The 144,179-nt window shown below is 44.7% G+C and overlaps 1 protein-coding gene across 1 annotated transcript; it reads right to left on the reverse strand.

Annotated features, from left to right (window-relative positions):
- Positions 1 to 6,650: 6,650 nt before the first annotated feature.
- On the reverse strand, positions 6,651 to 55,660 carry LOC309333155 (putative helicase senataxin; the record flags this gene model as incomplete). Its single annotated transcript, XM_081846558.1, has 13 exons — positions 6,651 to 8,316; positions 10,503 to 10,590; positions 11,943 to 12,041; positions 32,150 to 32,314; positions 34,554 to 34,646; positions 35,680 to 35,867; positions 47,129 to 47,236; positions 50,160 to 50,312; positions 51,519 to 51,590; positions 52,237 to 52,352; positions 53,507 to 53,608; positions 54,527 to 54,674; positions 55,634 to 55,660. 13 exons carry the CDS (start codon positions 55,658 to 55,660, stop codon positions 8,146 to 8,148), a joined length of 1,530 nt encoding a protein of 509 aa, XP_081702684.1. The 3' UTR covers positions 6,651 to 8,145.
- Between the last annotated feature and the right edge of the window lie 88,519 nt (positions 55,661 to 144,179).

Consider the following 144,179-nt stretch of genomic DNA (forward strand, 5'->3'; position numbering starts at 1 on the left):
GATACCACCGATATGTAGGCAACTTGAGGACCATAGGTCGATGCTGTCTATGATTGAATTGAAGGAAAAACAAACAAATTTGAGGATCAGGGCCGTACCTGAACTTGAGAAAGACAATTTAAGTGACTTTCTTATGAAGGAATTTGCACTTTTGGAACATAGCTTCAGAGAATCAAGATTTCAAGATAGTAAGTGCTTTCAGGCTGGGAAGAGGGGGGGGGAAGAACAGGGTGAGAGACTGTTTGATTACCCTCCGAACAAAAGAGGAGAGAGACAAAATTTTGAGTCTGCATTTCCAGAAGACCTTGGAAATACATCACTCAAGAGTGGAGATATTTAAAGATATTCCGAAATATCTTTTGGATCTTAGGTCCAGCTATGGAGATCTGGTTGCCCTGTTGAGAAGCAATAGAATTGTTTTCAGGTGGGAATTTCCCCAAGGCCTATCCTTTAGCTTTAAAGGAAGAAAGATAAAAATTAAATCAGTGGATGATAAAGAAAGATTTTTGAAAGATCACGGAGAAGACCTGCAGAAAGAATCTGGAGAAGAGCCAAGAGCGCTAAAACCAGGAATATTTGACATAGCAACACTACCCTTTGGATTGGATAATTCTGAGAAAGTGATACCACCAACAGAACAAGAACAATTACTGGGTGCAGTTGGAGGAAAGTAAAGTAATTACGACATGGCTCTGCAACTATTAAGTTGGAACATTAATGGTTTTAACTCCCCACAGAAAAGGAAAAAAGTCTTTCATTTATTAAAAAAGGAACAATTGGACTTGATTTGTCTACAGGAAACACATGTGATTAGGCTACATAGAAAAGTATTAATCAATAAAAGATTGGGCCAAGAGTTTATTTCATCGGACAAGGTGAAAAAAAGAGGAGTAGTGATTTATGCAAAAGAGGGCCTATCACCGAAATTTATCTTTAAAGATGACCAAGGAAGATTTGTGGCAATTGAAATTCAAACACAAGGAGAGAAATTTTTGATAGTAGGAGTTTATGCACTGAATGAGGGGAAATCTGAATTCTTTAAAAAGTTGCATGAGACATTGTTGGACTATCTGGACTATAATATCATTATGATGGGAGATATGAATGGAGTGGTATCTACAAATATGAACAAGGCACAGAGACAGGTAGTTACTAAAGATGGCAGACTACCAAAGACCTTTTTTGAGATGACTGACAATATGGACTTAGTTGACATTTGGAGAACAAAGAACCCTTTGGGTAGGGAGGGAACTTTCTTCTCTGAAGCCAAAATGACATGGACAAGAATTGACCAAATCTGGATAACTAGAGGACTGGCCCCAAAGACTAGAAAAGTGGAAATCTGTCCTAAAACCTGCTCTGACCATAATGCTGTGAGAATGGAGATGAAACTAACACCAATTGGCTCCTTCAGATGGAGGATGAATGACACCTTGTTTAGAGATGAAGAGGTTACCAAGAAGGCCCCCAAAAAACTCTGAGAGATTACTTTGAGACAAATATGAATATTACTATTGAAAAAAGAGTAATCTGGGATGCAAGCAAAGCGGTTATGAGGGGGTTTCTGATTCAACAGAATGCAATAAAGAAGAGAACTCAAAATGAGAAAAAAGACAAAATTTTGGAGAAAATAAAAGAAGGTGAGAAGAAACTGAGAGCGAAACCAAAATCACAAGAGATTCTGAGAGAAATAAAGTTACATCTGTGAAGAGAATCAGAACTTACAGGGTTAAACAGTTCTGAGTGACGTCTCTCATTCTGAGGCGTGACCATTTTCCAGAGGGGAGTGTTCTTCTCTGTCTGTTTTTTCCCTTCTTCGCTTGTGCGGCGAGGCAGCATGATGTGCGCTCTCTCGCCGGGTTGATTTATGACGTTTTCTACACGATTAAAGACTATTAGAGATAAGCAAGAACGCCTGATTTATTACACACACACGCATTGCAACAGGCTTCTGCCCGCTGTGTCGAACTCTGCTGAAGGAAGCTGACGGAGAGCTTCCGTGGGAGTCCAGTGAGGCGCAGAGGAAGCGTGTTGGACTCCATTCCAATAGCCACAGGTTATGGGGAGTCAGCAAAGCTTTGAAGCTGTTGCCAAATCGTGCCGGTGTGTGTGGAAGCCAGCTGAGAGGAGGCTGGAGCCAGCTGGAGCTGCCTAACGTTTGAGGCAAGGAGGAGCTCGCTGGGAGGAACGGATCTGCTGAACCAGGTGACGGACCAGCTGCTGAGTACGTGAGTAAGCTGAGCCCCAGGGGAGAAGATGGCAGATGGCCAGGAGTTAGCAGATGTCCCGTTCGAAAAGCTCACAACCCAGTCCTGGGACATCTGGGTTAGAAGAGTGAGGGGTTGGTTTTTGGCCACAGGGCTTTGGAGTACAGCCCAGAAGGAGCCAGCACCCCCCACACAAGTTGCTGCTGGAGATGACGCAGCAGGCTGTGAGGCTGCTTTGCCGGAGGAGAGCAAGCAGAGAATGCAAAGGGAATTTTGCATGTTGAAGTCATGCGTGGATGCTATGCTGTTGCCCCATTTGGAGGGCGTTGAGTCGGCTCAGGCTGCCTGGGAGGTGCTGAGGGGTTTGTGTAAAAGCTCAGCAGGAGACCAGAGCCCTGAAGAAGTTATGAGCCCAGAAGGGGCTGGTGCCCATGTCCCTGAAGTCTCAGCCTCAAGGAGCGCTGTTGGCAAAGTCGGGGGGGGGGGGCAGAGAAAACCAAAGGCAAGTTTGTAAAGTTTTCCACTGTGTGTGACGAGGAGGAACGCCATTTCAGAGGGGGCAGAGCTGGCACAAGGAGCCCTTCCGGTTGCAGAAGGAGGGGGCCAGCTGGAAGCCCAGTTCAGTGTTTTTCCACTCGTCGCTGTTTTGTTTGCAATTCTCCAGACCATCTGCGTCGTTCCTGCCCGCAGAGAGCCAGGGAGGCTAGGCAGGATGTTTCCAAGGTCGTTTCCCATGGCAACCAGTCCAGGAGAGCAGACCAGCGTGGGAACGCGAAGGGAAGACGTGACTCAGGGAGTGAAGACGGCCCTTATCATCTGACTGCTTCTATGGCAATATTAAAGAGCTCCAGTGAGAACAGAAAGATGCGCTGGGTCATAGACTCTGGAGCCAGTCATCACCTGATAACAGCGACACCTGCTGTCGAAATGTGGAACTGCAGGGCTGTTTCAGCTGGGAATACAGTTGTTTTTGCTGATGGGTCGCAAAAGCCTTTATCTAACGTGGCTAATGTTTATGTCTCTTTCTTGCAGGCGGAGCTGGAAGTTTACATTGTGCCTGAGATGAAACACTGTCTTTTGTCTGTATCTTGTCTCTTGAAGCAGGGGTACAAGGTTTGCTTTGAAAATGATGTCTGTACTATTTCCAGGGGTGGGAGACAGCTCGTCAGTGTTGCATGCCAGAACAATCTCTTTTTTCTGGAGACACCTCTGGAGGGTGAGGGGAATGCTGAAGGAGCACAAGCAAAGTGTGCAAACGTTCCCACTCATGATTCATGTGTTTGCTTGTGGCACAAGAGATTGTCACATGGTTCTTTGGAAGATGTCCAGAAGTTGCGCCAGTACACAGTAGGGTGCAGAATAAAATCATGTAACCATTCCCTAGATTGTAGGGCATGCAGAAAGGCAAAGGTAAAAGGGTGCAGTTATCCCAGGGTGGAGAGGGTAACCACGAAACCTTTTGAGCTTGTGCACACAGACCTTTTTGGGCCCATGCCAGAGAGTTTGGGCGGGGCCAGGTTTCTGCTGACGCTGACAGATGACTTTAGCCAGCATAGCTGGTGCTTCTCGCTGAAAACAAAAGGAGAAGCAGCACAACTGATCAAAGATTGGGTTGTGGAGGTGGAACGACGGTTCTCCACCAAAGTGCAGGGGTTCAAGAGTGACAGAGGTGCAGAGTTTACTGGGTCTGCTCTGCAGAGGTTCTTCCGTCAGAAGGGGATAAGTCACAAGGTGACAGGTGCTACTTTTCCTCAGGAGAGAGGCGTGGCAGAGCTCAGAAGTGAAGCTCTGGCTAAAGCTACAGAAGTTTTACTGTGTGACTCCGGTTTGCTTCAGAGCTTTTGGAGTGAAGCCTGGAGGACGGCCAATTTCACGTTTAACAGGTCCTACAATTCAGTGGTAGGTGACACCCCGTATTGCTTGCTCCACGGAATGAAGCCGAAACTGCATTTCTTCCGCGTGTTTGGTTCACAGGCCTTAGTGCCGGTGCCAAAGGCTCAACGCAAGCAAGGTGGCCCGAGGTTCCAGAAAATGATCTTCTGTGGGTATGAACCTGCGACAAAAGGGTGGAGGTTTGCATATCCAGAAGGTGATCAGACCAAGCTTCTGATCAGTAAGTATGCTGAGTTCTGTGAGCAGAATGGTTGGTCAAGGATCCATGCGAGTCCTGACGTTCTCTCAGATTGTCTGTCTGATTCTGAGGAGGAGGGAGAGCTAGAGGCTGAACCTGTTGCTGAGGACCAAGTCTATGAACAGGGTCAAGAACAGGGTCGGGCATCTCCACAGGTTGTTAAAAGAGAGCCCAAGAGTGAGCCTTCGTCTCCTGTTAGCAAAGTACAGAAGGCCTGAAGACGCACTAGGTCAGAGGGGGAGACTTCTGATGTAGAGGACACACTTGCTGACCACAGTGAGTCAGAAGGAGCACCTGAGTTTGTGCTCAGACGGTCCACTCGCACCATGAAGGGAATTCCACCTGAGAGGTTTCAGGTCACCAGTGCGTGGATTGGTTTCGCACAGTGCGAACCTGGGAGGTTTAAGGAGGTTCAACGATTGCCTGAGACAAATGCCAGGAAGGGACGAAAGGCAATGGTAAGGGAGTTGAACTCTCAGAGATCTGTAAATGTATGTTCACAGGTTCCCTCTGAATGCGAGACGAGAGGGGGTGTGAAGAGAATCAGAACTTACAGGGTTAAACAGTTCTGAGTGACGTCTCTCATTCTGAGGCGTGACCATTTTCCAGAGGGGAGTGTTCTTCTCTGTCTGTTTTTTCCCTTCTTCGCTTGTGCGGCGAGGCAGCATGATGTGCGCTCTCTCGCCGGGTTGATTTATGACGTTTTCTACACGATTAAAGACTATTAGAGATAAGCAAGAACGCCTGATTTATTACACACACACGCATTGCAACAGGCTTCTGCCCGCTGTGTCGAACTCTGCTGAAGGAAGCTGACGGAGAGCTTCCGTGGGAGTCCAGTGAGGCGCAGAGGAAGCGTGTTGGACTCCATTCCAATAGCCACAACATCAAGTTCAATATATGAAAATGATGAATCAGGAAATAGAGTGGAAAATTAAACAGATGAGACAAAAGACATTTGAATCGGCTAATAAATGTGGGAAAGTGCTAGCCTGGCAGATGAAAAAAAGACAAAAACTTAATACCATTACAAATTTGGAAGTGGAAGGAAAGAATATACAGAATCCAGTGGAAATTAGAAAATGCTTCCAGAGATATTTTAAACAGTTCTATACACAAGGGCCACAGAAAGAGACTGATATAGACCAATTTTAAAAAACAAATGGATTACAAAAAATCTCTCAAGAAAATAAGCTAATGTTGAACTATAAAATAACGGAACAGGAGGTAGAAGGTGCCATCCAGAACATGCAATTGGGCAAATCTCCCGGGCCGGATGGTTTAACTTCAAAATATTATAGATCTTTGAAAAATTGGATAATTCAACCACTAAAGGAAGTTTGTAATGAAATTTTGGAGGGGGAAAAAGCACCAGAGTCGTGGAAAGAAGCTTATATTACACTTATACCGAAAACTGAGTCTGAAAAGACACAACTTAAGAACTACCGCCCCATATCCCTGCTTAACGTGGATTACAAAATTTTTGCAAATATTTTGGCTAAAAGATTAAAAAAAAGTATTAGTGGAAGAGATACATAAAGACCAAGCTGGCTTTCTCCCGGGCAGACACTTGTCTGACAATACGAGAAATATTATTAATATTTTAGAAAAACTACAAGTGAACATTAACACTAAAGCAGTTTTAATATTCGTAGATGCGGAGAAAGCCTTTGACAATATTTCCTGGAGTTTTATGAAGAAAAATCTTCAGGGGATAATAATAAATGTCTTGTCATGTTTGTTGATCAATAAAGCAATGTTATAGAGAAAATCCAGTATTGGTTGTCTGGGGTTTACTTGTGCCTTCCTAGAGTGTACTGGGTCTCATCTATGCTAAACATGTAAACAGATTAAAAGGACCTAATTGGTCATAACAGGTTTGGGACTGGCTTTTGGAAGATGCCTGTTTGTGAATTTGTTTTGTGTGTGTAGATCAGTGCACGCTGACCAACGTGCAGTCTTCGCAGTAAGCCTCTATTCTGATGGCCTTGAGTAATCATGACAACCAGTAGATTCTTATCTGCTGCAGCCTTCATCCGCCCTCACAGCAGCCATTGTAGCATACCATTATCATCCGCCTGTTCTGCCGTTGAGGACTTATTGGATCATTCCTTGTCTAGCTCCTTTCCTTTGACCTTACCGCCTTGGGTACAGCACACTAAACAGCTGTAAGGCCACTGAGGTTACTTCACAAGTTGGACACAAGAGAGAGCAGGAGGGAAATAGCTGAAGGGAACTCCTCTCTATTAAAAATCATCTCTGAGGCCAACACACATACAATTCAGAAAAAGCAGAACATATTGTGAAAACAATTTGTATTTCATTACTTTCGGTTTTATTTTTCTCAAAAAATGTAAATGTACTTTTAAATTTACATTTCAGCTATTACACTGAAGAAGCAGACAGTTGTACCAAAATGTTAATGCTGCTCGAACACTTTGCTGAATAGCATTTTTTGATCTCCTGTTCTATATGAAGGAAACCAAGAATTAACTGTCAGAGTAGTAGTAATAATAATGATTTGATCTATATACTGCCCTTTATCAAAAGATCTCAGGGCGATGTACATTAGAAACACATTCCAAAACATCAGTGATAATCATAACAACAGTCCTCTCCAGCCTGCAAACTTCTCCAACCAGATGCTGTCCAGATGTTTTGGACTACAACTCCCATCAGCCCCAGTCAGTGAAGGTTTTGTGCTCTCACATCAGTTTCAGCGTCATACAGCTGGCCAGGGCTGATGGGAATTGTAGTCCAAAACATCTGGAAGGCACCAGGTTAGATTACAGTCTCTCCTGCCAAAGCTCATCTTGCCAGACTGCTGGATGTCAATTTGTCGGGGAGGCTGCAATGTGAGGATGCACTTGGCCCATGGCTCCTTGGCTCATAAGTGGCAGCAGATCCAATGCAAAAGGAAATCTTCATCTTTTACACTTGCAGAAATCTGCACAAATCACTTCTATGAAATGCCTGCTATGTTCCCTGTTGCGACATTATGTACACAGTGCCTTCTTTTTAAATTATTATCTATAAATATTTTTATCATGTATACAAAAGAATAAAAATGTGAACTAAGAAATAAGTGGTGTCGCTCTCGCCAAATTAAATTTTAGGGCCAGAAAGAAATATGGCAGCAGGAACAACTTCAGCACTCACCCAGGCGTGCTGGCCCAATGAGGGCTGGACATGCTAACCTGAGACACCAGCAAGCCAAACTCTCATGGTGAGCTGTTTGCATGTGACGAGGCACATGTCAGGACACTCACCCCAGGGGCATGTGATTTAACTGTGGCCACAGCCAGGCCTGTTTCACCTCTAAAAGATAAGTTTCTCTACATGCCGTACAAATATACACTACACCCAACATTTACAGTGTGTGATTTCTTGAAGTTTACAGCACAGGAAGCAGGCTGCCTAACTCTCCATGATATAGAAAACAATCACTCAAAATGCATTATCTTTCAGGCAGATGACCTTGCAATCCAGGAAAAGGCTGTGGAGCAAAGTACACCAGCAGCCACAATAAAAGGTTCTGAGGATACGGGAGGGACTGTGGGGCTACTGCATTGTCCTCTGTCGCTTGGCATCAAGGGGGGGCCTAGATTTCCAGCAATTCATCTGAGGCCTTCACTTTCATTGCTGGATCTTTTGGCCAGCTCTTGGACAGGTTTAGCCTGTGTAGGAAAGAATGGCTTTAGGGAAGAGGAATCCTGAGATACTGGCAAGGGCCATGCCTCACTGTTTCCTGGAGCAGGAGCACCAGCTGAGTATTGCCAGGTATGTCGTCCAGGAGCTCCATGCAACTCAGATGCTGCACTCACCTGTCCTTGTTTGGCTCTGCTGGACTGCCATGGGCTTCAAGATCTTCTTAGCATCACTTGCATAGCAAGGAACATTGTATTTGCCACTGGAGGTCTTGATGATGGCACCTCTTCTCTGAGCATCTTGAATCAAAGCATTCCAATCTTCATTTTCCTACAATGGTTTTTATTTTAATTTAAGAAACAATAAATTATTAGGACAGGAGACTGGGCAGGTACGGTAGTGACGGTTTATAAACAAGAGTTGGGAAAATTCATGGATTCGAAGTTAATCCTGCTGCCTCAAAGTAGAGGCTGTTGTAGCTTGCTCCCAGTTCTCTTTTCTTCGAAGGCAGGGACAGGAACCTGGTGACCAAATCAGCCCCCCCCCCAGCATTCCCAGTCAGCCCACCACCCTTCAACTTGTCAATCCCACCTGCTCCCTCTAAGGAGATTCTTCTAACTTCTGTTGCACTGCAGGAGAGGGCGAGTGTGATTGTGTGGGTCTCTGGCTCCATCTGCTTTTGGAGTATGCCTCTCAACAGCATTCCACAAGGAAAAATGGAGGCGACCTTAGCTTGAAAAAGACTGGCTAAATTAATCTGAAATACTAAAGACCACTAATAATGGGTGTCAGTAGAAATTAGGACACAGAACTTCCTTTGGATTGCACTCACTGGTAAACAGTGGCTTCCGAACACACAACAGAGAATCCCTCCAATACATTTGTACATAGACTACAATTATCCTTCCCTCCTCACTGCAGCTATAGAGCCACCAGTGACAGAGAAACAAGTATTGTTTAATGCAAGTCCACTAACAACTCTGCCACTTTACAGGAGCAACAGCAAACCATCATCACCAGGACTTCCAAATGGAGAAATCTGGATTGGAGGCCCTCTAGTGGCAAAGTCATTGCAGTACAAGACTGACAAAGGTGACCATAATAAGACTGAGTGCATACGTATGTGAGTGATTGTGATTTCACACAGAAAAGTGGCAGGATGGGAAAGAGGGTGCTGAAGTCTCCCCCACTCCACCTACTTTTCTCCTGACAGGGCTCACTCCCAGTCCAAGAGCCTGACTGGGAGAAAAGTGTCAGGATAGAGAAGAGTCTGATGGGGCAGAAGCAACTGTCATGGTAGAGAACCCAATCCCTTTCTCTGCTTGAAATAAACCCTCCCCACCACACAGTTTGGCATTTTAAAACACTGAGACGAGTGGAGAACTTCTGTGGCCCTCTATATGCTGCTGAACTACATCTCCCACCATCCCTTGACCACTGGCTATGCTGGCTGTGGCTGATGGGAGTTGTACAACATCTGTAGGGCTGTAGGATTCCCAGTCCCTGCCCTTACAGCCTCTCACGAACAACCTTGGTGGATCAGATCAAATGGTCCACCCCCTGAAGTGCCATGCTTGGTCTTGCATGAAAAATAGCAGTGGTGGGGAAGCTGTGTTGTTGGGTTCCAATTCCCACCAGCCCCAGCCAGCATAGCTAAAGGTCAGAAGACGGGAGTTGTAGTCCAGCAGCACTGGGAGGCAGCAGAGCTTCCTTAGCTCTGGAATATAGTATTGCCAGTTTAAGCTCAATTGTGGAAAGACCTAAAGTAACCTAATTGTTTTATAATTTATGAAACCTGAGTTTCAGGTTCCTCTGGGCACCCACAAGCAACAGGGCCTTCTCAGTGGTGGCTCCCTCTTTGTGGAATGCCCTCCCTGGGGAGCTATGTCTTTCTCCCTCATCATTGCCTTTCAGGAGGCATTTGAAAACATGTTTGTTTAGCCAGGCACTTTTGGTGGTTGAAGAACACTGTTCCTAGCAATGCTGAGATCACTGGATGAGAGAAAGGTCCCGTCCCCCCCCCCCCGATTTTTAATCGTAGCTATTTTTAGAATGCTTTAACATTTATTCTGTGTTTGGCATGTTTACCACACTGGGCTCATTTGGGCAGAACATAAATTCAATAAATAAGCAAATGCTGCCCAATATTTTCCCTAACACTGCTGATTCAAAATACATAATTACTTACGACACCTTTTGGCCAGCCTGATGCTTTCCAGATGTTTTGAACTACAACTCCCACTTGCCACAGCCAGCAGAGCCAACATGTGCCCTCTTTTGCAAGTGTGGGCAGAGGGCCCAATCTATACAGGGTACTGTGCTCAGAAAATCCTGTGGGCACCCCTGAATCCTGTTATGCTCTCCTTCCAAACAACCCTATGAAGTAGGCTTGATTTATAGCTTTTGGAGGTGATATGGGGAGTTTGTGTGTGTGTATAAATCCAGGTGTCTTTGGGCCAAGCCCAGGACACCACCATTAACCCCCCACAAAGGTGCTTATTTCTTCTTCCACGTACCATGAGCGTTTGCAGGTGTCCAAGGATGAAGAGACTGTACTTGGCTCGGGTGATGGTGATATTCAGTTGCTGCAGACTCTTCAGAAACCTAGAGACGGGGGAAAACCCTGTATGTAAGGCTGGCTCAGGATGGGCAGCTATGTCCACAGTGCCCTACTAGCTACCACTGTGGGGTTCAACTAAATCCCTGTTTAAATTTCAAAGGCATTAAAAAAGTTTCAGGCATTCCCACCAAGGAGGAATAAATCTTAAAATCAGTCCATGCTCTGCTTTTGCAATTTCAGCTGCTCCCTACCCGCCACCATGTGGCTTCCAAGCGCAGACACCCCCACCACCATAAAAAAAAAAAAACACATGTGGAAAGGAAGTGGGCTGGTGGTGGAAACCAGCTTCATTCCATGTCAGGACCTTCAGCTGCCTATCCAGCACAACCTGTTGGTGGAGTAATACTATTTGTTGTGATTCAGGTGACTTGAAAAACAGAAATGCATCGTTAGCACAACAGTGAAATTTTTTCTCCTTCTAACCCCCCCCACCAACTTTTAAATAAAATAATAAAAAGAAGCCCCTTGTGAGTTATTCCTGACCTGCTCTCGACTCCCACCTTGACACTTGAACAGCAGTTCTTCTGGGGCGCATCTAAAAGCACTGGACCCATCGAAGCCAGGAGCCCTCTGATAAGGACTCCCCATTTTGTGACCCATCTGAAGCTACAGAAGAGGAGAGGCAAGAGGGTGTCTGCACTCTGCCCTCCATTCTGCCCCCAAACCCAATGCTTCCTTCTGGCCTTGCCAACCCCTCAACTTCCCTGTTCGCCCACCTCCCAGATATATAGTTCAGTTGTAAGCTGACAAAGTGCCCCTCACCTTCAACACACACTGCACCTCCACTTACAATATGAACTTCTGGCTTCAAGATCTGGCTTTTATTGTGTGCTACCCTAGGCTGCCATTAGGTTCCTTCCAGGCAGTTTGACAGAAGGGCACATACACACAGTTTTTGGGTTGTGGGACAGGCAGGCACTTTCACATCCTGCTATTTTTTTCTGGAAGAGCCAGAAGAGTTGCTACCACTGGTTAGAGGCCCCCTCTTCTCCCCCCCCCAGCTAGACACAGTGGAAGCGCCCTCCCAGATTCGCCAACATAAGGAATTGTAAATTCATTGGGATAAGGGAGGTGAAATGAGGAAGCTAACACAGCCTTGGCCCTGCCAGAGTGCCACACTTTGGGAACTCCTCTCATAAGATCCCTTATGGGCATCACAGGTGGTCAAGAGTGGAGTACAAGACCACCATAGGGGCTCCAACACCCCTTGTTCCAACCTTGAATTGTGGACAGTGGCCCACATACTTGACCACCCCAAGGATCACATCTTAAGTGTCAGAATTGCCAAGTTGAGGCACCTCAGTTGTCACCTCGCACTATGACAGCAAAGTCTTACCCAACTGATCCTTGCATGCTGTTCACTCGAACACAGGACACAATGATACAGTCCTTCTCACGGCCCTGGAACCCATCCACGAGGTCAACTTCCCCGACTCTGTAGAGAAAAGGAATGTCGTATGGTGCCATCCTAAATACACGTCTCTCTTTACCACCACCACTCATCCCCAAAAGAGAGGTGAAACTGATTGAGAAGGAAACAAACCACACTTTTATGAAGTTAAAGAAAACTCCACACTTCTTGTCTGAAATAGAAAACTATGTAAACAGTGAGAGAGCAAGCGAGGGAGCACATGGTAGATTGGAGAGATTACTTGAGTCAGTAGGTGAGCTGTTGCACCTCACTTTTCTCATATGTAAAATGGGAATATAACCTGTATTTTACACACTGCTGTTGCAAGAACAAATGAGATGGGGGGGGGGGGTTGTGGGAATGTTAAGGATAGTAGGAAATGATATATTGAATAAGCATTATCCTTCCTTCACTCATGCTAGTAAGTGATGTAGCAGAGCAGATTCCCCTCAATATACCTGGAAGCTAGCTTGCGGATTTGTTTGAAATATAAATTTTATTTATATCCCGCCCTCCCCAGCCGAAGCCGGGCTCAGGGTGGCTAACAACAGTAAAATAATGCAACATTCTAAAATCATTTCATTCTAAAATTAATTCAAATCAAATTGATGGCAACCATTGGGCTAGAGTTCTGTGAAGATTGCCAAAGGAGGGAGTCAGGCTGTGCCCTGGCCAAAGGCCTGGTGGAACAGCTCTGTCTTGCAGGCCCTGCGGAAAGATGTCAAGTCCCGCAGGGCCCTAGTCTCTTGTGACAGAGCGTTCCACCAGATCGGAGCCACAGCTGACAAAGCCCTGGCTCTAGTTGAGGCCAGCCTAACCTCTCTGTGGCCCGGGACCTCCAAGATGTTTTTTTTTGAAGACCGTAAGTTCCTCTGTGGGACATACCAGGAGAGGCGGTCCCGTAGGTATGAGGGTCCTAGGCCGTATAGGGCTTTAAAGGTTAAAGCCAGCACCTTAAACCTGATCCTGTACTCCACCGGGAGCCAGTGCAGCTGGTATAGCACCGGGTGAATGTGATCTTGCAGCGAGGACCCCGTAAGGAGTCTCGCCGCGGCATTCTGCACCCACTGGAGTTTCTGGGTCAGTCTGAAGGGCAGCCCCACGTAGAGTGAGTTACAATAATCCAGTCTGGAGGTGACCGTCGCATGGATCACAGTGGCTAGGTCAGGGCGAGAGAGGTAAGGAGCCAACTGCTTAGCTTGGCAGAGATGAAAAAATGCCGCCTTTGTTATAGCTGCAATCTGCGCCTCCATGGAAAGGGAGATGTCAAAGATTACACCTAAACTCTTAACGGACGGTGCTGGCACTAATTACGCCCCCGTAAGAGATGGGAGTTGCCCCCCCAATCCCATATCGTCCCGACCCAGCCAAAGGACCTCTGTCTTCAAAAGATTTAACTTCAACCGACTCCCACATAACCATCCAGCCACAGCTTCCAAACATCTGATCAGTGTGTCTGGGGCCGAGTCAGGATGGCCATCCATCAACAGATAGAGTTGGGTGTCATCAGCATACTGATGGCAGCCCAGCCCAAAACTCCGGACAAGCTGGGCGAGGGGGCGCATAAAGATGTTGAAAAGCATCGGGGAGAGTATCACACCCTGAGGCACTCCACACAGCAAGGAGTGGCGCGATGACAATTCCCCCCCAAGTGCCACCTTCTGTCCCCGACCAGAGAAAAACGAGTGCAGCCACTGAAGGACTGTGCCCTGGATCCCCACATCGGCGAGGCGGTGGTCCAGGAGTTCCTGATCGACCATGTCGAAGGCTGCTGACAGGTCTAGAAGAATCAGCAGCCCCGACCCGCCTCGATCCAGCTGCCTGCGGAGAACATCTGTTAGGGCGACCAGAGCCGTCTCGGTCCCATGACCAGCACGGAAGCCGGACTGGAATGGATCCAAAGCCGATGTTTCCTCCAGAAACCCACCAAGCTGTTCAGCAACCGCTCTCTCAATCACCTTACCCAGGAATGGAAGATTCAAAACCGGGCGGTAATTGGATCTAATGATGTTTTCTTTAAGAGCGGACGCACCACTGCCTCCTTCAGTTCCCCTGGGAATGTCCTGGTGCCAAGGGACAAATTGATGATATCCCCTAGGAGGGCCCGCACCTCGTCTGGACATGCTCTAATCAGCCAAGACGGGCGCGGGTCAAGAGGACAGGTGGTGGGCTTTCCAGCTCGGAGGAGTCTGTCCACATCGGCTGGGGATATCCGGTCAAAGTGGTCCAATACTGGACCCAAGGACAGTCGAGGGGCCTCCAGTTCCGTTATTGTATCCAAATTGGCAGGGAGGTCACAGTGGAGCAACAGGACCTTCTCCGCAAAAAAGCTCGCAAATGCCTCACAGCTGTGTGTCAAATTGTTATTTAAATTTGGCTGTCCCTCGAGGGACGTTAAAGACCTAATTATACTAAATAATTGCGCCGGGCAAGAGCTAGCGGATGCAACGGAGGCCGAGAAGTAAGACTTCTTAGCGGCCTTCACTGCCATCTCGTAGGTTTTCATAAAAACCCTATAAGATGTTCTTGAGGCTCTGTCGCGGGCACCCTGCCATACTCGCTGTAGCCGTCTGAGGTCCCGCTTCATTTTCCGGAGCTCCTCAGTAAACCAGGGAGCCTGGTTTCTGCGGGGTTGCATTAGATTATTATGGGCACCACTCTGGGCAGCTCCCAACAGATTAAAAACAGAATAAAACATCAAACATTAAAAACTTCCCTAAACAGGGCTGCCTTCAAATGTCTTCTAAAAGTCAGATAGTTGTTTATTTCCTTGACATCTGATGGGAGGGCATTCCACAGGGCAGGTGCTACCACTGAGAAGGCCCTCTGCCTGGTTCCCTGTAACCTCACATCTTGCAGTGAGGGAACCGGCAGAAGGCCCTCGCAGCTGGACCTCAGTGTCTGGGCTCAACGATGGGGGTGGAGATGCTCCTTCAGGTATACTGGGCCGAGGCCGTTTACGGCTTTAAAGGTCAACACCAACACTATTTTAAAATGGGGTTTTAGAGCTGTCTTTTTAAAATAATATTTATTACTTTTAAAACTTACAAAAAAGAAAAAGAAGAAAGAAGACAAAAGAGAAAAAAGAACAAAAAAGAGAAAAAACAATACAATATATAAACTATACAAAACACAACCTTAACACATTAAACTAAACACAATAAACAAAACAAAACGATACAAAAACAATTTAAAAGCATACATCATACCTTTTCCATATTCTATCTTTCATTCCCTTGTTTCATCAACCTCCTCTCACCTCCCTTTTTGTATTCTACTTCTATTAGTTGTCTCAGCAATTCCTTTCCCTCTTTCTCTATTTTCTGTCATATAAATGTCTTAACATATTTTTAATCTTATTTTCCATTAAAACTAGTATACTTATTTAAGCTTAACTCCTTAAAACATTTCCACTAAGGCCATAAAATTTCATTCCAACATTTTTCTATCACTCATTAATTTTACAATATTTCTATATATAAACTTTAAATTTTCCAATCTTCTTCCACCATCTCCTCTCCCCGGTCTCGGACTCTGCCAGTCATTTCCGTCAACTCCATATAGTCCATCAACCTGGAGATCTTATGTCCGAGGCTCTTAACTCTTTTCCACGTCCCTTCTGCAGGTCTTCTTCATATTCTTTGATGCTAAAGAGCAGATCTCGGGGAAACTCCGACCTAACGATGCTTTTATTCCTTCTCGACAGGTCAGCCAAATTTCCGTAGTTAAAGCAAAGATCCATAAAGTATTTCAGGGCATGTTTCAAGATTCCTCCAAATCCAAAGGCCCCCAGAACTCCAATCTCCTCCTGACCCAAGTCCATGACCCAAAAGTCAGTTAATCCCTGCATGGAGGGATCTTTCCAACTTTCCTTTTCCAGTCCAAGCCAGGCTCCGATCCTCAAAATCTGACTTTTTCTAGTTTCAATCATAAAAGGCCTCAACTTATAGTCCTCAATTTGCCTCTGTAAGGCTGAGGCTCCCACTTGTATTACTTTAGGTTCGACAACAACTTTCTCCTTCTCCTCTTCCACAATTTGTCCTGCTAAAGTAAATTCCTGTACCAAATCCTGAATAATTTCTATATTGGTGCTCACTTTTTGTCCCAAGTTATCAATTTTAGTAGTCAAAACATCCGTCTTCTTGTGAAGTTGTTCCAACGAGTAGCTTATCTTACATAATGCAGTCACTAAAGCTTCTCCTGTCGACATTCTTAAATGGTCCAAGGTCAATCCCTGATTCTCACAGTTCTTATCATGCAGCTGGAGATTCCCCAGCTCCACTCTTGTAACAGTTTCAAAAGCTCCCTCTAGAGGGAAACAGTCTCCACTTGTATCAATCCTTTCAAGCACAGTTCAAAAAGTAAAGTTAGTTTCAATTTTCAGTTACTTTTCCTCCTTTTTAAACGCAGAAGAGGACAATGGAAACAATATATTTCTCTTATTTAACTAACTGTCAACATACGTTCTCTTCACTGTCAATGAACTCTCCCAAAACGTCAATCTACTGGCAGCCCGTTTCCAGGTTCAGAGCAGTGGTAATTTAATTTTTATCACTCTCTCCTGCAGGCTACACAGGCTAAAACCCCGAAGTGGGGGTTTTAGAGTTTTTAGGGGTTTTTGAATGTTTTACGTAGTTTTTATGTAGTTTTATGTAGTTTTTATGTAGTTTTATGTAGTTTCGTGGTAGTTTTATGTAGTCTTTATGTAGTTTTATGTAGTTTTTCAATTTCATTGTTCCGCAAGGGACAATGACAATAAAGATATCGTATATCGTTGAATTGTGATTGGAAACATACTGGGAGCCAATGTAGGTCTTTCAAGACTGGTGTTATATGTCCAAAAAATTCTCTCCCTGGAGTTATAGAAAAGAGTCAAAATTTGGGGAAGTGGCAGGATTTAAAGTAAATAGGAATAAAACTAAATTATTAGTCAAAACTTTGAAGGAAGAAGAGAAAAAAGAGTTGGAGCAAAATATCGAGATAGAAGTTCATAAAAAGGTCAAATATTTAGGGATATGGTTAACATCAAGAAACATAAATATTTACAAAGATAATTATGAAAAAGTGTGGCTCGAGATAAAAAGAAATTTAGAATTATGGAGCAGAATGAACCTCTCCCTGCTAGGAAAAATAGTTGCGGTAAAAATGAATGTTTTGCCAAAAATGCTATTTCTGTTCCAGTCAGTCCCAGTAATGGTAAAAGATGATTGCCTTAAAAAATGGCAGAAGGAAATTTCAAAGTTTATCGGGGGGGGGGGGGGGCAAAAGGCCAAGGATAAAGTATAAGTTACTTAGTTACTGTCAGGGAACTGACATCAGAGCGAGCAGAGCGAGAGGCGGAGGCAGGGCTCCAGAGCGATGCCGGAGAGGGGACCAGCAGGGGGGAAGGAATTCAGCGTAACACCAATAGAGATGAGAGGGAGATGGAGGAATTGGTGACAGGGCTCCAAGACCCTTCACCCGAATCTAGTGGAGAGAGCGCTGGCACGCCCCTGCCTTCCCCTCACTTGCGCAGACGCGTTCCGCGCAGGGAACATAGGAGGAGACTTGGGGTCAAACAGCTTTTATGCTGGAAGAGGTTCAAGAAACGCCCACTGACGGATTCTGCAAGTGACTAACAGGTCACGGAGGGCGAGCTCTAACCCTAAACATGGTTGAGCAAACAAACTGACTAAACTGAAGGCAATTTACGCACAAGTAACCCCCTTACAACCATTACAGCAATCCGTCAGTCCCTGCTGTTACTTGTGCGCAAGCAGTGGAAACATGAGCCAGACTGGAGGCGCCGGGGCAGCGGAGCCAGCTGCGGGGGCGCAGGACCTAGTGAAGAGGAACCAGGAGCTGGAACGGCATGTAGCACTGCTGATGGCGCGGCTGGATGAGAGGCGCACCCAGGACGCGCAGGTTAGACCCACCCCGTGGCAAAAAAGGTGCCCGGACTGGTACACAAATTTGGGGGGAAGCCCCAGGAATATAATGGATTCCAAACAGAAATAGAGTACGCCTTGCAGCTGCAGCATGATGACTTTGCTGACGAGGCAGCGCAGGTGGCGTATATTGTGGGGCACCTTGAGGGCAGCGCGAGGGAATGGGTTAGACCCCTAATGGCCCCCGCCATGAAGGACGTCAGGAAGTTTCTTCAGGCGATGGACGCTATGTATTCAAGCCAATTGGGGGAGAGTCTGACCCAGAGGGAGCTGATGAGATGCAGGCAGGGGGATCTTTCCGTTAGAGACTACTGGTCCCGCTTTGCGATGTTAATACACAGGCTCGAATGGGATCTAGATAGCCCCCCCATACGGATGCTGTTTGAGGAGGGGTTGTCCCCAACCGTTAAAGATGAGCTCTCCCGCGCGCCCCGCCCGGAGACTATGGATCAGCTGACAAAAGCTGCGATGGCGATAGGCGCTCGCCAGGAAGCGCGCGCTTTGGAAAGGCGGGAAGGGAGAGGAGAGCGTTGCCCTGACTACCGCATTCCTGAGATGCCAAAGCAGCCTTCCGATGACGTGGTGCCAATGGAAATTGATGGGGCGCGCGCATGCGAGGTTCCGAGCGCCCACCAAGGAGGCAAAAGGGAAGGAAAGGCTGGGGAAAGCACCAAGAAATGTTTCCTCTGCCAACGGCCAGGACACTTTGCCAGGGTCTGTCCACAAAGAAAGGCTTGGCAAGGGATGGTGGGAGCCGCTGGAAATGAGGAGGAGGGGGCAGAGGAAAAGGTGCAGGGAAACGCCAGCGCTTGACTGCCCACAGGGGGGCGCAGCAGCCAAGCGAACAACTAACAGAAGTGCCCCAACCAGACCCACCCAAGGTTTCTATAGCGATAGAGGTGGTGCTAGAACACCCAGTCAAGGTGAAGGCAATGCTGGACTCAGGCAGCTCCTGTAATTTTTTTAGTAAGGAGTTTGCACTGGAGCACCAGATCCACCTGCTGCCACTTGATTTCCCACTCCAAGTGACCACGATAGATGGCAGGGAGCTGCTGGGAGGGGAGGTAACGCATCAAACCCCGCCAATGAGAATGAGTGTGTCCAGGCACACAGAAACCATTGCCTTTCATGTGGCCACACTGGCGGGACCCCCGATAATACTGGGCATGAGCTGGCTAGTGCTACATGATCCAGTGGTGGCTTGGCATCAACGGACAGTCACCTTCGGGTCAGCGCACTGTTTGGAACACTGTCTAGGGGGAGTGAAGCCCAGAGTGAGGTTGGCCAGAGTGGCAGCAACTACACTGAAGCAGAGAGCGGAAGTGCCGCCACAGTACGCGAACTTACAAGAGGTCTTCAGCGAGAGGGAAGCGGACAGGCTGCCGCCACATAGGCCCTTCGACTGCTAAATCAACCTACTCCCTGGGGCGCAGCTGCCGGTGGGTAAGCTGTATGCCATGTCGGACCAAGAGATGCAGGAGTTGCGAGACTTTATAGACAAGAACCTGAAAAGGGGGTTTATAAGAGAATCTAAGGCAGTGGGGGGCAGCCCTGTGTTTTTTGTGGATAAGAAAAACACGGATCAGCCGAGGTTCGTCGTAGACTATCGAAGATTGAACCTCGTATCGGAACCCGTGACCTTCCCAATGCCCAGAATTGATGATATTCTGACTAGGGTAAGGAAGGGTAAGATTTTTACCAAGCTGGACCTTCGGGGAGCATACAACTTGATTAGAATGAGAGAGGGGGATGAATGGAAAACCACCATGTTCACCCCCCTAGGGGCCTTTGAGTACCTAGTCATGCCATTTGGATTACAGTCGGGCTCAGCCTGTTTTCAAAGCTTCATGCACCATGTGCTGGGTCCCCTGCTGTACAAGAACTGCGTAGCATTTCTGGACGACGTCCTGATCTATTCGGACAATGAAAAAAAGCATGTCCAGGACGTCAGGGAAGTGCTGAAAAGGCTACAAGAGCACCAGCTGTGGGTCAAGCTGGAAAAGTGCCAGTTTCACGCCAAAGAAGTGGAATTCCTGGGATACAGGTTGTCAGACAGAGGCCTAGCCATGGACCCCGGCAAGGTGCAGGCGGTGCTGGAATGGAAGGCCCCCCAAACCCGGAAGGATGTTCCTCGGGTTCAGCAACTTCTACCGGAAGTTCATCAAGAACTTCGCCCACTTGACCGCGCCCATCACGGATTGCCTCAGTAGCAAAAAGAAGTTCGTCTGGATGGAAAGTGCCCAACGATCCTTCGAAAGGCTAAAGAAGGCGTTCAGCTCGGAGGAACAGCTCCTGCACGTGGATCTGCAGAAGCCGATGAGGCTAGAGACCGACGCATCGGACAGAGCGATAGGAGCGGTGTTACTCCAGCCGGGACCAGGCCAACACACCTGGAGGCCGTGCGCCTTCTTCTCAAGGAAGCTGAATAAATCGGAACAGAACTACACGGTGTATGATCGCGAACTGTTAGCTATTTATGCAGCATTTCGCCAGTGGAGACATCTCCTAATAGGGGCTCAGCACAAGATTCAGGTTTGCACTGATCACAAGAACTTGGAATACTGGAGAACAGCGCGAGTTCTCAACCAGAGACAGATTCGATGGGCACAGGAGTTCTCCAAGTTCTTCTTTGAGATCAAGTACGTGCCAGGAGAAGAGAACGTGAGAGCAGACGCGCTTTCCCGGAAACCGGAGTACACGAAAGGAGAAGGACCACCGGAAGCTCGACACGATTTCCCTGAGGAACGATGGGTTTGTGGGGGAGCGTTGGTTGGGAAACGAGAACTAACCGAGCTAATTCGCCAGGACGAATTCGCCCAAACCAGAATCAGGGAACTCAGGGGAACTGAGGGAGACCGGGGAGGTTTTGAGGAAAGGGAAAGACTGCTATATTACAAGGGAGCAATGTATGTGCCCGGGGAGGCCTTGCTTGAAAGGGTGCTCAAACAGCTTCACGACAACCCAACAGCGGGGCACTTTGGGCAACACAAGACCATGTTACTGGTCACCAGGGAGTTTTGGTGGCCAAGGGTGAGGGAAGATGTACGAGAGTATGTACTGGGGTGTGACCGCTGCCAAAGGGCCAAGGGAGAGAGGGCAGCCCCGGCAGGGCTACTGGAACCCTTACCCACACCGGGAAGACCCTGGGAGGTGGTGTCTATCGATTTCATGACAGATTTACCCAAATCCAGAGGGAAGACAGCAGTCATGGTAGTAGTAGATCTGCTAACCAAAATGTGCCATTTCATAGCGTGCTCTCATGCAGTGACTGCAGAGGAAACCGCCCAGTTGTTCATGAATCACATCTTCAGGTTGCATGGGGCTCCTTCGAGGGTTATCTCTGACCGAGGGAAACAATTTACCTCGAGGTTTTGGAGGAGGCTTATGAACTTATTGCAGGTGGAGATGGGATTCTCGACGGTGAGGCACCCGGAAACTAACGGGCAAGCAGAGAGGGCGAACAGCATTTTACAGCAATATCTACGCTGTTACGTCAACGAGAGACAGAACGATTGGGTAGAAAAGCTAGCACTGGCAGAGTTTGCATATAACAATGCGGAGCATGTGTCCACGGGGATGAGCCCGTTCTTGGCTAATTATGGGTGTCACCCCAGGGCCTTTCCCGGGAGGGGGGAGGAAGGGGGGAGCGTGCCCGCCGCAGAGCAGTTCGTGGAAGAAATGGAAGCCCTGCACCAGCAGCTTAAGATGAATCTGGAAAGGGCCAAGGAGGCGTACAAGAGACAAGCAGACAAACGCTGCCGTGAAGGGGAGACCATTAGGGTGGGGGACCGGGTGTGGTTATCCACACAAGGCTTACCCTTCAAGGGCGGGTGTAAGAAGCTGAGGCCAATACGGCTGGGACCATTTGAGGTGACACACCAAGTGAACCCGGTGGCATTCTGGCTCAAGTTGCCAGACAGCATGAAAATCCACCCGGTATTTCATAGGTCACTGCTCTCACCGTACAGGGGGGAGCGGAGGGTCCGGGGGGTAGGAGGGGAAGGGCTCACACACCCACAACTGGAAGAGAGGGAACACCACCACCAGGTAATGGAGATCCTGGATTCGTGCTGGCAGGGGCGGCAGGTGGATTACCTAGTAGCTTGGGAGGGGGAAACCGAGTCAGAAAACACGTGGGTTCCCGTGGGGGAAATAGATGATGAATTTCTGGTGGAAGAGTTCCACAACAGGTATCCGAGGAAGCCCAAACCCCTGGAGCGATTCTGGGAGGAGCAATTTGCCACCACCGATGAGGAGGAGGAGGATTTCGTGGGTTTTCCAGCTTCCCCAGAGGAAGGAGGAGAATCGTCAGGAGAGGAGGAATCAGATTGGGAAGCCCCTCCCGTGAGGAATCGGAACGGGTGGGAAGCTGGGTTTGAGTTCTCGGACGACGACAGCAGCTCCTTTTGGGGATTCCCTACATCGTCAGCTGAAGAAGCGGACAAGGTCACATCACAGGGTCAGGCCGGGGGTGGAGGGGGTCCTGGGAGGGAGGTGGATGTCAGGGAACTGACATCAGAGCGAGCAGAGCGAGAGGTGGAGGCAGGGCTCCAGAGCGATTGGAAGGTCATGATAATAGATTCGGATGGCATGCATATCTATGGTATGGGAAAGGAAAAGTACATAAAGGATTTTTATAATCATATAATTAGGAAATCATTAATGAGGGTTTGGGAGAGATATAAAGATTTAATAGAACAGAAGACACCTTGGTGGCTCTCAGCACTTGAAGCTTTGCTGCTCAAGCCACTTGGTAAAAAAGGAAAATGGCTTACATACAGTGATTTACTAAAGGACCGAGAAGGAAAATGGAAGCTAAAAGAGTATGAGGAAATAAAAGATCATTTTCAGAGTTGGTTACTGTCAGGGGCTCAGGAGCAGAAGCACAGGAGGAGGTCAGATCCGGCCAGTATCCCGGAAGAGGGAAGCAGTGACAGAAGTAGTGTAACGGTTAGGAGAAAGGTCACTGGGTTGGCGCGAGAGGCAAGTTCAAATGTACAGGAGCGCGGGACAGCAGAGAATGAGGATTGGGAACCGGGTCCTAAAGCCCGCCGGAGGCAGGGGGAGGAGCTAAGCGACTCAGCGTCGGAAGAGTCCAGAAAGGGCAATGCCCCAGCGGGCAGGAGGACCCAGAGGAGGAGAGAGCAGCGGAAAAGGTGGAGCAGGGCTAGGATCTTAAACTGGTGTCAGAGGGGAGGAGACTCAGACGGGACTTCGCCGATCTAGGGTTTAAGACGTAGGGCTGCACGCTGCGGCTTTGAAATGGAAACTGAACTTCAATAAAGACTTTTGTACATTAAGACAGCCTAGCGTTGGTCCTCTGTGAGCTGGGACCTAGAGGCAGCTCTGACAGTTACATTACAGGCAATTACACAAGATATACAAAGAAGACAACAAGAAAGGATTTAGTTATACTACTTCTAGATTTCAAAAGGAAATGATAGAAGGAAAAGTGAAGTTGCTGAATGGTGCATATAGTATTCTGCTAGAATGGGAAACAAAAGATGAGGTGAAATCGGTCATGATCAAATGGGCACAAGATATAGGACATAATATACAATTTGAAGATTGGGTTAAATTGTAGAGAATAGATTTAAAATTTACAGACTGTTCTCTTTTGAAAGAAAATTACCTAAAAAAACAACAAAATGAATTGGACTCCCTGGCAGGTTTTGAATAAACATACACAAATTTATTGAGGGATAACATAGAAGATAGATAATATAAGGATGTATACAGTTTTATAATATGCGAAAGTTAACACTGGATGAGAAATCAGAGAGGAGCTGAGGGAAGTCGTGGGGGGGAGGGAGGGAGGGTTTGTTGGGGAGGGGGGAGGGGAAAAATGGGGGGGAATAAGGAAGATGATTTGTTTTGATAATTTGCTATGTTGAAATTGTTAATAAAAAAAAATCGAAAAAAAGAAAGAAAAAAAAGACTGGTGTTATATGCTCCTGGCGGCCACTCCCAGTCACCAGTCTAGCTGCCGCATTCTGGATTAATTGCAGTTTCCGGGTCACCTTCAAAGGTAGCCCCATGTAGAGCGCATTGCAATAGTTCAAGCGGGAGATAACTAGAGCATGCACCGCTCTGGCGAGACAGTCCGCGGGCAGGTAGGGTCTCAGCCTGCATACCAGGTGGAGTTGGTAGACAGCCGCCCTGGACACAGAACTGACCTGCGCCTCCATGGACAGCTGTGAGTTCAAAATGACTCCCAGGCTGCGCATCTGGTCCTTCAGGGGCACAGTTGCATCATTCAGAACCAGGGAGTCCTCCACACCCACCTGCCCCCTGTCCCCCCAAAACAGTACTTCTGTCTTGTCAGAATTCAGCCTCAATCTGTTAGCCGCCACCCATCCTGCAACCACCTCCAGACACTCACACAAGACCTTCACTGCCTTCACTGGTTCTGATTTGGAAGAGAGGTAGAGCTGGGTAACATTCGCATACTGGTGAACACATAGCCCAAACTCCCTGATGATCTCTCCCAGAGGCTTCAGATAGATGTTAGAAAACATGGGGGAGAGGACGGAACCCTGAGGCACCCCACAAGTGAGAGCCCAGGGGTCCGAACATCCATCCCTTAACTCCACTTTCTGAACACGGCCCAGGAGGAAGGAGCGGAACCACCGTGTAACAGTGCCCCCAGCTCCCAGCCCCTCAAGATGGCCCAGAAGGATGTCGTGGTCGATGGTATCAAAGGCCGCTGAGAGATCCAGCAGAACTAGGAAACAGCTTTCACCTCTGTCCCTAGCCTGCCGGAGATCATCAACCAGCACGACCAAGGCAGTTTCAGTCCCATGATGAAGCCTGAATCGCAAATGGAAGGGATCCAAATGGTCCGCATCCTCCAGGCGTGCCTGGAGTGGTTCCGCAACCTGTTGGAAAACGCCCTGGGGAGGCTCCTTCAGATGGCAACTGAATGATGATCTGTTGAGAAGTTCATTAATTGTTAATAAGGCCCAAAAAACCCTAAAGGATTATTTTGAACTTAATATGAATCAAGGAACGGAAATAAGGGTTATTTGGGAGGCCAGCAAAGCGGTAATGAGAGGGTTTCTGATACAACAAAACGCAATTAGGAGAAAGTCACAGAATGAGACAAAAGATAAAATTATGGAACAACTAAACGATAAAGAGAAGAAGCTTAGAGGAAACCCAAAGAATTTGCAGATCCAAAAAGAAATTAAAGCCCTACAGGTTCAATATTCACAGTTAGTAAATCAAGAAATTGAATGGAAGATAAGAAGGATGAGACAAAGAAATTTTGAATCTGCAAATAAATGTGGGAAATTATTAGCCTGGCAACTAAAGAAGAGACAAAAACAAAGTACTATTACAAACATTGATGCAGAAGGAAAATCTGTAGAGCAGTGTTTCCCAACCTTGGGCCTCCAGCTGTTTTTGAACTACAACTCCCATCATCCCTGACTAGCAAGACCAGTGGCAAGAGATGATGGGAATTGTAGTCCAAAAACAGCTGGAGGCCCAAGGTTGGGAAACATTGCTGTAGAGAACCCTGCAGACATTAGAAAATGCTTTTACAAATATTATAAACAACTGTATAAAAAGGATAAAGAAGATATAGGGAAAATCGAGCAATTTATAAAGACTAATGGGTTGCAACAGATTCCGGAGGATAAAAAGAATCTACTAAAAGGTGTAATTACAAACCAGGAAGTGGAACAGGCAATAAATTCAATGCAACTTGGCAAGACACCAGGACCTGATGGTCTATCAGCGAAATATTATAAGACATTGAAAGACTGGCTCATTCCACCTCTGGTAGAAGTATCTAATTCGATTTTGGGAGGGGGCAAAGCACCTGAAACCTGGAAGCAAGCTTACCGTAGTTTTCGCTCCATTACACGCATTTTTTTCCTCCTAGAAAGTAAGGGGAAATGTCTGTGCATGTTACAGAGCGAATGCTTCCCTCCTCCGTGGTTTCCAGCGGGAGAAGAGCCGCTGAATGGGGAGGAGAGAGGGACAGAGTGCCTGCTTCTTTAAAGGAGCAAAGCGGGAGGGGAGGGGAGGGGACGGCTCCTGTACGGTTGGCTCCTTTAAAGCAAGCAGGCTCTCTGTATCTCGTCCCGCTTTGCTGGAAATAGCAGGAAAGATTTTCAACTCGTGTAAGTGGCTCCTGTCCGGTAGGCTCCTTTAAAGCAAGCAGGCTCTCTGTCCCTGCAGCAAAGTTTTTCAGCTTGCTAAGGAGGGGAGGAGGAGGGAGAGAAGCAGAGCTTGCTCCACGCGTGCTCCTTGTCCATTGAGTTCTTTTCCTTCCCTCCCCACTTAAAACGTGGTTACAAAGCACAGATCCACATGGATCCTCAGGATTTTTGCACTGGGTCACCCCAAATTCACCATCAGATCACATGTCTGTGGCCACAGCATGAACCACAAAAATCATACATCCACTGTTTCGTGTAGAATATTTTTTTTCTTGTTTTCCTCCTCTAAAAACTACATGCGTGTTATGGTCAGGTGCGTGTTATCGAGCGAAAAATACAGCATATTACTCTGATTCCTAAACAGGGTCAAGATAGATCCAATGTTAAAAACTACAGACCAATCTCCCTACTCAATGTGGATTATAAAATTTTTGCAAACATACTGGCCAACAGCCTGAAGCAGGTTTTATCTGAGTATATTCATAAAGACCAGGCAGGATTTCTGCCTGGAAGACATATGAAAGACAACATTAGAAATGTTGTAGATATTTTGGAAAAGTTAGAAGAAAGAAAGAGTTGTAAAGCAATGTTAATGTTTATTGACGCAGAGAAAGCCTTTGACAATGTTTCTTGGAGTTTTATGTTACATAATTTAGAGAGTATGGGGATAGGTCATGATTTTTTAAATGGTATTAAAGCGATCTATCTAGAACAAAAAGCTAAAATTATTGTAAATAATGTGGTTTCAGAGGAAATTAGAATTGAGAAAGGAACCAGGCAAGGGTGCCCACTTTCCCCTCTGTTGTTTATTTCAGTCCTGGAGGTCTATGATTAGAAAAGATGAACAAGTCAAAGGTATTACAGTAGGTTCGAAACAATATAAATTAAAAGCCTTTGCTGATGATCTAGTTCTGACATTACAAGATCCATATTCCAGTGCAGTCAAAGCACTGGAGCTGATACAAGAGTTTGGTCAGGTAGCAGGATTTAAATTAAACAAGAGCAAGACCAAAGTAATTGAGAAAAATCTGGATAATGAAGAAAGGAAAATACTACAAGAAAAAACGGGCCTAGATTTTGTGAAAAAAGTTAAATATTTGGGCGTGAACCTGTCTGGGAAAAATCTGAACTTGTACAAAGATAATTATGAGAAATTATGGAATGAAATTAAGAGAGATTTGAAGATATGGTCAAATTTAAAATTGTCATTAATGGGCCGGATTTCTGTGATTAAGATGAATGTGCTGCCAAAGATGCTCTTCCTGTTGCAAGCCCTCCCAATTATAGATAATTTGAAATGCTTTAAAGAATGGCAGAAAGCACTCTCTAGATTTATCTGGCAGGGGAGGAAACCCAGAATTAAATATAAATTAGTTACGGATTCTAAAGAAAGAGGGGGATTTTCCCCGCCAGATTTAAAAATCTATTTTGAAGCTGCTGCACTTTGCTGGATTAAAGAATGGATGCAACTAGAAGACACAGATCTATTAGATTTGGAGGGATTCAACAATGTGTTCGGTTGGCATGCATATTTATGGTATGACAAGGTAAAGGCCCATAATGCATTTTATTTTTTTTTATAATATTTTTATTAAGTTTATGAAATACAGAAAAAAGAGATAAAGACAGATATAAATAAAGTAGAGAAATTACAAATTTCCATAATCCTTTTTTCCAGCACATCTATTGGACTTCCCCACATCCTCCAAACCCTGCGTTCTCTGTAATACAAAACATCAGCAATTTGTTAACTTATTTCAAAGCTTATTGTATCTTTCATTTTATTATGTTGCCTAGTTTCAAAACTGTTGTAACCCAAATCTTATACGTTTTAGCTTAAACACAATAAAGTTATTTCATTATTCCACCTCTGACTTCTTGTACCTTAATTTCCATTTCATTAATTTACAATTGCTGAAGCTAGAATTTCTAAAAAGTGCATTTTTTAACATTCATACAACTTGTAATGTTTTTTCAAATAGTCTTTAAATTTTTCCCAGTCCTCCTCGATTGTTTCTTCTCCCAAGTCTCGGATTCTGCCAGTCATTTCGGCCAGTTCCATATAGTCCATCAACTGCGTCTGCCATTCCTCCAGCGTGGGTAAATCTTGTGTCTTCCAATGCTTAGCAATCAGGACCCTTGCTGCTGTGGTAGCATACATAAAAAAAATTCTATCTTTCTTAAGTACTCTCTGGTCCACAATGCCCAGAAGAAAGGCCTCCGGTTTCTTAGGTAAGGTAAATCTAAGTACCTTTTTTAGTTCATTATGAATCATCTCCCAAAAGGCCTTCACTTTCGGGCAAGTCCACCAGAGATGGAAGAATGTCCCTTCCGCCTCTTTACATTTCCAACATTTATTGTCAGACAGGTGATATATCTTAGCAAGTTTGACTGGGGTCATGTACCACCGGTATATCATTTTCATAATATTTTCCTACAAGGCACTACATGCCGTAAATTTCATTCCGGTGTTCCATAACCTTTCCCAGTCTTCAAACATAATGTTGTGCCCCAAGTCCTGTGCCCATTTTATCATGGCGGATTTGACTGTCTCGTCCTGTGTATTCCATTTAAGCAGCAAATTATACATTCTCAAAAGTAGTTTATTTTTTGGCTCTAACAGTTCTGTCTCTAATTTCGATTTTTCCACCTGGAATCCAACCTTTTTATCCACTTTAAAAACCTCCTGGATTTGAGCATAGTGCAACCAATCTCGCACCTTGTTTTTCAATTTTTCCAAGCTCAGCAACCTCCAATTGTCTCCAATTTTTTCAATTATTTCCCAATATTTAGGCCAGTAGGCTTCCATGTTAAGTCTCTTACGTGCCTTGGCCTCCACCGGTGAGAGCCACCTCGGAGTCTTACTCTCCAATAAGTCCTTATATTTTGTCCAGACCATCAAAGGCCCATAATGCATTTAAAAACCATGCAATTAGGAAATCGTTGTATAATGTTTGTATAAAATATAAAGAACTCTTAGAAAGAAAGACGCCCAGATGGCTTTCACCAATGAAGGCAAAGGCCCAGAAAAAACTAAATATGGACACCAAATGGTTGAGATATTATGATTTATTAATAGAAGAAGGAGGAGGTTACAAATTAAAACCATTTGATCAAGTTAAAGATAAGCTAAACTTGGTTACATTACCACCAGATCAATGAATTGTATAAATTGGATAAGAAAAATGGTTTTGCTTATGAAAAATCTAAGTTGGAGACCGAGTTGTTGGATACTAAAGATAAAAATTTATCTAAAATGTACAAGCTATTGTTGGAGTGGCACACAAAAGATGAACAAGTTAAATCTGTGGTGATAGATTGGGCAAGAGATGAAGAAAATAATATAATGTTTGAGGACTGGGAAAGATTGTGGAAGAAAGGGGTCAAGTTCACCGCATGTACTCTGTTAAAGGAAAATATAATGAAAATGATGTATAGATGGTATTTGACTCCTGTAAAATTAGCAAAGATATATCATAATTGTGACAATATATGTTGGAAATGTAAAGAAAAGGAAGGAACCTTTTATCATATGTGGTGGACCTGTCCCAAGGTGAAAGACTTCTGGGAAAAGATTTATAATGAATTGAAAAAAATGTTGAAATATACATTTATAAAGAAACCAGAGACCTTTCTTCTTGGAATAACAGGTTTGGAATTGCCCAAGAAAGATGTTAAATTATTTTTGTATGCCACAACTGCTGCTCGTATTTTGTTAGCTAAAAAGTGGAAAACCCAAGAATTACCAATGATAGAAGAATGGCAGATGAAGATGATGGATTTTTTGGAGCTAGCCAACCTAACCGGAAGAGTCTGCGACCAGAAGGAGGAGGAGTATCAGGAAGAGTGGATTTAATTTAATGATTATATAGTTAAATTTGTTAAGTTAAATTAACTGAAAACAGCTTGCAGATACTTGATTGGCTTAGGATTTTATTTATGTTAAGTGATGAATTAATATGTTTAATTCCATAAGGTGAGGATTTAAGGATGTTAATGTTGAAGTTAAATTTCATAAGAATTGGGATTTGGAAAACCGTTAAAAGGACATGCAATGAAATTCAACCAAGGGGAAGCGAGGAAGTCACTTAACAAAGTTAATAAGTGTAATTTTCAATAAGGCTATGATTTATGTTTGTTGTGTTTGTTTGTTTATAATATTGTGAAAACCAATAAAAAAAAATAGAAAAAAAGGAAAACGCCCTGGGGATGCCTGCAAGCCCCCATATCTCCGAGCATCCTCCGATGTGTGCAGCACTGGAAAAGGCATCTCCCTTCATCTCCAGGGAACTCAGCGACATATACCAGCTGGCATATGCACACTAATCTTCTGGCATAACACAGCAACAAGCGTGGGACATTGTAGATCTAAGCTACTATTTATTTACACTCTATATACAGACTACAGCATAATGGTGTCCGTTCTTTTCCGAGAGAACAGAAGAAGTGAAAGTACAGTCCAAAGTACATACAACGAAAGAGAGATAAGGCTGTCTTCCGTTCCCATAGTCTTCTCAGACAGGCATGTGATTTACAACAATCTCAAATGCAGCGACGGTGGAGTGAAATGCTAACACAGCCACCCGCTCAATCACCTTGCCCAAGAATGGAAGTTTTGAGACTGGGCAATAGTTGGCCATATGGGCTGGGTCCAAAGATGCTTTTTTAAGAAGCGGTTTAATAATTGCCTCTTTCAGTGGGTCTGGGAAGGCTCCCTCACAGAGGAAAGCATTCACCACCCATCTCCCAGCCCAGCACTTCCCGGCTTGCTTTTATGAGCCAGGATGGGCTGTTAAGGAGACAGGTGGTTGGTTTCACTTGTCTAAGCAGCCTGTCCACATCCTCGGAGGTAACAGATTGGACTTGATCCCACGCAACTTGACTAGACAGGACTCTAGCACTCTCCCGCCCCGGCCCTGCTGCCATGGTGGAGTCTACCTCTTCCCAAATCTGAGTGACTTTATCTTTCCTGGTGTCCCCTTTAATCCCTCTTCAAAGAATAAAGACACAAGAGTCTTTCTGAGTAAAGTAACAAAATGTTTACTCACATTTCAGTTCATTTGATCCCTGAAAGGCAGGCTTTACTTGGTAGTTACACAATAAAGAGTCTGAGTTCATCTCATATGGAGACTGAACTCATGTGCTGCTGGCTGAGAGCCAGCAGACAGCAAAATTACATTAAGACAACAAAATGGATGGAGGAGAGCAGCATGGCAGCAAAAGATAAACAAGAGAATAGAAAGCAAGTGAAGCAAGACAAACAAGACTGAGAAAATGGCTGCATGACTCGGCACTTTTATGGAGTCAGCCAGAGCGATGCCCATCTCCTAGGTCACATGCAGGGGAGGGATGCTCCACACCAGTGGAAAAGGACGTTACCCTGACTGGATGTCCCCCTGCCTGTGCCCACGCTAGGGAAATAAGGAATGTTGCATTTGACTGCACCAATGGATTACATCCCACAGGGATATTGTGCTGAGCTATCAGTATACAGATGCTTTACCGACTACCATCAACAAATAAGGAAGATCCCTGCCCCAGGGAACCAACAATGTACCATACATTTTAGCAACAGGGAAACAACAGAGGGAAGATTTTATTTTATTAAATAATAAGTTCAGGGAAGTGAGAGATAAGGCTAACAAGGGGTGACTACGCACAAGCGTAGTCTCATTTGCTTGGGATGTACTTCAGCAGCATGCAAGGCCTCACAAGTGACATCACTTTGGGAGGAAGACAGGGGGGATACTTACAGTGCTTTTGTACACCAGGAATGAGAAACCCATGGTCCTCCAGATGATGCTGGACGGTATCCCGCATCATCGCTGCCAACAGGCCATACTGCCTGGGACTGATGGGAGCTGAAGTCCAGCAGCATCTGGAGGGCCTATTGCACACTGAATGCAGTATTTCAACAACTTAATCATGATTCAATTGAGAGTAAAGTTCACCTCCAGTAACTTGACTGACACTCTGCTGAATCAAGAGGCCCAGTTAAAGGGATTTTAATGCCATTCAAGGCTTGTGAAATTCTTACCTATTTTCTCCAAATTCTTTCTCCAGCTGGTTCAGGATCCTTCTTTTCTGAGCACTGCATGGGGTGATGATCCCAATGTTGCGAAAGCTGATGTCTCTCTTTTTGCTCTTAATTAACTTCATTAATTCTATTACCAGCTTAACTTCCTGGAGATTAATGAAGGAACTGAACAAGAAAGAAATAGAAGGGGAGGGAGAAAGGGATGAGCTGAAGGCCTTGTATTTGGATGTGTGCCTCATTTTAAAAGTTATCACAGATTCTCTCTCTTAGGGTTCCTTTGGGACATACACTCAAAGAACTGCAGAGTTGGAAGGGACCCCAAGGGTAATCTAGTCCAACCCCCCCTGCAATGCAGGAATTCCAACTAAAGCACTCATGACAGATGGCCATCCAACCTCTGCTTAAAATCCTGCAAGGAAGGAGAGTCCACAGTCACCTGAGGGAGTCCATTTCACTGTCAAGCAGCTCTTACTGTCAGAAAGTTCTTCCAGGTATATAGTTGGAGTCTCCTTTATTGTAACCTGAAGCCATTGGTTTGAGTCCTAGCCTCCAGAGAAGGAGAAAACAAGCTTGCTCCATCCTCCATGTGACAGCCCTTGAAATATTTGAAGATGACGGTCATATCTCCTCTCAGTCTCCTCTTTACCAGGCTAAACATACCAAATTCCCTCAATAGTTCCTCATAAAACTTGGTGTCCAGACCCTTGATCATCTTGGTCACTCTGCTCTGCACATGTTCCAGCTTGTCATCACCCTTCTTAAATTGTGGTGCCCAGTACGAGACATCGTATTCCAGGTGTGGTCTGACCAAGGCAGAATAGAGTGGTACTATTACTTTCCTTGATCTGGACACTAGACTTCTGTTGATGCAGTTTAGAAGATCATTATATTTTTTTTGCTGCTGCATCACACTGCTGACTCATGTTAAGCTTGTGATCTACTAAGACACATACTACTAACAATGCCTTGTTAGTAATATGAGATGGTGTCCCCCATCTTATATTTGTGCCCTGAACAGTGCTAGATGACCTCAAAGATTGCTTCAATCTTAGCTTTTTAAAAAACACTTAAGTGTGCCCACCCACCAACAGCTAAGGAGAACATGGCCACAAAAGCTGCCACATGCTCTTATTGTGGTGGAAAGTGGGAAAACACCAGATCATGATTGCTGCAGCCTTCCCATTGGGACATCTGGTTGCTCACTGTGAGGACAGGATGTGGGATTTGATGGGATTCTGGCCTGATCCAGCAAGCAAGCTCTTCTTATGTTCTTGATCAAATCAATCTGTGGCAGGTAAGTTACCCACAGATCAGATCGTGAAGCTGAGGCTCCAATACTTTGGCCACCTCATAAGAAGAGAGGACTCCCTGGAAAAGACCCTGATGTTGGGAAAGATGGAGGGCACAAGGAGAAGGGGACGACAGAGGATGAGATGGTTGGACAGTGTTCTCGAAGCTACCAGCACGAGTTTGACCAAACTGCGGGAGGCAGTGGAAGACAGGAGTGCCTGGCGTGCTCTGGTCCATGGGGTCACAAAGAGTCGGACACGACTAAACAACAACAACAACAACAACAAGTTACCCAAATTGTCCACCAAGCCAGAGTTCCACACCACACAGCAGACCTTTCAAATGTAGCAGGGATGACACCATATACCTGTAGTCCAGCAACAATCTGGGTTTATAACAGCACCTCTGGGAGGGAAACAGGTTTCCCCATTCCTGTCCTACAATAGAGTTCAGGACTAAATCGGGGTGGTGCACCTTTTGTTGGGACTCCCAACTCTCATAGCTCAGGGTGGGGATGGTAAGAGATTGCAGACCAGCCATGAGCTCCTTACTCCAGGATGAGAGAGGGACCCTTGGGGTGGGGGGCTAAGCAGGGCTCTTTAGCTTTTTCTGAGGGCTGGATTAGATGGCCAGTGTGTGGCAGCTGTGAAAATGCTATGCTAGGGAACATTAGGAAAGGAATGAAAAATAAAACTGCCAACATCACAATGCAGTTACACAAATCTACAGTGAGACTGCATTTGGAATACTATGTAGAGTTTTGGTCGCCTCCTCAAAAAGGAAAAGGTTCAGGAAAAGGGCAGCCCAAATGATGAGGGGGATGGAGTGACTCCCCTATGAGGAAAGGTGGCAGCATTTGGGACTTTTTACTTTAGAAAACAGGTGACATGATAGAAGTGTATGAAATTACACATTGTGTTTTAAGTTTTCATTGTTTTTATCTGTTAAGTTGCTTTGAGATTTGTTTGTGTAAAAAGCAGCTAACAAATGTAATTAATAAAAAACAGTGCTGGCTTTATGTGGGATTTTAAATTTTGTTTCTTTATTTTACTCCTGCTAGCCACTTTGAAAAGTGTGACTACAAATTCACAAAGCAAATAAATGAAAAACTTACTTGCTCTCCTGTTCTTCCTGGCCATCCAAAACATCAAAGAGGAGGTACGGTAGGAAGGGCCATTCCAAAGAGAATCGGCTCTCTTCTGTCCATCTATAATGCAATGAGAAATCATAATAGCTTTTAAAAAGCAGTGTGCTGAGGTCTATTTGCTCAATTCTTCACTGCAGGAGGAAACACTATCCGTCACATAATCATTCACATGATGTTCCCCACATAGAGAAAACTAGCATGTCAGGGAGGTGGTGTGGGGGATGACAGAAACTGTTCTCCCTGATGTCATCGTTTTCTACATGAAGGGGAATATTCAAACAGCATGACAAACATATTCAGTGAATAGCAGTGGAAGGGCAAAAAATCCAGAGGCTTATACAGAAAAATCCAGAGGCTTATACAACCTCTTACAATAGCAGAAATGCAAGTACGTTTAGAAAATAATCAAATTTCATGCCTGTTAGGATATCAGCCGAGATCATTTCTTACAAATACACAGATTAAAAATGAAGCTACAAGTAAACTAACAGAATATGAAAATATAGTAATAAGAGATAGCATTTCCCTTTTATACAAAACACTTATTGAGAACCAATTTTGCCCCCAACAAAATCTAAAAAGCTGGAGGGAATTAAATTGGGATATAAACACTGAAGAGGTTAAACAGAACAATTTATGGACAAAAGCACCATATAAATTTCTGTCAGCAACTATTAGGGAACGTTCACTAAAAATTGTACATGGATGGAATTTAACACCATCTTTTTTAATATACAGTATATTAAAAAAGAAAGAACAAGAAAGTGGTTAGAATGGAAGAAAAAAATTAAAGTATCAAATTAGGTTGCTGGAAAGAGTCAGGTTTGAGGCCTATGATCATGCACAGAATTTTCATTCAACTAAGTACTCACCAGTAGTGTCAGAGCAAGTACATTCATTCACACAAACACACCAGATATGATGAGCTAAAGCAGGACCCTCCAGGTGTTGCTGGAATACAACCCCCACCATCCCTGACCACCAGCCAAAATTCCAGGGTAATATGGAACCGATGTCCACACTTAGGTCACCTTTTCATGAAATGCCTGTTGCCTTGAGGCAAGGTAAAAAAATTAGTAAGATGTCTACACACCGGTCAGTTTTCAGGGCATGGTCGTAGATGTAATTGGAAGGGAAGAGGCAGATCTCTGGGTGCATCCTGTACTGAGTCCTCAAGCACAGGACTGGAAGCCTGTCACTGTGTTTTTCTTGGATTTGCCCATTCAGGTGTCTGCAGAGTCGGCCCATCAGAGACTGCCTGTAGCCGTAATCCTCAGCTTTCTGCCAAAGCAAGGGAGGGGAGGAGGAGTAAAACTTTCAGGGAATGGGTTAAGCACAGGCAGCAACAATTAAAGAACAAGAGATGAGAAGTAGAAGCATGCATATGTACTCTGTACTTGGTCTGGGCCCCTTTTGCATCAATTACTGCCTCAATGCGGCGTGGAATGGATGCTATCAGCCTGTGGCACTGCTGAGGTGTTATGGAAGACCAGGATGCTTCAACTTCCGGGTTGGCGCCTCCGGCAATGGCTGAGCTCCTCCGATCGGGAGGAACTTACTCCGTGAAAAACAGGGTCTGACCGCCACGGCGAAGGCGGAGACCCATTGAAATCACAGGTGGAAGAAACCTGTGAATCTGGGATTCGGCTGGCACCTTTTGCGCCTCCCCTACTCGCAGGGAAACCCTGTTTAGGGGATCCGAAGCGACGTGGGGTGAGCGGCGCGGTGCTTTGAATAGACCGCTTCTTTCACGGAGTGAAGCCGCATTGCTGTTGCTGGAGAGCGCTGACTTTTTCCTGTGGACAATTGGATTTTAAACAACTACCCGTGAGTAGAACGAAAAATTGGATTTTTAAGTATCTTAATTTGGCGCCGAAGCGGGAAGGTCATAAACAGGAAGTCCGCCTTCCGCTTTTGTAAATAGACTGAAGCAAAGACGTTACAAGCTAAAGCCTTTGAAAGCCTTTGATAAAAGATTAAATTTCCATCGGTTAAAAATACAGAACCCCCCTTGGAGGCAGGTGAAGAGGGGGGAAGCTTCGAATTTTGAACCTAGTAAGCCTGCAGGAGTGAGGGGAAAATCAAATCACCTCAGCTCTGAAACTGGGAACGGGTTGCCAGATGACGTTTGGGGAAAGTTCGTTGACAGAACGGATTTGACAGCTAGTTGAAATAAGAGCAAGATACTGTTTCCATTGTCCTCTTCTGCATTCAAAATGGAGGAAAAGTACTTCCGGAGGCGGCGCGAACGGCAATGGCTGCCCTCTTCTAACCGCGAAGAGGGAGCTCCGTGGAAACGGGTCGTCCGCTACGGCGAAGCGGAGACCCGCATCGGAAAACCACAGGCAGTAGAAGCCTGTGGCCGTGGGACTCAGCGGGCACCTTTAGCGCCCCCCGAAACTGGATAGGAACCCCGTAAGGGGCTCCGGAAGGTGACGGGGTTGGCGCGGTGCTGAGAGTCGATCGCTCTTTCCCTGGAGTGAAGCCGCAAAGCTGTTGCCGGTGAGCGCTGACCTTTTTTCTGGGACAATTTGGCTAAGAAACGACCACCGTGAGTAGGTGAAGCTTAAGAAATTTATATCTTTAAAAAACAAGCTTAATTTGGACACTGAAACGGGAGATGCAACCAGGAAGTCCGTCTCCCAGCTCTGTTTAAAGTTCAAAGCAACGACGATTAGTTTGCTTTTGCCTAGAACTACGCTTTAAAAGATTACCTTCTGAACATCAGACATAGAATCTCACCTTATTTTAAGGTGGAAGAGGAAGAATTTGGCTTTCCCTCTTCCCGTGTGGATTTATAAATATTTTAATTGACTGAACCCCTGGAGATCGGGCTGCCAGGCTACTAGAGCTGTCAGGCTGCAGGAACTGTCAAACTGTAACTCGCGCTTTTTGGAGACATTGTAACTTTCTATGATTAACTCTGCAAAGTAGAGGACCTGTTAGGTCTGCTGGACATTTGCAACTGTTATAAACTTGAAGGGACATTTTGTAAATTCGAGACTGTATAAATTGTGACTTTTGAGATAAACATTGTGTCCCTCTAGTGGAAGATTGAAGTGGTGTAAAGACTGGGGGTATTTTTCCATCTTTGGACTTGGGGATTTCCATGGGAACTGCAAACCGTGTGACTGACCTTGACACATAGACAGCAGTGGAATGAGAGGGAGGACAAGATCAAGCAAAGCCAAAACACAACAGACTAGCATAATCTCACAGCTGCGCAGGTCATCTGTTCCTGCTATTCCTGTGGCACAAGAGGAAGATTTAGAACAAACAAGGCCTGAAGGAATGGCCGCAGGAGGAGACTTTACTACAGTGCTAGATAAAATTTTTGAAAAATTAGAAGGCCTAAGTAAGCAAGTGGCGGACCAATCATCTAAACTTGACCAAAACACAGCTAGTGTCAACAATTTGACTCAGCAAGTTAGGTCAAATGCAGAATCTATTGGAATGTTATTGGAAGCCACTACAGTAAACCGTCAAACAGCTGAGGAGGCCAAACAGAAAGTAGAGGCCGTGCAAGAGGAAATTAAACCCATGCGCAAACAGATTGGCGAACACCAGGCATATCTGTCTATGATTGAACTAAAATCTAGGGAAAATAATTTGAGATTGAGGTCAGTCCCAGAAAAGGAGGACTTAATTGAGTTTCTGACAAAAGAGTTTTCAAAATTTTGGCCTTTGGAAGAGGATAAAGACTTTAAAATTATAAGTGCATTCAGACTTGGAAAGGGAGGGAGGAAGGTCAGGTCAAGAGATTGCCTGATCTCCCTTAGAACGAAAGAAGAAAGAAACAAGATTCTGGGTGCACATTTTCAAAAGACTCTTGAGATCCGAGACTTTAGAGTGGAAATTTACAAGGATATCCCGAAACATCTTCTGGAGCTCAGATCCAACTACGGAGATTTGGTAAAACTACTGAGAAGCAACGGAATCATCTTTAGATGGGAGTTCCCCCAGGGACTATCTTTTAACTTTAGAGGGAAAAAAGTTAAAATTAAAACAGTTGAAGACAAGGAAAATTTTTTGAGTGACTACGGAAAAGACCTTCAGAAAGGGACTGAAAAAGAACCAGGAGCCTCAGGATTTGATCCCTTGAGTCCATTACTTACACCTTTGGGTCTCGACGTGCAGGAGAAAGTGACACCACCGCCAAAAGGAGAAGAACTTTTGGGAGCAGTAGGAGGAAAATAGATATACTGCAACATGACTCTGCAACTATTAAGTTGGAACATTCATGGCTGTAACTCCCCCCAGAAGAGGAAGAAGATCTTTCACATATTAAAAAAGGAACAATTGGACTTAATTTGTTTACAGGAAACGCATGTGATTAGGCTCCATCGGAAGGTTTTAACCAACAAGAGGTTAGGCCAAGAATTTATTTCATCTGACAGAGTGAAAAAGAGAGGAGTTGTTATCTACGCAAAAGAGAGCCTATCACCAAAATTCCTTTTTAAAGATGAGCAAGGAAGAATTGTGGCAATTGAAATTAAATACAAGGAGAAAAATTTTTGATTTTAGGAATTTATGCACCAAATGAGGGGAAGTCGGAATTTTACAAGAAGTTGCATGAGACAATGTTGGATTATATGGACTACAACAACATTATCATGATGGGCGATATGAATGGGGTGGTATCCACAAATATGGACAAGGCACAAAGACAAAACATGACAAAAGATGGCAGACTACCTAAAACTTTTTTTGACCTAACTGACAATATGGACTTGATTGACATTTGGAGAACAAAAAATCCCTTAGGGAGAGAAGGGACTTTCTTCTCTGAAGCCAAAATGACCTGGACTAGAATTGACCAAATATGGATAACTAGAGGACTGGCACCAAAGACTAGAAAGGTGGAAATCTGCCCCAAAACTTGCTCCGACCATAACGCCGTGAAGATGGAAATGAAACTAACATTAACTGGTTCCTTCAGATGGAAGATGAATGACACCTTATTAAGAGATCAAGAGATTGTTAAGAAGGCCCAAAAGACCTTGAGAGACTACTTTGAAGTAAATTTGAAAACTACAGTTGAAAAAAGAGTAATCTGGGATGCAAGTAAAGTGGTCATGAGGGGGTTTCTGATACAACAGAATGCTATAAAAAAGAGAACCCAAAATGAGAAAAAAGACAAAATTTTGGAGAAAATAAAAGAAGGAGAGAAAAAATTAAGATCGAAACCAAAGTCACAGGAGATTCTGAGAGAAATTAAATTATATCAAGTACAATATCTGAAACTGATAAATCAGGAAACTGAGTGGAAAATTAAACAAATGAGACAAAAGACTTTTGAATCAGCAAATAAATGTGGGAAACTGCTAGCGTGGCAGTTGAAAAAAAGACAGAAACTGAACACAGTTACAAATCTCGAGGTGGAAGGAAAAAACATCCAGAATCCTGTGGCGATCAGAAAGTGCTTCCAGAGATACTTCAAAAAACTCTATACCCAGGGGCCACAGAATGAGACTAAGATAGATCAATTCTTAAGAATTAATGGATTACAAAAAATATCTCAAGAAAATAAGACAACATTGAACTATAAAATAACAGAACAGGAAATTGAAGGTGCCATTCAAAACATGCAACTAGGCAAATCTCCAGGACCGGACGGATTAACCTCCAAGTATTACAAGACTTTGAAAGACTATTTAATTCAACCATTAAAGGAGGTGTGCAACGAGATTCTGGAGGGAAAGAAGGCGCCGGAGTCGTGGAAAGAAGCTTTCATGACACTAATACCAAAATCTGAATTTGAAAAGACACAACTTAAGAACTACCGTCCCATATCCCTTTTAAATGTGGATTACAAAATCTTTGCAGATATTTTAGCTAACAGATTAAAAAAAGTTTTAAATGAAGTGATACATAAAGATCAGGCAGGCTTTCTTCCAGGCAGACATCTTTCTGATAATACAAGGAACATTATTGACATTTTGGAGTTATTGCAAACGAATATTAATACAAAAGCAGTTTTAATTTTTATTGACGCGGAGAAGGCCTTTGACAATATTTCCTGGAATTTTATGAAGGAAAATCTTAAGGGAATGGGAGTGGGACGGGGGTTTGAAAATGGTATAGAAGCAATTTATTCAGAACAAAAAGCAAAATTGATAGTTAATAATGTGGTGTCAGAAGAGTTCAGAATAGAAAAAGGAACACGACAGGGATGCCCTATCTCTCCATTGTTATTTATTTCGGTTCTGGAGGTGCTTTTGAACATGATTAGAAGGGACCAGCTGATCCAAGGAATTAGGGTCGGAGCTAAACAATATAAACTTAAGGCTTTCGCAGATGACTTGGTGTTGACATTACAGGAGCCAGAATCTAGTACGAAAAGGGTGTTAGAATTGATTCAATAATTTGTTAGGCCGAATTGCTGCTATTAAGATGAATGTATTGCCAAAAATGTTGTTTTTGTTTCAAACACTACAGATTGTGGACAAGACGGAGTGCTTCCGGAAGTGGCAGAGAGATATCTCTAAATTTGTCTGGCAGGGCAAAAAGCCCAGAATTAAGTTTAAGATATTAACTGATGCGAAAGAAAGAGGGGGCTTTGCCCTGCCAGACCTAAAGCTGTACTATGAAGCCGCAGCTTTCTGCTGGCTAAAAGACTGGCTACTTCTGGAGGACACTGATGTACTGGACCTGGAAGGCTTTAACAATGCTTTTGGTTGGCATGCATACTTATGGTATGACAAGGTTAAGATCAATAAGGCCTTTAAGAACCATATTGTCAGGAAAGCAGTATTTAATGTCTGGACAAAATACAAAGACTTATTGGAAAACAAAACTCCAAGGTGGCTTTCACCTCTGGAAGCTAAGGCCCGAAAAAGACCCAATATGGAGGCCAAATGGCCAAAATATTGGGAAATATTAGAAAAAGATGGAGACAATTGGAAATTGCAGAGTTTGGAGAAAATGAAGGATAAAGTGCGAGACTGGTTACATTATGCTCAGATTAAAGAAGTCTTTAAAAACGACAAAAAGTTAGGGTTCCAGGTGGAGAAATCGAAGTTGGAAACAGAATTGTTAGAACCAAAGACTAAGGTACTATCAAGAATGTATAACTTGCTGTTAAAATGGAATACACAAGACGAAATGGTTAAATCGGCTATGATAAAGTGGGCACAGGACATTGGGCATAACATTATGTTTGAGGACTGGGAAAGGTTGTGGACCACTGGGCTGAACTTCACTGCATGTAATGCTCTGAAGGAAAATGTAATGAAAATGATATATAGATGGTACATGACCCCAGTTAAACTTGCCAAAATATACCATTTGTCTGAAAATAAATGTTGGAAATGTAAAGAAAGTGAAGGAACATTCTTTCACCTCTGGTGGACTTGCCCTAAAGTGAAGGCCTTCTGGGAAATGATATATAATGAGTTGAAAAAGGTATTTAAGTATACCTTCACTAAGAAACCAGAGGCCTTCCTTCTGGGTATTGTCGGTCAGAAGGTGCTAAAGAAGGACCGAACATTTTTTATGTATGCAACAACGGCAGCAAGGATACTCATCGCTAAGAACTGGAAAACGCAAGATCTACCCACACTGGAAGAATGGCAGATGCAGCTGATGGACTATATGCAACTGGCCGAGATGACTGGCAGAATCCGAGACTTGGGAGAGGAGAGGGTTGAAGAAGATTGGAAGAAATTTAAGATGTATTTGCAAAAATACTGTAATTTGGTTGAATGTTAAGAAGGATGCTAGATCATAAATAATTGAGCACCACTAAACTAGACGGAATTGGGATGACAAGTGAGAAATGTAAACCTTCTGGAGAACTATTAGATTATATTTAAATGAACGGGGCATAAGAACGTAAACAAGATGATAAATTGCTGGTAAAAATTTACAATGATGTAAGTGGGAGCGGGAGACGCGTGGGAGTCCAGAGAAGTTATGAAACTATGTTACGATACATGTTATATTGTTCATTATTTTTACTCTTGTATTGAAAAATTTTAATACATTAAAAAAAAAAAATAGAATTGATTCAAGAATTTGGTCATGTGGCAGGATTTAAATTGAACAAACAAAAAACTAAGGTTTTAGAGAAAAACTTGACAATAATGGAAAAAGAAAGGTTTCAGAAGGAGACAGACTTAACTGTGGTTAAGAAAGTGAAATACCTAGGGATTAACATGACGGCTAAAAATTTGAATTTATTTAAAGATAACTATGAGAAATGCTGGATAGAAGTCAAGAAAGATCTAGAAATTTGGTCAAAATTGAAGCTTTCCTTGTTGGGCCGGATCGCTGCTATTAAGATGAATGTATTGCCAAAATTGTTGTTTTTGTTTCAAACTTTACAGATTGTGGACAAGATGGATTGTTTCAAGAGGTGGCAAAGAGATATCTCTAAATTTGTCTGGCAGGGCAAAAAGCCCAGAATAAAATTTAAAATATTGACTGATGCTAAAGAAAGAGGGGGGTTTGCCTTGCCAGACATGAAGTTGTACTATGAATCAGCAGCATTCTGCTGGTTGAAAGATTGGCTACTTCTTGAGAACACTGACATTTTGGACTTGGAAGGGTTCAATAATGCTTTTGGGTGGCATGCATATTTGTGGTACGACAAGGTAAAAGCTAATAGAGCATTCAAAAACCATATTGTCAGGAAAGCTGTGTTTAATGTCTGGACAAGATATAAGGACCTATTGGAAAACAAGACCCCAAGGTGGCTATCACCTATGGAGACTAAGGCTTTGAAAAAACTCAATATGGAGGCCAAGTGGCTGAAATATTGGGAGATATTAGAACAAGATCGAGACACATTGAGACTGCAGAGTTTTGAGAAACTAAAAGATAAAGTGCGAGATTGGTTACATTACTACCAAATTAGAGAGGCCTTTAACTTGGATAAAAAAATAGGCTTCCAGGTGGAAAAATCGAAATTAGAAACAGAATTGTTAGAACCTAAAACTAAGATACTTTCGAGAATGTACAACTTGCTGCTAAAATGGAATACACAGGATGAAACAGTTAAATCAGCTATGATTAAATGGGCACAGGACATTGGTCATAACATTATGTTTGCTGACTGGGAAAAGTTGTGGACCACTGATATGAAGTTTACGGCATGTAATGCCTTAAGAGAAAATGTTATGAAAATGATGTATAGGTGGTACATGACCCCAGTCAAGCTTGCAAAAATTTATCACCTGCCTGACAACAAATGTTGGAAATGTAAAGAAACTGAGGGAACATTCTTTCACCTTTGGTGGACATGCCCAAAGGTTAAGGCTTTTTGGGAAATGATCTATAATGAACTAAAGAAGGTATTTAAATATACTGTACCTAAGAAACCAGAGGCCTTCCTTCTGGGCATTGTCGGCCAATTGGTGCCAAAGAAAGATAGAACATTTTTTATGTATGCAACAACCGCAGCAAGAATACTCATCGCAAAGTATTGGAAGACACAAGATTTGCCCACCCTGCAAGAATGGCGGATGCAAGTGATAGACTATATGGAATTGGCTGAAATGACTGGCAGAATCCGAGACCTGGGAGAAGAGTCGGTGGAAGAGGACTGGAAGAAGTTCAAAGAATATCTCCAAAAACATTGTAAAATGTTTGAATGTTAAAATGATGTTGGATATAAAGATAATATGGCATTAGTGACATGGTAAAGAAAAATGCAAAAATGTTTTAAAAGAAAAGGGTGTAAAGGCCAGAGTAATATTATGTCGAAATTAAACAGAATGATATAAGGGATTAAGTTATAAAGAACATGTAAAAATGGATTTAAAAAGAAAGTGAAAATCGAAGACATAATAGGTTGAAATGTATAATATTGATTAAGATTTGAAAGAGGGTAAGGAGCTGCTGAATTTGATTGAGTAAAGGGGAATGCAGGAAAGGGAGACGTGAGGAAGTCAGGAAAGAGGGTTATAAAGATAAGAATCCAAAAACTAATTTTCTTTATTTTCTGTTCTTATTTCTTATTTTTTCTGTCATATGTTCTTTACTGTGTTTTTTAGCTCTGTTGGATTATGTTGCTTTTTATTGTATTTTTTTTTCTGTTTTGTTTGATTGTAATATTTGTTTTATTATATAAAATCAAAATAAATATCTTTAAAAAACAAAAAACAAAATGGAGGAAAAGTAACCGAAAATTGAAACTTTGTTTATTGCTTGAGCTGTGCTTGAAAGAACTCATACAAGTGGAGACTGTTTCCCTCTAGAGGGAGCTTTTGAAACTGTTACAGGAGTGTAACTGGGGGATCTCCAGCTGCAAGATAAGGATTCTGAGAACCAGTGATTGACCTTGGACTATTCAAAATGTTGATAGGAGAAGATATTGTTACTCTATTATGTAAAATAAGTCATTCGCTGGAAGAGCTTAATAAAAAGACGGATGCCACGACTTTTAAAGTTGATAACTTGGAACAGAAAGTGACTAATTTGATACGAGAAGAGAGCACCAACACAGAAATATTTCAGGACTTGGCACAGGAACCCTACTTTGGCAGAACAAATGGTGGAGGAAAAGGAGAAAGTTGTTGTTTTTGAACCTAAAATAACACAAGTGGGACTCTTAGTTTTACAGAAGCAAATTGAGGACTATAAATTGAGGCCTTCTATGATTGAATATAGAAAAAGTCAGATTTCGAGGATTGGTTCCCGGTTTGGACTGAAGAAGGAAAGTCGGAATGATCCCTCTATCCAGGGATTAATTGATTTTTGAGACATGGACTTGGACTTGGAGGAGATTGAAGGTTTGGGGGCCTTTGGATTTGGAAGAATCTTGAAATACGACCTGAAACACTTTATAGACCCTAGCCTCAACTATGGAAATCTGGCTGAACTGCCCAGAAGGAATAAACATATTGTTAAGATGGAGTTTTCTCAAGATTTGCTCTCTAGCATCAAAGAATATGAAGGAGATCGGCAGAAGGGACCTGGAAAAGAGTTAAGAGCCTCGGACATAAGATCTCCAGGTTGATGGACTATATGGAATTGACGGAAAGGACTGGCAGAATCCGAAACCAGGGAGAGGAGTTGATGGAAGAAGATTGAAAAATTTAAAGTTTATATATAGAAATATTGCAAAATTAATGAGTGATAGAAAATTGGTGGATTGATATTTTATGGATTTAGCAGAAATGTTAGTTGGAGGAAATTTAAAGACTATTTATAGAAACATTGTAAAATTAATATCTGTTAGAAGGATGTTGGAATAATATTATATGATTTTAGCAGGAATGATATAAAGGATTTGGGAATAACTGACTGTTAATTGGTGAAAGGAGGAAAAGTAAAGTTACATTATATTAAGACAATTTACAGGACAAAAAATTTATAAGAGGGAAAGGATTTGCTGAAATGGATAATTGACCTAGAATACAAAAAAGGGAGGTGGGAGGAGGTCAAGGAAATAAGCTAACGAAAGATTAGTAATGAGGAGATTTGATGCATTTTTCTTTGTGTTTTTGTTTTTGTTTAACGGGTTCTATTTCTCTGTTTTTTTCCTTGGTTTTTTATATTGTGATGTGTTGTTTTGTTTTTGTTTAATGTGGCATTTTTACTTTTTCTTTCTGTAATTTTTGAAACTTTAATAAATATTATTTTAAAAAAATAAAAAAAAAAAGACCAGGATGCTTCAATAGCAGCCTTCAGTTCTTCTGCATTGCTCGGTCTCATGTCTCAGAGGTCCAATATTGCTCTATTTGCAATCCTTGTTTTGCTGATTTCATTTAATATTCTAATTTTCTGAGATTGTTAATTTGGGGTTTTCATCAGCTGTACGCCATGATCATCACAATTATAACAAATAAAGGCTTGACATATCTCGCTTTGCATGTCATGAGTCTATCTCATATATTAGTTTCACCTTTTAAGTTGAATTACTGAAATAAATGAACTTTTCCACGATATTCTAATTTTCCGAGTTTCACCTGTATTTGAACTAGAGATTAGGAATGAGTGAACTATTCTGGGCTACCCAAGAGGCTTGGGAAACAGTCCCACAAAATAACCCAATCTTTTATTTATTTGAAAGTGGGAAAGATGGCAGCGTAAGAGGGTGCAGGAACTTCTCCCCTCTCCTTATGCTCTTTGCAGCATATCAGAACTAAGAGAAATGGTGGTGCTTGAGAAAAATAAAAGTCTCTCAAAGACTACTGCTATGGGAATATCCCTTGATATACATCTAAAAAAACACATTCTTAAAGCATTGGCCCTATCTACTCTTGCCTCTGCCCTACCAGCCATTGGAGTGTCTCCCAGAAAAACAGTACTTGGTATATACACTTCTTTTTAACCAAAAGGGATGTTGTCTACTAACATGGTAATCACACAGGCTGATTTCACAGAAACTCACAGAATTGTGTAAATAATTTGATCAGATAAACTAATTGAATCATTTTCACCGTAGGCAGCTCATACACCATTAAGGACCTGATAGATGTTTTACTTTATTTATGCTAAAAGCAGGGTCATTAGATGCTTATAAACAGCCTGTCAGTTTTCAGCTCTACAACTTTTTTCTGGGATAGTCAAAACACCTTAATTGTTGACATACTCACCATAGATTTAACTGTGGGAGGGAGCTGCTTTGGGTCTCCAACCAGGACCAGCTTTTTGCAGCCATGAATGAGTGGGATGATAGTTTCAACCTCACAAGCCTGCATGGCCTTTTAAAAAGACAAAGGGACCAGTTTAAATGAGAGAGATCGAGAGAGATCTTAAGATCTCGCCGCACAAGTCGCCTTGTATCAAATCCTGCTATACCACATCTGGAACTCATCCATTCTGACATAATAGCCTCCCCTGACCCTCTGGATCCAGTTTTCAGGAGTCTGGGGTGGAAGGGAAGAGGCCAGGATCTTTCGATCCAATCCATAGCAGGGAGCTACTCAAGGATCTTGCTTAAAAAAAATAAATTCCTAGCTCTCCAACATTTATTTGGTTGCCTCCAGCTTCAATACAATTTGCTTTCCCTGTATAGTTTGATATAGTTCAGCTTTCCCACCCCAGCTGGTGCCTTCCAAAAATGTTGGAACGACAAGTTCCATCAACTGAAGCTGTATCACATAATGCTAAACCACACATCTTAATGTTAGCGTGCAAACAAGACTAGTAGAACACTGGCTGAACCCCCCAAAATGGGGTAGATCACTGCCAGTTTTTAACTCTGTGAGTAGATCGCAGTCTCTTGAGAGTTGGCCACCCCTGGACTACAGCAACTGAATTCTGAAGTGTGTGGGGGGGGGGTTTCTGTTTCTGTTTTTAAAGGGTGGCAGCAGCTTCTTCAACTTGAGATTTAAGTTACCTAGGCATGGAAGTCAAAATTTCCACCCTCAAAATGTGCAAAGCACTCATGACCAGGGCTAGGGATGGTGTCAACTTTCGCTAAATGGTACAACTGGGAACCTGCATGGTTGAAGACCGAGTGCTTTCAAGTGATGGCCTACATTTATAATGCGGACACTTAATTTAGGCATCAGGCTGTCAGGTGAGAAGCATGTCTTGGCAGCCTACAGCTGTTCATATAATTCTATAAAGCTGTTAATATAGTTCTATAAAATTCCATGCTCACCCCTTCCTGCCCCAGGTATCTTTGGGTATGACTCCTCTGGAAGAATTTTCAGTGAGGGGCATGCTGCTCAGCACCAACATGCTTGGGCTGGATGAACAGCAAAAGGAAGGCTTTCAATGTAGTGATTAGGCCCAGGGTCAGAGAAAGAGGAGGCAAGCTACTGTGTTGTTTTTTTAAAAAGCCTTTTTAAAAAACAAAACCAAAAAAACCCCAACAGCAAACTGTAAACCTGATTCATTGTAGAGGTGCAGAAAGGAAAAAAGGCTGCTTCGCAGATTATTCAGAGCTGTTTTCTGAGCTCAGGTTTACAGAAGAGAGTGTTTCTGGGTCTAAGGAATTTGTAAGCATTTAAAGCTCCTGAAGGAAGTTATGTACTCTGAAACGTATAGAGCAGCAACAGTAGAAACACATTTAATCAGTAAGCACAGCAGCTTGCCTCCTCTTTCTCTCTTTTTGTCTTCATGCACACACCAGGCCCACGGTACCAACCACTACAGAACAAGTGCCAATCAGGGATTTAGGTGAGATGCTTTCCCCACTGTGACATGCTATTAGGGTTAGGCTGGTCAGGTGAATTAGCAGGTGATCATCTGGTTGGATCAAGTGGTTCATGGCCTCCCAGGCTTAGAGCTTGACTGGAGCTGCTTCGCTGACATAAATGTTATTTAGTACTTATGTAGCGATTTTCCATAAGCATTCAAAGAGCTTTCTGTAATTATGTAAAAGGTTCTTGCAGAGAGGGGCTTGCCTAAGGCTACTCATGGGTAGCTGACATGATGTCCTCCAGAAGGCAGCTGTCTTGTGTGCAGAAGGTCCCAGGTTCAGTCCTTGGCATCTCCAGGTAGGGCTGGGAGAGATTCCTGCCTAAAACCTTGGAGAGCTGCTGTAAGTCAGTGTGGACAATACTGAGCAAGATGGACCAATGGTCTGATTTAGTATAAGGCACATTCCTATGTTCCTAAGGAGTCCCCAACCTTTTTGGGCTCAAGGGCATATTTGGAAATCTACTGTATTTTTCGCTCTATAGGACGCAATTTTCCCCTCCAACAATGAAGGGGAAATGTGTGTGCGTCCTATGGAGCGAATGCAGGCTTTCGCAGGCTTTCCTATGGAGCGCATGCAAGCTTGCGGATAGCTGCCTGAAGCCGGATAGCAGCCTGCAGCCTGAAACCCAGGGAGCGCAGTGCCAACTCCCGCTGCGCTCCCCCGGCTTCAGGCAGCTATCCGCAAGCCTTCGAAGCCCGGCGGGAACTCCCGCTGCACTCGGAAGGCTTGCGGATAGCTGTCTGTTCTGGGGGCTGGGGTCGGGGGAAGCTCGAGCTTCCCCTGCCCCCAGCCCCGCAAGCTCCGGCGAGGTTGCGCACAATCTTGCCGCCGCTCCTGGACCTGTTTTGGGGGCTTCCCCTGCCCCAGCCCCACGGCTAAAAACGAAGCCGCGCGCAGCCTCTCCCGGCTGGAGAGGTTGCATGTGGCTAAAGAGGAAGCCAAGACAGCCAGCGGGATGGATCCCACTCGCTGTCTTGGCTTCTTTGCTCTTTGGAGCTGGGGGGGGGGAGAATAATTTTTTTTCTTTATTCCCCCCCCCCCAAAAAAAACAACAACTAGGTGCACCCTATGGTCCGGTGCGCCCTATGGAGCGAAAAATACGGTAAGTAACAGTTAAGGACACAAGAAAATACTTATTTCACAAAAGAAAAACTGGCAATGATCTGACTCCCCCGTCTGCCCACCCACCCCCCTTTGGCAAACCACCTATGCACGCCTTGAAATAAAAAAGAGGGGAAAAGCAGGCAACACCACTAAAAACAGTCAAAACACATCAAACAAAAAAGCTGCCTTGAGGGCTTTTAATGTCAGAAGAGGGTGCTGGTGGTGGGGAAACATTTGTATAAATACAAAACAAGGCAGCCAAAGTGAACAGGGCTGTTTCTGCAATCTGTAAAAGGTACTAAAGACACCCTCCATCCTCCTGCTCCAAATATGCCCTTGCTACTGTAGTGCCTATATCCCCCACTAACCATGTCCACGATGACGCAGCTCAGAGGATCACAGTCCAGCCGCTGGAATACTGCACCCAGCAGGCTGCTCCCACTGGTGCTCAGTGTGCAGCAGATGATGTGAGACTCCAGGATGATGTTCGTTTTCATGTCGCTTTGCGATCGCCCACAAACCTGGGAAACACAAGAGCCAGGAACTTCCTTTTTAAGAGCACCTAATTTTTAGACAGAGACCAGTTTTCTTTCAGCTGCCTGTTTTGTTTTTGCAACAGCAGCCATGGTCAGGCAGGCAAAACAAGTCCATGCTCAGTGTGTGGTTGAAGATGAAGTCAGCTGCTTTTAGAAGAAGAACTGGATTGGATGCTAAAATGACAGGCCATAGTTCTGTGAAGGGGTACCCATTTTGCATTCAGGAGGTGTCAGCTTCAATCGCCAATATCTCCAGATAGGGCAAACAATACTGACCAAGTTAGATCAATGGCCTGACTCAGTATAAAGCAGCTTCCCAATGCTCCTATGACTCAGGATAAACACAGCCAAATACCTGCTTAGAGTCCGTATGAAGGTGTATGTGTTCACCCATGTGGTGCTCAGGAATGCAACAGTGCCCCTTAGAATTGCTCTCGGTGCCCACCAAGCCACAGCCTCACCTTCTATGGCATGAGGTGGTGAGGAAAGTTACCCTAACCCAGCTTGGAAAGCACATAGGGTTGTATCCAATCCAGTGAATGAACATGACGAGCCCATTAGGCTCATTAATCTAAATGGGTAAAAATTAATTGTATACAGTCCATAGAGCTGAAAGAGGAAGTGGGAGAAAGTGCCACACTTCTAACTTCCTCTTTTGGCTCTATGTGCTTTTCAAGGCACAGACAGGAACCTGAATAGCTGAACGTAAAGCAGGATGTTAGACTAGATGATCTCTGAGCCCCGCAAAAATTCTTAAGTGTCTAGGATAGGGTTGCCTCTTTCCCTGGCTTGGGCTGGCAGCGGCCGCAGCGTGCAGAGCAGCCTGAGCCACCAGCCCAAGCCTCCCATGCCCAAGCCAAACACAAACAAACAAAGCAGCCCCCCCAACCCAGACACTTCCTTTAAAATGTAAAAATCCCCCCCGGGGGGGGGGGCATGTTGGCCCAACAAAAGATGACATGTCCAGGATTTCCCAGACCTATGGCAACCCTAGTCTATGATTTGGCTGAGATAATGGCACGTGGCTGATGTGCAACAGAGTAGCAGCACAATCAGTGATCTGTACTAACAGGAGAGATATTCTGATTTCCTAGCTGGAGCTAATCCAAGACACAAGCACTTTTTTGCATGATGAGATGAAGCAATTCACCAAGGTTGTTTTTAAGAGCATCTTAGTGATGAAACTCATACCTCCTTCAGTTGAACAGTGAGCCTCTTGCTCTCTTCTGCAAGCCTGCGAGTTTCCTGCTCTAACTGTTGTTTCTGAAAGAAAGATGAGGTGGGTGGGAATTTACTCGTTTTTGACATGAAAACTCAACCAATCATGGGGAAGGGCATAGCTCAGTGGTAGAGCATCTACTTTGGATGCAAAAGGTCCCAGATTCAATCCCCAATGGTATCTCTAGGTAACCCTGTCTGAAACCCTGGAGAGTTGCTGCCTGTCAATGTTGACAATAATGAGCTAGATCAGGCTTCCTGAACCTCAGCACTCCCGATGTTTTTGGCCTACAACTCCCATGAACCAGTGGTCAGGCTAGCAGAACCAGTGGCCAGGGATGATGGGAACTGTAGTCTCAAAACATCTGGAGGGCCGAGCTTGAGGAAGCCTGAGCTAGATGGATCTATTTTCTGACTCAATATAGGGCTGCTTACGGAAAGAAAAAAAAGTTCTGAACAGCCTCCCTGCTACTTGATCCCCACTTTAACTGAAGACTGAACATTTGAGCAAGTAAAACATGTGTCTCCCCACTACCCCACATCAGGTTTCAGCCCATCCGCTGTGCCTCCAAGCCTTCACACTTTTAACTGAAGAGCATGTCTGAACTACAGTTTCAGACCACAGCCTACCGGACAGACTGAGTAGGATATAATAATCCTGGTCAAATTACCCATGGCAACTAACAAGTACCTTCTCTTTGCTTTGGCTTTCGTCTATAGCACACTGGCAAGAAAGAGCATCCAGTCGTTGATCTATCTCTTTCTTCCGCTTGTGGATGTCTTGATCTTTCCCAAGAGCTGCTCGGCCTAAGGAATCCAACCAAATGCTTTTAATTTAGAAATTTATATCCCACTTTCAAAATGGAACTTTGGTTGCTTACCATTCTCACACTGAAATTCAATGCTTCTGACATTCATTAAACTGTGGGTTTATACTGTTATATTGTTATATGGTGGGGGGATCCCTAGAAATTAATAAATGGTAAGGTTTAATTAATAAATGGTAAGGAATATACAAGCTGCAGAGGAATTCCTGGGCTAGCCTATGCAAAATGACCTAGCCAAGCTATGGCAATTAAGAAACAATACAGGGCCATTAAGGGCCATTGGCAATGCAAGAGAGCTGTCCTTCCCCACTGTCCTGAGGTGTGAACAGTAACCAGGGATTTAGAAGGCTTCCCTGGGTGACTGTATTTGAGGTAACATGAAAAGAGTGCCTTTAGCAAGGTGTGCTGGGAAGAAAAAAGGGAGGCAGAGAGAGAAAGTTCCATCTTGAGCAGGCAGGCTGGGAGAACAGGGAACAAGCCCTTCTTGAGATGACCATGCTGTAAGATCTGGACTCCCTTTATCTAAACTCAGGTGTAAATATGTGAATAAATCATATTTCTTAAAGCTACACAAGCCTCTGCCGCACCTTGATTCTCAAAGGAACACAGATCCTGGGTGAGCACCTGGAACACCGCCTAGAATTTTGCTACTGCTTAGCAGAGTGGGGGGTGACACCCAATCTTTATAACAATATCCAGTGGCAGTCAGCTCCATTGATTTCAATGGGTCTACTAACATTACAGCCCAGAGGTTCCTGTTATACCCCAATTACGAAACTGATTTAAAACTGCTGGGAATGATTTTTAAGAAGACTTTATAGCTGAAGTGATTTCAGTTATATTTTTTGTTTTGTGTGTGATGCTTTATTGTTGAATTATGCTTAGATAAAGCCAGAGTAAAAGCCAGAGTATATATTTGATAAAATAAACATCTTTGGCTGCAGACCAGGATAGGATGGGAGGGATAGGATGGTGTTACGGGATTTCATCCCTGCTCACAATCTGGGAAAGGTCTGTCCCAGATAGAACAGAGACTGGGGGCTATGAAGAACCAGCTTTTGAACCCCACTGTTAAGCAGACTAATTAGGAGACAGCAAATGGTGTGAGGGAGGAACCCTTTACAAACTACTCACCCATTCTGCGATTGGCCTGGGCATCCAGACTGAATTTCTGTACGTCCTTGCTGATCAATTTTTCTTCCCCCAGCCTCACCAGGTTGATGTCACCACAGTTTCCTGGGTGTGAAACAGACACTTAGAGCCCTGCTGAAGTACAGCTAGCTTTTTTAAACTAGAAAGACATTTGGCAAATAAATACTTTTGATCTGCTTAGCAAATCCTGAAATCTGTATCTTGCACATCCTCAATAAGAGTTAGAAAAAAATTCAAAAAATGGCAACCAAAATGACCAAGGGGATACAGCAACTCCCCTACAAGGAAAGGTTGTAACATTTGGGACTTTTTGGTTTAGAGAAAAGGCAAGAGGCAACAAGCCAGATGTTTATAGAATTATGCAAGGCATGGAGAGAGTGGCTACAGAAAAGTTTCTCCCTCTGTCTCATAACACTGGAACTCGTGGGTATCTTAAAATGCTAAATGCTGGAAGTCTTAGGACAGATTTTAAAAATTACTTATTCACACAGTGCACAGTTAACTATGAAACTCGTTCCTCGTCAAGGTTCTTTTGCTGCAGACACCCTTAGGGCAGCTTACAGAAAACAAGACAAACAACAAAATAAAAATACAACACTAAAACCAGTAAAAATAAGTGCAGCAAAGCTTTTAGTAGGTAAGTGCAGCACTAAAAGGATCCCAAAGAACCTTTAAAAAGTGTAAGGATGTACAAGAAAGGCTTTGCTTGGAGTCTACAGGATAAACAGAGGGCATCAGGGAGATTAGACTGGGGGACTTCAGCATGCCAAACACATGGTCCACCACCAAGATCCAACCCTGTCCCAAAGGATTTCAGATGGATTCTCTGCAAGGACAAATGCCTTCGGAAAAGCAAAGCACCCACTGCCTATACTGGCAGGTGGGGGAGCGTCTAAGTGACTTAAACACGAAATAATGTCTTATTCTTCAGTTATGACCAAGCCAATTGCTCCCTCCAGCTATGAATTCCACAGATGAGAACTGGCCAAGAACTCATCATACCCAAAGGCTTTTCCTTGTCCTGACATTTTCCCTTGAACTCAACAATCATTATTTTCATGAGGTGATCTAGAGCAGCGTTGGACGGAGCACAGACCAGCACACGGTTCCTCTTGATCTTGCTTTGTACAGGATTCTCTTTCCCAGATCTCTGGAGATTTAAAGAAAAAAAAAGTCATAGGGTTGTAAAATATACCTAGAATATACCCATTGAAACAAATCAACCATATAGTCATGCCCAGACTAGGGGTGCATACGGTAATTGAAGTTGGGTCTTTCAGAGGTCATCTAGTCCAATCCCCTGCCGGACAAAGGGTCTAAAATGCAGGATGCAACCACAACATCCCTGAAAAAATAGCTGGGTAAAAGACCCACTGTAATGGAAAGCCTGCCCACCTCCAGAGGCAGTCCTGTGCACTTTTGAAAAGCTCCTGCCCCTGTGAAGTACCCTCTAATATTTAGCCATTAGTTCTAGTTCTGCACTCTGGGCATAAAGAAGACTGAGAAAAAGTTAAGTGCAATAATGCAGGGTAGTCGTCTTCCACCTTTTTAGATCAAAGTCCCTTTTTAAAGCCCAAGGGTCATATCCAACTGAAATATACTCGGAGTCGAGTGTGGATTTCATGCTCTTTATTCAGCTCATCGTAGCGAGGAATGGAAGTTCCCCCAAACCGTCTGCTTTATATACATTATTTAAACAATGGGTCGCACGTGATTGGCTAATTCCGGGATTCTCCTGTAGGCCAATCAGGTTGCAGATTCACTTCCACCTGGAGCTGGATTGGGTGGCTCCTGCGGACCAATCAGACTGCTGCATTTTGGATCCTATTCAACTCAGTACATAACACCAACTAAGTTTTATTCAAAGTGCACACATTAAAATTATGGGGCCTATGTTACTCATGCACAGTAATTTCAAAGGATCTATTCCAAGTAGGACTAAAAAGAGCCTGCTGGACTACTCCAATGACCCATCTAGTCCAGCATCCTGTTCCCATGGGGGCCACCCAGATGCCTGTGGGAAACCAGAGAGCAAAACATGAGCATACGAGTACCTTCCCCTCCTGTGGTTTCAAGAAACTAGTATTCAGAAGGATTACTGCCTCTGACAATGGAAACAGAGCATAGCCTAGCCATCATGGCAAAAAGCCATTGATTGCCCTTCCATGAATTTATCCAATCCTCTTTTAACATCACTGCCTCCTATAGATACACCCCAGATGTGCACTCTGAAATTTATTTTTAAAGGAAAATGACACGAAAAAAGGAGTCCTTAACCATTTAGAGTTGTCACTTTCCCCCCTCCTCTTGCATCTTTTGTGTCCTTGTGTGACCCAATACATAGCAATTTAGAAGGCTTAGTATTCTCCAGCATTTTACAGTGCTACCTCTGGTTACGTACTTAATTTCTTCCGGAGGTCCTTTCTTAACCTGAAGCACCACTTTAGCTAATGGGGCCTCCTGCTGCCGTTGCGCTGCCGGAGCACAATTTCTGTTCTTATCCTGAAGCAAAGTTCTTAACCTGAAGCACTATTTCTGGGTTAGCGGAGTCTGTAACCTGAAGCGTATGTAACCTGAAGCGTATGTAACCCGAGCTACCACTGCATTTCTGTCCAAAGAAAAACAGTGCCTAGAATCATAGAATCATAGAGTTGGAAGAGACCACAAGGGCCATCGAGTCCAACCCCCTGCCAAGCAGGAAACACCATCAGAGCACTCCTGACATATGGTTGTCAAGCCTCTGCTTAAAGACCTCCAAAGAAGGAGACTCCACCACACTCCTTGGCAGCAAATTCCACTGTCGAACAGCTCTTACTGTCAGGAAGTTCTTCCTAATGTTTAGGTGGAATCTTCTTTCTCGTAGTTTGGAACCATTGCTCCGTGTCCGCTTCTCTGGAGCAGCAGAAAACAACCTTTCCCCCTCCTCTATGTGACATCCTTTTATATATTTGAACATGGCTATCATATCACCCCTTAACCTCCTCTTCTCCAGGCTAAACATGCCCAGCTCCCTCAGCCGTTCCTCATAAGGCATCGTTTCCAGGCCTTTGACCATTTTGGTTGCCCTCCTCTGGACACGTTCCAGTTTGCCTGTGTCCTTCTTGAACTGTGGTGCCCAGAACTGGACACAGTATTCCAGGTGAGGTCTGACCAGAGCAGAATACAGTGGCACTATTACTTCCCTTGATCTAGATGCTATACTCCTATTGATGCAGCCCAGAATTGCATTGGCTTTTTTAGCTGCCGCGCCACACTGTTGGCTCATGTCAAGTTTGTGGTCAACCAAGACTCCTAGATCCTTTTCACATGTACTGCTCTCAAGCCAGCTGTCACCCATCTTGTATTTGTGTCTCTCATTTTTTTTGCCCAAGTGCAATACTTGACATTTCTCCCTGTTAAAATTCATCTTGTTTGTTTTGGCCCAGTTCTCTAATCTGTCAAGGTCGTTTTGCAGTGTGATCCTGTCCTCTGGGGTGTTAGCCACCCCTCCCAGTTTGGTGTCATCTGCAAATTTGATCAGGATGCCCTTGAGTCCATCATCCAAGTCGTTGATAAAGATGTTGAATAAGACCGGGCCCAAGACAGAACCCTGTGGCACCCCACTAGTCACTCTTCTCCAGGATGAAGAGGAACCATTGATGAGCACCCTTTGGGTTCGGTCACTCAGCCAGTTACAAATCCACTGAGTGGTAGCATAGTCAATACCGCATTTTACCAGCTTCTTTACAAGAATATCATGGGGCACCTTGTCAAATGCCTTGCTGAAATCAAGGTAGGCTACATCCACTGCGTTCCCTTCATCTACCAGGGTTGTAATTCTGTCAAAAAACGAGATCAGGTTAGTCTGACATGACTTATTTTTCAGAAATCCATGCTGACTATTGGTGATCACAGTATTTATTCCTTTCTAGGTGCTCACAGACTGTTTGTTTAATGATCTGCTCCAGAATCTTCCCTGGTATTGATGTCAGACTGACTGGGCGGTAATTATTTGGGTCCTCTCTTTTCCCCTTTCTGAAAATAGGGACAACATTTGCCCTCCTCCAGTCTGCCGGGACTTCGCCTGTTCTCCAGGAATTCTCGAAGATGACTGCCAGTGGTTCTGAGATCACATCTGCCAGTTCTTTTAATACTCTTGGATGCAGTTCATCTGGCCCTGGAGACTTGAATACATCTAAACTAGCCAAGTATTCTTGTACTATCTCCTTAGTTATTCTAGGCTGTGTTTCCTCTGCTGAATCATTTGCTCGAAATTCTTCAGGTCGGGCATTGTTTTCTTTATCGGAGAAGACTGAGGCAAAGAAGGCATTGAGGAGTTCATTATTTTTTTTTTAATAATTTTTATTGGGTTTTTACATTTTATAACAACAAACACACACACAAAGACAAAAACACACAAATACAATTACATACCCTAATTTTCTTTACCCACTTTCATTGACTTCCCCCCACCCCCTCCTCTTACATCCCAGTTCCAATAATTTAATTCAGCAAGTTCTTACCTAACCTCTTAAACATATTCATATTGCTTTTAAAAATTTAATTCTTTTTGTTTATCTATATTCAACTTATCCAATTCTCTTATAATCATTAATTTCTTTTTTTTTTTTAAGGTCGATCTAACTTCCCTTCCACAAATTTTCCCTTTATTATATTAATTATAGGTCACATTGACCAAATAAAACAAATCATAACGTTTTATAGTTCTATTCTCTCTCCCCCCCCGCCCCGGTTTCTGTCCCTTCCCAAACAAATGTCCAAAAAACAAACAAAAAATAGTTCTTAGCCCGGATTCCTCACGTCCGAGGCGTCTGATTCTCTGTCAGTCCCTCTCTGCCAACTATATTGGTAGTCCTCTTTGTTGGTCCTAAGACCCCGAAGGAGTTCAGTCAGAGTCACATCATATTTTCTTTCATCCAGAATGTTAAAAAGTGTTTGCTGCGAAGGATCATCTACTTTTCCATACTCAAGAGGAAAGTCCCAATCATGTTGCTTTATTCTTTTTAGTTTTAATATTCCAAGTACTCCAGGGACTTCCCTCTTCTTCTTTCTCATCTTTCGCAGGTTTGTAATCCAAAGGTCTTCTTGCTCATACTCTAACAATGTAGATTCCTGGTTGATATTTTCCACTTGTAGTGTCTGCACTCCTTCTTTCTTCTCTGTCAATTCCAAAGGCATCTCTTCCTGCTCAGCTGCAGAGTTTTTGTCATACATCTCCTTTGTGCATTCAGCAGAGTTGTTTGTTTCAGAATTCAAGGTCATAAATACTTTACTCAGAGCCATACTCTGCTCTTGCAGGATTCCCACGAGAAAGAACATTTTTTCTATCTCCGCCAGTAATTTTCCCTCTGCAGCCATTGTAATGTCACTAATTCCCCCTAGGGGGCTTTCGGTTATTTAGTAGTCCTTTTCCAATAATCTGTTACTTTGTTATTATCAGTACTTTGTTTCCAATCGCCTCAGTTCAAATGTATCACCTTTAATTCAGAGAGTTGTTAAATAACAAAATTCTTTACTTTGTCCGTCCGTTTGACAGCTTCTTTGACAGCTGTCAAACTCCTTTCACTTCTTCCTCCGGCACCCAAACAGGACACTCCCGGGTTTTGGGGGGGATTACACACAAAGTTCCAAAGTTCCTCCCTTTCTCTCCAGCACAAAATCTTCTTCTATCAAATTTGTGAAAAACTTTTAAATCATCAAAACAGTATTCATTCCGCCTTAATTCTCCGTTCCTTGCTTTAAATCGTCTATAAGTAGAGGGGGTGCGGACTTCCCTTTAACACATCCCCCGGTCGTGCCGAATTCAAAGGATAAGAATTTTTTAAAGTCCAAATTCCACTACTCACGGGTCCTTTGTTATCCAGTCCAAATTTTGGGAAGAAAGTCAGCGCTCTCCGGCCATGGCTTGCGGCTTCGCTCCACTGAAGTAGCGGTCTACTCTCAGCACCACGCCACTCTCCGTACCCTCTCCGTAGCCTTTAAAAAGGCTCTTCGTGGGTCGGGGAGGGCGCTTAAGGTGCCCACCGAGTCACCAAGTCCGCAGGCTTCCGCGCCTGCGGTTTCTGAGGGTCCCCGTGTCGCCGGCACGGCAAGACCCGTCTTCAGCAGAGCCGATTCCCTCCGGAGCTCGGAGGGAATCCGCCATTAGCCGTTCGCGCTAACCCGGAAGTCCGGCATTGAGGAGTTCAGCCCTTTCTGTGTCCCGTTTGCATTTCACCATCTTCTCCTCTGAGTGACCCCACTGTTTCTTTGTTCTTCCTTTTGCTACAAACATACCCATAAAAGCCTTTTTTGTTGCTTTTAACCTCTCTAGCAAGCCTGAGTTCATTCTGTGCTTTAGCTTTTCTGACTTTGTGTCTACACGTGCTGGCTATTTGTTTGAATTCCTCTTTGGTGGTTTCCCCCCTTTTCCATTTTTTGTACACATCCTTTTTTAATCTTAACTCAGTTAAAAGTTCTTTAGATAGCCACTCTGGCTTCTTTAGGCACCTTCCATGTTTCCGTCTCATTGGTATTGCCTGAAGTTGTGCTTTTACTATCTCCCTCTTAAGAAACTCCCAGCCATCATGAACTCCCTTTCCTTTTAGTATTACTGTCCATGGGATCTCACCCAGCACTTCCCTAAGTTTTATGAAGTCGGCTTTCTTAAAGTCAAGAAATTGAGTCCTAGTATGCTTGGCTGCTCCTTTCCGCTGTATAGTAAACTTCAGAAGAGCATGATCACTCGCGCCTAATGATCCTTCCACTTCTACCCCACTAACCAGGTCATCAACATTGGTTAGGACCAGATCTAAAATGGCTGTTCCTCTTGTTGCTTCTCCCACTTTCTGGACAATGAAGTTGTCTGCAAGGCCAGTGAGGAATCTGTTTGACCTTATGCTCTTGGCTGAGTTTGACATCCAGCAAATATCCGGGTAATTGAAGTCCCCCATTACTACTATCTCCCTTCCTTTTGCATGCTTGGCCATCTGTTCCAGGAAGGCATCATCTATGTCCTCCGTTTGGCTTGGGGATCTATAGTAAACTCCCACAATGAGGTCACAGTTATTCTTCTCTCGCTTAATTTTGACCCAAATGCTCTCACTTTGGCTTTGAGGTTCTAAATCTTGGATCTCTTCACAGGTATACACATCCCTGACATATAACGCCACTCCTCCTCCTTTCTTGTCTGGTCTGTTTCTCTGAAATAGATTGTATCCCTCCATTATTACATTCCAGTCGTGGGACTTATCCCACCAGGTTTCAGTGATGCCTATTATGTCATATTTAGTTTGCTGTACCAAGAGCTCAAGCTCATCTTGTTTATTTCCCATGCTTTGCGCATTAGTGTACAGACATTGAAGTCCATTAATCATTCCCCCGTGTCTCTTATTTAAGGATTTTTTCCTCCCACCACTAGGTCTGTGTGCTGTTTGCTCCATTTGGTCTATGACATTTGGATGATCATCTTCATCAATTGATAGACTCCTACCTTCAGGAGCACTGTCTTCCTCCCCCACATTAGTCAGTTTAAAGCCCTCCTGATGAGGTTTCTGAGATTTTTGGCAAAAACATTCCTCCCAACCGTTGTGAGGTGCAGCCCATCGCTTGCCAGAAGTCCATCTTCAAGAAACTGCAGTCCGTGATCTAAGAAGCCTGCATATTTTCTGTTTTTTTTATTTAACATGTTTTATATACTGCTTAATTAAAAAATATATACATAGAGTGAAATAAAACATTCATACAAAATAGCAAAAAAAATCAGACTTTAAAAATAGTAAAATAATAAAGCAATAAAAGAAAGAGATAAAAATCAACATTTTTTTTTAAAAAAAACAACAACAAATGTACATAATAAAATTGTACAGCTGGGTAGGCTTGCCTAAATGGAAATGTTTTGAGTATGTCTAAAATGGTACAAGGAAGGCACCTGCTTAATTTCAGTGGGCAGGGGATTCCAGAGAGTAGGTGCCGCGTCCTGGAAGAACTGGTTCCTTGCAAGTACAAAATGGACAAGAACAGGCCCAATTAAAAGAGAAGAAAGTGTTGGGATGTGAATAGATCCTAGCAGAGGATATATTTATTAGATATTGTCCTTTCCTAGCATCTATTCACATCCCAACAAATGGGGTCCAAGGGATGTGGGTTGCGCTGTGGTCTAAACCACTGAGCCTCTGAGCTCCCATTGCTTTGTCCAAGCTCCTGCCAACCCAGCACTTTGAAAGTGCACCAGCGTGAGTAGATAAGTAGATAACACTGCAGCAGGAAGGTAAATTGTGTTTCCGTGCGCTCTGGCACTTATCACGGTGTCCCGTTGCGCCAGAAGTGGTTAGTCATGCTGGCCGCATGACCCGGAAAGCTGTCTGTGAACAAACACCGGCTCCCTCAGCCTGAAGCGAGATGAGCGCCACACCCCATAGTCGCCTTTGACTGGATTTATTTATTTATTTATTTATTTAAATAAAATTTTTATTAGGGTTTTAAAGATTACAGAAAAAAAAGAGAATAACAACAATCAGTGATAAAAAAGAAAAAACAATACATATATATAAAAAAATCATCAAAAGCCAGAAAACAGAAGAAAAAAGGAAAAAAAACACAAATCAAACCTGTACATCACTTGCTTACCTTCACTTATTTCCTTGACCTCCTCACACCTCCCATTTTTGTATTCTAATTCAATTTGTTGTTTCAGCAAATCCTTCCAACCTTATTTTTATCTTAATAATTTGTCTTAATATACTATAAATTTTACATTCTCTCTTTCACCAACTCATTTTTACTTAATCCTTTATGTCATTTCTACTAAAACCACACAATTTCCTTTTCCCAACATCTTTCTAACAATCCTCAATTTTGCAATATTTTTGAAGATAAACTTTAATTTTTTTCCAATCTTCTTCCACCGACTCTTCTCCTTGGTCCCAGATTCTGCCAGTCATCTCAGCCAGTTCCATGTACTCCATCACCTTCATCTGCCATTCTTCCCGGGTGGGTAGATCTTGTGTCTTCCAATACTTTGCGATGAGTATTCTTGCTGCTGTTGTGGCGTACATAAAAAAAGTTCTATCCTCCTTTCGCACCAATTGGCCGACCATGCCCAAGAGAAAGGCCTCTGGTTTCTTCTGGAAGGTATATTTAAATACCTTTTTCATTTCATTATAGATCATCTCCCAGAAGGTCTTAATCTTTGGGCACGTCCACCAAAGGTGAAAGAATGTACCTTCAATCTCTCTACATTTCCAACATTTATTATCGGGCAAATGATAAGGCATTACATGCCGTGAACTTCATACCAGTGGTCCATAACTGTTCCCAGTCAGCCATCATAATGTTATGTCCAAGATCTTGTGCCCATTTAATCATAGCAGATTTCACCGTTTCATCCTGAGTATTCCATTTAAGCAGCAAGTTATACATTCTTGACAAATTCTTAGTTTTAGGATCTAACAATTCTGTTTCCAATTTTGATTTTTCCACCTGAAAGCCAATTTTCTTGTTCAAATTATAAACCTCCATTATTTGATAATAATGAAGCCAATCTCGTACTTTGTTTTTTAGTTTGTCAAAACTCTGCAGTTTTAATCTGGAAACGATGCCTTATGAGGAAACGATGCCTTATGAGGAACGGCTAAGGGAGCTGGGCATGTTTAGCCTGGAGAAGAGGAGGTTAAGGGGTGATATGATAGCCATGTTCAAATATATAAAAGGATGTCACATAGAGGAGAGAGAAAGGTTGTTTTCTGCTGCTCCAGAGAAGCGGACACGGAGCAATGGCTCCAAACTACAAGAAAAAAGATTCCACCTAAACATTAGGAAGAACTTCCTGACAGTAAGAGCTGTTCGACAGTGGAATTTGCTGCCAAGGAGTGTGGTGGAGTCTCCTTCTTTGGAGGTCTTTAAGCAGAGGCTTGACAACCATATGTCAGGAGTGCTCTGATGGTGTTTCCTGCTTGGCAGGGGGTTGGACTCGATGGCCCTTGTGGTCTCTTCCAACTCTATGATTCTATGATTCTATGATTATATGATTATATAATCTGTCTCCTTCTTGCTCCAAAATTTCCCAATATTTCGGCCAATTTGCCTCCATATTGAGTTTTTTCAGAGCCTTAGCCTCCATTGGTGACAACCACCTTGGCGTTTTACTTTCAAGCAAGTCCTTATATCTTATCCAGACATTAAACAGTGCTTTCCTGACAATATGGTTTTTAAACGCTTTATGTGCTTTGACCTTGTCGTACCACAAGTATGCATGCCATCCAAAAACATTATTAAAACCTTCTAAATCCAAAATGTCCGTGTTTTCAAGAAGCAGCCATTCTTTCAGCCAACAAAATGCAGCTGATTCATAATAAAGCTTAAGGTCTGGCAGGGCAAATCCACCTCTTTCTTTAGCATCAGTTAAAATCTTAAATTTTATTCGAGGTTTCTTGCCCTGCCAGACAAATCTAGAAATATCTCTCTGCCATTTCTTGAAACAGTCCATCTTGTCCAGAATTTGCAATGTTTGAAACAAAAACAGCATCCTAGGCAATACATTCATCTTTATCGCAGCAATTTGGCCCAGCAATGATAACTTCAATTTTGACCATATTTCTAGATCCTTTTTCACTTCCATCCAACATTTTTCATAATTATCTTTAAATAAATTCACATTCTTAGCAGTCATATTAACCCCCAGGTATTTCACTTTCTTAACCAATGTTAATCCTGTCTCCTTCTGAAACCTCTCTTTCTCAATCACTGTTAAATTTTTCTCTAACACCTTAGTTTTCAGCTTGTTCAACTTAAATCCCGCAACCTGACCAAATTCTTGAATTAATTGCAATACTCTTTTAGTACTAGATTCTGGCTCCTGTAATGTCAAGACTAAATCATCAGCAAAAGCTTTCAATTTATACAGTTTAGCTCCGAGTTGTATACCTTTAACCAATTGGTCCTTTCTAATCATATTAAGCAGAACCTCCAGGACCGATATAAAAAGCAATGGAGAGATTGGGCAACCCTGTCGTGTTCCTTTCTCAATCTTAAACTCTTCTGTAACTACATTATTCACAATTAACTTAGCTTTTTGTTCTGAATAAATTGCACCTATACCGTTTTCAAAACCTTGGCCTACCCCCATTTCCTGTAGGTTTTTCTTCATGAAACTCCAAGAAATATTATCAAAGGCTTTCTCCGCATCTACAAATATCAAAACTGCTTTAGTGTTTATATTCACTTATAATTTTTCTAAAATATTAATTATATTCCTTGTGTTATCTGACAAGTTTCTCCCCGGGAGAAAGCCCGCTTGGTCTTTATGAATTTCTTCTACCAATACCTTTTTAAATCTTTTAGCCATAATTTCAGCAAAAATTTTGTAATCCACATTGAGTAAAGATATGGGACGGTAGTTCTTAAGCTGTGTCTTCTCCGATTCTGTTTTCGGTATAAGTGTAATGTAGGCTTCTTTCCACGACTCTGGTGCCTTTTTTCCCTCCAGTATTTCATTACAAGCTTCCTTCAAAGGCTGTACTAGCCATTCTTTCAAGGATCTATAATATCTTGAAGTCAAGCCATCCGGCCCTGGAGATTTGCCTAATTTCATATTCTGAATGGCTCCTTCCACCTCTTGATCTGTTATTTTATAATTTAGCATTAACTTATTCTCTTGAGAGATTTTTTGTAATCCATTTGTTTTCAAAAATCGGTCAATATCAATTTCTTTCTGGGTCTCCTGTGTATATAGCTGTTTAAAATACTTCTGAAGACACTTCCTAATCTCCACAGGATTCTGTATGTTCTTTCCCTCCACTACCAAATTAGTGATAGTGCTAAGTTTTTGTCTTTTTTTCATTTGCCAAGCCAGCAGTTTCCCGCATTTATTAGCCGATTCAAATGTCTTTTGTCTCATCTGTTTAATCTTCCATTCTATTTCCTGATTCATCAATTTCATATATTGTACTTGATGTAGCTTTATCTCTTTCAGGATCTCCTGTGATTTTGGTTTTGCCCTCAGTCTCTTTTCTCCTTCCTTTATTTTCTCCAAGATTTTTTCCTTTTTTTCATTTTGAGCTCTCTTCTTAATTGCATTCTGTTGTATCAAAAACCCTCTCATAACTGCTTTGCTTGCGTCCCAAATTACTCTTTTTTCAGTAGTGGTATTCATATTTATCTCAAAGTAGTCTCTCAAGTTTTTTGGGGCCTTTTTAGTCATTTCCTCATTCCTAAACAAAGAGTCATTCATCCCCCATCTAAAGGAACCAATTGGTGTTAGTGTCATTTCCATCTTCACGGCATTGTGGTCAGAGCAGGTTTTAGGGCAAATTTCCACTTTTTTTATCTTCGGGGCCAGCCCCCTAGTTACCCAAATTTGGTCAATTCTTGTCCATGTCATTTTGGCTTCAGAGAAGAAAGTTCCTTCTCTTCCCAAGGGGTTCTTAGTTCTCCAAATATCAGCAAGGTCCATATTGTCAGCCATTTCAAAAAACATCTTTGGTAATCTGCCATCTTTTGTCACCACCTGTCTCTGGGCTTTATCCATATTTGTAGACACCACTCCATTCATATCTCCCATCAAGATCATATTATAGTCCAAATAATCCATCAAAGTTTCATGCAATTTCTTGAAAAATTCCGATTTCCCCTCATTCGGTGCATAAATACCTACTATCAAAAACTTCTCTCCTTGTAATTGAATTTCAATTGCAACAAATCTTCCTTGATCATCTTTAAATAAAAATTTCGGTGACAGGCTCTCCTTTGCATAAAGCACTACTCCTCTTTTCTTAACTTTATCTGATGAAATAAATTCCTCTCCTAATCTTTTATTACTCAGAATCTTCCGATGTAGCCTTGTCACATGTGTTTCTTGTAAGCAAATCAAGTCCAAATGTTCTTTTTTAAAAATATGAAATACTCTCCTCCTCTTTTCCGGGGAATTCAGTCCATTAACATTCCAACTTAATGCTTGCAGTGTCATGATGTAATTACTTTGCTTTCCCTCCAACTTCACCCAGTAGTTCGTCTATATCAGTCAGTGGCGTTGGTTTCCCTTTTTTTGGTGAACTCTTGTCCAATGCTTCTGGCTCTTTTCCAAAGTCCTTTCTGCAGGTCTTCTTCGTGGTTTCCCAAAAACTTATCTTTTTCCTCCACTGATCTTATTTTTATCTTTCTTCCTTTGTAGCTAAAGGATAGGCCTTGGGGGAATTCCCACCTGAAAATAATTTTGTTCTTTCTCAGAAGGGCAACCAGGTCTCCAAAACTGGATCTAAGATCCAAAAGATGTTTCGGTATATCTTTGAAAATTTCCACTCTTGATTGCAGAATTATCAAAGGATAAGGGAGTGGTCTGCGAGAGCCCGTTGACGGTGAATAGACAAATCTGACAGCTGTCAAGCTAGCTGTCAAGATACAAAAGAAAGACTTTGTTTCTACTGTCCGTTTTTGTGTTTAAAAAGAAGGAACTGTTACAATTTTACGTTTAAAAAGAAGGAAGGAACTGTTACAATTTTACGTATGGGACCTTTGGGACTGTGCTGGAAGGAGTGATAAAAGGAACTTGTTTCCCTCTAGAGGGAGCTTTGGGATATTGTCGTAAGAATGCAGCTGGGAAATTGCTTTTAAAGATAAAAGCTCTGAGAAACTAGTTTTTGACCTTGGACTGTTTAAGGATAGCGGTTGGGAAGGAAGTCGAGTGTGAGCTGAACAGGACATTTTATCTGTTGGGAAAGCTGCAAGACCAGATAAATGTTATGGCTACCAATGTTGTAATCTTGGGAACAAAAGTGGGCATTAGTAAAGAAGCTGACAAGAACTCGGCACAGGAACCTCTTCCAACTGAACAAATTGAAGAATTTGAGAAGGAGAAACTTGTTGTGATTAAAGTGATGAAAGGGGGAGCCGTAACCCTACAGAGGCAAATGGTGGATTATAATTCGAGGCCTTACATGATGGCAACCAGGAGGAGCCAGTTTTTGGAGATGGAAGCCTGGCTTGGTGTGGAAAATGAAAGATGGAGAGATCACCTTATGTGGAGATCAAATGACTTTTGGGATATAAATCTGAGCCAGGTGGAGGCTGGAGCTTTCGGGGCCTTTGGATTTGAAAGGAGTGTGAAACAAGATTTGGAATATCCTACAGGCCCTACTTTTAACTACGGAAGTCTGGCATACCTGCTAAGAAGGAATATGACTACCGATGGGTTGGAGCTCCCCCGAGATCTGTTCTTTAACACCAAAGACTACCAAAAAGACCGGCAGAGGGGACATGAAAGAGATTTAAGAGCCTCGGACTTAAGATCTCCGGGTTGATGGTTTTCCGAGATTGATGGAACTATTGCTAGGGGCCGAAACCGGGGAGGGGAGTTGGTGAAAGAAAATTGGGAATTTAAAATGTATATATTATAATTTTTTTTTTCTTTTTCTTTTAATGAGAGATGGGAAAATCGTGGAATGGAATTTTTTTTTTTGACCCTAGGGGAAACGTTTCAAGAATAAGTTCAGATATAGCCATCTGGGAAATGATCTATAATGAATTAAAAAAGGTGTTTAGGTACACCTTTCCCAAGAAACCAGAGGCCTTCCTCCTGGGCATTGTGGACCAAAGGGTGATAAAGAAGGATAAGACATTTTTTATGTATGCATCTACAGCAGCAAGAATACTTATAGCAAAATATTGGAAGACACAAGATCTTCCCACGCTGGAAGAGTGGCAGACGCAGTTGATGGACTATATGGAATTGGCCGAAATGACTGGCAGAATCCGGGATTTGGATGAAGAGACAATGGAAGAAGATTGGAAAAAATTTAAGGACTATTTGCAAAAACAATACAAGCTATATGAATGTTAAGAATCTGCATGTTTTGGAACTTAGCTCCTGCAACTAGATCGAGAAAATGGGAAGATAAGTTACACTTAAGAAAAAGTTGAAATTTAAGGTTATTATATTTTTTATCTTAAGGCATAAATATTAGATAGAAGGCACCTTAAAATTAGAAGTGAAATATTTTGAAAGATATAAATAAGATACGAAACAAGGTAATAATTTGCTGATATGTTTTATTGTAAAGAATGCAGGGCGAGGGAGGTGTGGGGAAGTCCAGCTAACAATTTAAAAATGTATTTTGAAAGTCGGAGTATTATTTATTTTTCTTCTTTTTTCTTCTGTAAACTGAAAATGCAATAAAAACGTTTAAAAAAAAAAGAATAAGTTCAGATATATAAGTTTTAATGAGAAATAAGATTAAATAAAGTAAAAGTGGATGGTTAATTGGTGAAAGAAAGAATGGAAAATTACAGTATAATAAGATAAGATATAAGGATAAAAATAAGGTGAAGGATTTGCTGAAATATTTATATGAATTGGAATACAAAGAGGGGAGATGTGAGGAGGTCAAGGAGATAAGTTAAGAAAGGGAGTTATATTAAGGTTTAACTTGTTCTTTTGCTTTTTTTGTTTTTTGGATTGTATCTTTTTTTTCCTTTTTAGCTGTTTTTGCTTTTTTATTTTCCTATTTTTATTTTTCTCTTGGATATGTTTTGTTTTTATATATTGTGTTCTTCTTTGTAACCTTTTATTTTTTTTTTTTTTTTTTAATAATATTTATTAAAATTTTCCAATTAATTACAAATTAATAAAACATCCAATTTCAAATCTTTTTCCAATTACATCCTTTCAGGACTTCCCCTTCCCTCCCCCCCTTGTATTCCAAATCTCTCAAATGATCTCAACAAGTTCTTCTCCTCAATTCAAACTTGTTATCCTTAACCCAATTTTTTTTTTTAAAAAAAACAACAACATTATTTTCCATTCCCCTAAAATCGGCTTATTCCCACCACGAGTTCCCCACTTTAGAATACCATATAAATGTATATAGCCTAAATAAAACATAGTTTACGCCTTTAAGGATTCCACATTTCCCACCCCCCCTTTTCCCGGTTGCGTTCCCAATGTTCCTCAATGTCCGATATTTCCACGTCTCTCTAAATCATAGTCCTTTGCCAGTCCTCTTTAATTTCGAGTGTCCAATCATGGAAGGATTCTGTCTCAAAGAGAGGCCCATTTTTTCCATCCAGATTTTTATATCCAGGAGTGAAAAACTCCAAATTATAATCCTTAAGCTTGTCAAATCTGGATGTCCCAAATGTCCCCACTTTTGACTTGGTCCAATTCTTGTTATTTTGTTGTTCTTATTGATCAGACTCCTCTTTCTATTTCTTTCTGTCCCTGTTTTCCTGCACAAATGTCCTAATTCCAAAAGTTAGTTCCTTTACAGAGGCTTGTTATTCAGAAACAAAACATTACGTCAAGTTCCTTTCATTCCACAACAGATGATTCCATTGTCTTCTTCGATGTAGTGGCCTCTGTAGTCATAATAATGTTCCATTTCTGCAGTTTCCCAGGAGATAAACAGTTCAGTTCCAATTTCCAGCTAAAACTTGTAATATCCCTCGGCTCCTCTAGGTGGATTGCAAAAACTGAGTTCTCTTCCAGATCGCATCCATTAGCCCTAGTAACTTTGTAATCCTTATTTAAAACAATTTGTATCCAATTTATAACAAATATAACCAGCAAAGTCCTTGTAACATAGTCTCTATCTTATTTTCCGCTTTGACAGCTCTTTGACAGCTGTCAAAACTTGCCTTTCTCCTCTCCAAACTCCGTCATCGATCGCTCCCGGGGTTCCAGGGGGGGTTGTTTTTAAGTCCGAATTCTACTTTCCTCCTCCAGCTCAATCTCATATTCTTCACTCGTGAGGTTAAAAACTTGCCAAAATGATGTTACTCCGATCTTAGTTATCAGATCCTTTGCTTTGATCCTTCTACAATGGAGGGGGTGGCTGACTTCCTTTTTTGCGCCTCCCCCGCTCGCTCCGAAATTTTTAAAATTTTTATCCCTCTTTTTAGTCCAAGTTCCAATTACTTACAGGTTGTTCTTTTAGGTCCGAATTTTCAAAGGAAGAAGCCAGCGCTCTCCGCCGAATGGCATGCGGCTTCGCACGGCAGGGATAGCAGAGGACTCAAAACACCACGCTTCTCCCCGGCACCCGATCCGTAGCCTTTAAAAAGGCTCCTTCACGAGTCGGGAGGGCGCTGACGGTGTCAGCCGAGTCTCCATGTCCACGGCCCCCGTGGCCGTGGTTTTTAAGGGTCCCCGCATCGCCGGTGCGGTAGGACCCAGCCCCTGCCGTGCAGGCTCCCTCCGGAGCTCGGAGGGAGTCCGCCATTCGGCGATGGCGCCGACCCGGAAGCCTTCTTTGTAACCTTTTAAAACTTGAATAAATATTATTGGAAAAAAAAGAAAATATACCTTGTTTTGTTTTTTTATTCAAATTTTAAAGATTACAAAGAGAAAAAAGAAAGAAGAAAAAAATAAAATAAAAAGACAGAAAAAATACAACAATTGAAAAAAAAAAACAGATCAAACCTTTACATCACTTGCTTTCATTCACTTACTTCCGTGACCTCCTCACACCTCCCATTTTTGTATTCTAATTCAGTCAGATATTTCAGCAAATCCTTTCCAGCTTTGTTTTTATCTTAATAATTTATCTTAATATATTGTGATTTTGCATTCTCTTCTTTCACCAATTCATTTTTACTTAATCCTTTATATCTTTTCTGCTAAAACCACATAATTCTATTCCAACATCTTTCTAACATTCCTTAATTTTACAATATTTCTGAAGATAAACTCTGAATTTTTTCCAATCTTCTTCCACCGACTCTTCTCCTTGGTCCCGGATTCTGCCAGTCATCTCAGCCAGTTCCATGTACTCCATCACCTTCATCTGCCATTCTTCCCGGGTGGGTAGATCTTGTGTCTTCCAATACTTTGCGATGAGTATTCTTGCTGCTGTTGTGGCGTACATAAAGAAAATTCTATCCTCCTTTAGCACCAACTGGCCGGCCATGCCCAAGAGAAAGGCCTCTGGTTTCTTCTGGAAGGTATATTTAAATACCTTTTTCATTTCATTATAGATCATCTCCCAAAAGGTCTTAATCTTTGGGCACGTCCACCAAAGGTGAAAGAATGTACCTTCAATCTCTTTACATTTCCAACATTTATTATCGGGCAGATGATAAATTTTTGCAAGCTTGACTGGTGTCATGTACCACCTGTAAATCATTTTCATTATATTCTCTCTTAAGGCATTACATGCCGTAAACTTCATACCTGTGGTCCATAACTGTTCCCAGTCAGCCATCATAATGTTATGTCCAACATCTTGTGCCCATTTGATCATAACAGATTTAACCGTTTCATCCTGTGTATTCCATTTCAACAGGAAGTTATACATTCTTGACAAATTCTTAGTTTTAGGATCTAACAATTCTGTTTCCAATTTTGATTTTTCCACCTGAAAACCAATTTTCTTATCCAGATTATAAACCTCCCTTATTTGATAATAATGAAGCCAATCTCGTACTTTGTTTTTTAATTTGTCAAAACTCTGCAGTTTTAATCTGTCTCCTTCCTGTTCCAAAATTTCCCAATATTTCGGCCAATTTGCCTCCATATTGAGTTTTTTCAGAGCCTTAGCTTCCATTGGTGACAACCACCTTGGAGTTTTATTTTCAAGCAAGTCCTTATATCTTATCCAGACATTAAACAGTGCTTTCCTGACAATATGGTTTTTAAACGCTTTATGTGCTTTGACCTTGTCATACCACAAATATGCATGCCACCCAAAGACGTTATTAAAACCTTCTAGGTCCAAAATGTCCGTGTTTTCAAGAAGCAGCCATTCTCTCAGCCAGCAAAAGGCGGCTGATTCATAATAAAGCTTCAGGTCTGGCAGGGGAAATCCACCTCTTTCTTTAGTGTCAGTTAAAATCTTAAATTTTATTCGAGGCTTCTTGCCCTGCCAGACAAATCTAGAAATGTCTCTCTGCCACCTCTTGAAACAGTCCATCTTGTCCAAAATTTGCAATGTTTGAAACAAATACAACATCCTTGGCAATACATTAATCTTTATCGCAGCAATTCGGCCTAACAATGATAACTTCAAATTTGACCATATTTCTAGATCCTTTTTCACTTCCATCCAACATTTTTCATAATTATCTTTAAATAAATTCACATTCTTAGCAGTCATATTAACCCCCAGGTATTTCACTTTCTTAACCAATGTTAATCCTGTCTCCTTCTGAAACCTCTCTTTCTCAATCACTGTTAAATTTTTCTCTAACACCTTAGTTTTCAGCTTGTTCAACTTAAAACCCGCAACCTGACCAAATTCTTGAATTAATTGTAATACTCTTTTAGTACTGGATTCTGGCTCCTGTAATGTCAAGACTAAATAATCAGCGAATGCTTTCAATTTGTCAGTCAGTCTGACATCAATACCAGGGAAGATTCTGGAGCAGATCATTAAGCAAACAGTCTGTGAGCACCTAGAAAGGAATGCTGTGATCACCAATAGTCAGCATGGATTTCTGAAAAATAAGTCATGTCAGACTAACCTGATCTCGTTTTTTGACAGAATTACAACCCTGGTAGATGAAGGGAACGCAGTGGATGTAGCCTACCTTGATTTCAGCAAGGCATTTGACAAGGTGCCCCATGATATTCTTGTAAAGAAGCTGGTAAAATGAGGACTTGACTATGCTACCACTCAGTGGATTTGTAACTGGCTGACTGACCGAACCCAAAGGGTGCTCATCAATGGTTCCTCTTCATCCTGGAGAAGAGTGACTAGTGGGGTGCCACAGGGTTCTGTCTTGGGCCCGGTCTTATTCAACATCTTTATCAACGACTTGGATGATGGACTCAAGGGCATCCTGATCAAATTTGCAGATGACACCAAACTGGGAGGGGTGGCTAACACCCCAGAGGACAGGATCACACTTCAAAACGACCTTGACAGATTAGAGAACTGGGCCAAAACAAACAAGATGAATTTTAACAGGGAGAAATGTCAAGTATTGCACTTGGGCAAAAAAAATGAGAGGCACAAATACAAGATGGGTGACAGCTGGCTTGAGAGCAGTACATGTGAAAAGGATCTAGGAGTCTTGGTTGACCACAAACTTGACATGAGCCAACAGTGTGACGCGGCAGCTAAAAAAGCCAATGCAATTCTGGGCTGCATCAATAGGAGTATTGCATCTAGATCAAAGGAAGTAATAGTGCCACTGTATTCTGCTCTGGTCAGACCCCACCTGGAGTACTGTGTCCAGTTCTGGGCACCACAGTTCAAGAAGGACACAGACAAACTGGAACGTGTCCAGAGGAGGGCAACCAAAATGGTCAAAGGCCTGGAAACGATGCCTTATGAAGAACGGCTAAGGGAGCTGGGCATGTTTAGCCTGGAGAAGAGGAGGTTAAGGGGTGATATGATAGCCATGTTCAAATATATAAAAGGATGTCACATAGAGGAGGGAGAAAGGTTGTTTTCTGCTGCTCCAGAGAAGCGGACACGGAGCAATGGTTCCAAACTACAAGAAAAAAGATTCCAGCTAAACATTAGGAAGAACTTCCTGACAGTAAGAGCTGTTCGACAGTGGAATTTGCTGCCAAGGAGTGTGGTGGAGTCTCCTTCTTTGGAGGTCTTTAAGCAGAGGCTTGACAACCATATGTCAGGAGTGCTCTGATGGTGTTTCCTGCTTGGCAGGGGGTTGGACTCAATGGCCATTGTGGTCTCTTCCAACTCTATGATTCTATGATTCTATGATTCTATGAATTTATACTGTTTGGCTCCGACTTGTATGCCTTTAACCAATTGGTCCCTTCTAATCATATTGAGCAAAACCTCCAGGACCGATATAAAGAGCAATGGGGAAATTGGGCAGCCCTGTCGTGTTCCTTTCTCAATCTTAAATTCTTCTGTAATTACATTGTTCACAATTAATTTTGCTTTTTGTTCTGAATAAATTGCACCTATACCATTTTCAAAACCTTGGCCTACCCCCATTCCCTGTAAATTTTTCCTCATAAAGCTCCAAGAAATGTTGTCAAAAGCTTTCTCCGCGTCCACAAATATCAAAGCTGCTTTAGTATTAATATTCACTTGTAATTTTTCTAAAATATTAATTATATTCCTTGTATTATCTGACAAGTGTCTCCCCGGGAGAAAGCCCGCTTGGTCTTTATGAATTTCTTCTACCAATACCTTTTTTAATCTTTTAGCCATGATTTCAGCAAAAATTTTGTAATCCACATTGTAAGTAAGTAAGTAAGTAATTTTATTTACGGCCATAGGCCCATACAGGTAAAAACGACACATAAATAACAACTTGTGCACGTGGGGAAAACAGCCGCTAAAGCACCACTATAACAATAAAATACTATAAAATAGAATGGCATACTACACCTTAGTTAGCTTGTAGTGCTCCTTGGCGTCGCTTTTGGGTAAGGACAGCGACCAGGAACCTTGCCACTTTCAGGGTCGTATGAGTATCCTTATCCTGCAAGATTTGGGCAAGGTGGAATTTTGGTGGGGTACCCTCTAGTTTCTGTATGATTGATCCCAACAAATTTGCCCGTGGCACATTGAACAGGGGGCAAGTGAACATAATGTGCTGGAGCGACTCCGGTGTCTCCTTATCACATTCGCACATGGCGGGGGCTTGGCCCTTTGAGAATCTATGTCTCAGGACGTTGGAGGGAAAAACGTTGAACCTCGCTTTGGTGAAGGCCAGTCTATGGGCAACAGTCGAAAGGGAGGAGAGGTATGATGGAACGCAGTAAGTTAATGTGATACCAATGTTCTGAGGCGAACAAACACCTCCCCCCAGCATATAATTTCGCTGTAGGTCGATGTCATCCAGTCTTTGGCGGATCAGTCTTTGAGCAGTAATTTGGTCTAGTTTTAGGGAATCTGAAGGAGAGATTCCATAACTCAGGAGTTTGGCATGAATTCTACTAGTCCAAAGGCTAGAGAATTCATCTCGCCATAAGCATTGGACAAGGTAGTGGTTTGGTAGTCTATGCCACAATGATAACCAATAATTGAAGACTTGCTTCCACAGGCAAGTTTCTAAGGATGCGATCTTCAATTCTAGTCGCATGGCTGCGTTGCTTACGCACAGAGGGAGCATTAGGAGCCGACGTAGGAATTGATTTTGCAGTGTCTCGAGAGGAGCAAGATCTGTCATCACAGCCCAAAGCGGGGTAGCATAAGCAAGCACGGCAACCACTTTTGCCTTGAACACCTTTAGGGCCGAGGGAACATGCAAAGCTCCATCCGAAAAAAAGAATCAGAGGAGCGCATATGACAGAGTTTTGGCCTTGTTAAGTAGGTGTTGAATTTGAGCTTTCCACCCCAAATTGTATTGAAAAATAACTCCTAGGTACTGAAATTTTAGAACTTGCTCTATTTTTGCTCCACCAAGCTTCCATTCATATAATCTCCGGCTTCTGGAGAAAATCAGAATCTTGGATTTAACATGGTTGATGGTTAATTGGTTGAGTTGACAATACGTGGCAAAGATCTTCAGAGCTCTGATTAGTCCAACACGTGTATAAGATAGAATTACCACGTCGTCCGCATATAAAAGGAGTGGGCAGCGGTAGTCTGCTAGTCTAGGCGCGTGTGTACTTAAAGAAGAGTTAACTAGGGGTGCTCGCATGTCGCTGATGAATAGGTTGAATAGACAGGGGGCCAATATACATCCTTGGCACACTCCCTTGTTTATTGGTATCGAATTTGTGAGGTCGCCCGCAGGAGTAAGTCTCACTCTGGCAAGGGTATCTTCGTGGAGCTGACTTATAAGCCATAAGAGTCTTCTATCAATGCCCTGTTTCGCAAGTTTCTCCCATAGAATATTTCTAGGAACGCTGTCAAAGGCTGCCTTTAGGTCTAAGAAGGCAGCACAGAGGTAGCCCCGGGGGGGAGAGGAGTACTTCTGTGCAAGATGATAAAGAACTATCGCATGATCGATTGTAGAGCATTTAGTTCTGAACCCTGCTTGTTCATGGCCAATCTGATTAGTCTCATCTACCCATCGCAATAGTTTAGTCAGCAAAAAGCTGGCATAAATTTTCCCTATAATCGAAAGGAGGCTGATGTTACGGTAGTTTTCCGGCTCCGTTGGAGAACCTTTTTTATGAATTGGTACTATAATGGCCTCCTTCCATATTTTGGGGATGAGGCCAGAAGCGTTGATTGCATCGAAGGATTTGGCCAAGATGCCAGCCCACCATTTTAGGTGTAGTTTAATGGCTTCGGCAGGGATCAGATCGGGCCCTGGGGCTATACCTGGTTTCAGCTGAGCTATTAGCTTGGCTATTTCGTCAGGATCGGTGGAAGGCCAAATAGGTAAGTGGGTAAACAGATGCGTCAGATGGTCAGAGGGAGCATCCGCCTGTGAGAAGCATTTCTTCAGGAACAATTCCCATGTCGGTGCAGGGATGACTGCCCTTGGGTATTTCCTCACCCTTCTGTTGATCAAAGACCAGAAGTCCCTGGATCTGTGTGGTTTTGAAGCAGTAATCAAAGCCTGCCAGCGATTGTGTTGCCACTCACGTTTGGCAATTTTCTGCGTATGTTTGTAAACTAGCTTGGCTTGTGCATAACTAGCTGGCAGAGTAGATGCACCAGAGGTCTTATATACATTATATATAGCACGAAGGCGCTGTCTTGCTTGTTTACACTGAGAGTTATACCAGGGGGCGCCGTAAGAATATTCATTTCGATTTAATATTTTGGGTGGTAACCTAAAGAAGGACGTAAGATCAGTCGTAAGATGGTGGAAGCATTTCAACACTATGCTATGCTCGTCTGAGGCAGAGCCTATGTTGGGATGGGGCCCAAGGATTTCTTTTTGAAAGAATTCCTGATACCTTTGAGCCTGGGTCTCCGACCATTTGATTCCTCTTACTTGGAGAGATTCGTTGGTTACCATCTGGGTCGCATGTCTATGAGCCTCCGACTGCCAGTTCAGGGAAAGCTTGGCTACAAGGGGAAGATGATCACTAGATTGTACATTCTCGATCTTAAAGGTGGAAATACACTTAAGTAGATCCCTGGAAACCAACAGGTAATCGAGGACGCTGTTTGATTTAACGCTCAGGTGGGTAAAATCCCCAGGAATATCAGGGAGGCATGTGCCATTTAAGGGGACCAGATTTAAACGGATGGCCATTTGATAGAGGAGTACTCCAGCCTCATTTGCTCTGTGGTCTTTAGAAGTTCTCCTCATGATATGTTCCAGATCATAATTATCAAGGTTTGGAGTAACCCACCATTTGGCTTTGGTCATCGAGTCCCAGTTTGCTGCTGTGCGGGCGTTAAAATCGCCACCTATTATGGCCGGGGTATTAGGAAACTTAACATAGCATGAGAGCAAATGCTCTTCTAGCGAGCCCCATTTAGAGCCAAGTTCGGAGGAGGAACCCCCAGGTGGCAAGTAGACATTTGTAACTAGAAGTGAGATCTTTTCCCCCGCAATCAGCCCGGTAAGGGCGTAAGGAGGCAAGGCCTGTACTAGAGTAAGTTTAGAATGTAGGTTGAGGGAGATGCCTATTATTAGGCCCCCTTTAGGGTGGCCTCCTTTCAGGGAGGGGCAGGCAGGGAGTTCTAGAAGTTCAAAGCCATTTAGAACAATTTAGAACAATGCAATTCTGGGCTGCATCAATAGGAGTATTGCATCTAGATCAAAGGAAGTAATAGTGCCACTGTATTCTGCTCTGGTCAGACCCCACCTGGAGTACTGTGTCCAGTTCTGGGCACCACAGTTCAAGAAGGACACAGACAAACTGGAACGTGTCCAGAGGAGGGCAACCAAAATGGTCAAAGGCCTGGAAACGATGCCTTATGAAGAACGGCTAAGGGAGCTGGGCATGTTTAGCCTGGAGAAGAGGAGGTTAAGGGGTGATATGATAGCCATGTTCAAATATATAAAAGGATGTCACATAGAGGAGGGAGAAAGGTTGTTTTCTGCTGCTCCAGAGAAGCGGACACGGAGCAATGGTTCCAAACTACAAGAAAAAAGATTCCACCTAAACATTAGGAAGAACTTCCTGACAGTAAGAGCTGTTCGACAGTGGAATTTGCTGCCGAGGAGTGTGGTGGAGTCTCCTTCTTTGGAGGTCTTTAAGCAGAGGCTTGACAACCATATGTCAGGAGTGCTCTGATGGTGTTTCCTGTTTGGCAGGGGGTTGGACTCAATGGCCCTTGTGGTCTCTTCCAACTCTATGATTCTATGATTCTATGATTCTATGAATTTATACTGTTTGGCTCCGACTTGTATGCCTTTAACCAATTGGTCCCTTCTAATCATATTGAGCAAAACCTCCAGGACCGATATAAAGAGCAATGGGGAAATTGGGCAGCCCTGTCGTGTTCCTTTCTCAATCTTAAATTCTTCTGTAATTACATTGTTCACAATTAATTTTGCTTTTTGTTCTGAATAAATTGCACCTATACCATTTTCAAAACCTTGGCCTACCCCCATTCCCTGTAAATTTTTCTTCATAAAGCTCCAAGAAATGTTGTCAAAAGCTTTCTCCGCGTCCACAAATATCAAAGCTGCTTTAGTATTAATAGTCACTTGTAATTTTTCTAAAATATTAATTATATTCCTTGCATTATCTGACAAGTGTCTCCCCGGGAGAAAGCCCGCTTGGTCTTTATGAATTTCTTCTACCAATACCTTTTTTAATCTTTTAGCCATGATTTCAGCAAAAAATTTGTAATCCACATTGAGCAAAGATATGGGGCGGTAGTTCTTAAGCTGTGTCTTCTCAGACTCTATTTTCGGTATAAGTGTAATATATGCTTCTTTCCACGACTCTGGTGCCTTTTCCCCCTCCAATATTTCATTGCAAACTTCCTTCAAAGGCTGTACTAGCCATTCTTTCAAAGATCTATAATATCTTGAAGTCAAGCCATCCGGCCCTGGAGATTTGCCCAATTTCATATTCTGAATGGCTCCTTCCACCTCTTGATCTGTTATTTTATAATTCAGCATTGACTTATTCTCTTGAGAGATTTTTTGTAGTCCATTTATTTTCAAAAATCGGTCAATATCCATTTCCTTCTGGGTCTCCTGTGTATATAACTGTTTAAAATACTCCTGAAAACACTTCCTGATCTCCACAGGATTCTGTATATTCTTTCCCTCCACTTCCAAATTAGTAATAGTATTAAGTTTTTGTCTTTTTTTCATTTGCCAAGCCAGCAGTTTCCCACATTTGTTAGCCGATTCAAATGTCTTTTGTCTCATCTGTTTAATCTTCCATTCTATTTCCTGATTCATCAATTTCATATATTGTACTTGATATAACTTTATCTCTTTCAGGATCTCCTGTGATTTTGGTTTTGCTCTCAGTCTCTTTTCTCCTTCCTTTATTTTCTCCAAAATTTTATCCTTTTTTTCGTTTTGAGCTCTCTTCTTAATTGCATTCTGTTGTATCAAAAACCCTCTCATAACTGCTTTACTTGCGTCCCATATTACTCTTTTTTCAACAGTGGTATTCATGTTTATCTCAAAATAGTCTCTCAAGGTTTTTTGGGCCTTTTTAATCACTCCTTCATTCCTAAACAAGGTGTCATTCATCCTCCATCTAAAGGAACCAATTGGTGTTAGTTTCATTTCCATCTTCACCGCACTGTGGTCGGAGCAAGTTTTGGGGCAAATTTCCACTTTTTTAATCTTCGGAGCCAGCCCCCTAGTTAGCCAAATTTGGTCAATTCTTGTCCATGTCATTTTGGCTTCAGAGAAGAAAGTTCCTTCTCTTCCCAAGGGATTCTTAGTTCTCCAAATGTCAGCAAGGTCCATATTGTCAGCCATGTCAAAAAACATCTTTGGTAATCTGCCATCTTTTGTAATCACCTGTCTCTGGGCCTTATCCATGTTAGTAGACACCACTCCATTCATATCTCCCATCAAGATCATATTATAGTCCAAATAGTCCATCAGAATTTCATGCAACTTCTTGAAAAATTCCGATTTCCCCTCATTTGGTGCATAAATACCTACTATCAAAAACTTCTCTCCTTGTGATTGAATTTCAATTGCAACAAATCTTCCTTGGTCATCTTTAAATAAGAATTTCGGTGACAGGCTCTCCTTTGCATAAAGTACTACTACTCTTTTCTTAACTTTATCTGATGAAATAAATTCATATCCTAATCTTTTGTTACTCAGAATCTTCCGATGTAGCCTTGTCACATGTGTTTCTTGTAAACAAATAAAATCCAATTGCTCTTTTTTTAATAAATGAAAGACTCTCCGCTTTTTTTCCAGGGAGTTCAGTCCATTCACATTCCAGCTTAGTACTTGCAGTGTCATGATGTAATTACTCTGCTTTTCCTCCACCCGCACCCAGTACTTTTTCTATATCAGTCGGTGGTGTTGATTTCCCTCTTTTTGGTGAGTTCTTCTCCAAAACTTCTGGCTCTTTTCCAAGTTCTTTCTGCAGGTCTTCTTCGTGGTTTCCCAAAAACTTGTCTTTTTCCTCAACTGATCTTATTTTTATCTTTCTTCCTTTGTAACCAAAGGATAGGCCTTGGGGGAATTCCCACCTGAAAATGATTTTGTTCCTTCTCAGAAGGGCAACCAAATTTCCAAAGTTGGATCTAAGATCCAAAAGATGTTTCGGTATGTCTTTAAAAATTTCCACTCTTGATTGCAGAATTATCAAAGGATTCTGAAAATGCAAACCCAAAATTTTCTCTCTCTCTTCTTTAGATCGGAGGGTAATCAGACAGTCCCTTATTTTGATCTTCTTTCCTCCTTTTCCTAGTCTGAAGGCCCTCACAATTTTAAATTCTTCTTGTTTCAAATATACGTTGAAAGCATCCAGACCACAGTACAAAATGTACTATATGTTCCGGGACTGACATAATTTGCTCAGTGTTTCTCAGCTAACTGCACAAGATTTCTGTGTTTCTTTTGACAGGGAGAAGTGCATCATCGCAAAGGATGGAGATGATCTTCTGTTTGCCTACAATGAGGACGGGCTGTATTTATTTACTTTCATTTGATAGTAATGAATGTAATGATGATGTTGATAATGATGTGACACATGTGATGTGTAGAAACAAAGGTCACTGTGGCTCAAAAGGGCAGAAAGCCTAGTAAAATAGTCAAAAGAGCTTTTCAGCAGGTGCATGCTGATGTAATTGGTCCTCTATCACCCTCTAGAGGCAATGCCAAGTACTACCTGATTGTGGTTGATTCCTATTCTGAATATGCATGGATTTATATGTTAAAAAGGAAGAATCAGATTCTAACAAAGTTCAAAGAATTTTGTGCATGGGTAAAATCTGTTCATGATGTGAAAATTTATTGTCTTTTCACAGATCAGAGACAGGATTTTGTTTCACAGGAATTTGGGAGTTTCCTGGCTGAACAAGGGGTGAAGCACAAAGTTGCTACCCAGAAGTCTTCATGGAACGACGGTTTGTGTGTAAGGATAAACCAAGTGTTGCAACAGGACATGAAAGCGTTACTGCTTAGTGCAGGCTTGCCAAATGAGTTTTGGACTGAACTGCTGAATTGTTATATTTAAACTCATAACAGGAGATACTCCAAAGTTATGAAATGCACACCCTATGAGAAACTGTGCCAGAAGGTACCCTATGTCAAACACCTTTGGATTTTCGGGTCTCACGTGTGGGTGGAGACACCACAGAGCAAGAAGCTCGGCAAATGTGGTGCACACGGTATATTTCTGGGTTACAAAAAAGGCCAGTACAGAGTATTGATGTCTGACACCAACATAGTTCTTCTCACTAGGGATGTTGAGTACACTGCAAAATGGAAGGAATCGGCAAACCACGATTTGTAATGTTCTTTTTGTTCCAGGTTTGGTGGACAACTTGCTGAGCATTTCTCAGCTCACAGTGCAAGAGTTGAACATTTCCTTCAGCAGGAAGAAATGTATCATCAGGAAGAACAGAAGAGATCTATATGCTGACTGTGTGAATGGCTTATTCTTATTATCCTATGATGATGTTGATACTGATGTTGATATGCGAAGTAATCAGATGTGTTGTGCAATGTCTACTAACAAAATTTCGCATGCAAATTGTTTCCATGACCATCACAGGAGGCTCGGTCATCTAAATTTTCAGGCCATTGCCAAGATGCCTGATCTGGTAAAGGGGATGACCATTAAACTCTGCAGATTTCACATGAAATGTACTGTATTTTTTGCTCTATAGGACGCACTTTTCCCCCTTCAAAAATGAAGGGGACATGTGTGTGCGTCCTATGGAGCGAAGACGCCATATCCCCGCGACCCTCTCCCGGCTGGAGAGGTGACACGCGGCTATGGCAGGAGCCTCTTTAGCTGCGCGCCACCTCTCCAGCTGGGAGAGCGCGTGCGGGGCTAAAGAAGCCATAGCCAGCTGGAGAGGTGACGCACGACTATGGCAGGAGCCTCTCCGCTGCGCCTTTCCGCTGCTCCCTGACCTGCTCTTTGGGGCTGGTGGTGGGCTTCCCCCCGCCAGCCCCAAAGAGCAGGTCGAAAGGAACCTGAAGCCTGGAGAGCGACAGGGGTCGGTGCACACTGACCCCTCTCGCTCTCCAAGGCTTCCAAGGTAGCCGCCTGAACGCACCTTAAACGGCACCTTGTTTTAGAGCGGGAAAACAAGAGGGGGAAAATTCTCCCCCTCTCTGCGCAGCGCCTCCTGCCGCTTCGCTGAAGGGGCGCTGGGCAGAGAGGGGGAGATTTTTTTTTTCTTGTTCTCCCCCCTCTAAAACAAGGTGCGTCCTATTGTCCGGTGCGTCCTATGGCGCGAAAAATACGGTAAATCATGTGCAGAACATGATTGCTCCAAAGGGTAAAATATCTGGCAGGGAAGCCAAAGAGCCCTACCAAATTGTGCACGCAGACCTTGTTGGTCCATTAAAGCCATCTTTAGGTAAAGCACAATATTTCATGGTATGGATAGATCAGTTTTCAAGATATATTTATGTTTTCTTGCTCAAGTAGAAGTCAGAAGCGTTTCCTAAGTTCAAGGAATTCTGCGCTTGGCTGCAGAATGCCCACAAGAGACAAGTGGGTTGTCTTTTCACTGACAGCAGAATTCTCTTCTCAGCAGTTTGAAGCTTTTCTAGCTGAGAAAGGAATCCAACAGAGCTCCATGGCAAAATGGTCTCTGTGAAAGGGCAAATCAAACGTTCCAGCAGGGCATGAAATCTCTCGAGTGATGCTAATTTGCCTGATTCATATTGGGCCGAAGTTTTCAATTGTTTTACTTATGTGCATAACAGAAAAATTTCTTCACCAATAGGTTGCATACCTTATGACAAGTTGTTTGGCAGGAAACCATTTGTTAAACAGTTGAGAATTTTTGGTTCTGACATGTGGGTTCACACACCTCAGAGCACCAAGCTGAGCAAACGTGGTATGCATGGAATATTCGTGGGATACGAAAAAGGTGCTTACAGTATTAATGTCTGACACGAAGACAGTGAGATTCACTAGGAGTGTTGAATATAATGCAAAGTGGGGAGAAAATGTAGGAATTTTCCAATGTTATCCTGATACTAATAATGATGAGAAATCTGATGATGACACAGGTTCAGACACCAGTTCAATGAGAGGTGGTAGTGCTGCTGATGACAGTGATGACACGGCAGACTACAAGAGTGCAAAGGCCTCACTCAGACCATCCGAAGAGTCTGACACTGATTGGGGTCTGGAGCCACAGTTTACTATTGGCCGCGATTCTCCTAAGAAAGAGGAGATTAGTCCTGAAGACTTGTGCATAATTCGCAGATCTGAAAGAGCCACAAAGGGCAGACCATCTAAAAGATTTGTTGATGAGTTTGAAAGACAGCTACAACTGTTATAAATAACTCAGGGAAGATTCAAGAGCCTTCAAGCTTCCAAGAGGTCAAAGAGTTAACCTCGAAGGATGCTGAACCATGGTTAAATGCCATGCAGACTGAGCTTAATTCCTTAGAGAGAAACAAAACATGGGAACTGGTTCCAATCGTACCAGGAATGAAGCTAATTGATAGCAAATGGGTCTTTAAGGCCAAGACAGACCAGAGTGGCAAGAGGATTTTCGCAGGTACTAGGTCAAGATTATCACAAGACCTACTCTCCCACCATGAAGTATGAGAACATTAGGCTTATGCTCAAAATTGCTGCAAAGGAGAAACTAAACGTTTCTCATCATGATGTCAACACTGCATTTCTGTACGGGGACCTGGGCGAACAGATTTATATGCATTCACCTGACGGAATATAGGTAAAGAAAGGATTGATTTGTGTTCTAAAAAAATCCTTGTATGGTCTCAAAGTGCCACTGCTTTTTATATCGGTCCTGGAGGTTTTGCTAAATATGATTAGAAGGGACCAATTGGTTAAAGGTATACAAGTCGGAGCTAAACAGTACAAATTGAAAGCATTTGCTGATGATCTGGTATTGACATTACAGGAGCCAGAATCTAGTACTAAAAGAGTATTGGAACTAATTCAAGAATTTGGTCAGGTAGCGGGTTTTAAGTTGAACAAGATGAAAACTAAGGTTTTAGAGAAAAACCTAACAGTGACTGAGAGAGAGAGGTTTCAGAAGGAGACAGGATTAACACTGGTCACACTTCCGGAGGCGGCGCGAAGGGTAATGGCTGCCCTTTCCTAACCGGGAAGGGAGCTCCGCTCGAGAAAGGGTCATCCGCTACGGCGAAAGCGGAGACCCACAACGGAAACCCGCAGGCGGCAGAAGCCTGCGGTCCTGGGACCCGGCGGGCGCCAGTAGCGGCCCCCAAAACGTTGAAGGAACCCCGTAAGGGGCTCCGGATCGTGGAGGAGGCTGAGGCGCTGAGGGTCGTTCCGCAATCGGCGGACTGAAGCCGCGTAGCTGTTGCCAGTGAGCGCTGACCTTTCTTCCTGAAATTTTTGCTTTGAAAACAACAACCCGTGAGTAAATAATTGACTGTATGCAATTTGGAACTTTAAAACATTAAATTTGGCTGAAAGCGGAGTGACGAAAAACAGGAAGTCCGTCTTCCGCTCCCGTTGAACTTGAACGCAAAGAGCTGGAGGAGTGGAGGCAAAGAGAGACCTTTTAAACTATTTGATCTGAGCACCCATTGAACTTTATCTCAAGTGGAATAACAATTTTATGTACTGGACTTTATAAATTTTAGCTGCATGGGGATATCTTTCTTCTCTTGGAGCTACATTTTAACTAAAAACCCCAGGTGCTGGAGCTGCCTGAGAAATTGAGCTCTCAGTTTGCAGTTTGCAGTTTGGATACTTTGAATCTGAACTTTGAAACAATCTGAGAGAGTCTGAACTTGCTACTTTGAGGCATTTGGATTACCAGTTTGCACCACCAGAAACACTGTTGCTGTATTAAACCCTAACTCTGCTGAAAAATTTTTTATTGAAGGTTCTTGGACTTTAGAAATTTGACTTTATTTTAACTGAAATTGATCTCTTCCTTGAAATATTTTAAACTCCCCCTAGAGGATTTGGGACTTATAGCAGTGACTCGTATTTTACTTTCCTTTTCCCGGCCCTCTGTTGACTGTTACCATCTGGGCTGCTGCTTTCTCATGGGAACAACTCAGCTTGACCTTGACTTTTAGATAACTTGGAATGAGTGGTGCAAGAAGGAGAGGAAGAACTAAACAAACAACTTTGACAACTTTAACCGCAGCCTCACAGGCACGTAGATCATCTGTGCCTACTTTGCCTTCTGAGGAGGAAGCTGCCTCTCTGCCACGGGCAGGGGAGGGAGAAACTGAGGAATTACAATTGGAAGATATGGCCTCAGGGGCAAGCACTGCTATTCTAGAGAAAATTTTTGAAAAATTAGAATCTTTGGACAAGAAAGTAGAATCTTTGGACAAGAAGGCCGATGAGCAAACATATAAAATTGACCAGAACACAGAATGTTTAAATAAATTATCTGGACAAGTTGCACAGAATACTCAAGCAATTGGAGAATTGAAGGAGGCTGCAGGGGAAAATCGGAAATTGGCTGAAGATACCAGCCAAAAACTTGAAAATTTAGAACAAGAGGTAAGACCACTCTGCAAACAAGTAGGTGAACACCAGACCTATCTATCTATGATTGAACTGCGGAACCGGGAGAGCAATTTAAGGATAAGAGCAATACCAGAAGTGGAAGAAGGCAACCTAGCTGAGTTTTTGACCAAAGAATTCTCCAAATTTTGGAGCTTAGAGGAAAAGGATTTTAAAATTGTTTCAGCTTTTAGGCTCGGAAGACTTATAAAGAAAGAGAAGCCCAGAGACTGTTTGATAACATTGAGGTCAAAGGAGGAAAGGGACAAGATTCTGGGCCTACACTACGGAAAGTCACTGGACATTCTGGACAAAAGAATTGAGATCTACAAGGATATTCCTAAACAACTGTTAGATCTTAGATCTAACTACTTGGAGTTGACAAGATTACTAAGGAAGAATTCAATCATCTTTAGGTGGGAATTTCCTCAAGGACTATCTTTTACCTTTAGAGGGAAGAAGATCAAAATCAGAACATTGGAAGATAGAGATAAATTTCTGAACGTATACGGAGAGGACCTTCACAAAGGAATTGATCAACTTCCAGGGCCTGAAACACCAGAGGTACCTGCACCCTTGGACCCTGAAGATCCTTCAAATAAGGTACCACCCCTTGAAAAATAACCAGATTTATTCAGGATGTCTCTGCAACTTTTGAGTTGGAACATTAATGGCTGTAACATCCCGGAAAAAAGGAGGAAAATTTTTTATATACTAAAAAAAGAACAATTGGACATTATCTGCTTACAAGAAACACATGTGACTAGGCTCCATAGAAAGGTGTTAATAAACAAAAGACTTGGTCAAGAATTTATATCTTCGGACAGAGTAAAGAAGCGAGGAGTGGTGATATATGCAAAAGAGAGCCTGTCACCTAAATTTTTATTTAAAGATGAACATGGAAGAATCTTAGCAATTGAGATACAACATCAAGGAGAAAAGATTCTGATATTAGGAATTTATGCACCAAATGACGGGAAATCGGAATTTTATAAGAAGTTGCATGAGATTATGCTGGACTATCTGGACTACAACAACATCATTATGATGGGAGACATGAATGGGGTCGTATCGACTAACATGGATAAGTCACAAAATCAAAATGTTACAAAAGACGGCAGACTACCAAAGACCTTTTTTGAAATGACCGACAATATGAACCCCCTGGGAAGAGAGGGAACATTCTTCTCTGAAGCCCAGCTGACTTGGACAAGAATCGACCAAATATGGATAACTAGAGGTCTGGCACCCAAGGTTAGAAAAGTGGAAATCTGCCCAAAGACCTGCTCCGACCATAACGCGCTGAAGATGGATATGACACTTTTGCCAACCGGCTCCTTTAGATGGAAGATGAACGATAGCTTGTTTAGAGACCAGGAGATTATTAAGAAGGCCCAAAAAACTCTGAAGGACTATTTCGAAATAAATATGAACACTACGGTGGAAAAAAGAACTATCTGGGACGCAAGCAAAGCTGTGATGAGGGGGTTCTTGATACAACAGAACGTCGTAAAGAAAAGGACACAAAATGAAAGGAAAGATAAGATCTTGCAGAAAATTAAAGAATTGGAGAAGAAATTAAGATCAAATCCGAAGTCACAGCCGATTCTGAGAGAAATTAAACTATACCAAGCACAATATTCCAAACTGATAAACCAAGAAATAGAATGGAAGATTAAATTAATGAAACAAAAAACTTTTGAATCGGCGAATAAATGTGGGAAACTGCTTGCTTGGCAGTTGAAGAAGAGACAGAAATTAAATACAGTTACAAACCTAGAAATTGAAGGAAGAAACATTCAGAACCCCATGGAAATTAGAAAGTGCTTCCAGAGATACTTCAAAAAATTATACACTCAAGGGCCGCAAGACGAGGCTGAGATTAAACAATTTTTGGAAAGAAATGGACTAACAAAGTTGTCACAAAAAAACAGATTAATCCTGAACAACAAAATAACACAACAAGAGATTGAACAAGCCATTCAGAACATGCAACTGGGCAAATCTCCAGGGCCAGATGGCCTGACTTCCAAGTATTACAAGATATTAAAAGACTATCTGATCCAACCAATGATGGAGGTTTGTAATGAAATTATGGAAGGGAAGAAGGCGCCGGAATCGTGGAAGGAAGCTTTTATCACATTGATACCAAAATCTGAAACTGAAAAGACACAACTCAAAAACTATCGTCCCATTTCCCTTCTGAATGTGGATTACAAAATATTTGCAGACATTTTGGCAAGCAGACTAAAAAGAGTTCTTAATGAAGTAATTCATAAAGACCAGGCAGGCTTTCTCCCAGGTAGACATATGTTTGCTAATACTAGGAACATTATTGACATTTTGGAACTTTTGCAAACAGACATAAATACAAAAGCAGTGTTAATTTTTATAGATGCGGAGAAGGCCTTTGATAACATTTCTTGGAAATTTATGAAGGGAAATTTGAAAGAAATGGGAGTGGGACGGGGGTTTGAGAATGGGATTGATGCAATATATTCAGAACAAAAGGCCAAACTGATAGTTAACAATGTGGTTACAGAAGAGTTCAAAATTGAAAAAGGAACACGACAAGGCTGCCCGATTTCCCCTTTGTTATTTATCTCGGTTCTGGAGGTGCTCTTGAATATGATCAGAGGGGACCGGTTGGTGGAAGGGATTCAGGTCGGAGCGAAACAATACAAACTTAAAGCTTTTGCAGATGACCTAGTTTTGACCCTGCAGGAGCCAGAATCTAGTACGAAAAGAGTATTACAATTGATTCAGGACTTTGGTCGGGTGGCGGGATTTAAATTAAACAAACAGAAAACCAAGGTGCTGGGAAAAAATTTGACAGATATAGAGTCAGAACGGTTTCAGAGAGAAACAGAATTAACTATGGTTAAAAAGGTAAAGTACCTAGGGGTAAACATAACAGCAAAAAACCTGAGTCTATTCAAGGACAATTATGAAAAATGTTGGTCTGAAATTAAGAGAGACTTGGATAGTTGGACAAAATTGAAGCTTTCTTTGTTAGGCCGAATTGCTGCTATTAAGATGAATGTATTGCCAAAAATGTTGTTTTTGTTTCAAACATTACAGATTGTGGATAAAACGGAGTGCTTCCGGAAGTGGCAGAAAGATATATCTAAATTTGTCTGGCAGGGCAAAGAGCCCAGAATTAAGTTTAAGATATTAACAGATGCGAAAGAAAGAGGGGGCTTTGCCCTGCCAGACTTAAAGTTGTACTATGAAGCCGCAGCTTTCTGCTGGCTAAAAGATTGGCTACTTCTCGAAGACACTGACGTACTGGACCTGGAAGGTTTTGACAATGCTTTTGGTTGGCATGCATACTTATGGTATGACAAAGTTAAGATCAATAAGGCCTTTAAGAACCATATTGTCAGGAAAGCAGTGTTTAATGTCTGGACAAAATATAAAGACTTATTGGAAAATAAAACTCCAAGGTGGCTTTCACCTCTGGAGGCTAAGGCCCGAAAAAGACCCAATATGGAGGCCAAATGGCCAAAATATTGGGAAATATTAGAAAAAGATGGAGACAATTGGAAATTGCAGAGTTTGGAGAAAATGAAGGATAAGGTGCGAGACTGGTTACATTATGCTCAGATTAAAGAAGTTTTTAAAAATGACAAAAAGTTAGGGTTCCAGGTGGAGAAATCGAAGTTAGAAACAGAATTGTTAGAACCAAAGACCAAGGTACTATCTAGAATGTATAACTTGCTGCTAAAATGGAATACACAAGACGAAATGGTTAAATCGGCTATGATAAAATGGGCACAGGACATTGGGCATAACATTATGTTTGAGGGCTGGGAAAGGTTGTGGACCACTGGGCTGAACTTCACCGCATGTAATGCTCTGAAGGAAAATGTAATGAAAATGATATATAGATGGTACATGACCCCAGTTAAACTTGCCAAAATATACCATTCGTCTGATAATAAATGTTGGAAATGCAGAGAAAATGAAGGAACATTCTTTCACCTCTGGTGGACATGCCCTAAGGTGAAGGCCTTCTGGGAAATGATATATAATGAGCTGAAAAAGGTATTTAAGTATACCTTCACAAAGAAACCAGAGGCCTTCCTTCTGGGTATTGTCGGCCAGAAGGTGTTAAAGAAGGATCGAACATTTTTTATGTATGCAACAACGGCAGCAAGGATTCTCATTGCAAAAAACTGGAAAACTCAAGATCTACCCACACTGGAAGAGTGGCAGATGCAGCTGATGGACTATATGCAACTGGCCGAGATGACCGGCAGAATCCGTGATCTGGGAGAAGAGAAGATGGAGGAAGACTGGGAGAAATTTAAGATGTATCTACAAAAACATTGTAATTTGGTTGAATGTTAAGAAGGATGCTAGATTATAAAAAACTGGCCACCACTAAACTAGATTTAAATTTGATGATAAGTGAGACTAAAGAAAATATAAAAAATTTTTGGAAGAAGTGCTAGATTATATCTGAATGAGTGGACATGAGATTGTAAACAAGTTGATAATTAGTTTGGAAAAAAATTTTAACGATGTAAATGGGAGCGGGAGACGTGAGGGAGTCCAAAGAAGTGATGAAATTGTTGTAAAAGAAGTAAGATTGTTTATTATGTGTGCATTTATATTTAAAAACCTTAATAAATATTTATATATATATATAAAAAGGATTAACACTGGTCAAGAAAGTGAAATATCTAGGGGTTAATATGACTGCTAAGAATGTGAATTTATTTAAAGACAATTATGAAAAATGTTGGATGGAAGTGAAAAAGGATTTAGAAATATGGACAAATTTGAATTTATCATTGCTAGGCCGAATTGCTGTCATAAAAATGAATGTATTGCCAAGGATGCTGTTATTGTTCCAAACATTGCAAATTTTGGATGAAATGGAATGTTTCAAGAAGTGGCAGCGAGATATTTCTAGATTTGTCTGGCAGGGCAAGAAGCCTTGAATAAAATTTAAGATATTAACTGATGCCAAAGAAAGAGGTGGATTTGCCCTGCCAGACCTTAAGCTTTATTATGAATCAGCCGCATTTTGTTGGCTGAGAGAATGGCTGCTTCTTGAAAACACTGACATTCTGGATTTAGAAGGTTTTAATAACATATTTGGGTGGCATGCATACAGTGGTGCCCCGCAAGACGAACGCCTCGCAAGACGGAAAACTCGCTAGACGAAAGAGTTTTCCGTTTTCGAGTTGCTTCGCAAGACGAATTTCCCTATGGGCTTGCTTCGCAAGACGAAAACATCTTGCGACTTTGTTTCCTTTGTCTTAAAACCGTTAAAACCAAGGGTGCTTTGCTTCAAGAGCTGCAGTTGCGACCTGACTTCGAGGAGCAACTGTTAGCACGCGGTTTGGTAGCCTTTTTTCAGACTTTGCTGATTTTTTAAGCTTTTCCAAAACTTCTTTTGCATCCATTTGGTAAGTTCAACTTTTTTGTGGTTTTTGGATTTTGGGTTGGGGTGTTTGGGATTCAAGGACTTGGTGTTGGGGGGGGTTGCAAGAATCCGGGAGCTTGTGGGGTTTTTTTCTGCATTTTTCTGTTTTTCTGTGACCATTGGGCCATGTTGTGTTTTTTTTTAAAAAAATCTGAGTTTGAATTTCTGTGTGCTGGGTGGCTGGGGGAACAGTTGGGGAGGGGTTTGCAAGAATCTGGGAGCTTGTGGGTTTTTTTTTTTTTTTGAATTTTTATGATTTTCTGTGACCATTGGGCCATGTTGTTTTTTTAAAAAATAAATTCTGAGTTTGAATTTCTGTGTGCTGGGTGCTTTAGGGAACAGTTGGGGAGGGGTTTGCAGCAGTTGGGGAGGGGCTGGGGGAGCAGTTGGGGAGGGGTTTGCAACAGTTGGGGAGGGGTTTGCAATTTCTGTGTGGTGGGTGGGTGGCTGGGGGAACAGTTGAGGTTTTTTGAAGACTTTGGTGATTTTTGAAGCTTTTCCAAAACTTCTTTTGCAGCCATTTGAGGTTTCTGAAGACTTCGGTGATTGATTGTTGAAGCTTTTCCAGAACTTCTTTCGCATCCATTTGGTAAGTTAAACTTTTAAAACTTTTTGGGGGGTTTTTGGATTTTGGGTTGGGGTGTTTGGGATTCAAGGACTTGGTTCTGGGTTTGAATTTCTGTGTGGTGGGTGGCTGGGTGCTTTTGAATTTTTTGGATTTGAAGCACAGCACTGATTTTTTTGTGTGTGTGTGAGTTTACGAAGGTAGGAGCTGTGCTGCCATGGGACCCAAGAAGACTGCTGCTGCAGAGGCCGGCGAGAGGAAGGAGAAGGTGACGCTGGAAATGAAGGAGGAGATCATCCGGAAGCACGACGGCGGAATGCGTGTGACAGACCTCGCCAGGGAGTACGGGAGGAATCCATCGACCATCGGGACCATCCTGAAGATGAGGGAGAAGATCCTTGCGACTGATGCAGCCAAGGGAGTCACCAGGATCGTGAAGAACCGCCCAGCTGTTCTGGAGGAGGTCAAGAAGTTGCTGCTCATCTGGTTAGAAGAGAAGCAGCGTGCAGGGGACACAGTGACTGAGGCCGTCATTTGTGAGAAGGCCAAGGCCTTGCACGCAGACCTCGTCTGGGAACAGCCAGGAACCTCAGGCGAGCCAGAAGTCTTCAAGGCAAGACTTCCGGAGGCGGCGCGAACGGCAATGGCGGTCCTCCTTGCGCTGTGAGGGGGAAGCTCCACGGAAACGGGTCGTCTGCTACGGCGAAGCAGAGACCCACATTGGAAACCCACAGGCAGCGAAAGCCTGTGGTCGTGGGACTCAGCGGGCACCAGAAGCGCCCCCCGAAACGAAGAAGGGACCCCGTAAGGGGTCTCGGAACGTGGAAGGGCTGGAGCGGTGTTGTGAGTCGATCGCTATTCCTGTGGAGTGAAGCCGCATAGCCGCTGTCGGTGAGCGCTGACCTTTTTTCCTGGGGACATTCGATTGGAAAAGTAACAACCCGTGTGTGCTGGTTCCGGGGGAAAGGTACCGTGATCGTAGTCAGAGTTCACGAGATGAGAGGCGAGGTCCAAAACAGGGAGCCGGGCGGGGAACAGGAACGCTGGGAGGTCAGAAGCAGAAGAGCTGGGCAGGGAACAGGAGCGCTGGAAGATCAAGCAGGAGGCCGGGCAGGGAACAGGAACGCTGGAAGGTCAGGAACAGGAGGCCGAGCAGGGAACAGGAACACTGGAAGGTCTGAAGCCAACAACGACGTTGCTCCCGCAACCTGGGACCGGGCTGACTGACCTTTATCTTCTTCTAAGGCCAGGGGCGGTCCCGGCCCCCAGGAGCCCCGCCTCCTCTGGCCTTAAGGCGAGCACTCCTCCTGGGAGCAACCAGTTCCCTTCGCCTCTGTAGTTCAGGAGAGGCCGAAGGGTTACTGGGCCCCGGAGGAGGCTCACCTGTAGCCACTGAGTCCTCAAGCACCTCTGGGGCCAGAAGGGTTTCACCTGGTGCCTGCTCCTGAGGATCTGACACAGGTGCAGGCTCCTCAGAATCTAGGTCTTGCCCCAGTTCAGCCGGCCCTGGAGGCGGGGACTCCTGTGCAGGCTGGGATTCCTCTGGTTCAGCCTCTGAATCGGAATCCCAGGCCATCACACCGTGAGTAAGAAAGGACAGTAAGAATTGGAGACTAAATTATTATAAATTCGGTAAAAAGCGGGAGACGCAACCAGGAAGTCCGTCTTCCGCTTCTGCTTAAGATCTAAAGCAAAGGACTTTGATGTTTGGAGCCTTTGAAGAGGCGTTAAGAAACAAGCAATCTGCGCCTCTACTGGAGCTGTTTATATGCTAAACTAGGATTTAACTTTTTTAAGTGATTTATTTTTTTAAATATGGACTGTGTCTTACCTCTTCTTTTGGAATTACAGTTTCACTGAGAAACCCAGGCAATTGGACTGCCTGATTAACAGAACTGTCAGATTGCAGACTTTGACACTTTGTTATTAGGGTTTGCTACAAGCTGAGTGTTACTGGAACTGCTACATTGAAAAACTTTTTTTGGCACTTGTTAGAGACACTGTTGTGCTTTTAAGACCAACTCTGTTATCTACAAGAAAACTGAAGGTCCTTTGGAAATTAACGGCTGTTTGGACATTGTTTTAGAAGTATTGGAGCTTTGGATTAATTGGAGTTATAAATCATTTACTTTAACAACTTGGCTTTTCCCCTCAAGATATATTTGAACTCCCTCTAGAGGATTTTGGATTTATACTTGTATGTGACTTTGCTTTCTCTTTCCTTTCCTCCTATTTGGCTGTTTACCCTCTGGGCTGGTGGATTCCCATGGGAACATACTCAGCTTGACCTTGACTTGTAGACAGAACTGGAATGAGTGGCTCTGGGAAAACAAGAGCGGCTAAAGCAAAAGCTAAACAAACAACTTTGACTTTAACCTCACAGCCGCGTAGATCATCTGTCCCTGCTGTGTTGCTGGCAGAGGAAGAAGGAATTGAGCAACCTCTGCTGGAAGTTATGGCTGCAGGAGGATCCAGCTCAGTACTAGATAAAATTTTTGAAAAATTGGAAGTTTTGGATAAAAAAGCAGATGAGCAAATGGCTAAGATTGACCAAAACACAGCCAGTGTTAATAAATTAACTGAATAAGTTGCTCTGAATACACAATCAATTGGGAAACTATTTGAAGCCACTACAGAAAATCGTAAATTGGCTGAGGAAGCCAATCAAAAAGTTGAAGAATTAGAGAAGGAGGTAAAACCATTGCACAAGCAGATTGGTGAACAGCAGGCCTATCTGTCTATGATAGAATTACGGAGTCGGGAAAATAATCTGAGATTAAGGTCAATATTAGAACTTGAACAAGGGAATTTGGTTGAATTCCTGACAAAAGAATTTTCCAAGTTTTGGCCTTTGGAGGAAGAAAAGGATTTTAAAATTGTGACTGCCTTTAGACTTGGGAAATTAACAAGGAAAGATAGGCCCAGAGATTGCCTGATTACTTTGAGATCCAAGGAGGAAAGAGATAAAATATTAGGCCTACATTACGAAAAGTCACTAGAAATTTCGGACAGAAGAGCAGAAATTTATAAAGATATCCCAAAACAACTGTTGGACCTTAGATCCACCTATATTGAGTTATCAAGATTGCTGAGGAGTAATTCAATTGTTTTCAGGTGGGAATTTCCTCAAGGATTATCTTTTACATTCAGAGGGAAGAAGGTGAAAATTAAAACAGCCGAGGATAAAGAAAAATGTTTGAGTGCCTACGGAGAAAGGGATTGAAAAACCTTCAGGGCCTGGGCCATCGCCAGCACCTACACCTTTGGGATCTGAAGATCAGGAGAAAAAGATACCACCATCAAAGGAATAACAGATTTGTCCAGGATGTCTCTGCAACTTCTGAGTTGGAATATTAATGGCTGCAACTCCCCGGAGAAAAGGAAAAGAATATTTCATATATTGAAAAAAGAACTGTCAGGTCTGCCTCTAGGTCCCAGCTCACAGAGGACCAACGCCCGGTGGATATAATATACAAAGTCTTTATTGAAGTTTAGTTTCCATTTCAAAGCTCTGGGCGCGCAGACCCACGTCTCGACGCTAGACCGGCTAAGTCCCCTCTGACTCACTGCTCCTCCCACACCAGTTTAAGATCCTAGCCCGGCTCCACCTCCTACGCTGTTCTTTCCTTCGCTGGGTCCTTCTGCCCTCTGGGGTTTCCTCCTTCCTGGACTCCTCTGACGCTGACCCCCCTTGGTCTTCCCCTTCCTTCCGGCGGGCTTTAGGACCTGGCTCCCTACCCAGGCTCCCTGCTGTGCCGCTCGCCTGTACATTTGAACTTGGCGCGCGCGCCCAGCCGGTAACCTTCCTCCTGACCGTTTCCCCGCTTCCTGATGTGGGCGTGACCAAACCTGACTCCTCTCCTCCCGCTGGTGGTGAGAGCACTGGTCCCGATTCCTGGGACTCCCCCTCCCCACTGCGCTCTGGTGGGGAAGCTGGTCCTGATTTCCAACTGCTGCTCAGGGACTCCCCGCTGGCCCCTTCCTCCTGGGGCTTCCACCCTGGAACCCCCCTCGCTCTGGCCATCGGCGCTCCCTTCTGCGAGTCCTCCGATTCGCTGGAGAGGCTTGTGGAATAACTCTTTCCACTGTCACTGCCTGCGCCCCCCTCGGACTCCTCCTCCTCACTCTCCATTTGCTCCCCCTCCTGTGTCTCTCCTTCTGAACCCCTGACATCCATCTCCCCCTCGAAGCCCCCCCTTCCCCCCTCCCCCTCTTCAGGTGCGGGTTCTGGGTGCTCCAGTGTTGTGGGGGTAATTTCAGGATACAGTTGATCCCCCGAGGCGTGCATCCAGCGTGATAAGTCCAGGAAGTCCTCCATGGGCTCGTCGACGGCGATTTCCTCCGCTTCCATCTCCTGGGCGGTGTGTTCGAAATCTGAAGCCGCCCCCAAATCACCCAAGACCCCCTCTCCCTCTGTCGCCTGAGGTGACTCCACTTCCCAGGGTCCCTTCGGCATGTCTCTGCGCCAGCCCACTTCGGGTTGGTCCTCCCACCAATAAGATCCCCCCGTGCCAAACCCTGAGAGTGATCCCTCTGGGGAACTGCCTCCCGGAGTCGATTCCTCAGCTGAAGAGAAACCCCGGAAAGTGCTGGCTGAGAGTGTGGGTGTGAACAGACAGTTGTCAAAAAAGCCCGCCGGCATGGGCTTGTGCGGGAAAAGTGTATGGAATTCTTCCTTGAGCCACTGCTCCTCCAATGCGTAATCCTGCACCCACCTGTTGGCGCTGGCCGGGGTGTCCTCTGTGGCGAGAAGATATTCGATCCCGTCCTCCCCCCACCTTGAGTCTAAAATCTCTGTGGCTTCCTTGAGTGGCTCCCCTCTCGGCGACCCCCCCTTTTTGGGCGCTTCCCTGAGCGGGTCTGGCGCCGTCCCTGGTGCCTGAAACCTGTGGGGCTCTCTGTAGGGTGTGAGCACTGATCTATGAAAGACCGGGTGCATTCTGGACCCCTCCGGGAGTGTCAACCGGAAGGCCACTGGGTTGATCTGCGCCTCTACTTGGTACGGCCCTAGCTGCTTGTGCCCTAGCTTCTTCTTGGCCAGCGATCTGGCTGGAACTGCCTGGGCTGCTAACCACACCCAGTCTCCTACCCGGATGTCTTCCCCCACTCTCCTGTGTCGGTCTGCCTGCACTTTGTAAGCCTGTTTCGCCACCTCTAACTGCCTCCTGAGCTGCTCGTGGATCTCCTGCAACTCCGCTGCCACGGCCTCTGCTCCCTGCGGCTCCCCTGCCTTCACTTTCTCCAAACCCGGGAAGGTTCTGGGATGCCGCCCATTGTTGGCGAAAAACGGCGTCACCCCCGTGGACGCGTGCTTCGTGTTGTTGTAGGCAAACTCGGCCAACGGTAGATAGTCCACCCAGGTCGAGGGCTGCTGGTTCGCGTAGCATCTCAGGTACTGCTGCATAATGGCGTTGACTCTCTCCGCCTGCCCGTTGGTCTGCGGGTGTCGCGCCGACGCCAGGCTGACCTTGACGTTCAGGAAACCCATCAGCTTTTGCCAGAAGTTGGATATGAACTGGCGCCCCCTGTCGGACAGGATGGACTGTGGCAGGCCGTGCACCTTGAACACGTGGTCTATAAACAGCTTGGCGGTCTGCTCGGCTGTAGCCACCTTCGCGCAAGGAATGAAGTGGGCCATCTTGGTGAACAAGTCTACTACCACGAGTACCGCCGTCTTGCCCCTCGAGCTGGGCAGATCTGTGACAAAGTCCAGGGCCACCCTCTCCCACGGTTCGAACGGTGTCTGTAGCGGTTCCAACAGGCCTGCCGGCGGCTGGTGTACTGGCTTGGCCCTTTGGCAGGTGTCGCACCTATTGACGTATTCCGCGACATCCCCTCTCATCTTGGGCCACCAAAAGTCTCTGGCTACTAAGTCCACCGTCTTCTCCTTGCCGAAGTGTCCCGCGCTGGGCGCGTCGTGCATCTGTTGTAGGACTTTCGCTCGGAGGTTGTCTCCCGGTACGTAGAGGGCTCCTTTGCGGATGAGCAGGCCGTCGCGTATTTGGAAGTCGTCGTCCCTCGCCGTGCCGCTACGGACCTCCTCCATCTTGGCTCGCGCGAAGGAGTCCGTCTGCAGCGCGCGCCGCACTGCGTCCAGGTCCACCGTGGCTGACGCGCATGCCCACGCCTTCGGTGCGAACATGTGCTTGGCCGCCGCCGGTGCCTCTTCCTCGAGATACTGCGGTTTCCTGGACAGCGCGTCCGCCATGATGTTGTTGTTTCCAGGGATGTATTCTATTCTGAAGTCGAAATCTGCAAAGAACTCCGCCCAGCGGATGTGTCTCTGGTTCAGGAACCTCGCCGTGCGCCAGTACTCCAAGTTTTTATGGTCTGTACGGACCTGCACCGTGTGTTTGGCTCCGACGAGGAAGTGCCGCCACGCCTTGAAGGCTGCATGTATGGCCAGTAACTCCCTGTCCCAGGTGGTGTAGTTCTGCTCCGACTTGCTGAGTTTTCTGGAGTAGAAAGCGCACAGCCTCCAGTCCCCCTGGTGGTCTTGCTGCAACAGGACGGCCCCTACGGCCCTGTCTGAGGCGTCCATCTCCACTCTCATGGGCCTGCTGGGGTTCACGTGTAGCAGGTGTTCCTCGGACGCGAAGAGATTCTTGAGCTTTTGAAAGGACTGCTCTGCCTGCTCCGTCCAGATGAATTTCTTCTTCTTGGCACTGAGGGTGTCAGTGATGGCCGCTGTCTGCATGGCGAAACCTTTGATGAATTTGCGATAAAAGTTGGCAAAGCCGACAAACCTCTGGACTTCCTTCCGATTGCGTGGGCTCTTCCAGTCCAGCACTGCACGTACCTTGGTACTGTCCATGGCGAGTCCCTTGTCGGACAGTTTGTAGCCCAGGAAGTCCACCTCCGTCTTGTCGAACTGGCACTTCTCCAGCTTGGCATAAAGCCTGTGCTCCCGCAGCCGTTGCAGGACCTCCCTGACATCTCTCTCGTGAGCCTCCGGCGACTCCGAGAAGATGAGGATGTCGTCCAGGAAGCAGACGCACTTCTTGTAGAGAAGACCCGCCAAGACATGATGCATGAATGCTTGAAAGCAGTGGGAGCCATTTTGTAATCCAAAAGGCATAACTCTATACTCATAGGTGCCCAGCGGCGTAAACATGGCCGTTTTCCACTCGTCACCTTCGCGCACGCGAATGAGATTGTACGCTCCCCGCAGATCCAACTTGGTAAAGATGCGACCCTTCCTCACCGTCGCCAGCAGGTCATCGATCTTGGGCACAGGGAAGGCTGAGGGCTTGGTCTTCTGGTTTAAGACGCGAAAGTCCACGACCAGCCTCTTCTGGGGCGTGTCCCGTTTCTTTACAAAAAATACAGGACTGCCCCCCACCGCCTTGGACTCTCGGATGAATCCCCGCTTCAAGTTGTGATCTATGAACTCCCTGAGCTCCTGCAATTCATCCTCCGACATGGAATACAGTTTCCCCGTCGGGAGCGTCGCCCCAGGCAGGAGGTCAATCTTGCAGTCGTAGGGTCTGTGGGGAGGCAGCTTGTCTGCTTCTTTCTCGCAGAAGACCTCCAAAAACTCTTTGTACTTGTTAGGTACTGCTTGCAGGATGACCAAGTGCAGCTGTGGTCCATCCTCCTGCCCCTCATCTTCCAGGTCAGCCAGGATGCAGTGTTCTGCGCAGTAGGAGGAGCCGAAGGTTAGTTGACGCTGGTACCAAGCTAATGCCGGGCTGTGCCTATCCAGCCAACTCATGCCCAACACTATGGGCGTGTCTGACAGGCGGGTGACGTTGAAGCTGATGACTTCGCGGTGATTACCAATGCGCATCACCATTGGCGGCGTCTGCTGTAGCACTTGCCCTCCCAGTAGCTCCCTGCCGTCCACCGTGACGACGTTCAGAGGTACCATCGCTGGCAGAAGGGCTATGCCATGTTGCTGGATGAACTCCATGCCTATAAAATCTGCATTGCTCCCAGAATCAATGGAAATGGGGACTTCCACGGTGAGCCCATTTGGAAGCTGGAGGGATGCGGTGAGCTGCACCACTGGTTTGGGCGGGAGGGGGTCTGTGGGCTGTAAGATGCCTGGGGACTGCTTCACTGATACGTCTGGCTGGGCCCCAGTGGCTCCACTTCCAGCCAGACAGTGCCGTTTCCCTGCTGTGGTGCAGTCTGCTGAACTGATTCTGTTACTGTTGCTGAGGCTGCAGTGTGCTTGTGGATCCTCCGGGGACACTCTTTCGCCATGTGTTGAGCACTGTCGCAGATGTAGCACTTCCTGGTTCCTCTAGGAGGCTTCATTTTGACTGCTCCCGGCGTTAGGGCTCCGGCTGGGGACTGAGCCTTAGCACCACCTATCTCCATCGGTTCCTCTCCCTCTCCCAGCGGAGGCATGGATCGAGCGCGCGCCGCTTCCTTGGGAAAGGGGGGCGGTCCTCTCGCTGGCGTGCGTCCCCAATGCCCTTCCTCCTTGTCCCAAGGGCGTCCTTCCAGCCTAACCCCCATCGTGAGTGCCCTCTCCACAACGTCTTTGGTGGTATGGGGTCTCTCTCCCCTTGCGATTTCGTCTTTTACAGCTCCATTCAGCCCTTCCCAGAAAAGGTCTCTGACTGCAGCTGAATCTTTTTCCCATCCCAGCGCATTCACCAATGCAAAAAAGCAGGAATGATACTCCCTCACAGTGGCTCTCCCTTGTTTCAGCCCATGTATCTGTTTTCTGGCGATATCAATGTCTATTGTTGATAAAAAACACGAATCCATGGCTTTAATGAAGGCATCCGCACTTCGGAGCGCCGGATCCTTATCTCTCCACAGATTGCGCAGCCACGCTTTAGCTTCTCCATGCAAATGAGATAATATAAATCCCACCCTCTCCTGCTCATCTCTAAAGTCTTTATCCAGCAATTGCAGCGCAAACAGCACGTCTGCTCGGAAGTTAGGGTACTGCTGCAAATTCCCATCGAAATGAGACACAAGGCTGCCCCCTCTCTTCCCCAGCCCAATCCCCTCTGGCTTTGGGGGGGGGGTGCCCCTGCCTTGTAAGCGCTTCCAGCCTGGCTTGTAGATCCTTGCAGGCAGCAGCTGCTTCGTCTCCCCTCTTCCTAGATGCGAGTATCTCCTCGTTGAGTCGCGTCACTGCATTTTGCAGGGCTGCCATTTGCTGTTCGGTAGTCATCTTGCCTTGCTTTTGTGAGCTCGTTAAGCACCAATCTTCGCCCCTCGCTGCGAGGTTCTTGGTGAAAGGGGGGTGAGAGGGGACTTACTGTCAGGTCTGCCTCTAGGTCCCAGCTCACAGAGGACCAACGCCCGGTGGATATAATATACAAAGTCTTTATTGAAGTTTAGTTTCCATTTCAAAGCTCTGGGCGCGCAGACCCACGTCTCGACGCTAGACCGGCTAAGTCCCCTCTGACTCACTGCTCCTCCCACACCAGTTTAAGATCCTAGCCCGGCTCCACCTCCTACGCTGTTCTTTCCTTCGCTGGGTCCTTCTGCCCTCTGGGGTTTCCTCCTTCCTGGACTCCTCTGACGCTGACCCCCCTTGGTCTTCCCCTTCCTTCCGGCGGGCTTTAGGACCTGGCTCCCTACCCAGGCTCCCTGCTGTGCCGCTCGCCTGTACATTTGAACTTGGCGCGCGCGCCCAGCCGGTAACCTTCCTCCTGACCGTTTCCCCGCTTCCTGATGTGGGCGTGACCAAACCTGACTCCTCTCCTCCCGCTGGTGGTGAGAGCACTGGTCCCGATTCCTGGGACTCCCCCTCCCCACTGCGCTCTGGTGGGGAAGCTGGTCCTGATTTCCAACTGCTGCTCAGGGACTCCCCGCTGGCCCCTTCCTTCTGGGGCTTCCCCCCTGGAACCCCCCTCGCTCTGGCCATCGGCGCTCCCTTCTGCGAGTCCTCTGATTCGCTGGAGAGGCTTGTGGAATAACTCTTTCCACTGTCACTGCCTGCGCCCCCCTCGGACTCCTCCTCCTCACTCTCCATTTGCTCCCCCTCCTGTGTCTCTCCTTCTGAACCCCTGACAAGAACAATTGGGCATTATTTGCTTGCAAGAAACACATGTGACTAGGCTCCACAGAAAAGTGTTAATAAACAAAAGACTAGGACAAGAATTTATCTCTTCGGACCGAGTTAAGAAAAGAGGAGTGGTGATATATGCGAAGGAGAGCCTGTCACCAAAATTTCTATTTAAAGATGAGCAAGGAAGAATTTTGGCAATTGAGATACAAAACCAAGGAGAAAAGTTTTTGATATTAGGAATTTATGCACCAAATGAGGGGAAATCGGAATTTTATAAGAAGCTGCATGAGATAATGCTGGACTATCTGGACTATGACAACATCATTATGATGGGAGATATGAATGGGGTGGCTTCAACCAACATGGATAAGTCCCATAGCCAAAATGTGACAAAAGATGGCAGACTACCTAAAACTTTTTTTGAACTGACTGACAATATGGACATGATTGATATTTGGAGTACAAAGAACCCCCTGGGAAGAGAAGGAACATTCTTTTCTGAAGCCCAACTGACATGGACAAGAATCGACCAAATATGGGTAACTAGAGGTCTGGCACCTAAGATAAGAAAAGTGGAAATCTGCCCAAAGACCTGCTCCGACCATAATGCCGTAAAAATGGATGTGAGACTAATCCCAACCGGCTCCTTCCGATGGAAGATGAATGACAATTTGTTTAGAGATCAGGAGACTATCAAAAAGACCCAAAAAGTTTTGAAGGACTATTCTGAGATAAATTTGAACACTATGGTGGAAAAAAGAATCATCTGGGACGCAAGCAAAGCGGTTATGAGGGGGTTTCTGATACAACAGAACACTATAAAGAAAAGAGCACAGAATGAGAAAAAAGACAAGATTTTGGAGAAAATTAAAGAATGTGAGAAGAAGCTAAGATCGAAACCGAAGTCACAGGAGATCTTGAGAGAAATTAAACTTTATCAAGCACAATATTCCAAATTGACAAATCAGGAAGTCGAGTGGAAAGTTAAACTAATGAAACAAAGATCATTTGAATCGGCAAACAAATGTGGAAAACTGTTAGCATGGCAGTTGAAAAAGAGACAAAAACTAAACACGATTACTAGAATCATAGAATCATAGAATCATAGAGTTGGAAGAGACCACAAGGGCCATCGAGTCCAACCCCCTGCCAAGCAGGAAACACCATCAGAGCACTCCTGACATATGGTTGTCAAGCCTCTGCTTAAAGACCTCCAAAGAAGGAGACTCCACCACACTCCTTGGCAGCAAATTCCACTGTCGAACAGCTCTTACTGTCAGGAAGTTCTTCCTAATGTTTAGGTGGAATCTTTTTTCTTGTAGTTTGGAACCATTGCTCCGTGTCCTCTTCTCTGGAGCAGCAGAAAACAACCTTTCTCCCTCCTCTATGTGACATCCTTTTATATATTTGAACATGGCTATCATATCACCCCTTAACCTCCTCTTCTCCAGGCTAAACATGCCCAGCTCCCTTAGCCGTTCTTCATAAGGCATCGTTTCCAGGCCTTTGACCATTTTGGTTGCCCTCCTCTGGACACATTCCAGTTTGTCAGTGTCCTTCTTGAACTGTGGTGCCCAGAACTGGACACAGTACTCCAGGTGAGGTCTGACCAGAGCAGAATACAGTGGCACTATTACTTCCCTTGATCTAGATGCAATACTCCTATTGATGCAGCCCAGAATTGCATTGGCTTTTTTAGCTGCCGCGTCACACTGTTGGCTCATGTCAAGTTTGTGGTCAACCAAGACTCCTAGATCCTTTTCACATGTACTGCTCTTCAATCTAGAGATTGAAGGAAGAAATATCCAGAACCCAGTGGAGATCAGAAAGTGCTTCCAGAGATATTTCAAACAATTATATACTCAAGGGCCGCAAAATGAGGTTGAGATAGAACAATTTCTGACAAAGAATGGATTACCAAAGTTGTCTCAAGAAAATAGATCAACCCTGAACTATAAAATAACACAACAAGAGATCGAAGATGCCATTCAGAATATGCAATTGGGTAAATCTCCAGGGCCAGATGGGCTTACCTCCAAATATTACAAGACATTGAAAGACTATTTGATACATCCATTAATGGAGGTTTGCAATGAGATTATGGAGGGGAAGAAAGCACCGGAATCGTGGAAAGAAGCATTCATCACATTGATACCTAAATCAGAAACTGAAAAGACACAACTTAAGAATTACCGTCCCATCTCCCTTCTAAATGTGGATTACAAAATTTCTGCAGACATTTTAGCAAGTAGATTTTAAAAAGTTCTAAACGAAGTGATTCATAAAGATCAGGCAGGCTTTCTCCCAGGTAGACATTTGTTTGCTAACACAAGGAACATTATTGACATTTTGGAACTTTTGCAAACAAATATTAATACAAGAGCGGTGTTAATATTTATAGATGCGGAGAAGGCCTTTGATAATATTTCATGGAAGTTTATGAAGAAAAACTTGGAAGGGATGGGAGTGGGACGGGGATTTGAAAATGGGATAGATGCAATCTATTCAGAACAAAAGGCTAAATTGATAGTTAACAATGTGGTGACGGAAGAGTTTAAAATTGAAAAGGGAACACGACAAGGTTGCCCTATTTCCCCTTTGTTATTTATCTCGGTCCTGGAGGTGCTTTTGAATATGATCAGAGGGGACCGGTTGGTTGAAGGAATTCAGGTCGGAGCGAAACAGTATAAACTTAAAGCCTTTGCAGATGACCTAGTCTTGACCTTACAGGAGCCAGAATCTAGTACAAAAAAGGTATTACAATTGATTCATGAGTTTGGTCGGGTGGCGGGATTTAAGCTAAACAAACAAAAAACTAAGGTATTGGAAAAAAACTTGACATCTTCAGAATCAGAAAGGTTTCAGAAAGAGACAGAGTTAAATGTGGTTAAAAAAGTTAAATACCTAGGGGTAAACATAACAGCAAAGAATCTGAGTTTATTTAAGGATAACTATGAAAAGTGTTGGTCAGAAATCAAAAGGGATTTTGAAAGTTGGTCAAGATTGAAACTTTCCTTGTTGGGCCGAATTGCTGCTATAAAGATGAATGTATTGCCAAAGATGCTGTTTCTGTTTCAGACTTTACAGATTGTGGATAAAATGGAGTGTTTCGGGAGGTGGCAAAGAGATATTTCTAAATTTGTCTGGCAGGGCAAAAAGCCCAGAATTAAGTTTAAAATATTAACTGATGCCAAAGAAAGAGGGGGGTTTGCCCTGCCGGACTTAAGGTTGTACTATGAATCAGCAGCTTTCTGCTGGTTAAAAGATTGGCTGCTTCTTGAAAACACTGATGTTTTAGATTTGGAAGGTTTTAACAACGCTTTCGGATGGCATGCATATCTGTGGTACGACAAGGTTAAAATTCACAAGACTTTTAAGAACCATATTGTTAGGAAAGCAGTGTTTAATGTCTGGACAAAATACAAAGGCTTATTAGAAAATAAGACCCCAAGGTGGCTGTCACCCACGGAAGCTAAGGCTCTGAAAAGACCCAATATGGAGGTCAAATGGCCGAAATATTGGGAAATACTAGAAAAAGATGGAGATAATTGGAGGCTACAGAGTTTGGAGAAACTAAAAGATAAAGTGCGAGATTGGTTACATTATGCTCAGATTAAAGAGGTTTTTAAATTGGATAAAAAGTTAGGTTTCCAGGTGGAAAAATCGAAGTTGGAAACAGAATTGTTAGAACCTAAGACTAAGGTACTCTCAAGAATGTATAACTTGCTGTTAAAATGGAACACACAGGATGAAACGGTTAAATCAGCTATGATAAAATGGGCACAGGACATTGGGTATAATATTATGTTTGCTGATTGGGAAAAGTTATGGACCACCAGTATGAAATTTACGGCATGTAATGCCTTGAAAGAAAATATTATGAAAATGATATATAGGTGGTACATGACCCCAGTCAAGCTTGCAAAAATATACCACTTGCCTGATATTAAGTGCTGGAAATGTAAGGAAACCGAAGGAACGTTCTTTCACCTCTGGTGGACTTGCCCTAGGGTTAAGGCTTTCTGGGAAATGATATATAATGAGCTGAAAAAGGTATTTAAGTATACCTTCCCTAAGAAACCAGAGGCCTTCCTTTTGGGCATTGTTGGCCAGAGGGTGTTAAAGAAGGACAGAACTTTTTTCATGTATGCTACAACAGCAGCAAGGATACTTGTCGCCAAATATTGGAAAACTCAAGATTTGCCCACGCTGGAAGAATGGCAGATGCAACTGATGGACTATATGGAACTAGCAGAAATGACCGGCAGATTCCGAGACCTGGGAGAGGAAGCAGTGGAAGAGGATTGGAAGAAATTTAAGGACTATCTACAAAAACATTGTAAATTATATGAGTGCTAAGAAGGATGCGAGATTGAAAATAACACGGCTCCATTAAGCTAGTTGAAAAGAATATGAGAATAAGTGAATTTAAGAGAAAAATAAGCAGAGGTTGGTTTGACCGGTTCAAGGCAAGATCTGGAATCCACAGCGTGGTCAGGCATGGAGAGGCTGTGTCTTATGCCAGACAGTGTGTATGTTCAGCAGGAATTGAAGCTGCGTCACACAATGGACACTTCAAGATGGCGGGGGCTGCTAAACGGGATGCCAGAGAGGTTCGGAGGGCTAGATTTGCTGTCTCCGACGCCCACACACAGCGGGAGGCAATTGCTGAGCGGACTGCCAGAAGTAATTCCCCAGGGAAAGCTGATACAGTATCCCAGAGAGGGTTGTGTTCCTGACACTGAAAGCTTCACAGAAGAGAGGCTTTTGAAGGAAGAATGCACAAGGGGGGTGTTTCCTGTTCCTGTTAAGGGCGAGAAATCTCCAAAGCAGGAGTAGCAAGGGGAGTTGACTGCCATGTCATCCCAATCTTCACTGCAACCAGCAGGTGGCACTGCTGTGTTTGAAGCAGTGGAAAGTTTTTCCTGTGAGAAGTTTGAACAGAGTTCAAAAGTCAGGAACATTTGCAGCATTTCCGACAGGCGACATGAAGCAAGGCCAGAGATGCAAAGATGCAGCACAGATATGGTGACTAGCTGTTCCAGTACAGAGATGCAAGAATCTTTTGTGCTAGATTCTGAGGCGAAGAAACACCTTTGTGGAAGATGGAACTGGTTCACCGCGTGTACACCACAGAAGGGTCTGATCCACCAGTCGGGTGGAGACTTCTTGGGGGTACATAGCACCGGGATCGTGGAACCGCAAAGCTGTAAAGTTGTGATGTCTAATGTGTTTTTCATTCCAGGTTGAGAAGCCCAGCTGATGCAGCCTGGATGTTCTGTTTATGTCAACAAACAGCGTGCAACCATCCAGAAGAACGAAAGCGACATTATAAATGGCTTGTTCTTACTATGTTGTGATGTTAACATGGGGGATGGTGGGTGTAATGGGATAAGGGGTTGCTTGTGCGTAAGCGCTAAAACGCTCCCAGTTTTGTAGTTAGTTTTAAACTCTCCCTAACCGGACAGCCATAAGTGCGTGGCTGCCTTAATCACTGGCAGAATCCGTCAGTGGGCGTTTCCTGAATTTCTTCCAACATAAAAGTTCTTTGACAGAAAGTCTCCTCCTTGATTCTCTGCGCGACAGCTTTCTGCGCAGAGTGGGCGTTCCAAGGGGAGGTCCTGAGCTCTCACCACTGGTCTCACTTGAAGCGTCTCTGAGCCTCACCTCCCCTCCCCTCAGCATCTCTGAGCCTCACCTCAGAGTTTTGTTTTGACTTAGGCCCAGGGACTTTGCAAAGCGGCCAGTGTTATAGCTGCCAGGTGCACAGAGTGTAAACAAGCCAGCTATTGGATTTTAGAGGCTTGTGTTTGAGAGTTAATGCAAGGACTCAAAATGGATGTCAAGAAGGGGGGAGCCCTGCCTTCTCCGCCCCTCCTGACCAGTGACAATTATGCATCTTGGTCTATTAAGATGAAGGCCTTGCTGCAGAATCAGAGACTGTTTGGGGTGATTGAGAACCCCATCCCTGCAGCACCAACGCGTGCTTGGGAGTCACAGGATGTGAAGGCCAGAACTGCTATAATTCTGTGCATGTCAGACTCTGAGCTTATCCATATACAAGATTTACAGCACGCAAAAGATGTTTGGGACACGCTGAGAAGGACACATCAGAGAGATGCAGGTTCTTCAGCGTTGCTGTATTTTGAGCTGACCAACCTGAGGCTTGCGCCTGATGGAGATGTTCAAGCGCACCTGACGGAAATGAAATTTCTGCGTCAACAGATGGTGGAACGCAATTTCCGTCTGCAGGAGGAAGTGTTTTGCTTCATGGTCATCAACAGTCTGAATCGGACTTACAAAACGGTTGCCAGTCAGCTGGGGTCTCTCCCAGCGCAAGATTTGACTTCGGAGAGGGTCTTTGCCGTGGTTCTTAATGAACATGACAGGCTTGCCGCCCTGGAAGTCAAGGACAGGGGGAGACAAGAACGGAGTTCTGACACCCCCACTGCTACAGCTACTGGAGAAAATGCCGTAGCTTTGAACGTTGTCCGATGCTACAATTGTGGACAAACTGGGCATCTTCAGCGGTACTGCAAGAAGCCACGTCAGAACAAGGGAGCCAAGGGAAGCTCCACGAAGTCTGAGGCGTCAGGCAGAGGTCATGCCAAGTCACAGACGAAGCCTGCAAAGGCTTTGATGTCGAAAGGAGCCACACCAGAAGTGGGGAATTCTTTCGTTTTGGACACGGGAGCGACGGTTCACATGACCCATCGCAGGGATTTGTTTTCGTCGTTTAAGAAGCAAAGCTTCGTTGTACAACAAGCCAACGGTCAAGAGCTGGAAGCCACCGGAATTGGGACTGTGTATCTTAAAAGTCAGAACTTGACTATAAACAATGTTTATTTGGTTCCAGAGTTGAAGTACAATCTGCTCAGCGTATCGCAGATTGCCAAGAAGGGACTGAAACTGTCCTATGATGATCAACACTGCGAGATCTACAAAGATGGAGAGTTGTATCTTTCTGCCAAAGAGAAAGATGGACTATATTTGTTGACTTTTGATCAAAGTGATTACATGGAATGTAATTCTTGTGATTCTAACATGATTTCTTTTGCAGGTGTAGCCAAGAAGAACGCCAAGCAGGTCACCTCGAGGGTCGACAAGGCATTTCAGCGGGTGTATGCTGATGTGATTGGTCCTTTAGCACCGTCTAGAGGCAATGCAAAGTATTACCTAATATGTGTTGATTCTTTCACAGGTTTTGTCTGGATTTATCTTTTGGTGAGACCGAAAGAAGCCTTAGAAAGGTTTAAAGAGTTTTGTGACAAGGTTAAAAATATGCATGATGCTGACATAGATTGTCTTTGCACAGATGAGAAGCCAATTTTTCTTTTACAGGATTTCCAGAGGTTCCTAAAGAAGAAAGGGATAAGACACAAAATTGCAGCTTCAGAAGAAGCTTGGAACAGATGTGTCTGTGTTAGGGTGAACAAAGAATTGCAAAAGGGAATGGAAGCGCAATTGCTTAGTTCACATCTGCCACATGAGTACTGGGCTGAGTCGCTAACGTCATATTGTTATACGTGGTTGAGAAAGTTTTCAAAAGAGTTGGGAAGTTCTCCTTTTGAGAAACTGTTCCACAGAAAACCTTCTGCTGCCCATTTCAAGGTTTTTGGGTCTCATGTGAGGACAGAAGCTCCGGGTGGAGTAAAGAATGCCAGAGGCATTTTTGTGGGTTATGAAAAGGGTCTCTACAGAGTAATTTTGTCTGAATCTGGTAAAGTGATTCTCACAAAATTCCTAGAGAGTGCTCCTGAACAGGAGAGAGTGATTGTTCACACATTTCCCACAGGTAATGATGATTCTGATGATGATGATGATGATGATGATGATGTTGATTTTGTTGAGTTCAGTAGTACTGATGACAGCGATAGCTCAGACAGCTCAGTTGTCACAGTCATTGAGAGGAAACCTCACGTAATGACTAGACCCTCAGAAGAGGAGGATGAACCACTGTTTACAATTGGTACTGGTTCTCCAGAGAGTCCAAAGGCTGAACCAGAAAGCAAAGAAGAGCAGCACTTCTTACGTAGGTCTGAGAGAGCAACGAAGGGTGTACCACCCAAGAGGTATTCAAAGGAGTTTGCTAACCTAGCTGTTGCTATTGTAAACGACCAAGGTCAGATTGAAGCTGTGTCTGAGTCAGAGACAAAGGCACAACAGAGAGTTGTTAACCAAGGTAATGCAGATGCACTCATTCCTTGGAAGTCACACAACCAGAGAGGTACATTGGTAAAACCAGTGGCGGGTAGTTCCAAGGGTGGAACTGAAACAACAGGGGAGTGTTATAAGTATAACAACTGTTTGTTTTCTTCTCTGGATGACGCTTTGCTCGCAGCACGCATTGATACTTTAGGGGGAGTATGTTATTCTAAAGCAGCAATGCTGCAGCAAGCAAAGGCTCTAGCAGCTCAGACAGCTGCCTGTGGCTGCAAAGCCAGACAGGATGTGTGTGACTGCTGCCATGGAAACAAAGGGGCAGTCCATCCTTATTGAGCACAGGATATGAGCTCAGTGTGTGTCATATGACCTGTACAGGATGTACATGGGTGGAGTTTGTAGTTTCTCTCTGTTTGTTGAAGAGAGCAGACATCTTTTACTGTATGACTGCTAAAGACAGGAATAAAGCATGTAGATACATTTCTGTCTGTGTCTGATTCCCCTCCCTGGGGATATGCAGGGAGGAGGAGGAGGAGAAGCAGTTGGTGTGTTTTTCTCACAACCTGAGGAAAATCGCCGGAACGGACCTCGTGTGTTGTTTTCCTGCCGGGAGTCGCCGGAGGGAGGTCAAAAGAATTCAGCCGGTGCCTGGAGAGATAGGCACATACCTCTGACCGAGCCTGAATTACAACAGTCTCCTCCTTCCCTCCTTCTTCAGCGGAAACTCTCCCTCTCCCCCTGCTGGTTCCCTCCTCAGCATCCGAGGGTCTCCCAGCATCCGAGAGCCTCTCCACCACCCTGAGCTCCGATGGCAGTTCCCTGACAGTGGGAAAGTTGGAGAGACAAGTGATGCTATGTCTGATAACCATCTTTTTCATGCAGGATGTGTGCATGGGTCTTCCAGATTGCTGGTGTCTGACACGAAGATGGTCAGGTGTACCAAATGTGCTCAGGACAAAGCAAAGGAAGGAGGCGATGTGGGTATCTTACAAAGGCACCCTATTGGTAATGGAGATTCTGATGTATGGATTCAGAGGCAACAGAGTGACACACTCAGCAAACATAGTTTGCAAGGCCTTTCCCTGGATTCAGACAAAAGTTCTGCGAGGGATTGTGTAACCTCGAAGGGTCCCAGTCGTCTCGGTCTCAATTTCTTGCAACCTCCCTTGAACGGTAACCCTTGTGTTGACAACCACACCCTGTCCCCAACCCTTATGGTCTCTCCTTCCCTCCTGCTCCTATCTGCCTGCCTTTTGTACACTTCCTTAGCCCTCTCTAAATTCAACTTAAGCTGTTGGTGTATAGCTTCCATTTCTTCTACGAAATGTTTTGCTGCCGGTACACTCCATCTTTCCTCCCCTCCCCCTGGAAAGGCCCTAGGGTGACAACCATAACTGGCATTAAATGGACTCATGCCCGTGGACACATGCTCGGCGTTGTTGTAGGCAAATTCGGCCAGGGCTAATTTTTCTACCCAGTCACTCTCCCTCTCATTGACATAACACCTCAAGTATTGTTGCAAAATACTGTTTGCCCTTTCCGCTTGCCCGTTGGTTTCTGGGTGTCTGGCCGTCGAGAAATTGACCTCCACGTGCAGTAGGCTCATGAGCTTCCTCCAGAACCTGGACGTGAATTGTTTTCCTCTATCAGAGACCACCCTCAAGGGGGCGCCATGCAACCTAAAAATGTGTTCTACAAACAGCCTGGCGGTCTCCTTCGCTTTCACCGCATGTGAGCAAGCTATAAAGTGGCACATCTTAGTTAACAAGTCGACTACTACTATGACCGCCGTTTTCCCCCTAGATTTGGGCAAATCTGTCATAAAATCTATGGACACTGCCTCCCATGGCCTTTCTGGTGTGGGTAATGGTTCCAGCAACCCCGCTGGTGTTGCCCTCTCCCCTTTGGCTCGCTGGCAGCGGTCGCACCCCCTGACGTATTACCGTACATCTTCCCTCACGTTTGGCCACCAGAACTGCCTGGTGACTAGCAACATGGTTGGGATTCAGAACTTACAGGGTTAAGATGTTCTAAGTGACGCCTCACATTCTGACGTCAGGTTTGGAAGGTGGGAGGAGTTTTTCCTTACTGTTCTGTGTGTCTTCGAGAGAGACAGCAGCCATAGCCATGAGTGCTAGAAGTCCGGGAGAGTCTATCTGAGAAATGCTGAGTTGTAAATATTCTGCTGCAATAAAGGACTGATAAATAAACACACAACCGCTTGGTGTGTTTGCATGGATCTAATGAAAGAGAAGCAACAGTTTTTTCCGCTGTGTTTTACTCTGCAAGCCGAAACCGGAGAGACACAGATCGGCGCAGCTTGGCTGAGGAGCGTGCCGGACCGCTATAAACTGCACCTAATTGGGGTCGTAAACCAATTAGGCACGTCACGCTTAATTATTCTAAGAGGTTATGGACCTAATTACCGCCATAAAAGCTGTTGCTTTGAAGTCAGCTGGAGGTTGCTACCGAAAGCGGAGGTCTGCGTTCTGAGGCAGAGCAGCTGGCTGAAAGACGCTGACTTTGCCTGATGCTGAGAGGCAGGAGCTGAGAGCTGAGAGCAGCTGAGAAGACGGGTGCTGGAAAAGCTGTTACGTGAGTAAGCTTGGGGCCCCGGGAAGAAAATGGCAGACAGCCAGGTCCTTGAGGACATTCCGTTTGAAAAGCTCACTTTAAAAAGTTGGGCAACCTGGTCCAGAAGAGTGAGGGCTTGGTTTTTTGCTACTGGGCTTTGGGATGTAAGCCAGAAAGAGCCACTACCCCTCAATCCAGCTGCTGATGGGACAGACGTTGCAGGCTTTGAGGCTGCGTTGCCTGAAGATAGCCAGCAGAGAATGCAAAGAGAGCTTGGTATGCTGAAAGCATGCGTACACGCATCGCTGAAACCTCACTTGGAGGGCGTAAAGTCAGCAAGGGCTGCCTGGGAGGTGCTGAGAAGTTTGTGTGAAACTTCAGCAGGAGGCCAGAGCCCTGGAGAAGCAAGAAAGAGCCCAGAGATGGCTGCAGCCCCAGTTCCTGATGAATTAGCCTCAAGGAGTGCTGATGAGCAGGTCGGGGGGGCGCAGAATTCCAAAGGCAAGTGTGAAAAGTTTTCCACTGTGAGTGCTGGAGTGGAGTGCAGTTTCAGACAGGGCAGGGCTGGCACAGAGAGCTCTTCCGGAAGAAGGGGGGCCAGGCCGGCTGAAAGGAGCCCTGGGCAGTGTTTTTCCACTGGAGTTCGTCGTTGCTTTATTTGTAATTCAACTGAACATCTGTGTCGCTTTTGCCCCCACCGGAGCAGGGAGACGAGGCAGGATGTTGTCAAGGTCGCTTCTCATGGGAACCAGCAAGGTTTCCATGGCAACCAGCCCGGCAAGGCAGCCAGGCGTGGGAACTCGCAGAGCGGACGTGCTAAAAACAATGAAGAAGCTTATCAGCTGACAGCCAGTCTTGCAATGTTTGAGGACAGCTCTGAGAGAGACACTGAGCTCTGCTTTGTAATCGACTTAGCAGTGAACCGCAACTTGATTCCAGAGACCCCTGCTGTCGAGATGTGGAATTGCAAGGCAATTCCAGCTGGGAAAACTGTTCTGTTTGCAGATGGGGAAAAAAGAAATGTAACTAATGTTGCAAAAATCTTTCTTTCTGTTTTGCAGGAGCAGTTGGAGGTTTGCACTGTACCAGGGATGCATCACTGTCTTTTATCTGTGCCTTATTTGTTAAAAAAGGGGTTTAAGGTTTCTTTTGAAAATGATACTTGCACAATCTCCAAAGGAGGGAAGCAGCTAGTCAAAGTTGCAAAGGGGCAGAATGATCTCTTCATTCTTAAAACGCCTCTGGAGGGTGAGGGGAAGGTTGAGAGAGCACAAGCTTTGCGTGCTACAGTTCCCACTCATGTTTCATGTGCATGTGTTTGGCACAAGAAGACAGCTCATAGTTCTCTTGAAGAACTACAGGTGCTACCTGAATGCACCAGAGGCTGTAAAATTCAGGAATGTGGAAGTGCCATAGATTGTGAGACTTGCAGACAGGCAAAGGTAAAAGGGTGCAGTTACCCCAGGGTGGAGAGGGTAACCACAAAACCTTTTGATCTTGTTCACATAGATCTGTTGGGTCCCATGAAGGAACCAAGTCTGGGAAGGGCCAGGTTTCTGCTGACGATGCAGGATAGTTTTTCGCAGAACTCCTGGACTCATGCTCTCAAATCCAAGGAAGATGCAGCACAGCTGATTAAAAGTTGGATTGAGGAGGTGGAACTAAGGTTCTCCACCAAAGTGCAAGCAGTCACTAGTGACAGAGGTGCGAAGTTTACTGGGTCTGCTTTGCAGAAGTTCTTTCACCAGAAAGGGATACGTCACAAGGTGACTTCTCCTCAAGAGAGGGGGGTGGCAGAGCTCAGGAGTGAGGCTCTGGTTAAGGCTGCACAGGTGATGCTGTCAGATTCTGGATTACCTCCAGGTTTTTGGATGGAGGCAATTAAATATGTGAGCTTCACCTGGAATCGGATCTACAATTCAGTGGTAGGTGACACACCTTATTTCATGTTGAACGGCAGGAAACCCCAGATTCACTTTCTGCGTTCTTTTGGGTCTGTTGCATCTGTGCCGGTGCCTGAGGCTTTGCGAGGGCCAGGTGAACCCAAGTTCCAGAAAATGATCTTCTGTGGGTATGAGCCGGTTTCTAAAGCATGGAAGTTTGCGTACCCATCAGGTGATCAGAGTAAGCTGCTGATCAGTAAACACGCTGAATTCTATGAGCAGGATGAAAGGTCAAAGTCTCCTGCAAAGCGTGATGTTCTCTCAGAATGTCTTTCTGATTCAGAGCAGGAAGGTTCTGATGAGGAGGAAGGAGAGGCTGAGTCTGCTGATGACGATCAGCTCACTGACCAAAGTCAGGAACAGGATGGGGCATCTCCACAAGTTGTTAAAAGAGAGCCCAAGAGTGCGCCTAGTTCTCCTGTTAGCGTGATGCAAAGGATTCGAAGACGCTTTAAGTCAGAGGGGGAATCCCGTGATGCAAAGGACGCACCTGCTGGCCACAGTGAGTCAGAGGAAATACCTGAGTTTGTGCCCAGGCGGTCCAGTCGCACAACGAAGGGTATTCCACCTGAGAGGTATCAGGCCACAGGTGCGTGGGTAGGTTTCGCACAGTGTGAATCTGTGAGTTGTGAGGATGTTCCACAGATGCCTGACAGGAACGCCAGGAGAGGGCGCAAGGCATTGGGGAAGGGATTGATCTCACAGAGGTCTGCAAAGGTACAGCCACAGGTCTCGTCAGAATGCTCGGCGAGAGGGGTGTTGGGATTCAGAACTTACAGGGTTAAGATGTTCTGAGTGACGCCTCACATTCTGACGTCAGGTTTGGAAGGTGGGAGGAGTTTTTCCTTACTGTTCTGTGTGTCTTCGAGAGAGACAGCAGCCATAGCCATGAGTGCTAGAAGTCCGGGAGAGTCTATCTGAGAAATGCTGAGTTGTAAATATTCTGCTGCAATTAGGCACATCACGCTTAATTATTCTAATAGTTTTGTGTTGACCAAAATGTCCCGCCGTGGGGCTGTCGTGTAATTGTTTGAGTACTCTACTTCTCAATTGCCCCTCTGGTATATACAACGCCCCGCTGTAGTACAGCGCCCCATTTTTTTCCTCAAAACCCCCCGGGTTTTCCCCTGCTCCCCTGAGCTCTCTGAGCTTGTTTTGGGCGTACTCGTCGCCCTCGGTCCCCTCTACCAGTTCTTGTTGCCCAACCAATACTGCCCCACACACCCAGTGGTCCTTGGGTATCACATGTCTTTCTTCCGGCGCTCCCTCTCCCTCCATATATTCTGGCTTCCAGGAGAGAGCGTCCGCCCTTACGTTTTCTTCCCCCGGTACGTAGCAAATTTCAAAATGGAACTTGGAAAACTCCTGTGCCCATCGCACTTGTCTCTGGTTGAGTACCCTTGCCGTCCTCCAGTATTCCAGGTTCTTATGGTCTGTGCACACCTGTATCTTGTGTTGTGCCCCTATTAGTAGATGTCTCCAGCGTCGAACTGCTTCATAAATGGCCAGCAGCTCCCTGTCGTACACTGTGTAGTTCCGTTCCGACTTGTTCAACTTCCGGGAGAAGAAGGCACACGGTCTCCAGTCGGACGGATCTCTTCCCGGCTGTAGCAGTACTGCCCCTACTGCTCGGTCTGATGCATCGGTCTCCACCCTCATTGGTTTCTGCAGATCCACGTGCAAGAGCTGTTCTTCCAAAGCGAACGCCTTCTTTAGTCGGTCAAACGATTGCTGCGCCTCTTCCGTCCATACGAACTTCTTCTTGCTACTGAGGCAATCGGTGATGGGTGCAGTTAAGTGGGCAAAGTTTTTGATGAACTTCCGATAGAAATTTCCAAACCCCAGGAATCTCTGCACGTCCTTCCTGGTCTTAGGTGTCTTCCATTCCAGTACCGCTTGTACCTTGCCCGGATCCATGGATAATCCCTTGTCAGACAACCGGTACCCCAGGAATTCCACCTCTCTTGTATGGAACTGGCACTTCTCCAGTTTGACCCATAGCTGGTTCGCCTGTAACCTGCTTAGCACTTCCCGGACGTCTCTGACATGCTGCTCCTCGTCCTCTGAGTAGATCAACACGTCATCTAAGAAGGCTACACAGTTCTTGTACAGCAAGGGTCCTAGAACGTGATGCATGAAAGATTGGAAGCATGCTGAACCCCCTTGTAATCCAAAAGGCATAACGAGGTACTCGAAGGCCCCCAGGGGGGTAAACACGGTGGTCTTCCATTCATCCCCCTCCCTCATTCTGATCAGGTTGTACGCCCCCCTTAGGTCCAGCTTGGTAAAATTTTTTCCCTTCCTAACCCTGGTCAAAATGTCGTCAACCCTGGGCATGGGGAAGGCTACTGGTTCTGACACCGAATTGACGGCCCGAAAGTCCACTACGAGCCTGGGCTTATTAGTGTCTTTTTTGTCTACAAAAAACACTGGACTGCCCCCCACCGCTCTCGACTCCCTTATGAAACCTCTCTTTAGGCTCTTGTCTATAAATTCCCTTAACTCCTGCATCTCCCTGTCCGACATGGCGTACAGTTTGCCCACTGGCAGCTGAGCTCCCGGGAGTAGGTTGATTTGACAGTCAAAGGGCCTATGAGGGGGTAGTCTATCTGCTTCCTTCTCACTGAAGACGTCACGCAGGTCGGCATATTGCGGTGGTATCTCTCCTTTTTCCCCCACCGCCAGCCCTGCCAAACTGGCCATTGCCATCCCCGGGTTTCCCCCCCCCCCCATGGCAGTGTTCCAAGCAGTGAGCTGACCCGAAAGAGACCGTCCGCTGGTGCCATCCCACTAACGGATCATGTAGCGCCAGCCAGCTCATTCCCAATATGATGGGTGGTCCCGCCAGGGTGGCTACGTGAAAGGCAATGACTTCCGTGTGCCTGGCCACCCTCATTCTCATGGGGACCGTCTGTTGGGTTACTTCTCCCCCCAGAAGTTCCCTCCCATCAATCGTGGTGACTTGCAAAGGACTACTTAGGGGCAGAGTCTGTATCTGATGCTCTGACGCGAATTCCTTGCTCATGAAATTGCAAGAGCTGCCTGAGTCTAACAGAGCTTTTATCGTGAGTGGATGTCCGTTGGGTAGCTCTAGCACCACCCCTACGGCGATGGCTGCTCGGGGGGGTTCAGGCTTGGGCACGTTCACTGGTCCTTGGCCTGGCTGCTGTGCCCTGTCTTCGGCAGCCAGGCGTTGGCTTTTACCTGCTCCTTAACCCCCTCCTCCTCACTCCCAACAGCCCCCACCATTCCTTGCCATGCCTTTCTTTGAGGGCAGACCCTGGCAAAATGTCCTGGCTGTTGGCAGAGGAAACACTTTTTAGCGGCTTTCCCCTCCTTCTTCCGCCCTTCGTTTGAATTTGAAGCCCCACGCGCGCCTCCAATTTCCATTGGCTCCACTGGCTGGGAAGACTGTTCTGGCATCTCAGGAATGCGAAAATCATTCCAACGCTCTCCTCTGCCTTCCCGCTTCTCTAGAGCCCTTGCTTCCTGTCGCGCCCCAATCGCAAGTGCTGCCTTGGTCAGCTGATCCATCGACTGCGGGCGGGGCGCGCGGGAAAGTTCATCTTTCACTGCAGGGGCTAGGCCTTCTTCGAATAACATCTGGATCGGGTCCGAAGCCAGATCCCACCCCAGGCGGTGTATGATCATGGCAAATCGCGACCAGTACCCTCGGACTGATTGATTCCCCTGTTTGCACGCCATCAACTGCCTGCGTACAATGCCCTCCTCAATCTGGCTGGAAAACATCAAGTCCATAGCTAAAAAAAATTTCCTCAAGTCTTTCAAGGCGTCATTATCCGATGCCATCAGGGGTCTAACCCATTCTCTAGCCCCCCCTTCCAGGTGTCCAATCACAAAGGCTACTCTCGCCCCCTCGTCGGCAAAGTCATACTGCAGGTTCAATGCATACTGCATCTCTGTCTTAAAGGCTTGGTAGTCCTTTGGATCACCCCCGAATTTATGCACCAGTCCCGGTACCTTCCTTGCAATGGGGGTGGGTTTCCCCTGTGCATCCTGAGCTCGCCTTTCATCGAGTCGCGCTGCTAGCAGAGCCAGCTGGTGTTCCAAATCTCTGTTTCTCTCCTCCAGAGTTGGTCCTTCTCCGGCTCCCTCCGCTCCTCCGACTCCCGTTGGGTTGCTCATGATGCCCTTCCTTCGCACAAACAACGTCAAAGACTGACGGATTGCTGTAATGGGATAAGGGGTTGCTTGTGCGTAAGCGCTAAAACGCTCCCAGTTTTGTAGTTAGTTTTAAACTCTCCCTAACCGGACAGCCATAAGTGCGTGGCTGCCTTAATCACTGGCAGAATCCGTCAGTGGGCGTTTCCTGAATTTCTTCCAACATAAAAGTTCTTTGACAGAAAGTCTCCTCCTTGATTCCCTGCGCGACAGCTTTCTGCGCAGAGTGGGCGTTCCAAGGGGAGGTCCTGAGCTCTCACCACTGGTCTCACTTGAAGCGTCTCTGAGCCTCACCTCCGACGCTGTCTCCTCCTTCCCTCCTTCTTCAGCGGAAACTCTCCCTCTCCCCCTGCTGGTTCCCTCCTCAGCATCCGAGGGTCTCCCAGCATCCGAGAGCCTCTCCACCACCCTGAGCTCCGATGGCAGTTCCCTGACAGTGGGAAAGTTGGAGAGACAAGTGATGCTATGTCTGATAACCATCTTTTTCATGCAGGATGTGTGCATGGGTCTTCCAGATTGCTGGTGTCTGACACGAAGATGGTCAGGTGTACCAAATGTGCTCAGGACAAAGCAAAGGAAGGAGGCGATATGGGTATCTTACAAAGGCACCCTATTGGTAATGGAGATTCTGATGTATGGATTCAGAGGCAACAGAGTGACACACTCAGCAAACATAGTTTGCAAGGCCTTTCCCTGGATTCAGACAAAAGTTCTGCGAGGGATTGCGACAAGGTAAACCCAAGATGTGCAAAGGGACCAACAGATGGGTCTGACATGTGGGTGCAGACGTCACAAGGCAGGAAGCATAGATTCTTCCTCGGGTATGGTGGCTTGTACAAAGTACTGAGACCTCATGCCAAGATGATTTTACTCACTAGGGATGTTGAGTGCAGTGAAAAATGGGGAGGAAATGTGTGTGTTTTCCAAGGCAACCCCATTGCTTCAGACTCAGATACTGAGTCTACTACTGATGCTGAAAGTGAGGCGAGTTCCACTGATACAGTGAAAGACGTGTGCCTGGTGTACAGATCTGAGACAGCTACCACCAGGTATGCTCAGGAGTTTGCTAACACAGCTATTGCAGTTTTAGCTGTGGCTAGTGGCTCGACACAGGTCTTGGAATCCGAAGTCTTGAAAGGGATACAGGGTTTGTCCTCAAAGGACGGGAAACCACACCCAAAGGCTGTAAGGGTAGACACTGTTTCCTTGGAGAAGAAAGCTGAACCATGTCCAAAGGCCATGTGTGCCAACACCGATTCCTCAGAGAGGAACGAGGCTAGGGTTCGAGTCCCAACAAAGCCAGGTGTGAAACTTCTTGATAGTCAGGAGAACTATGATGCCAAGACTAGTCAGAAGTGCAAGATGGTAAGGCCCAAGGCCAATCCAGTTGCATGTAGTTCCAAGGGTGGAACGGATGGTACAGGGGTATACTGTGTGTATGACATCTGTATGGTTGGTATCTGAAGAAGTGTGCATGCACACAAAAGCTCATACCAAGAACTGACTTAGTTGGTCTTTAAGGTGCTACTGGAAGGAATTTGTTTTGATCTGTATGGTTGTTGCAGTTACACTGATGACTACAACACTGCTCATGCATCGGGGGAGGATGTTAGGATTCTTGCTCCGTGCCTGCAGTCATGGGATTGTCGTCTATCACATGATGGTGTATGTTTTCATTCCACAGTATGGGAAGTGACAGAGACAGGATGTTTATGTTACTGTGTTCTGTGAAGTGGGACTATTGTTTTTTCTTCTTTTTCTTTTTGCTGTCTGATGAGAAAGAGGAAGTATTATATGTAAATAAAAGTAGATTAGCCAAAATGCTGTGCTACTGAGTTCTGCTACGCAAACTGCAAATACTCTGTAGGATCCCTAAGTGTGCTGATGCTTCTTGGTATCAGCCACTGTGATGTTTGGGCTGAAGAAAGCTTTTGAAGCTCCCGAACGACTGACCAGGAGGGAGAGAACATGCCAGTCAGGCATGTGTCTCTGCCAGTGTCCTACACGTGAGTAGGACGATCCTAACAGTCTGTATATAGAGTGTAAATAAATAGTAGCTTAGATCTACAAAGTCCCACGCTTGTTGCTGCGTAACGCTAGAAGTATAGTGTCCATAAATCAAGCTGATTTATGTTGCTGGAGCACCCTGGAGAAGAAGGGAGATGCCTTTTTCAGTGCTGCACACATCGGAGGACGCTCGGAGTTTCAGGGGCTTGCAGGCGGCCCCAGGGCAAATTCCAGCAGCTGAATCCCAACACTAAGTAAAAGCAAAAACAAAAGAAGTGCCATGGTCGGATCACTTCCTGCGATCCTTCACGTTTCTGCGATCCATCACTTTTCCGCGACCCTTCCCCTCTGCAGGGAGGTGGGACCGATTCGGATGGTCCGCCCCGCCACTTAATGGATCCAAATGTGTCAGGGGTCTGCCTTCAAGGGAGGGAGGAGAGACAGGAACGTACAGACAGCCTCCTCCTTTGTTGAGCAGCTGCACCTTGTCAGAGTCTGGTGAAAGCGAGCCTTTAGGAGAAACGGATGACGAGAGAAAGGGGGGGAGGATGCAAAGGCTCAGTCAGGCTGAGATGAGCCACGACACCGCTCCCAGGGAGGTGGAAGTGCCTCTTCCGTCGCATAGTTTTTGCCAGGGAATTACACGTAAGGAAAAGAGGGGGAGAGGGGTTTTCCCGGGCTTTTATGCTGGAGGGCAAACAGGAAGAAGGCACTTCCGGAATCTGCTAGTGATTGAGGCAGACATTGATTTTGGACCTCTGGACTGTACATAGTTTTGCACTCAATAAAACCTGTAAAAGACAGGTGGGAGTCCTGGCTGTTATCTTCGTGAGCAACCACACACACTCCTCACAAAATGGTTTCCAGAGAGTGGTAGGGAATGTTTTATCCCATGTTGATGGCCTTTCAGCGGATTCCCTGGTGGACTGCTGGAATGCGGAGTTAACCAGGGCTATCGACTGTCTGGCTCCAAAGCGCTCCAACTGAATGCAGCCTGGACAGCCCCGTGATGTTCTCCAGAGCTGAGGGCGATGAAACAATCACTGAGACAGCTAGAGAACCAGAACCAGTGAAGGGGGTGAATGTCTTGCGTGAGTGTCTGGAGGCGGTTGGAGGATGGATGGCGGCTAACAGATTGAGATTGAATCCTGACAAGACAGAAGTACTGTTTCAGGGGGGCAGGGGGCGGGTGGGGGACTGTCACCATCGGTGTGTCTGCTGGGTTTGCATCAACCAAATTCAGCCTGGTTAATACACCAGCAATTTTCTGTGTTTGGTGTACGAGAAAATTACCTGCTTGGTCCTTCTCCACCTGCAGAGAAAGATAGTTGGATACCTCACCAAGATCCTTCATGTCAAAGTGCTCCTTCAGCTGAGCTAGGGTGCTTTGGTACAAAGCCTGATTCTTCCAAAACAAAAGCAGATCATCAAAAAAACATAAACAATACAGTTTGTTTTGCCCCTCCTCCTTGACTTGGTGAAAACCTAGAGAAAACAATGTCTCAGTGAGTTTTGTATCACAACACCTGGCACTCTGCTTGAGACCATATAGGGACTTCCGTAGTTTACAGACCATTCCCTTCTGCACCTGCACTCCATCAGGTAGAAGCATATACAGCTCCTCCCCCAAAATCCCATACAAAAAAAGCTGTGTTCACATCGTGATGAGAAACGTGCAGTTTCTCCTCTGCAACAATCTTGAGCATTAGTCTAATGCTCTCATACTTGACGGTGGGTGAGTAGGTCTTGTGGTATTCCTGTCCTGGTATCTGTGAAAAACCTCTGGCGACCAGTCTGCCTTTGTGCCTGACAACCTTGCCATTCTGGTCTGTCTTGGCCTTGAAGACCCATTTGCTGCCAACCAGCCTCATTCCTGGGACTGTTGGCACCAGCTCCCAGGTTTGGTTCCTATTCAAGGAATCAACTTCAGCCTTCATGGCATTAAGCCATGGTTCAGCATCCTTCGAGGTTAACTCCTGGACCTCTTTGAAGCTTGAAGGTTCCCACACCTTTTCTGAGCTACCAAGAACAGCAGTTGCTGTCTTAGGAAACTCATCAGCAAATCTCTTTGGAGGTTTGCCTTTTGTGGCCCTTTCAGATCTGTGTGCTAGACACAAGTCTTCTGCACTCATCTCCTCCTTCTTAGGAGAAAAGTGGCCAATGGTGAACAGTGGTTCTTCCAGTTCAATGTCAGACGCATCAGATGGTCTGACTGAGGCCTTTGCGCTCTTGTAGTCTGCTGTGTCATCACTGTCACTGACAGCAGCAGCAGCGCCGCCCACTGAGCTAGAATCCAAACTCTGATCATCATCCTCAGCTTCCTCTTCTACCTCATCATCTTCATCCCCCTCTGAGTGACTCTGGAAAATTCCCACATTCCCCCCCCCCCTTAGGATTGTACTCAACACTCTTTGTGAACCTAATGGACAGTCATGAATACCCTGTATACACCTTTTTCGTACCCCATGAACAAACCATGTGCCCCACGCTTCCCAAGCTTGCTGCTCTGTGGGGTGCGGACCCACTACCTGGTTAGTGGGGTAGAAGTGGAAGGATCATTAGGCATGAGTGATCATGCTCTTCTGAAGTTTACTATACAGCGGAAAGGAGCAGCCAAGCATACTAGGACTCAATTTCTTGACTTTAAGAAAGCCGACTTCATAAAACTTAGGGAAGTGCTGGCTGAAATCCCATGGACAGTAATACTAAAAGGAAAGGGAGTTCATGATGGCTGGGAGTTTGTTAAGAGGGAGATAGTAAAAGCACAACTTCAGGCAATACCAATGAGACGGAAACATGGAAGGTGCCTAAAGAAGCCAGGGTGGCTATCTAAAGAACTTTTAACTGAGTTAAGATTAAAAAAGGATGTGTACAAAAAATGGAAAAGGGGGGAAACCACCAAAGAGGAATTCAAACAAATAGCCAGCACGTGTAGACACAAAGTCAGAAAAGCTAAAGCACAGAATGAACTCAGGCTTGCTAGAGAGGTTAAAAGCAACAAAAAAGGCTTTTATGGGTATGTTCGTAGCAAAAGGAAGAACAAAGAAACAGTGGGGTCACTCAGAGGAGAAGATGGTGAAATGCAAACAGGGGACACAGAAAGGGCTGAACTCCTCAATGCCTTCTTTGCCTCAGTCTTCTCCGATAAAGAAAACAATGCCCAACCTGAATAATTTGGAGCAAATGATTCAGCAGAGGAAACACAGCCCAGAATAACTAAGGAGATAGTACAAGAATACTTGGCTAGTTTAGATGTATTCAAGTCTCCAGGGCCAGATGAGCTGCATCCAAGAGTATTAAAAGAACTGGCAGATGTGATCTCAGAACCACTGGCAGTCATCTTCGAGAATATCAAATCAAATATCAAATCAAGAAAGAAATAAGGGGGGAAAGACTAAAAGGTGAACTATCCCTTTAATATATTGGAGAACGTCTGAGGCAATTATGGACGATATGGAGGAAAGGAATGAATGGGCCTGAAGACTTAAAGACCTACCCAAACCCCAGTGCTAAATTAATGGAGTGATTAAAAATGTTTTGCTGAAAGAGTTTATGTGTGAGAGACATTTGATATACAGGCTCCAGCTTTTATGTAGCAGAAAGCCTTTCTCCCTTTCATTTAAAAATTCCTAACAGTTATTTGAATTGATGGTCGATATGACGGAAAGAGATGAACAGATCTGAGGTCCTATAGATCATCCCAAATCCTAGTGCTGCACCCCACAGAGCAAGTAAAGATTCTTGGTGGAGGAAAGAGCAAAAGGTGCTTTGGACTTCTGGACTTGAGACTCTTATGGAGCCAGCTCTTTCTTAGACGAATGAGAGAGACAATAGACATTCAAGCTCCGGTTTTTGTGTAGTATGGAGGCCTGACTTCTTTGTGTTAAAATTTGCAGAAGTTGCACCAGTTTTGCTGATTTACTTCACACTATTCTTGACTGTTGAAGGGGCTGCGGGGGAAAAAGTTTTTGTGGTGAGAAGAGCCTGGGGAAGCCAGGAGAAGATTTTAAAGAACTGTTAAGTAAATAAGCACCTCCCGACAGGGTGGGGGGGGTTACTGGGCTCCCCTCTATTGGTGGCAAGAGGAAATTACTCTGCAAGTAACAGGAAAGTTATATAAAGGCTGGTTACATGTGTAGGGAAATGGACAAGGGGATTTCGGACAACTAGTGGACAAAACTGGTAACGGAGTAAAATTTTATTTATTTATTTTTTCTCCTTTTCCCTGTTAAATGTTATTATTATTATTATTATTATGTTATTATCATCATCATCGATGAGACAGTGTGCATTAGAGGTGTAATATAGAAGTATTATAAAACACAATTTGTCAGGAAAAGAAGTAGCTACGGGTACTAACGGATTATAAAACAACTGGTTATGTCAAATGTGAATAAGAAATTTATGAATCCAGCGGCAGCAGTGTTATCTGCAAATCCTAAAAGTAGAAACTCAAATCAAGACACAGAAATGATTTTGGAAATGAGAGATCTTCTCCTGGGACTGAGAAAAGACATTTCAGAGATAAAGAAAGAGATGAACGACAGTATAAGATCAACAGATCAAAAGTTGGATAAGATGGGGCAAAAAATAGAGGAAAATGCAAAAATGGTGTTAGAAATGATGGTTAAAATCAATGATCTGGTGGTTAAAAATTTGGAAATAACAAAGACTGTACAAGAATTAAAAGGGAAAACGATAAGTTTGGAGGAAGGGCTAAGAAAAGTACAGAAGGAGAACAGAGAAAAAAAAGGGGAAACAGAAAAAATTAAGAAAGAGCTGGCAGATATGAAAGAAACCCATGAGGCAGTCCTAGATTCAATCTCTATGACTGAAATGCACAGAAGAGAAAAAACATTGAGATTTAGATCTATTCCAGAAGAACCAGATGAAGTGATAGAGCAAAAAATATCATCAGAATTAGCCAAATGGATTGGAGTAGAAGAACATGAAATGAGAAATAAAATTGAGAGAGCCTTTAGAATCAGATCAACAATTGCAAGAGCTAATAATTGGCCAGGGGACTGTCTGGTAACTTTTGTGAATATGGATATTAGAGATAAAATACTACAAAATAGCAGTAAGACAAAATTTAAAATTCAGGGAACAGACATAATCATTCATAAAATTGTTCCATCAAGGCTTTTAAGAAAAAGGGAAAAATATAAACCGTTGGTGGAAGCACTAAATAAAAAATCAATTGTGCACAGATGGGAATTCCCTGAGGGAATTTCCTTTTTTTACAAAGGGAAAAGGAGAAGATTTGTTACTTGGGAGGACGCTGACAAATTTTGGAGAACATATAGAGAGGAGCTAGGAGGTAAAAGACAGCTGGGAGGAGGGGCGGACGATCTTAAAGAACAATCCGAGGAGGAAGAGTCTTAAGCATTAAGGACAAGTGACTTTTCTGATTTTTTTTTTTTATAATTTATTTTATTTTATTTATTTATTTTGTTAAGAAGTTGAATCACTGTGTAGTAAATAATGGAATTAAGGATTGTTACCTGGAATGTTAATGGTTTAAATGATAAAGGGAAAAGAAAGAAGGTGGAATTTATACTCAGCAAACAGAAATTGGATTTGATATGTTTGCAAGAAACTCATATCACAAAACAACACACAAGAATTTTATCCAATAAGAAACTGGGACTTGATTTTGTTTCTTCAGATAAATCTAAGAAGAATGGAGTTGTAATATACGCAAAAAAGCATTTGGAGCCGAAATTGATCTATAAAGATTCACAAGGAAGGGTCGTTGTCATAGGAATAATAGTCCAGGGGGAAAGAATTAAAGTCATCGGTTTCTACACGCCGAATGAAAAAAAAAGTGAATTTTATCAAAGGTTGGAACGAGAGTTGGGGGATTTTATTGGAGAGAAAATTATATTTTTAGGAAACCAAAATGGCGTGGTAAATCCTGATTTAGACAGATCCAAAGAGAGATCCAAATTTAGACAGATCTAAAAAACAGCAAATACAACTCCCCAAAACTTTTTTTCAGTTAGTAGATTTGTTAAGTTTAGAGGACGCATGGAGAATACAAAATCCGACAGTGAAAGAATACACTTTTGTTTCCTACCCCAATGACTCTTGCCCAATGCTTGTAGGGCAGCGGCTGAAGAAGGAGCAAAAAGGGTTTTCTCCTGTGTGTGTGTTTCTTGTGGCTGATTAGGTGCTCTCCCTGTGCAAAGGTCAGAGGGGGCAGGGTTTCTGTTGAGGTAGGTGATTAGCTGTGGGAGGAGCTTATCAGAGCTTGTAGGACAGCGGCTGAAGAAGGAGCAAAAAGGGTTTTCTCCTGTGTGTGTTTCTTGTGGCTGATTAGCTGCTCTCCCTGTGCAAAGGTCAGAGGGGGCAGGGTTTCTGTTGAGGTAGGTGATTAGCTGTGGGAGGAGCTTATCAGAGCTTGTAGGGCAGCGGCGCGCGCAATTTGATCTATCTTTAGATTTTGGGGAGCTAGTCTCAAACGTTTGTTGGGGGAGACCTAGGGTTTTTTGGGGGGGAGTTACTTGTCCTGTCTGCACGCTTCTTATGATGGAGGACCACTGTAGCCAGCCCCAACGACACGTTCTCAAGATGGAGAGTGAGGGAACAGCTGCAGTCGCCTGCGGTTCCTGCACAATGTTTGCCATCTTGCCAAAGGTTGCAGGCAGCTTTACCTGCAGCAGTTGCATGTTGATTGCCCTCTTAAAAGACAAAGTCCAGCAACTGGAGGAATGTGTGGCTACGCTCCAAACAATTAGAGAGCTGGAGCTCTTCTTGGAAGCAACAGAGCACACCGTCTCCACCAAGGAGGAGACAGGGGACTTCCCTGAGAAGGAGGCTAGTTCACCAACACAGGAGCCAGGTATATGGAGAAACGTGACTCAAAGAAGTAGGAGGCCCAGGGTTCGCTCTGATTGTTTAGAAATACACAATCACTTTGAGGTCCTCTCCCCTAGAATGGAAGACGAAGAGCAGACTCCATTTGAGGATCTCTCCCTCGTTACAGTCGATCAGGTATATGAAGACGAGCAGCAAAGTCAGTCCTCAGGGAATGTGCAGGCGACCTTGGAACGGACAGATCGCGGAAGAACCCCAACCAAACCTGAGAGGAGGCGTGTAGTGGTGATAGGGGATACCCTACTGAGGGGAACAGAAGCAGTGATCTGTGGGCCTGACAAGATGTCTCGGGAAGTGTGCTGTCTCCCCGGGGCTAAGATCCAAGATGTAACTGAACGACTGCAAGGAATCATAAAACCCACTGACAAATACCCCTTCCTCTTGGTTCATGTGGGAACCAATGACACTGCAAGCAATAGCCTCCAGAAAATCAAAAGAGACTATGAGGCTCTGGGCAGGAAATTGAAGCAATTAAATGCACAAATTGTCATCTCATCTGTCCTCCCAGTTGAACGACGTGGCCCAGGGAGAGAGAGAAAAATGGTGGAAGTGAACAGCTGGCTTCGCAAATGGTGTAAACAGGAACGGTTTGGATTCTTAGATCACGGACTGCAGTTTCTTGAAGATGGACTTCTGGCAAGAGATGGGCTGCACCTCACAACGGTTGGGAGGAATGTTTTTGCCAAAAATCTCAGAAACCTCATCAGGAGGGCTTTAAACTGACTAACGTGGGAGAGGAAGACAGTGCTCCTGAAGGTAGGAGTCTATCAATTGATGAAGATGATCATCCAAATGTCATAGACCAAATGGAGCAAACAGCACACAGACCTAGTGGTGGGAGGAAAAAATCCTTAAATAAGAGACACGGGGGAATGATTAATGGACTTCAATGTCTGTACACTAATGCGCAAAGCATGGGTAATAAACAAGATGAGCTTGAGCTCTTGCTACAGCAAACTAAATATGACATAATAGGCATCACTGAAACCTGGTGGGATAAGTCCCACGACTGGAATGTAATCATGGAGGGATACAATCTATTTCAGAGAAACAGACCAGACAAGAAAGGAGGAGGAGTGGCGTTATATGTCAGGGATGTGTATACCTGTGAAGAGATCCAAGATTTAGAACCTCAAAGCCAAAGTGAGAGCATTTGGGTCAAAATTAAGGGAGAGAAGAATAACAGGGACCTCATTGTGGGAGTTTACTATAGATCCCCAAGCCAAACGGAGGACATAGATGATGCCTTCCTGGAACAGATGGCCAAGCATGCAAAAGGAAGGGAGATAGTAGTAATGGGGGACTTCAATTACCCGGATATTTGCTGGATGTCAAACTCAGCCAAGAGCATAAGGTCAAACAGATTCCTCACTGGCCTTGCAGACAACTTCGTTGTCCAGAAAGTGGGAGAAGCAACAAGAGGAACAGCCATTTTAGATCTGGTCCTAACCAATGTTGATGACCTGGTTAGTGGGGTAGAAGTGGAAGGATCATTAGGCGCGAGTGATCATGCTCTTCTGAAGTTTACTATACAGCGGAAAGGAGCAGCCAAGCATACTAGGACTCAATTTCTTGACTTTAGGAAAGCCGACTTTATAAAACTTAGGGAAGTGCTGGGTGAGATCCCATGGACAGTAATATTAAAAGGAAAGGGAGTTCATGATGGCTGGGGAGGGAGGGAGATAGTAAAAGCACAACTTCAGGCAATACCAATGAGATGGAAACATGGAAGGTGCCTAAAGAAGCCAGGGTGGCTATCTAAAGAACTTTTAACTGAGTTAAGATTAAAAAAGGATGTGTACAAAAAAATGGAAAAGGGGGGAAACCACCAAAGAGGAATTCAAACAAATAGCCAGCACGTGTAGACACAAAGTCAGAAAAGCTAAAGCACAGAATGAACTCAGGCTTGCTAGAGAGGTTAAAAGCAACAAAAAAGGCTTTTATGGGTATGTTCGTAGCAAAAGGAAGAACAAAGAAACAGTGGGGTCACTCAGAGGAGAAGATGGTGAAATGCAAACAGGGGACACAGAAAGGGCTGAACTCCTCAATGCCTTCTTTGCCCCAGTCTTCTCCAATAAAGAAAACAATGCCCAACCTGAAGAATTTGGAGCAAATGATTCAGCAGAGGAAACACAGCCCAGAATAACTAAGGAGATAGTACAAGAATACTTGGCTAGTTTAGGTGTATTCAAGTCTCCAGGGCCAGATGAACTGCATCCAAGAGTATTAAAAGAACTGGCAGATGTGATCTCAGAACCACTGGCAGTCATCTTCGAGAATTCCTGGAGAACAGGCGAAGTCCCGGCAGACTGGAGGAGGGCAAATGTTGTCCCTATTTTCAAAAAGGGGAAAAGAGAGGACCCAAATAATTACCGCCCAGTCAGTCTGACATCAATACCAGGGAAGATTCTGGAGCAGATCTTTAAACAAACAGTCTGTGAGCACCTAGAAAGGAATACTGTGATCACCAATAGTCAGCATGGATTTCTGAAAAATAAGTCATGTCAGACTAACCTGATCTCGTTTTTTGACAGAATTACAACCCTGGTAGATGAAGGGAACACAGTGGATGTAGCCTACCTTGATTTCAGCAAGGCATTTGACAAGGTGCCCCATGATATTCTTGTAAAGAAGCTGGTAAAATGCAGTCTTGACTATGCTACCACTCAGTGGATTTGTAACTGGCTGACTGACGGAACCCAAAGGGTGCTCATCAATGGTTGCTCTTCATCCTGGAGAAGAGTGACTAGTGGGGTACCACAGGGTTCTGTCTTGGGCCCGGTCTTATTCAACATCTGTATCAACGACTTGGATGATGGACTCAAGGGCATCCTGATCAAATTTGCAGATGACACCTGTCAGGGTTTCTGGGAGAAGTGAGGAGATGGCAGAGGAGACGGAAAGCGAGTGGGAGGAGGGAGAGAGAGACGAGGAAGAAGATGACGGAATTCGAAGGGAATCTATGAGCCTAAGCAGTGAGTCAGAGGATTCCCAAAAGGGAGCTAGCATGATCAGGCGAAAAGCAGGAGAAGAGAGAAGCTGTGAAAAGTCAGGGAAGGAGGGGAGAAAGCCCAGTGAAGCACAGACGCTGTCAGAGGGGTCTCAGCCGGAACGGAGTAAAGGGGGTGGAGTTGTCAGCCTCTCGGAGGGAGGAGGAACAGGAGAAAACAGAGAGAGGGGGTTGGAGCAAGGTGTTCAGCCGGAAAGGGTAGAGAGTGGAACAGGGGGCAGTATAGAGGACGAAGGAAAGGTCAAAAGCAACGTACGCGCGCCAAGTTCAAACATAGAGGCGCGCGGAAGTGGGGAAAGCTCAGAGGAGGAGCCCGGCCCCAAAGCCAGAAGGAGGGGGCAGGAGGCGGCAGAGGATTCAGCCTCAGGCGAATCCCGGAAAGAGAGAACCCAGGGGGGCAGAAAGACCCTGCGGAAAAGAAAGGAGAGGAAGAGGTGGTCTAGAGCCAGGCTATTAAGTTGGTGTGGAGGAGGGGAGGAGTCAGAGGGGGACTTCGGCGGTCTAACGTGACAGACGTACAGCCACAATGCTGAACTGTGAAAGAAGCAATTATCTTCAATAAACTTTTCCTGTAAGTAAACTACAACGGAGTAAGGTCTCTCGTGAGCTGGGACCCACCTGGGTGGCTGTGACAGAAAGTCCCCCTCCCTCTGAAAGCAAAAATTTTTTTTTTTGCGAAGCTCACGAACGGGGCAGCCATGAGTGCTGAGGAACAGCTGGCTGCACTCCGGGATCAGATTACCACTCTCACAACGGCAGTCATTGCTTCGCAGAAGAAGAATGCTGACTTGGAGAAAGCCTGCCAGGATTTGCAAGCAAGGTGGGAAAATGCGGACAAGGCGGGGACCCCGGGCTCCAGAGCGGAGGGCATTGCGCTTGGAAGGAGGGGGGGTGCCCTAGTTTCGCATTTTAATGGCAACTTGCAAGACTATCCCAACTTCAGGGCAGATGTCGTGTATGCACTGCATTTACTCCGTCATGATTTTAGAGATGAGGAGGAGAGAGTGGGATTTATTGTTTCGCACCTGCATGGGGAGGCCAGGGCTTGGCTACGCAATCTGTGGCGCGAAGATGGACCAGCCCGTCGCAATGCAGATGCGTTTATCAAGGCAATGGATGCTTGTTTTCAATCCTCTGTGGATAAGGACATTGCGCGCCGGCAGATGCACGGGCTGAGGCAGGGGAGAGCCACTGTACGCCAATATCATTCTAAATTTTTTGCATTGCTCACCGCCTTAGATTGGCCGAAGGACAGTCTACCGGTCAGGGATCTTTTTTGGGAGGGATTGAGCCCCTCCGTCAAGGATGAGATCGCAAGGGGGGACAGACCCCAGACCCTGGAAGACGTGGTGCAACGGGCTTTGGCTATAGGAATTCGACATGAGGGACGTCCGTGGCACGAGGAGGGGGGGCCCCAAGCGCGCGCGCAAGCAAAAGCTCTCCCTTTTGTGCACAGGGATTTCAGCCGTGCGCACCCCTCACCAATGGGGAAGGAAGGCGAAGAGCCAATGGAGATTGGTGGTGCTAGGGCTCAAAAGCCATCCCAGAGCCCCATCCCTGCTGCAGCCAAAGCGAAGCCTCCTAGAGGGACCAGGAAGTGTTACATCTGCGACAGTGCACACCATATGGCGAAGGAGTGCCCCCAGAGGCTCCAGAAGCACACTGCAGCACTAGCAACTGTGACAGCAGAGGTGCAATCAGAGGAGCAGCTTCAGGGAAACTGCAGTGCCTGGCTGGAAGCAGAGCTACTGGGGCTCAGCCAGGCGGATCTGTAGAGAAGTCCCCAGCATCCTTGCAGCGCATGGACCCTTTACCTCCCAAACCAGCAGTTTTACTCACAGCAACACTCCAGCTGCCTGATGGGCGACTTCTCGAGGTTCCAACAACCATCGATTCGGGAAGCAACGCCGATTTCGTGGGATTACAGTTCGTCAAGCAGCATAACATAGCGCTCCTGCCTGCAACGACGCCTCTGAACGTGGTCACGGTAGACGGCAGGAAGTTGCTGGGGGGGCAAGTGGTGCAGCAAACCCCTCCCATGATGATGCAAATTGGAGACCATCGAGAGCTTATTAGTTTCAATGTCACCCACTTATCGGACACGCCCATCGTGTTGGGCATGAGTTGGCTGGACAGGCACAGTCCCGCGGTTGCTTGGTACCAGAGGCAGATCACCTTTTGTTCATCGTATTGCGCCCAGAATTGCATCCAAACCGATCAAGGAGGAGAAGCCGAACAGCAGCTGCATCTGAGTATGGTGCAAGCGGTTCCTCACAAGTACGCGGAGTTCTTGGAGGTTTTCTGCGAAAAGGAAGCTGACAAATTGCCGCCTCACAGACCTTACGACTGCGCGATTGACTTAGTGCCAGGCGCGCAGTTGCCAACTGCCAAGCTGTACTCCATGTCGGAAGACGAGCTGCAAGAGCTTCGGGAGTTCATAGAACACAACCTCAAGCGCGGATTCATCCAGGAATCTAAAGCAGCGGGAGGCAGTCCTGTTTTCTTTGTGAAAAAGAAAGACACGCCCCAGAAGAGGCTCATTGTGGACTACCGGTTCATAAACAGACTAACTAAGCCCAAGGCCTTCCCCATGCCCAAAATTGACGACCTTTTGGCTACAGTCAGGAGGGGGAAGATTTTTACCAAGCTGGATTTACGTGGAGCTTACAACCTCATCCGCATCAGGAAGGGCGACGAGTGGAAGACGGCCATGTTCACTCCTTTGGGCACGTACGAATACAGAGTTATGCCCTTCGGTCTACAAAATGGCAGCCATGTTTTCCAAGCATTCATGCATCACGTCCTGGCAGGTCTCCTCTACAAGAAGTGTGTCTGTTTTCTCGACGATATCCTGATTTTCTCGGAATCGCCAGAGGATCACGATAAGGACGTGAAGGAAGTTCTGCAGAGGCTGAAGGAACACAGGCTGTACGCCAAGTTGGAGAAGTGCCAGTTTGATGTGAGAGAGGTAGATTTCCTTGGCTACAAGCTGTCCGACGAGGGACTGGCCATGGACAAGACTAAAGTCCAAGCGCTGTTGGACTGGAAAAGCCCTCGAAATCGGAAGGAGGTCCAGAGGTTCATCGGCTTTGCCAATTTTTATCGCAAGTTTATTAAAGGTTTTGCAAACGCGACGGCGGCAATCACTGACACCCTCAGTTCCAAGAAGAAGAAGTTCGTCTGGACCGAACAAGCAGAGCGATCCTTTCGGAAGCTTAAAAGCCTTTTCGCCTCCGAGGAGCAGCTGCTGCACGTGAATCCTGGCAGGCCCATGCGGGTAGAGACAGATGCATCGGACAGAGCAGTTGGGGCCGTCCTCTTGCAAGAGGATTCGCAAGGCAACTGGAGACCGGGTGCATTCTACTCCCGGAAGCTCAGCAAGACGGAGCGCAACTACACCATATGGGACAGGGAGTTGTTGGCCATTCATGCAGCTTTCAAAGCGTGGCGACACTTCTTGATAGGAGCCAAGCACACGGTGCAGGTCCGCACGGATCACAAGAACTTGGAGTATTGGCGGACGGCTAAATTGCAAACCCAACGACACATGCGCTGGGCGGAATTCTTTGCGGATTTCGATTTCAAAATAGAATACATCCCTGGAGACTCCAATGTTATAGCAGACGCGCTGTCCCGAAAGCCTCAATACCTGGAGGAAGTAGCTCCAATCGCAGCGAAGTACATTTTCGCACCGCAGGCGTGGACGTGCGCTACCATCGCAGTCGACCTGGACGCGGTGCGACGCGCGCTGCAAGAGGATCAGTTTGCACAATCCAAGATGGAGGAGCTCCGCAGAGGGTCGCCTGACAACAATGAGTTTCAGTTGCAGGATGGACTTTTGACTCGCAAGGGCGCCCTTTACGTGCCCACCGACGAGCTTCGCGCCACGGTTTTGCAACAATTGCACGATGCCCCGAGTGCGGGCCATTTCGGCAAAGAGAAGACGATGGAGTTGGTGGCAAGGGACTTTTGGTGGCCCCAGATGAGAGGAGAGGTGGCGGACTACGTAGCCAGGTGCGATATCTGCCAGAGGTCCAAACCAGTGCATCAGAAGCAGGCGGGATTGTTAGAACCGCTGGAGACACCGCAGCAACCGTGGGAGAGGGTAGCGTTGGACTTTGTTACAGACCTGCCCAGCTCCAGAGGTAAGACGGCGGTGTTAGTGGTTGTGGACTTGTTCACCAAGATGGCGCACTTCATTCCTTGTGCCAAGGTGGCGACGGCAGAACAGACCGCAAAGCTCTTCATCGATCACGTCTTCAGAGTGCATGGACTACCGCAGTCCGTCTTGTCCGACAGGGGGCGCCAATTTGTTTCCACTTTCTGGCGGAAGCTTCTGGGTATCTTGCACGTCAAGATCAACCTGACGTCGGCGAGGCATCCACAGACCAACGGTCAAGCGGAGAGGGTCAACGCGATCATGCAGCAGTACCTACGGTGTTACGCCAACCAGCGACCCGCGGCGTGGGTGGACTACCTGCCGATGGCTGAGTTCGCCTACAACAACACGAAGCACGCATCCACCGGGGTGACGCCTTTCTTCGCGAACTATGGACGTCATCCCAGAACCTTCCCGAGCTTTACAGCACCTGAAGGGGGGGGACCTCAAAATGCCGACCAGTTTGCAGCAGGGTTGCAAGAGGTGCACGAGGAGCTGCGGAGACATTTGGAGCTGGCAAAGCAGGCGTATAAGGTGCAAGCCGACAAACACAGAAGGGCGGGGGAAGACATTCAGGTTGGGGACTGGGTATGGTTAGCAGCCCACGCGATGCCGGCCAGGTCGTTGGCCAAAAAGAAGTTAGAACACAGGCAGCTAGGACCATATCAAGTTGAGGCTAAGATCAATCCGGTGGCTTTTCGCCTAGCCCTTCCGGAGGGCTCCAGGGTGCACCCGGTCTTTCATAGGTCGGTGCTCACTCCCTACAAAGCCCCACACAGGTTTCAAGAGTCAGGAGCACCTCCAGAGCCACGTAGAAGGGCGCCTGAGAGAGGGGAGTCGCCAAGACCAGAACCTCTTAATGAGGTCACAGAGATACTGGATTCACGATGGGGGGAGGAGGGAGTTGAATATTTTCTCGCCAGGGAAGGCACTCCAGTCTCTGCAAATAGCTGGGTGCCGGGTTACGCTTTGGACGAACCCCTGTTGAAGGAGGAGTTTCATGCAATTTTTCCGCACAAACCCATGCCCGAGGAGTATTTTGATGATTGGCTTTTCACGCCCACTTTGTCGGGCAGCACGTTCGGGGGTTTCTCCTCGCCCGAGGGCTCTACGCCCAAAACAAGCCCGACCAGGGATCCCCGCCTGGGGGGGGGAGAGACAAACCCTTATTGGTGGGTGGATCAGCCAAGGGAGGTATGGAGTCAGAGGTGGATGATAGGTCCTTGGCAGGCAGCGCCAGGAGAAGCAGTGAGGGAGGAAGAGACTGTGATGCCTTCAGGGGGGGAACCCGAGTTCGAACACACGTATACGGAGCTGCCAGAGGAGAAGATTGACGTGGACACCCGGTATCCTGAACCGACCCAGGAAGAACCACATTTCCCTCAACCTGCACCCAGCGACCGGGAGGGGGGAAGGGGGGGCTTCGAGGGGGGGATGGATGTCAGGGTTTCTGGGAGAAGTGAGGAGATGGCAGAGGAGACGGAAAGCGAGTGGGAGGAGGGAGAGAGAGACGAGGAAGAAGATGACGGAATTCGAAGGGAATCTATGAGCCTAAGCAGTGAGTCAGAGGATTCCCAAAAGGGAGCTAGCATGATCAGGCGAAAAGCAGGAGAAGAGAGAAGCTGTGAAAAGTCAGGGAAGGAGGGGAGAAAGCCCAGTGAAGCACAGACGCTGTCAGAGGGGTCTCAGCCGGAACGGAGTAAAGGGGGTGGAGTTGTCAGCCTCTCGGAGGGAGGAGGAACAGGAGAAAACAGAGAGAGGGGGTTGGAGCAAGGTGTTCAGCCGGAAAGGGTAGAGAGTGGAACAGGGGGCAGTATAGAGGACGAAGGAAAGGTCAAAAGCAACGTACGCGCGCCAAGTTCAAACATAGAGGCGCGCGGAAGTGGGGAAAGCTCAGAGGAGGAGCCCGGCCCCCAAGCCAGAAGGAGGGGGCAGGAGGCGGCAGAGGATTCAGCCTCAGGCGAATCCCGGAAAGAGAGAACCCAGGGGGGCAGAAAGACCCTGCGGAAAAGAAAGGAGAGGAAGAGGTGGTCTAGAGCCAGGCTATTAAGTTGGTGTGGAGGAGGGGAGGAGTCAGAGGGGGACTTCGGCGGTCTAACGTGACAGACGTACAGCCACAATGCTGAACTGTGAAAGAAGCAATTATCTTCAATAAACTTTTCCTGTAAGTAAACTACAACGGAGTAAGGTCTCTCGTGAGCTGGGACCCACCTGGGTGGCTGTGACAACACCAAACTGGGAGGGGTGGCTAACACCCCAGAGGACAGGATCACACTTCAAAACGACCTTGACAGATTAGAGAACTGGGCCAAAACAAACAAGATGAATTTTAACAGGGAGAAATGTCAAGTATTGCACTTGGGCAAAAAAAATGAGAGGCACAAATACAAGATGGGTGACACCTGGCTTGAGAGCAGTACATGTGAAAAGGATCTAGGAGTCTTGGTTGACCACAAACTTGACATGAGCCAACAGTGTGGCGCGGCAGCTAAAAAAGCCAATGCAATTCTGGGCTGCATCAATAGGAGTATTGCATCTAGATCAAGGGAAGTAATAGTGCCACTGTATTCTGCTCTGGTCAGACCTCACCTGGAGTACTGTGTCCAGTTCTGGGCACCACAGTTCAAAAAGGACACTGACAAACTGGAACGTGTCCAGAGGAGGGCAACCAAAATGGTCAAAGGCCTGGAAACGATGCCTTATGAGGAACGGCTAAGGGAGCTGGGCATGTTTAGCCTGGAGAAGAGGAGGTTAAGGGGTGATATGATAGCCATGTTCAAATATATAAAAGGATGTCACATAGAGGAGGGAGAAAGGTTCTTTTCTGCTGCTCCAGAGAAGAGGACACGGAAGCCCAACATTACAAACTATGCATTCAATTGGAGGACCTACCTCATTGGCCACCAGTAACTGTAAAGGAAGTTGAGAACTTAATCGCACAATTAAAGAACAACAAGGCCCCAGGGAATGATTACATCCCTGCCGAACTTCTGAAGTCCAACATTGGCTGGTGGGCCCCCCTGCTGGCGTCTTTATTCTCTTGGATCGACTCAACGGGTTTACTCCCAGATGGTTGGACTGAGGCAATAGTTATTCCAATCTATAAAAAAGGACCTATGCCAGACCCGGCGAGCTATAGACCAATCAGCCTTCTGCCTATACCCAGCAAACTATATGCCAAACATCTTTATATTAAGCTAACTAGCTGGCTGGAAACTGAAGCTATTCTAGCGGAAGAGCAAGCGGGTTTCAGACAAGGCAGATCCACCATAGACCATTGCTTCACCCTAGCCTATTTAATTGACAAATATGCCAAAAAAACCCGTGGGGTGCTATATGCAGCCTTTATCGATCTAAAGGCTGCTTTCGATTCAATTCCACGTGCAAGACTCTGGGATAAATTGAGCACATCAAGTATAGACAAAAGACTATTATTTCTGATCAGCTGTTTATATAAAGACACGGTGCTGCATGTAAGAACTTCGTTAAATGGCCATCTTATAGGACCAGTTCCTGTCAGCAAGGGGGTCAAGCAAGGTTGCATCCTGGCCCCAGTTCTATTCAACTTTTACATCAATGATATGGTTAACTGTTTGTCATCTCCGGACTTCCACGCCCCCAAACTGGCTGACAAATCAATATCAGTACTTTTGTATGCTGATGATGCGATACTCCTATCTCGAACAAGAATAGGCTTAAATAGGCTCATAGGTGAACTTTCAGCATACTGCAGGAGAGAGCAACTGGCAATAAACTATCAGAAAACCAAAATTATGGTTTTTGCAAGGAAACACAGACAGTACAGCTGGAGGATGGATAACCAGACAATTGAACAGGTTAAAGCCTTCAAATATCTGGGCATCGTTTTCCAGTCGACTGGGTCCTGGGATGTCCATCAAAAATGTGCCAAAGAAAAAGCAGCTCAAAGTATTAAGATGCTGTCCCGCTTCTTTTACACGAAGGGGGGCAGATACATCCCAGCAGCCCTTGAAGTTTTTCAAGCAAAACCTCTGGCGCAGTTACTGTATGGGGCACAAATCTGGACGGGGAACCACTGCTCCAGTCTTGAAACTGTTCAGTCTAAATTCCTAAGGCAGATATTCGGCGTCCCCACCTGTGTTCCAAACGCAGCATTACGACTCGAGGCCTGCCTTCCATCTGTAGAAACTCAGACCTGGCAAAGAACATTCAACTATTGGCTTCGTCTTAATCTAAATCCACCTGGTCTACTGCCTCTAGTAATGCAAGACCCTCACAAAAGCAAGTGGTTCAAAACTGTGCATCAAAAACTCCTTACATGCGGTTTGCATTCACAGTCCCTACTATCAATGGGCCTCATTAAAGCAAAGAGTCTAATAGGCCAGCGCCTGAAAGACATTGAACGGCAAAACAACCTGACTATCTTAAAGAAACTGTGCCCATGGTATACCTACTCTCCCCCTTCTCATTTTGACTCCCCAGCTTCATATCTGTTTAAATTAACCATCCCAAAATACAGACGTGCCTTTACATTGGCTAGATGGGATGTTCTTCCTTCTGCCGTAGTCGAAGGTCGTTATCAAAAGACTCCATTTGAAAAACGTCTCTGCCCATGTGGAGATGGTAACACGGAAACAGTGTCCCACGTCCTCCTATCCTGCCCCATTTACAAAGACCTAAGGAATGAGATTATTACTCCACTCATTCTCTCCAACCCCGGCCGCTCACCAGACATTACACTGTATTTTCTCTTATCTGATACGGATAGTCAGATAACAGAGAAGGTCGCGAGGTACATCGAGAGAGCTGTGAAATTGAGGGCCACCATCTGAGTGACAGACTTGTTCATCTGACGGACCTCCTTTTGCCTGCTCTTTTCTTCTTTTTATTCTTATTTTTATTTTTAATTCTTGTATAGCTGTGGCCTGTTGGCTTTGCTAATAAAGTTTTGATCTGATCTGTTCTTTTCTGCTGCTCCAGAGAAGCGGACACGGAGCAATGGTTCCAAACTACAAGAAAAAAGATTCCAGCTAAACATTAGGAAGAACTTCCTGACAGTAAGAGCTGTTCGACAGTGGAATTTGCTGCCAAGGAGTGTGGTGGAGTCTCCTTCTTTGGAGGTCTTTAAGCAGAGGCTTGACAACCATATGTCAGGAGTGCTCTGATGGTGTTTCCTGCTTGGCAGGGGGTTGGACTCGATGGCCCTTGTGGTCTCTTCCAACTCTATGATTCTATGATTCTATGACTCGGCAGGAAGAACTGACGCCATCTGGCTAACAAAAGATTTGACAGTCAAAATATCTAAATCTGAAATTCAACCAAAGACAATAGCTGATCATAATACAGTACAAGTAACACTGACCTGGGGAAAGAGGAAATCTATAAGATGGAGATTAAATGAAACTTTATTGAGAGATGAAATAATAATAGAAAAAGCATAAAAGACCTTAAAGGACTTTTTTGAACTGAATTTAAATAAGGGCACTGATTTAAAGATAGTCTGGGATGCTAGTAAAGCTGTCTTAAGAGGTTTCTTTATTCAACAAAACGTAATTCAAAGAAAACAAAAGGAAAAAAACAACAACAAGAAATCTTAGAGGAGATTAGAAAAAGCGAGCAGGAATTATACAAAAAACCAAATAGTGTAGAATTAAAAAGAAATATTAAGATCCTACAATCTCAATATTTAATGCTAATAAATGCAGAAATGGAATGGAAACTAAGATTATTGGGGGGGGGGGACCTTTGAACATGCTAATAAACCAGGAAGCTTATTAGCATGGCAATTAAAGAAGAGAGAGGCAGAAAGGCTTATAAATAGAGTTAAGTGCAAAGGCAAAGTAATAAACAACCCTAAAGAAATAGAGAAACGATTTGTTGAATTCTTTAGAGAATTCTATAAGGAAGGAAATGAAAGATCAGAAGAAGTTAAAGAATATTTAGAACAGAACGGTCTTCCGAAACTTACTAAAGAACAAAACGAACTGTTGAATGCCCCTGTTACATTGTACGAAATTCAAAGAGCAATTAAGGAAGCAAAGATAGGAAAGTCACCAGGGCTTGATGGCCTACCAGCAATGTATTATAAAAATTTGAGGACATACTGTCTGACCCATTAAGAAGTATCATGAACAACATTTTAAAAGATGGAACCATGCCGGACTCATGGAAAGACAGCCTTATTGCATTAATTCCAAAACAGGGAACGGACAATCTACTTATTAACAACTATAGGCCTATCTCACTCCTAAATAGCGATTATTAATTATATGCAAATATTTTAGCCGAAAGATCAAAAAAAGTCTTCCAGATGATTATACACAATGAGCAAGCTGGCTTTTTGTCCGGGAGGCACATTTATAACAACACCAGAAACATTATAAACTTATTAGAGTATTTAGACTTCAGAATAGAAAAGAAGGCAGTCTTAATGGCCATAGATGCTGAAAAAGCTTTCAATAGGGTCTCCTGGAAATTTATGAAAGGTCTATTACACCATATGGATTTGGGTATACAGTATATAAAAGGGATTGAAGCAATATATTCAAAACAAAAAGCGAAAATCATAATCAATGGAAATTTATCACAGGAGTGTGAAATCAGTAAAGGGGTCAGACAAGGTTGCCCACTATCCCCCGTAATTTTCATACTAACATTGGAAGATTTATGTAAACGAATTAGGGAGGAAAAAGAAATAAAAGGGATTATGCTGGGAAATAGAAGTTACAAAATAAGGGCATTTGCTGATGATCTAATTATAACTACGGAGCAATCAAAACAGAGTCTAACAAAGGCGTTGGAAATAATATATGCCCACGGTAAAGTTGTGTGGTTTAAACTGAATTTAAACAAGACAAAACTATTAGTTAAAAATTTGTCGCCTGATGAAAAAGCAGAATTAGAAAAAATAATACAAATTAAAATCTACCCCAAAATCAAGTATTTAGGATTATGGATAACACCAAAGAATATTAACTTGTATGAAGATAATTATATTAATTGTTGGAAAGATATCAAAAGACAGTTGGAGACATGGACAAGCCTAAACTTATCATTCCTGTGCCGTATTTCGGTAATTAAAATGATAGTCTTACCGAAGCTACTCTTTTTATTCCAAACGATTCCAATTATAGGAAAGACCAGCAGTATTGACAAGTGGCAAAAAGAAATTTCTAACTTTTTATGGAAGGGTAAAAGACCAAGAATAAAGCATAAGATATTAATAGTTACAGATAGGTAGCCGTGTTGGTCTGCCATGGTCAAAACAAAATAAAAAAATTCCTTCCAGTAGCACCTTAAAGACCAACTGAGTTAGTTCTAGGTATGAGCTTTCGTGTGCATGCACACTTCTTCAGATACACAGAAGCTGCTCAAACATCTAAGAAGCTGCTCAAACATCTGATCAGCGTTCTCTACTCTGTGTATCTGAAGAAGTGTGCATGCACACGAAAGCTCATACCTAGAACTAACTCAGTTGGTCTTTAAGGTGCTACTGGAAGGAATTTTTTTATTTTGTTAAGATATTAATAGATACTGTAGAAAGAGGTGGCTTCGGGTTACCGGATTTGAAGCTATATTACGAAGCCTCATGTCTTCTCTGGTTGAAAGATTGGTGTTTATTAAAAAATTGGGATACTTTAGATCTAGAAGGTCATGACACACGTGTCAGGGAACTGCCATCAGTGCCGGAGGGAGAGAGCAAAAGCCAGAGGGATTCCAGAGAGCGTCCAGGGATCGGGAGAAGCAGCCCATCTTCTGGGGAAGAGAATCAGCGTAGCACCAGTGGAGAAGGGGGGCAGATGGGGGAAGCGGCAAGGCGGTCCCATGACTCCTTGCCTGGGACCAGCGGGGAGAGTAGGGGTCCTCCGTTGCCCATGCCCTCCTTGCGCAGAAGGCTTTCACGCAGAGAGGGTAGGTGGAGACTAGGCGTCAAAGAGCTTCTTTGCTGGAAGACGTTTAAGAAACGCCCACTCACGGATTCTGCCAGCAACTGAGTCAGCCACGGGTGAGTGGCGTCCGGACAGATAAAGTTTACTTTGGCAGCCCAGCCAGGTGTTTGCACCCAGCCAGGGAGATAGTTGCCTGCTTGCGCACGAGCAACCCCTTAGCAACCATTACAGCACGTTTTGGATGGCATGGCTGTCTTAATTATGGGAAAATAAAGGTGCACCGGAGTTTTTCAAATCATATAATAAGAAACGCTATATATAAGGTGTGGGAAAAATACAAAAGATATTTGGAACAGAAAACCCCAAGATGGAACTCTCCATTAGAAGCAATCACTGTTAAAAAAAACAACAACATCAAAGAGAACTGGATAACGTATAACACAATATTAAGGGAGGAGGGTCAAATAATATTGATAAGTTATGAGAAAATAGCGGACTTCCGGGTTGGCGCCATCGCCGAATGGCGGACTCCCTCCGAGCTCCGGAGGGAGCCTGCTCGGCAGGGGCTGGGTCCTACCGCGCCGGCGACGCGGGGACCCCTAAAAACCATGGGCGCTGAAACCCATGGACATGGTGACTCGGCTGGCACCTTTTGAGCCCCCCCCGACCCGCGAAGGAGCCTTTTTAAAGGCTGCGGAACGGGTGACGGGGGGTGGGTGGTGCTTTGAGTCCTCCGCTTCCCCTGCCGAGCGAAGCCGCATGCCATTCGACGGAGAGCGCTGACTTCTTCTATTGGAAATTTGGACTTAAAAGCATAACCCGTGAGTAATCGGAACTTGGATTAAAAAAGGCGAGAAATTTTTAAAGAATTCGGAACGAGCGGGGGAGGCGTAAAAAGGAAGTCAGCCCCCCCCCCCCCGTTGTAGAGGAGCTAAAGTAAAGGACTTAACATCTAAGATTGAGCGCAACCCTTTTTTGATAAAGTTA

Source organism: Podarcis erhardii, assembly GCF_964252035.2.
Source record: "Podarcis erhardii genome assembly, chromosome: W".
Classification (NCBI taxonomy): domain Eukaryota; kingdom Metazoa; phylum Chordata; class Lepidosauria; order Squamata; family Lacertidae; genus Podarcis; species Podarcis erhardii.